At 47.1% G+C, this 142,353-nt stretch overlaps 6 protein-coding genes and 2 non-coding genes across 9 annotated transcripts; 3 read left to right on the forward strand and 5 right to left on the reverse strand.

The window, feature by feature from the left end:
* The first annotated feature begins 10,947 nt into the window (after positions 1-10,947).
* On the forward strand, positions 10,948-11,049 carry LOC119939886. Its single transcript, XR_005454840.1, has one exon. It is a non-coding gene; the product is annotated as a U6 spliceosomal RNA (small nuclear RNA).
* Positions 11,050-15,146: 4,097 nt separating this feature from the next.
* On the reverse strand, positions 15,147-45,004 carry SLC13A5 (solute carrier family 13 member 5). The gene is given in 14 exon segments (XM_038759382.1): positions 15,147-16,694; positions 17,935-18,072; positions 21,687-21,848; positions 22,373-22,491; positions 22,703-22,803; positions 24,061-24,276; positions 26,148-26,270; positions 28,006-28,186; positions 29,213-29,397; positions 30,383-30,477; positions 30,479-30,520; positions 31,897-32,025; positions 39,950-40,069; positions 44,829-45,004. Coding segments are annotated over 13 exon segments (1,728 nt in total). The 5' UTR covers positions 40,052-40,069; positions 44,829-45,004; the 3' UTR covers positions 15,147-16,559.
* Positions 17,762-17,899, reverse strand: LOC119939898. Its single transcript, XR_005454851.1, has one exon. It is a non-coding gene; the product is annotated as a small nucleolar RNA SNORA7 (small nucleolar RNA).
* Positions 45,005-52,358: 7,354 nt separating the features above from the next.
* On the forward strand, positions 52,359-61,733 carry XAF1 (XIAP associated factor 1). 2 transcript variants are annotated; one of them, XM_038759600.1, is made up of 8 exons: positions 52,359-52,424; positions 54,097-54,232; positions 55,640-55,696; positions 57,389-57,569; positions 58,461-58,534; positions 59,757-60,104; positions 61,365-61,431; positions 61,611-61,733. In XM_038759600.1, the coding sequence occupies exons 1-7, from the start codon at positions 52,387-52,389 to the stop codon at positions 61,410-61,412; spliced, it is 882 nt and encodes a 293-aa protein (XP_038615528.1). In that variant the 5' UTR covers positions 52,359-52,386; the 3' UTR covers positions 61,413-61,431; positions 61,611-61,733. The 2 variants fall into 2 exon arrangements, with proteins under 2 accessions (XP_038615528.1, XP_038615529.1); XM_038759601.1 differs by lacking the exon at positions 54,097-54,232 and having other exon boundaries at positions 52,368-52,424.
* A 2,356-nt stretch (positions 61,734-64,089) lies between these two features.
* On the forward strand, positions 64,090-68,029 carry FBXO39 (F-box protein 39). The gene is made up of 3 exons (XM_038759677.1): positions 64,090-65,291; positions 67,443-67,619; positions 67,754-68,029. The coding sequence occupies exons 1-3, from the start codon at positions 64,275-64,277 to the stop codon at positions 67,880-67,882; spliced, it is 1,323 nt and encodes a 440-aa protein (XP_038615605.1). The 5' UTR covers positions 64,090-64,274; the 3' UTR covers positions 67,883-68,029.
* A 1,695-nt stretch (positions 68,030-69,724) lies between these two features.
* Positions 69,725-82,633, reverse strand: TEKT1 (tektin 1). Its single transcript, XM_038759558.1, has 8 exons — positions 82,515-82,633; positions 80,930-81,168; positions 78,716-78,881; positions 77,324-77,452; positions 75,132-75,275; positions 73,805-74,027; positions 72,171-72,367; positions 69,725-69,937 (listed from the first exon to the last, which is right to left on the reverse strand). Exons 2-8 carry the CDS (start codon positions 81,117-81,119, stop codon positions 69,778-69,780), a joined length of 1,209 nt encoding a protein of 402 aa, XP_038615486.1. The 5' UTR covers positions 81,120-81,168; positions 82,515-82,633; the 3' UTR covers positions 69,725-69,777.
* A 12,458-nt stretch (positions 82,634-95,091) lies between these two features.
* SMTNL2 (smoothelin like 2) lies at positions 95,092-134,660 on the reverse strand. The gene is made up of 9 exons (XM_038759888.1): positions 134,253-134,660; positions 115,004-115,091; positions 114,182-114,421; positions 113,746-113,808; positions 112,807-112,882; positions 111,394-111,564; positions 110,011-110,128; positions 104,951-105,102; positions 95,092-95,382 (listed from the first exon to the last, which is right to left on the reverse strand). The coding sequence occupies exons 1-9, from the start codon at positions 134,658-134,660 to the stop codon at positions 95,256-95,258; spliced, it is 1,443 nt and encodes a 480-aa protein (XP_038615816.1). The 3' UTR covers positions 95,092-95,255.
* Positions 134,661-134,927: 267 nt separating this feature from the next.
* On the reverse strand, positions 134,928-140,251 carry LOC119939088 (vegetative cell wall protein gp1-like). Its single transcript, XM_038758850.1, has 3 exons — positions 140,228-140,251; positions 135,232-135,412; positions 134,928-135,142 (listed from the first exon to the last, which is right to left on the reverse strand). Exons 1-3 carry the CDS (start codon positions 140,249-140,251, stop codon positions 134,928-134,930), a joined length of 420 nt encoding a protein of 139 aa, XP_038614778.1.
* Positions 140,252-142,353: the final 2,102 nt, after the last annotated feature.

Here is a 142,353-nt window from a genome sequence, read left to right on the forward strand (position 1 = left end):
CCCATGCCCCACGTGGGGCTCACGGTTGATTGATCGATTGATTGATTGATTGATTAATCCCCATTTTACAGATGAGGTAATTGAGGCACAGAGAATTTAAGTGACTTGTCCAAGGTCACACAGCAGACAAGTGGCAGAGCCGGGATTGGAACCCATGACCTTCTTACTCCCAGGCCCATGCTGTATCCACTACACCGCTTCTGTTCCAAGCACTTGGGAGAGCACAAGAGATCAGAGTTGGCGGACACGTTCCCCTTTCCACAATAAAAGTGCTTATAGGCACTAGTCATCAATAATCCAGTCATCTCTATTTTCCTTAGGAGAGGATTTGCCAGGAACTCCTTTTGGAGAGATTACCTACACGACTCCAATACCCAAAGACACCCTGCCTTGCCCTTAATGATAGTTTCAAAGGCACTGAATCTCCCACCTCAGACCTCCCAAACTGTACCCCAACTAGACATCACCCACGAAGTGTGATTAAAGGGCTGAGTCATCCCTACCAGATTTGAACCTCAGATCCCCCGGCGTCTAGGAATTACCCAGATGATGCAGCCACTGCTAAATCACCCCCTTCAGCTAGCTAGGATTCCCCTCTCCAAATATCAGGCTGCTCCTTAAACCTGAACCCACAGACGGAGCTATTTGTCCCTGCCACAGAGAAAATGATCGCCCCTGGACACGAAAGCTGATGAAAACCGGGTTTCCGACACGCTGCTAGAACAGTTCAGTTTAACGGGACCCCTTGAACGGCCAAATCTTGGACAGACCACCACTGCTTCACAGGTCCCCCCCAATCTGAACCACTGGCAGGGAATCTCAGCGTCTGCCGTCAAAGTGGGTACCCCTGCCTTGATGAAAATGAGAATCTCTGAGGATCTGGTGAACCCTAAGGGCCCCCAGGGAACAACAAACGTTCCCCTCACGTTCAATCAGTCAGAAGTATTTATTGAGCGCTCGCTCTGGGTGGGGCACTGTATTGAGTGCTTGGAAGATATGATAGAGTTACTTAGACACAATCCCTGCCCTCAAGAAGATGACAATCTAGCCGGGAGAAGTCCATTTGTTTTCCCCTGTGGACAAGGGTCAGTCATGGCCTCCAAGAGCAGTGTGTGAGAAGGATATATGCATGTCTGTGTTTGTCTCCCTCTTACTTGTGGAATGAAATCTCCCAGGATGTTTGAGGGCTATTACCGCCCTCCCTACCCTCCCACCTTCAGAGCCTTATTTGAAGGCCCATCTTCTCCAGGAGGCCTTCCCTGACTAAGCCCTCATTTCCTCTTTACACTCCCATCTTTGTCACTCTTGCACTTGGATTTGCGCCCTTTATTCACCCCTCACTCGGCCCCACGGCATTTATGTATTTATTCGTTAATAATTTCCTTATATGAATGTCTGTCTCCCCCTCCAAACCTTAAGTTCATTGTGGCCAGGGAACATGTCTACCAACTTTGTCGTATTATACTCTTCCAAGCACTTAGTACAGTCCTCTGCACACAGTAAGCCCTCAATAAATACCATTGATTGATTAATTGATTGAGGGTTGATCAGGATGGGAAAATTTATCAGGCATGTTTGAAAAAAGAATGTATGGAAATCCTAATGTTCATCAAGATTTGTGGGGAGCCAACACCCACTAGCCTGCAGGATTTCCTGTCTTGTGCATCCATGTATGTGTATGTATGCGGTGCACGTGTGAATGTGAATATGTGTGCATGTTCATGCATGCTTGTCCATGACATGGGAATGCTTGTGTTACTATGTCTGTTTATTGATACAATTTATGGAGCCGTAGCCACCAATACACAGAATAATGCCTGTTTCAAAGCTCAGTGGTAAGTTTTCAGACCAATACGCTGACACATTGCAGGTATCAAAATCTTCAAATCAGGCAGAACCCTTAGATTTGCACCCTTTATTCACCCCACCCTCAGCCCCACCACACTTTCATCTATATCTGCCATCTCTTTTAATGCCTGTCTCCCCGTCTAGACTGTAAACTCCTTTTGGGCAGGGAATATATCTACCCACTCTGTATATTATGTTCTCCCAATCATTTAGTACAGTGCTCTGCATACAATAAACACCTGATAAAAAATAATAATAATAATAATAATTGTGGTATTTGTTAAGCATTTACTATGTGCCAGGCACTGTACTAAGTGCTGTAGATACAAAGCAGTTGGGTTACACAGTCCCTTTTCCACATGGGGCTCACAGTCTTAATCACCATTTTCCAGATGAGGGAACTGAGGTCCAGAGAAATGAAGGGACTTTCCCAAGGTCACACAGCAGACAAGTGGCAGAGCCAGGATTAGAACCCAGGTCCTTCTGACTCCCAGGCCCAGTCTCTATCCACTAAGCCATGCTGCTCCTTGTTGATTGATACCATTGATACCAATACCACTGATTAATTGACCCCCATCCCGCACAACCAGCTTCTCCATTTCTGAGGCGGATCTGCAGGAAATCAAGCGGGTAGACCTACCGAGATCCACATCTGATCACCGAGATTCCTGACACTTACTTTAGGTCTGGAGCCAGCCAGGCCCAGCTCTGTTTTGAATGGACCTTTGAACGTTTTGATCAGCTGAACTAGAGGAGAAATCTGTGCCAACCATAAAATATCCAGCTTCAAATAGGGCAAATAATAGAGAACTGGGTATACATTACGTTATATTTATAACAAGCTGGTACAAAGTCTGCAATTTTTTCCTCCAACTCTGTGATTATAACTCAATAGCTGTAGATCATAGTTATCACGGCATAAAGCAATTGTTAGGTCACAGTTGATTAAAGGCTTAACTGTTCATTGGAATTCTATTTTTAAGGTTGGACTGCTGGCAGGTAACTTGCGTTTCACAATGCCGGGCCTCCTTCAAAGTGCCGAGCTCTGTGCAAAGCTCTGGGATAGATACAGTACAACCGGTGGCTTTTATTGAGTGCTTATTGTGTGCAGAGCACTGTACTAAGCCCTGGGGAGAGTACAACGCAACAGAGTTGGTAGGCACGTTCCCTGCTCATGACAAGCTTACAGTCTAGAAGGGGAGGTGGACATTAGGATAAATAATAGAAACAAATATTACAATCAAATACAGTCCCTGTCCCACATGGGGCTCGCGATGGTAGTGTGAGGAAGACAGAAATTTTGTTCCCATTTTACAAAGAAGGAACCCGAGGCCTGGAGAAGTTAAGTGACTTGCCAGAGATTGCACAGCAGGCAAGCAATCAATCAGGGGTGTTTATTGAGCTCTTACAGTGTGCAGAGCACTGTACTAAGCACTTGGGAGCTGTTCGAGCAGCAGTATGGCCTAGTGGATTGAGAATGGACCTGGGAGCCAGAGGACCTGGCTTCTAATCCCAGTTCTGCTACTTGTCTGCTGTGAGACAAGTCATAACTTCACTTCTCTGTGCCTCAGTTACCTCATCTGTAAAACTGGGATTAAGACTGTGAGTCCCATGTGGGACAGGGACTGTGTCCAACCTGATTAGCTTGTATCTACCCCAGTGCTTAGTAGAGTGCCTGGCCCATAGTAACAGCTTAACAAATATCACACTTATTAATATTGGGAAAGTACAACGGAATTAGCGGATACATTCCACACAGCAGGCAGGTGACCTAGTCAGGATTAGAACCCAGGTGTCCTGGCTCCCAGTCCCAGGCTTTTTCCACCAGCTGAAGCTACTTCTCCCAATAATCTGTGACAGATTCTGAAGCAGTCCATCATTAGTAAAAACGACCTTCCCTGACTAAGCTCTCCTTTCCTCTTCTCCCACTCGCCCTGACTTGCTCCCATTATTCATTCCCCCTCCTAGCCCCACAGCACTTATTTATTCCTATTAATGTCTGTCTCCCCCTCTAGACTGTAAACTCACTGTAGGCAGGAAACATGTCCGTTCGATGGTTCTATTGTACTCTCCCAGAAGCAGTATGGCCTAATGGATAGAGCACAGGCCTGGGACTCAGAGGGACCTGGGTTCCAATCCACAGTCTGCCACTTGTCTGTTGTATGCGCTTGGGCAAGTCACTTCACTTCTCCAGGCCTCAGTTCCGTCATCTGTATAATGGGGATGAAGAGAGTGAGCCTTATGTGGGACAGGGACTGTGTCCAACCTGATTAGCCTGTATCTACCCCTGTGCTTAGAACAGTGCCTGGTACATAGGAAGCACTTAAATACCATTATTATTATTATTATCCAAATGCAGTAAGCGCTCAATAAATACAATTGACTGACTGACTGACTGACTCCCTCAGGACACGCGAAGTGCAGCCGAGTTTGAAGTGAGCCACTTGCCCGGAGCCATCCGCATGGACCCTGACAGGGAGGATCTGTCAGAACTTCTACAGCAATACCTCTCTCCCGAGGGAAGCATTGCAGGTACATCCCAGCTCTGGGTCTCCCACCCGCCGTGTCAGTGAGCCCAAGGGGAGCCAATCCCTCCCACCCCCCGGAGTTTGTTTTGGCATTCGACTCATTCTGAAATAACCCCTGGCTCGTCCTGAGCCCTTCACCTTCTGATCCGCAGCTCGCAGCCCGCTGGTGCCCTGCTGCGGACGCTGGCAGGGAATGTGGGAGCCTAAAATAATAAAAGAAAAACCAACTCCTGAAAAGGAGATCTCATCAGCATGCACTCCAGAAGGCTTCTTTTTATAGTAGACAAAACCCTACTCTGAAAAGGGCCCAACCTGAAGGCCACGAGCTTCCAGGTGACTGACAGGATCCTCTTTAATAATTATAATAATGGCACTTATTAAGCGCTTACTATGTGCAAAGCACTGTTCTAAGTGCTGGGGAGGTTACAAGGTGATCAAGTTTTCCCACGGGGGGCTCACAGTCTTAATCCCCATTTTACAGATGAGGTAACTGAGGCCCAGAGAAGTGAAGTGACATTCCAGGATTTGAACCCATGACCTCTGACTCCAAAGCCCAGGGTCTTTCCACTGAGCCACACCGCTTCTCTTAACCTCAGAAAATGCCCCTCCTCCCCTCTGCCGCCCAGATGGGGCCTGGCTCCCCGGGTAATGGCAGCCAAGGAATGGCGCCATTTACCCATCCCCCTCCGACGGCAGGGTGCGTCCCCCAGGAAGAGATCATCTGCTACTGCACCGTGGGCTACCGATCATCCTTGGTGGCCAGGGCGCTGAACACAGACCGGCCCTCCAGAGCTAGGCATGTCTACAACGTCGACGGCGGGCTGGTGAAATGGGCCAGTGAGAGCCGGCCCATGAAGGACTCACAGGGCCGCGCCACTCAGTTCATCCACCCGGGGAATGCCGTGTGGTCCCGGGCCGTCCGCCCTGAGCTGAGGGCCTGGATGTGAGCCATAGCTGGTCCTGACTGAGCCGTTCTGGGCCCACAGGGAGTCGGGGTAGCCTCGGATGCAGCCATCGACTCCCATTTTGAACAAACGCCCGGGGCCCTTTTCCACTTCTAGGGTCACAATAAATGCAAGACTCCAATCCTCTCAGTCTCCATCTTCCTCTCTCGCCACATGTGCCCTCTACAAGGTCATGAACCTTGACCAAGAAGCAGCATGGCTCAGTGGGAAGAGCCTGGGCTTGGGAGTCAGAGGTCGTGGGTTCTAATCCCTGCTCCTCCATTTGTCGGCTGTGTGACTTTGGGCATGTCATTTAACTTCTCTGTACCTCGGTTACCTTGTCTGTAAAATGGGGATTAAGACTGTGAGCCCCATGTGGGACAACCCGATTACCTTGTATCTCCCCCAGTGCTTAAAACAGTGCTTGGCACATAGTAAGTGCTTAACAAATACCATTATTATTATTATTATTGTTATTTTGAACCTTTGGCACATCTGGATCATTTACCACTGTCAGTCAATCGTATTTATTAAGCACTTACTGTGCGCAGAGCACTGTACTGAGCGCTTGGGATTGTACAATATAACAGTCGTGTTCCCTGCCACCAACGAGCATATGGTCTAGAGGGGGTCTGGCAAAGGGATCCGGTCTGGGAACACTATGGAACAGTGGTGGTACTTGTTAATTACTTTTTTTTGGAAATGATATTTTTTAAGTGCTTACTATGTGTCAAGCACTGTTCTACGTGCTAGGGTAGAAACAAGTTAGTCAATTTGGACACGGTTCCTGTTCCACATGGGGCTCACAGTCTAAATCCCTATTTTACAGATGTGGGAACTGAAGCACAAGAGAAGTGAAGTGACTGGCCCCAGGTCGCACAGCAGATGAGTGGCGGAACTGGGATTAGAACCCAGGACCTCTGACTTCCAGGTCCATGGTCTTCCCTCTAGGCCACGCTGATTCTCGAAAGCAGCCAAGTGCATGCCAGGCAGTGGACTAGACACAATAAATGGGGCTCATAGTCTAAGGAGGACAGAGAACAGATATTTAATCCCCATTTTTCAGATGAGGAAACTGAAGCACAGAGTCATCTAGTGACTTTTCCAGGGTCGCTCAGGAGGCAAGTGGAGGAGCTGAGATTCGAACCCAGGTCTTCTGCGCTTGTTCCACCAGGCTACACGGCTTCTATCGCCCCACTCTCCCTCCTGCTCCCCCTATTTGTAAATCATCTACCCTATTAGACTGTCAACTCCAGGAAGGCAAGGGTTAAACATCTTGAGCTCCTCCAAACGCTCAGTATATAGCATCACACTCGGCAGGCTCTCAATAAATCCTATTCACCAGGATGACGATGTTGGTTCCAGTCATCCTCTCCACAGTCCAGCCAACATTGACCCAAAGAGGCATGATGGGTAATGAGGTGTGAGGGTCCACAGAATGGATCCCTCTTCATTTCAGCGGCCTCCTTGGCAATGGTAATGCCCCGACGACCAAAAACACCCCCCTGCACCGAAGCCAAGCCCTCGCCCGACCCCAATTCAGACGCACCTCAGAGTTTTTTTCATCGTGACCAACACTCCCTTTAAATAAACGCAGCCCTCCCTCGTCCTCAGCCTGGCCAACTCCGTTGGAGGCTCTCTCAGTGACCACACTGTCTGTACCTTTCTGGGATCCCTCCGCAGCACCAGGAATTTCTCACTTGGTTTTGGGATGTTTTCGATGCTTGGAAATAGAGCCCCATTCGGGGCGGGGGGCCCATGAAATGCAGGTCTCTTTCCCAGGCCACTCTTTTAAAATAACGACTGGGGCTCGGGAGGAGGGTGAAAAGTAATAACGTCAGATGGATTTAAAGACAGACATGGCTTTCCTTGTGAACCTTCATTCATTCGATCATTCAGTCCTGTTTATTGAGGATGTACTGTGTGTGGAGCACTGTACTAAGCATTGGGAGATTACAACAGAATACTATAACACATACATTCACTGCCCACAAAGAGCTTGCCATCTAGATGTGGGGAGCCTATACCTTGGTCTCACAGAATTTGTCTCCGATGACTCACATGATCCCACATTATTATTACTATTATTATTATTGCTAATAAGTTTTATCAAAAGGACTTGGATCAGTTCATAGATGATAGATACACAGGGGGTCATTACAGGGAAAAGATAAGGATGTTAGAAGATGCATCCTTAATCAAGGGGATGATTGTCGAGTCAGTCAATTGTATTTAGTGAGTGTTTACTGTGTGCAGAGCACTGTACTAAATGCTTGGAAGAGTACAACAATAAACAGACACGTTCCTTGCCCACAACAAGCTTACAACAAGTGGCTCAGTGGAAAGAGCACGGGCTTGGGAGTCAGAGGTAATGGGTTCGAATCCCAGCTCCACCACTTGTCAGCTGTGCGACCTTGGGCAAGCCACTTAACTTGTCTGGGCCTCAGTTATCTCATCTGTAAAATGGGGATTGGATTAAGACTGTGAGTCCTATGTGGGACAACCTGATCACCTTGTATCCCTCCCAGCGCTTAGAACAGTGCTTTGCACATAGTAAGTGCTTAACAAATGCCATCATTATTAGTAGAGTAACCATCAAACACCAGTTCCTCCAAGAGTCCAGTGGACATAGACTGCACCCGTTCTCCCTCCCATCTGTCTCCCACTGCATGCTGTTGGATCAGGGGGACCCGGGGAGAGAGTGTGGATGGCTCAGTGCAAACCATCCCCACTACTGCAAATACCACAAAGGTGCCATCTTGCTGGCAGTAGGACACAACTTTCCCCTCTTAATCACAGTTGTCTGAGCAACATTCACCCAACTGGCAAAGGGTCAGGAAACTACATATTGAGAAGCAGCGTGGCCTAGTGGAAAGAGCACAGGGCTGGGAGTCAGAAGACCTGGGTTCTAGTGACAGCTCCACCACTTGTCAGCTGTATGACCTTGGGCAAATTCACTCCTTCATTCAGTCATATTTATTGAGCATTTCCTTGTTGCACAGAGAACTGTACTAAGCATTTGGGAGTATACAATACAACAATAAACGGACACATTCCCTGCCCATATAGAAGTTGCAGTCTTGACTTCTCTGGAGCCACTTGCCCAAGGTCCCAGAGCAGACAAGTGGTGGAACCAGGATTAGAACCCAGGTGCTCCTGACTCCTAGGTCCGTGCTCGAACCACTAAGCCCCGCTGCCCAGCGCATAGAAAGAGCTCAATCCATACCACAAATGATGATGATTTTACATTCTAGGGGTCAACCGAACCCTGCTTTCCCTTCTTCCTGATTCCCCTTCCCATAAATCCAGCTGGGCTAATATCACCCAATCAGTCATCTTAGCCATGAAGCCAACAGCCCCTTCCCAGCGGATTTCTCTCCCACGTCCCTGACGCAGTTGCCGAGGAGAGACAGATGGAGTGACCCAACCAACAGTGGCCTCTGATGCATCTAATTGTGCTTTCACTCTGTTCCCGGTCAGCTCACTGATCAAGCCAAGGGCACCTTTCTGGGCTTCGCTCCAACTCCCAGTCGGAGTCCTTGGCCACTCATGCTGAACGCTGACCTGGGCTGGAAACAATAGCACCTCCGGCTCCTCAGGGCCGATTTGGGCCTGGCCGGCCGCCTCAGGCCAGGATCCTGATGGCCAGGTGGGCTGGCTCCCTCCCAGTGGCCGTTCCGCCTGCTCGAGCTGCTGCTTAGCGAGGGCCTTGCCCCATGCTTCTTCCTGGCCCCTACTGGGCTTCCTGTCAGCATTCAAGCACCTCGTCCCATCTTACCTCACCTTGCTGCTCTCCTACTACAACCCGGCCCGGACGCTCCACTCCACTGGATGCCAACCTACTCACCGGAACTCCATCTCGTCTATCTCACCACCCACCTCTCACCCGCATCCTACCTCTGGCCTGAAACTCCTTCCCTCCTCATATCCGTCAGATATTCTCTCTCCCCGCCTTCAAAGCCTTATTGAAGGCCCATCTCCTCCAGACTAAGCCCTCTTTTCCTTTTCCCCCACTCCCTTCTGCATCACCCTGATTTGTTCTCTTTATTCACTCCATTCATTCAGTTGTATTTATTGAATGCTTACTTTGTGCAGAACACTGTACTAAGCACTTATTTACCCCCCAACACTCAGCCCCACCAGCGCTTACGTACATATCCATAATTCATTTATTTATATTAATGTCTGTCTCCCACTCAAGACTGTAAGCTTTTCGTGGGCAGGGAATGAGTCTACCAACTCTGTAATATTTTTATATTGTACTTGCCCAAGTACTTAGACCAGCACCCTGCACATAACAACAGTGATGGCATTTATTAAGCGCTTACTACATGCAAAGCACTGTTCTAAGCACTGAGCACTGTTCTAAGCGCTAGTAAGCACTCAATAAATATAATAGATTGAATCCAGGCCTGAAAAATGCTGGTTTTCCAGGCTCCGCAGCTCTCTTCGCCCATCACCTAATCACCTAGCCTGCCAACCGCTGGGCTTCTCTTCTGGTTTGTCTTTCTCTCAGGACCCCTTTGCTTCCTACACTTGTTGCCTGGACTAGTCAGTTGGTCAATCGTACTTACTGAGTGCTTACTGTAGGCAGAACACTGTACTAAATGCTTGGGAGAGTATGTTATAACAATGGAACAGATGCATTCCCTGCCCACAACGAGCTTACAGTCTAGAGGGGTAGATTTGACTTTTGTAAGAATCATTATACTTTGCTATTTTCCCTAGCTGGATTTTATTTTAATCTCTGTCTTCCACAGTAAGCTCCTCATTGGCAGGGATAGTGACTACCAACATTATTACATTGTACTTTCCCAAGTGTTTGGTACAGTGGCTGCACCTATTAAATAAACCCCATGGATTGATTGATTAATAATATTTTTTAACCACTTACTATTGGCCTACCACTCTGCTAAGTGCTGGGGGAGTTAAAATACAGTTAGGTCAGACCCAATCCCTGTCCCACATGGCATTTGCAGTCTAAGCAGGAGGGAAAATGGGAATTTCATCCCCATTTTACAGATGAGGTAACAGGCATGGGGAATAATAATAATAATTATGGTGTTTTTTTAAGCACTTACTATGTGCCAGGCACTATACTAAGCACTGGAGAAGTTAAGTGACTTGTCACACAGCAGACCAGTGGCAAATCTGGGTCTGAAACCCAGGTCTCCTGCCTTCCAGCCCCTGGTTCTTTCCACTAGACCACGCTGCTTCCCCCATGTCCCTGGGGAAGGTGGAGAGGGGCCATCCCAGCCCAGGAACAGAATTCCCTTCTAGACACTCCCCCCAGGATAACCCTCCCTCCTCCCACCTCCTTGTCAGGAGACCAGCTCATAACGCTACAGTTCTCAATCCTTCCCCGTCCCTCCCCTTTAAATGCTGGGAGGTTTGAATTTCAACAACCGAAATTGAAAAAAAACCTCAGAAATTCGAGCCTGCGGTCCCTGGGACGGGCAGATTAGAACCTTCTGGCTCTGCATCTCGGCCTGGCGCTCAGCAAGGATGACTGTGGTTTCTGCAGGGTGGGGTTGCCCCCCTCCATCTTTCCCTCCTCATTCCCCCATTGCTCTTCCCTCAACATGCCCTCCCCAAGAGCAAAGGAAAACTCTCTCCCCCAACTCCTTGCTCAGCAGAACATATACAAAACTTGAAATGATGTAGAGAAGATTAGCATGGTCCCTGCTCTAAGAAGACATGCAAATTTGTTAATAATATTGATGGTGTTTGTTAAGCGCTTACTATGTGCCAAGCACTGGGGCAGATACAAGGTAATCAGGTTGTCCCACGTGGGGCTCACAGTCTCAATCCCCATTTTACAGATGAGGTAACTGAGGCCCAGAGAAGTGAAGTGACTTGCCCAAAGTCACACAGCCGTCAAGTGGTGGAGCCGGGATTAGAACTCACGACCTCTGACTCCCAAGCCCGGACTCCCTCCACTAAGCTGTGCTGCTTCTCAAGTAGAAGTGATGTGAAGAGATGTGAAGAGTTCCATCACAACACTTATGTACCTATCTCTAATTTTTTTTAATTTATATTAATGTCCATCTCCCCCTCTAGATTGTAAGCTCGTTGTGGGCAGGGAATGTGTCTGTTTATTGTTCTATTGTACTCTTCCAAGCACTTAGTAGAGTGCTTTGCCCACGGTAAGTACTCAATAAATATAATTGAATGGTTGAACCCCCACCTACCATCACCAGACCACCCACAACTTCTGGGGAAGACCACCCCCGACCCTTAAAGGAGCCATTTTTTCAACCAACACCCTGAGACAGGACAAACTCTGACCATTTTGAGGGAGGCTAGTCCAGTGGTCACTTGACCCCACCTTGGAGATAGCCCTCTCAGTGGTGTGTCCACGCCTGGGAGAACATGAAGAGTTTGAGCTCCTGGAAATCAATCAATCCAGGATTCTAAACCCGGCTCCGCCACTACTCTGCTCTGTGAACTTGGACAAGTCATTTAATTCCCCTGTGTCTCAGTTACCTCATCTGAAAAATGTATTAAGATTGAGAGCCCCGTGTGGGATATGGATTGGGTCCAACACGATTAGCTTGTATCAGAGAAGCAGCATGGCCTACTGGAAAGACTACAGCCCTGGGAGTCAGGGGACCTGGGTTCTAATGCCAGCCTGCCTGCCATGCCTGCCATATGGGGATTAATTCCTCTTTTCTCCTACTTGGACAGTGAGCCCCATATGGGACAGGAACTGTGTCCAACCTGACAAACTGTATCGATCCCAAGACTTAGAACAGTGCTTCACACACAGTAAGCACTTAACCAGTACCATAGTTATCATTAATTACTACCCACCCCAGCACTTAGTTCAGTACCTGACACATAGTAAGTGCTTAACAAATACCATGAAAAATCCATCAGTCAGTGGTATTTATTGAGCCTTACTGTGTTCAGTGCACTGTACTAAGCACCTGGGAGAATACAATAGAATTGGTAGACACAATTCCTGCCCAAAGGGAGCTTACAGTCTATAAATAAATGAAGCACATCTCCGCACTACTCTTCCAGCCACAAGATAGAAGTTGAAGGTTTTTCTTTTTCACCCTATTCAAAGACTACCCCCTCTTCTCTTTTCCCATCTCCCCTTTCTTCTGTCTCTCTTTCTCTTCCTATCTCCCTTTTTTCCTCTCTCTCCCTCCTCCTCCTCAGTCTCCCTGGCTTCCCTCTCTCTGTCTCTCTGTCACTCTCTCTCTGTCTCCCCCTCCCCCAAACCCCTCTTCTTCCCCTTCTCCCCTCCAGCTTCTCACTCTTCAACAAAGCCTATCTTGATGTCCTCCACTTGTTTACATCACAAAAAGGAGCGCTCTCCTCAGGACAATTTAATTGTATTAAGCTAAGCACTGGGGTAAAAATAAGTACTGTAAAAACACTTCTGGAAATAAGAGTACTATACAAAGTCAAGGTATTGCTAAAATAAACCCTTCATGCCCTTGAGGACAGAGGCAAAATTATCCCTCAGCCTTCTCTCCTCTAGGCTCAGCAACCCAAATTCCTTTGGAACTTCCCACACAGGACCTTTTATCCAGTCAGTCAGTCAGTATGTTAATTGTATTTATGGAGTGTTTACTGTGTGCAGAACACTGTACTAAGCGCTTGGGAAATTTTAATATAACAGACACATCCATCCTCCCGATTGGAGAAGCAGGGTGGCCTAGTAGATCAAGCATGGGCCTCGGAGTCAGGGAGACCTGGATTCTAATCCTGGTTCTGCCACTTGTCTGCTGTGTGACTTCGGGCAAGCCACTTATGTGGGACAGGGCCTGTGTCCAACCTGATTAGCTTGTATCTACCCCAGTGTTTGGTACAGTGCCCAGCACCTAGTAAGCATTTTACAAATTCCATAAAGAACAAACAAAAAAAAAAATCAGAGAGAATCTTCACTCTCCACAAGGGAAACCCCTTCCAGCACTAATGAGAGAGAAGCCACCTCACTCCAGACCCTCTCCACAAGAGTCGATTGAGAGTTCCACAGCCATAAATTCTCCCGAAAGACCAAAAATAGAGGTTGCGGTGCACTCTCCAGAGCTGACCGATGTCCTAAAAAGAAGGGTCAGGGTTTCTTTCTGCTCTGGCCATATTCCTGAAATGATGATGATGATGATGATGATCGTGGTTTTGATTAGGCACTTAGGTGCCAAGCACTGGGCAAGGTGCTGAGGTGCAGCCCACCTAATCAATCAATCAGTGACATTTATTGAGTGCTTACTAGGTGCAGAGCACTGTTCTAAGCTCTTGGGAGAAGACAGTACAACAGAATTAGCAGACACACTCCCTGCCCATAATAAGCTTTCAGTCCAGAGGGGAGACAGACATTAATATTGATTAAATTAGAGCAGTCACAGTCCCTGTCCCACACGGTTCTCCTGGTCTAAATGAGAAGGAAAAGTACATACCTTATCCCCAGTTTACAGATGTGGGACCCAAGGCACAGAGCTGTCAAGTGACTTGCCCAGGGTCCCACGGCAGGTAAGTGGCCGATCCAGGACCAGAGGTAGTAGCTGCAGTAGCGATATTAGTAATATGATTTATTGTGTGCTCACTTAGTGAGAAGCAGCGTGGCTCAGTGGAAAGAGCCCGGGCTTTGGAGGTCATGCGTTCAAATCCCACCTCCGCCAATTGTCAGCTGTGTGACTTTGGTCAAGTCACTTCACTTCTCTGTGCCCCAGTTACCTCATCTGTAAAATGGGGATGAAGACTGTAAGCCCACTGCGGGACAACCTGGATTACTTTGTTACCTCCCCAGCGCTTAGAACAGTGCTTTGCACATAGTAAGAGCTTAATAAATGCCATCATTATTATTATTATTATTATTATTCAGGGCATCATCGGCTTTAAAACACTCAATCAGCTTGCCCCCTCCTACCTCACCACTCTCCTACTTCAACCCAACCTACACACTTTGCTCTTTTAATGCCAACCTTCTCTCCATACCTCGATCTCATCTATCTCACCCCCAACCTCTCGCCCACATCCTGCCCCTGGCCCGGAATGACCTCCTTCTTCACGTCACACACTTTGCTCTTTTAATGCCAACCTTCTCTCCATACCTCGATCTCATCTATCTCACCCCCAACCTCTCGCCCACATCCTGCCCCTGGCCCGGAATGACCTCCTTCTTCACGTCCAACCAAAAAAATCACTCTCCCCGCTCTTCAAAGCCTTACTGAAGGTACAACTCCTCCAAGAGGCTTTCCCTGATGAAGCCCTCTTTTCCTTTTCTCCCACTCCCATCCGTGCCACCTTGACTTGCTCCCCTTCAATCAATCCCCCTCCCAACCTCACAGCACTTATGCATATAACAGTAATTTATTTATATTAATATCTGTCTCTCCCTCTAGGCTGTAAGCTCACTGAGGGCATGGAAGGTGTCTGTTATAATATTATATTGTACTTTCCCAAGCACTTAATACAGTGCTCTGCAAACAGTAAGCGCTCAATAAATACAATGGACTGACTGGCACTATTAGGAAGTGCAGAATAAAGACGTGATCCATCCCCAGCCCACAAGGAGCTTATATTCCTTGTTAGGAATATAAGGAGAACATAAGGTGAGAAGTAAGATCTCCTGACTCTTTATTCTGTGCTTTTGAATCATCCCCTTACAATCCCGCCTGTAGATTTCAGTTTCTCCATCTGCATAATGGGACCAACTTGGGTGAGAATCAAATCAAATGGCACCAACTGAGCATCTGTGCATTTGATGCCCTAGACAATAACTACACCTCAAAATTTTATTTTTAACTCTAAATCCTATCAGAGCTCCACAAAACAAGAGTCTCATTTTTAAACAGAAAGACAACTGCTCACGTTTAGGGGAAATTTTACTTTTCTATTTATTTTCCTCAACATCGCCTAAGATTAAGGCACTTAGAAGCACACAGGAGAGTTCAAATTAGAGAAGTAAATTCAGAAAAAAAAATCGAGTCTTCTTGCTTTTCGCCCATAGTCTGTTAACATCTTACCAATATAGAAAAAGAAATTGTTTCTTGAATACTGAGTCTAATTCTCGTAACCCACTGTTGAAGTCACAGCCACACACTCGGCAAGTTTGCCAGGTGAAAGAGTTGTGATTTGTAAAGTGAAGGGAGTCTCCCAGAGATCTTGGTTTTCATTCAAGAGCTGAACCCCGAACAGCACTGATTCTCCTGGAAGGAGAGGGGAGTTTCTGGAAACGCTACAGAGAGTAGTTCCTCTGGAAGTAGTTACCTGGACAACAGTTTGGCCAGGAAAATTCCCAGCTCAAGACAGTAGTGCATTTTGGATCCTGGGTTGAGAGGCCTCAGGCAGCCCCCTCCCGGGAATACACAAGACCCTGGGCGATATTCAGAGGATATCAAAGATAAACGGCACCCCTCCGATGGCATTTGCACCTTCCTGGTAAGGGAAAATAAACTGAATATTTAATAGAGCTTCATCTGAGAACTGAAAAGGCACAAGGCGCCATCTTAGGAAGCCCCCAAACAGGTACTCGGGCGGTAGAGATGGCAGGAAGTGGGGTGTCCATTCAAGCAGCCTTTATCAAAATTTAGCCTCATCCTCTCATAAGAAGCAGTGCATCATGGGAAAACCCAGAACAGTGGTGACCATATTCAGAAGCCAGAAACAGTGAGGTGGGAAGCTGGTTTTTAAGCTCCGGAGAGATCATCGCCATGACACCTGAAGGCCGGGGGGAGGATTTTGCTACCATTGACATTGTTGATTCAGTGTGCAGTTTACTTGTGGATCGTTCCATATCTGAGGTAGATGGAAATTAAGAGTCTATAGGCAGTGGAGCCTACATTGACCTTTCAATGCTTCCCACCCCTGGAAGGTTCCTTAGCAAGCCGGAGTGTTCGCGGCCTTCCCTACAAGCAGCAGGGAACGGTAAATAAACCTCCATATCCGCTCAGGGTGTCTGCGTCAATGACGGTGGACCAGGGAAATGGCCAGTACTAGCCTGGCAGTTGTCTGGTGAAAATATCAGCAGTCCAGGGTCGGGAGATGATGAGATCATCAGACGGGGGTGCAGCCAGTTGTTTTTGGATGCTGTGCCCGAGGCTCAATCAGGGCTCAATTGTTTCAGCCTGACAGGGCCATGAGGCCCCAAATCTGGGTTTTGGAAAGGAGTCGGAGATGGGGCATTAGGGGAGTGACGTAGCAAGCTTTTGGGTGGGAGTTCGGCCCCAAGGGAGAAAGGTGACACAGAGGTTCTTTAGCTTTGGCAGATTGCCTCCTTCAAATCTTAGTCCATTGGGATTTGAGTCGCGTTGGCCCAAGAGGGGAAGTTGTTCAAATCAAACATGACTGCCCCCCAGGTATTTATGGCTAGCACCACACAGAGGATCCCGATAATGTTCAGGACGAATCCAGCTTTGGCCTGGAAAACAAAATGGAGATGGGGAGTCTTGATGGGAATGGTGATCAATCCATAATTGGGAAAGGAACCCACTGTCCTTTGTCCATGCCTTGGTATTGACATCTCACTGTCACTTTGGATCTTTCCATCTGCTTTGGGTTTACACTCAGCCACGCTGACATAGAGCCAGTGTAGCAACTGCCACTCAAGCAGTGTCCAGCTCTATTTGTTTGTATCCACCGCAGAGCTTAATACAGTGCTTGGTACATAGTAAGCGCATAAATACCACTAGTACTATTATTCTCGCTAAGTACTTAGTATAGTGCTCTGCAGAAGCTCCAAAGAAAAGCCCCAGGGAGTACCACTAGACCCATAAGAGTCATTTTTTTGGTTTGTTTCTTTTATGGTGCTTACTAAGCACTTACTATGTGCCAGGCACTGAACTAAGCACCAGGGTAGATGCAGGCTAATCGAGTTGGACGCGGTCCATGTCCCACCTGGGGCTCAAGGTCTTAATCCCCATTTTACAGACAAGGTGATAGAGGCACGGAGACATGAAGTGACTTGCCCAGGGTCCCACAGCAGACAGGTGGCAGAGCCAGGATGAGAACGAGGGCCCCTCCAACTCCCAGGCCTGGGTTCTATCCACTAGGCCATGCTGCTTCCCATGGTGGGCAGGGATCAGGGCTGTTGTACTGGACTCTCCCAAATGCTTGGTATAGCGCTCTGTAAATGGTAAGTGCTCAAGAAACACCATTGACTAATGCTTAGTACAGTGCTCTGCACATGATAAAGGCTGAAGAAATTGACTGATGCTGTGCTCTGTACACAGGAACGCTTAATAAACACTATTTCTTCTACTCGTCTTATGCTGTCAAGTCGTCTCCGACCCATAACGACTCCATGGACATATCTCTCCCAGAACACCCCACCTCCATCTGCAATCATTCTAATAACATATCCATAGAGTTTTCTTGGTAAAAATAGGGATGTGGTTTACCATTCATTGCCTTCTTTCGTGCAGTAAAATTGAGTTTCCACCCACGACTCTCTTCCATGCCGCTGCTGCCCAGCACAGATGAGTTTTGACTTGTAGCAGATTGCCTTCCACTCACTAGCCACTGGCCAAGCTAGGAATGGAATGGGTAGGCTTCTGCTTGGCTCTCCCTCCCGTAGCCGAGACTGGTAGAGTACTGGAAACTCTCCAGGTGTGAACCTGAGAGGGGGTTTCTTCTACTACAACAATAATGATCTCACTTACCATATCAGCAACTTGAAGATGGCCAAAGGAAAACACTATAGCATTTGGAGGTGTGGCCACAGGCAACATGAAGGCAAACGAAGCACTAAGAGTACACGGCAGCATGACGTACAGTGGGTTGAGTCCAATAGACTGAGCCTGAAAGAAAACAAAATGGCAGCAGGAGGACCACCAAGAAATGCCTTAGAGAAGCAGCATGGCCTAGTGGACAGAGCCCGAGTCTGGGAGTCAGAAGGACTTGGGTTCTTACTCCTGTCCCGCCACTTGTCTGTAGCCATGTCCTTGGGCAAGTCACTTCACTTCTATGGGCCTCAGTTCCCTCACCAATAAAATGGGGATTAAAACTGTGAACCTTATTTGGAATGGAGACTGTGTCCGACCTGATAAGCATATAATGGTGGTGGTTTTTGTTAAGCACTTACTATGTGCCAGGCACTGTACTAAGCGCTGGGGTGGATATAAGCAAATCCAATTAGATACAGTCCTTATCCCATGTGGGGCTCATAGTCTTAATCCCATTTTACAGCTGAGGGAACTGAGGCCCAGAGAGGAGAAGTGAGTTGCCCAAGGTCACACCCCAGACAAGTGGCAGAGTCGGGTTTAGAACCCTGGTCCTTCTGACTCCCAGACCTGGACTTTATTTATGAGACCAGTGCCTGGCACACAGTAAGCGCTTAACCAATATCCTAAAAAAAAAATGGGCCCAAAATGTTCTAGAAACATGTCCCATTCAAGCCTCTAGACTGTAAGTCCCTGTGGGCAGGGATCATGCCTATTGGAATCCAAGCACATAGTACAGTGCTCTGCATGAAGTAAGCACTCAATAAATACCACTGATGAAGTGATTGAAAATTTCGAGCTATGAGACTTCTACCTTCTGAGTCATTCTACTCCCTTCAGTGGGGAGAGATTCAATTTTTTTCTCCTCAGTAGCCTAAGACTGCAAAAATCCCAGAGATTAAAGATGGAAGGGCCACTTAGATACCAGGTTAGCACTGATGCTGTTTCTCTTCTGGTTTTCAGAGTGCTTTCAGTGACAAGCACTGTACTAAGCACTGGGGTAGATAAAAGATAGCCAAGTCCCACATGGGGCTCACAGTACAAGTACGAGGGAGAGCAGGTATTGAATCCCCATTTTATAGATGAGGTAACTAAGGCTCAGAGAAATTAAGTGACTTGACCAAGGTCACACAGTGAGCAAGTGGCACAAATGGGCTTAGAACCCAGAATTTCTGACTTCCACGAGGCCAAGCCACTTCCCTATATCCAGGCTCAAGGTTTGGGTTCTTAAGAGGCTCAACCACAGTTTGGGAGAGTTTGTGAAAATGACCCAAGAGGAGAGTATAATTACAAGGCCTGTGAGGTGATATTTTTAAAAGATAAACTCGGACTGTGGTAATTTCTCTCAGAGTTTGGGTGTTATTTCAGGTAACCGCTGGCAAAGCGGCCCCAAATTGTAACGAGATCCTGGATGAAACCGACCTGATTCTCTGAAGCGCTTCATTTCTGTGATCTTGGCTGGTGGGAGGTTTTAGGTATCATGTTTACAAACTCAGGGAAAAATAGTTTGACTTTTAGGACCTTTGAGGACTTATAGGACATTCAGTATTCCTTAGTAGACAATCATCTTTGAAATCCAGATGTCCAGCATGTTAGTAACCCAACTTTGAGAAGACTGAGAATTTAGATTCTTAGAAGAACAAGGGTGTTACTTTTGTAGGGGGGGTATTAAAAGCCAGTTTAAACAAAAGAAAAGACATGGAGAGAGACCTGAGTTTTTAAAAAGGGGACTCAGGGGAAAGTTATAATATTAGAGACCACAGGCATTGTCTTCAAGATAAGATAGATTCAGTCCTGAGCTATCTTGCCACAGGCCTCTGCTCTGGTAGTCTGGAAATTGGCACATGCTTTCTCTTATTTGACTAGATGCTTCTAGAGGGTAGAGAAGCAGTGTGGCCTAGTAGATAGGCCACAGGCCTAGAGGTCAAAAGGATCTGGGTTCTAATCCCACTCCGCCACTTGTCTGTTGTGGGACCTGGGACAAGTCACAACTTCTCTGTGGCTCTCAGTTTCTGTAAAATGGGGATTAAGACAGTGAACCCAAGGTGGGGCAGGGACTGTCCAATCTGATTAGCTTGTATCTACTCCAGTGCTTAATATGATGCTTGGTACACATGGTAAGCAACAAAAACCATTTTTTTATATATAAAAAGGCAGGGATTTTTCCATACCCTTCTCTCGTAATTCCCCTCAGCACCACCCTATCCAGATCCAACTTCTGCCTTCTTCTTTGGAGATCACTGAACTGAGGAATGATAAGAATGATAGACGTTCCCTCTTCATTCCTTTGGAGAACTCATTCATTCCTCAGCTTCAACTCATTCATCCCTCACCACAAATGTCCTGCAAACATCTCCTCAGTCCTCAAATAACCTCCACTGATTGCCCATTCATCTCACCATCAGCCTTAAGGCCTCGATCCGCTCTCTCCCTCCTACCTATCCTCATTCCTCTCCCACTATACCCCAGCCTGCCCAGATTTGTCCTTGAATGTGTGTCTCACTCTCGTCTCAATCAACATCAATCCCTTGATCGCAGCCTGCCTCGCAACTGGACCTCCCTCCCCCTTCATATGCAACAAACCGCCACTCTTCCCACCTTCAAACCCCTACTAAAATCCCATCTCCTCCAGGCAGCCTTCCCTGACTAACCTCTCATCTCCTCACCCCCTTCTCCCTCCCTTCTGGGTCAACTATGCACTTTGATATTCACCTCAGCACCTCCAGATTGTAAGCTCACTGTGGGCAAGGGACATGTCTGCCAACTCTGTTCAATTGATGTACTCTCCCAAGAGCTTAGTACAGTGCTCTGAACAAGGTAAGCGCTCGATAAACACCGCTGATTGATTGGTACAGATCCTTATGCTTTGTTGCTTCATTCTAACTGTATTTTATTGTCAGTCTCCCCACTAGATTGTAAGCACCGTAAGGGCATAAATCATGCCTACCAACTCTATTGGATTGTCCTCTCCCAAGCACTTATTACAGTACTCTGCACACTGTAAGTGCTCAATAAATAACATTGACTGATAAAATTTGTAATTTATTTTTATCAATGTCACTCTAGGCTGTAAGCTCCCTATGGGCAGGGAACATATCTACCAGCTTGGTGGTACTGTATTGGTCTAACTGCTTAACAAATACCACTATTAGTATTATTGTTATTATTATTTCTGGTACTCAGTGTACAGAGAAGCAGCGTGGCCTAGTGAATACCGCAAGGGCCTGGAAGTCAGAAGGACAGGGGTTCCAATCCCGGTTCTGCCACTTGTCTGCTGAATAACCTTGGCCAAGTCACATCACTTCTCTGTGCCTCAGTTACCTCATCTGTACAGTGGGAATGAAGGCTGTGAAATCCATGCGGGACAGGGACTGTGTCCAACCCAATTTGCTGTAGCCACCCAGTGCATAGTACAGTGCCTGGCACATAATAAGCACTTAACAAATACTACAGTTATTATTACAATTACTCTTCCAAGTGCTCTGTACAGTACTCTGCCCACAGTAAGGGCCAATAAATACCACCAATTGATCACGTTCAATTATACCAGAGAAAAAGAGAGTGCATTTCCGTTGCCCTTAGAACCTCCGTCAGCCCAGGGAGTAGGTTGAGTTGGGGAGCGGAAGGAGGTCGGGTTTCTAGCTGGGACCCAGAAAAGCCCAGCAAAGGGGACGAAGTGGAAAGGCGCTTACCATAGAAGCAAAGATGGGGAGGAACAGGGTGGCTGTAGCGATGTTGCTAGTGCACTCGGTGAAGACGGCCACGAAGACAGACAGGATCACTGTGATGACGGATGGGGGGGCCGACTTCAAAGGCTTCATCTGATCCCCCATCCAGTTGGACAGCTTGGAGACCTACAATCCCCAGAGGAGTCATGTTCCACGGATAATCCCTTGTGACACCTGCCTACCTGGGCGTTTCGGGGACAAAACTGGGGAGTCCCCCCTCCCCTGGTTTTAGTCCCAGACCTGGACGCCTGGGCTGATCATGTCCTGATGTGTCCACAACCTTCTGAAGCACTTCTGAATTCACCCTATAACTTCAGCATTCACTCACCTGCTCCTCCAAGCTTTTTTTTTTGTCTTTTGTTTTCGCATTCATATAGTATTTAAGTGCCTACTGTATGTCATACACTGTTCTAAGCGCTGGGGTAGATTCAAGTTTATCGGGTTGGACACAGTCCCACTCCTACATGGGGCTCACAGTCTTAATGTGGAGAAGGCGGGGGGGCGGGGGGAGGAATGAGGGAGAAGGGAGGAGGAAGAAGTCTGCTTTGAAGATTTGGGAACACTTCTTCCAGGACTAAATTGCCCCCATAAAATGGTGCCACCCTCCCTGCCATAGGCCTTCCCTGACTCTTGGAGAGGCTGGTATTTACCTCAGCTCCTTTGGCCAGAGCAAACCCTCCACCTAGCAAGAGCACAATGCCCCAGGGTACTCTCTCCTGAGTCACCTTCCAGGTCAGCAGGGCTGGTGGGTAAAACGGTTCCTTCCACTCTGGGAGAAGAAGAGAAAAGGGAGTCTGAGCCAGGATAACAGGAACAACCCACCTTTGCTCTTTCTCTTCCCCTCTTTTCTCTCCTCCCCTCTCAGAGGGGCTGGGGGTGATGTAGGCCTGACTGGAACTTTGGGATTCTAGAGTAGAGCTGAAGTATCCTCAGAGACCCCAGCTTCTCTCCCCCACCTTGCTCCTCACCCATCCCTTTACCTTCGTCCGTCTGGCTTCGGAAGTTGAATCGAGGTTTCTGAGAGGGAACGACAAAAAGCAATATTGCAATGAAGACGGCGACGGTCGCGTCAGTCATATACCTTCAGGGAAAAGAAGGATATAGTAGGAAGTTTCACCTACAAAAGCTCTGTTTCCTTTGGAAGATGTCTCAATCACTTCCTTGAGAACAGGCAAGCAGGTGGAGAAGCAGAGTGGCCTAGCGAAAAGAACATGGACCTGGACATCAGGGGAACTGGGTTCTACTCCTGGCTCTGCCCTTTGCCTGCTCTATGACCCTGGACAAGTCACTTGACTTCTTGGTGTCTTCTGACCTGTAAAATGGGGATTAAAAACTTATTGTCCCCTGACTTTAGATTGGAAGGCCCCTAAAGGGCAGGGACTGTGTCCGACCTATCCCAGTGCTTAATACAATCCTTACCACATAGCAAGCACTTTTTTTTTAATGATATTTGTTAAATGTCTTACTATGTGCCAGGCACTATACTAAGCACTGGGGTAGATACAAGCTAATCAGGTTGCACTTGGAACTCACAGTCTTAAACCCAATTTTACAGACAAGGGAACTGCGGTACAGAAAAGTGAAGTGGCTTGCCCTGGTTCACTCTACAGACAAGTGACAGAGCCGGAATTAGAACCCATGACCTTCTGGCTCCCAGGCCCATGCTCTATCCACTACACCATGCCGCTTCTCTGTACCATACAACAGAATTGGCAGGCCCATTCTCTGCCCACAACAAGTTTATAGTCTTACTATTATGGTATTTATTAAGTGCTTCCTATGATCCCAGCGCTGTACTAAGCATTTGGTAGGATGGTGTCTGCTCCCCCTCTTGTTCTTTTAGTACAGTGCTCTCCCCCCTTCATAGGATTTATTGAAGGCCCATCTCCTCCAAGAAGCCTTCCCTGATTAAGCCCTCCTCTCTTCTTCTCCCACTCCCTTCTGCATTGCCCTGACTTGCGCCCTTCATTCATTCCCCATCCCAGCCCCATGACGCTTATGTATATATCTATAATTTATTTAGTTATGGAAATTAATGTCTGTCTCCCCGTCTAGACCGTGAGCCTGCTGTGGGTAGGGGATGCATCTGTTTGTTGTTGTATTGTACTCTCCCAAGCACTCAGTACAGTGCTTCACACACCATAAGCACTCAATAAATACAATTGAATGAAGTTTAATACAGTGCTCTGCTCCCATTAAGTGCTCAGTAAATACCATTGCTACTCATTGTTTCCAGTATCCGATGCCTGTCAATTTTTAAGTGAGCTCTGTGACCCCCCGCCAACCAGCCCCTCTAAAGTGGAGAGAGATTTAAATCAGGATCACACCGCTGACTTACTTGGTCCTGCCGTCCGTCCAATAGAAGGACATCCAGCCGGGCATGAAGCCGGGATCCCGGGTGAACCACAGGAACACCAGGAGGATGAAGCAAACGAGGACGTTGATTTCGGCGAAGGTGAGCGGACCCATCTTGGCATACTCTGCACTCAGCAACTCGTAGGTCAGTTTCTCTTTTCTCGTTTTCTCCATCCCTAAGCCCCACAGTTTCTTAAAGCTTTGGGGCAAAGAAGGGAGAAGAGGGCAAATTTGGCATGTGAAAGGGGGTTTATGAAGCGGCCTGCCGCGTGCCGAGAGCTGGGGCAGATTGTAGATCAACAAGGCATGGCATCCCTGTTCCTTTCATGATGTAAGAGAGAAGGAGAGCAGGGGTCTTCATGCCCATTTTAGAGATGAGGAAACTGAGGCTCAGAGAGGCTAAATGACTTATCCGAGTCCCCGCTGAAGGACTAGCACCCAGATCTCCTGATGCCCAGGCCCGAGCTCTTTCCACTAGGCCGGACTCACGCCCCATTCTCTTGCTGACAGGTAGCTGTGGCATCACACTCAATCAATCAGCAGCATGGCTAGAACACGGGCCTGGGAGTCAGAAGGTCATGGCTTCTAACCCCAGCTCCGCCACTTGTCTGCTGCGTGACCTTGGGCAAATCACTTCACTTATCTATACCTCAGTTCCCTCATCTGTAAAATGGGGATTGAGACTGTGAGCCCCATGTGGGACAGGGACTGTGTCCCAACCCGATTTGCTTATATTCACCCCAGCGATTAGTACAGTGCCCGGCACATAGGAAGCACTTAACAAATACCATAATTACTAATCAATCAAAGTTCCTATCTCACCTCAGTCTGCTGTCAGATGAGCATTTCACCACCTCGCAATAAGGCTAAAAGAATCAGGATAAAACACTAAAGGAAAGCATCTTTCCAGATCATGGCCTGGTGGAAAGAGCATGGGATTGAAAGTCAGGAGACTCAAGTTCTAATTCCTCTTCTGCCACTGGTCTGCTAGTTGACCTTAGACCAGTTGCTTAACCTCTCTGAGCCTTAGTTTCCTCATCCAAGTAAAATGGAGATCAGATACCTGCTCTCCCCACCTCTTAGATTGAGAAACCCACATGGGGCAGAGACTGTCCTGTTTATCTTGGAGCAACTCCAGCATTTAGTACAGCACTTCAGCCCACAGGAAGCACTCATTAAATACCGTTCTAATCATTATTAGCATCCCGTGCAACCGTTGGCCCACTCCCGGTTAATTTCACATGGTGGCATGGCGCTTACTTGGGCATTTTGTGGGTGCAGACCACGTGAAGACCCCATGGAGTCATCCATGGGGTGACAGAAATCAACCCTAGGCTGGGCAGGGGTGAGGGTGTTTTCTTGACCCCTCACAATCTGCCCAAACTTACTACCAAATGGGAAAATTCAAGGACCATGAACTTTTGTATCCCCCTCCTCGGGACATCAATTCAAAAATCACCTGCCTCAAACATGATTCTAGAACTAGGTCTCTCAGAAGGCTGAAGTTCAGTCACGCCCCGGGGTCCCGATTCCATATGGTATCACAGAGTGCCCGGTGAATTGTCCACCCCATAACGTGATGTCATCACACAAGCATCTGCGCAAACTCCCAAACGTGGAGGGTTTCTAGGGGCCAGAATCCCTGTCTACACCTTACTCATTACGGGCAGGAAACGTGTCTGCTAATTCTGTTGTATCAGACTCTTCAAAGCCCTTCGTATAGTGCTCTGCACCTACAAAGCGCTCAATAAATACCACTGGTGCTGAGCGCTTACTGTGTGTGAAGCCCTGTAGTAAGTGCTTGGGAGAATATGATATAACAATAATAGACACATTCCCTGTCCACAATGGGCTTAAAGTCTAGAGGGTTTGATGATTGATTAATTGTTCCAGTTCCACAGGCTTTCCTCCAAGCTCCCACAAAGCCAGAGTGGACGGAGTCTGGGAATTTTCCAATCCTTTCACTGAAGACCCACCCAGGGACTGTGGGGAGGAAAACTCCTTCCTCACTTGCCTCCCAAAGTTGTCCTGACTGACCTCTACCGGTATCCGGACTCCAGAGAAACTTACTTGAGCCCCATGAAGAAGCACTGCAACCAAAACCAGGCCAGCAGCAGCATCAGCAACATGTTGGGGAAAGCGAATCCAAACCAGCTGGCAAAGTTCACCACATCCTTGTTCTTGGGGAACAGCCTGAAATAAGGAAACGTAGGTATCAGTTCTGAAGCCAGGCCACCAGGAATCTGACCTCCGCAACCTCTCTGCTGTCAGCGGACAAGCTCAAGAGGAGGGGAAGGAGGACAAAGATAGGGTGAGAGGGAAAGAGATCCTGTGAGAAGCCCCCTCTCTCACCCGCAGATTTTTTTTTTCCTATAATACTCATTAAACACTTACAATGTGTCAGGCACTGTTCTAAGCACTGGGGTAGAGATAAGCTCGTCAGGTTGAATAGATTCCATGTCCCATGTGGGATTCACAGTCTTAATCTCTCTGCATTTTACAGATGAGGTAACTGAGGTCCAGCGAAGCGAAGTGACTTGTGTAAGGTCACACAGCAGATAAGTGGCACAGCCATGATTAGAACCCAGGGCCTTCTGACTCCCAGGCCTGTGCTCTACCCACTCAATGTAGATAACCCCTTCATTCTTTCAATCGAATGTATTAAGCACCTACTGTGTGCAGAGCACTGGAGTAAATGCTTGAAAGAGTACAACAGTAAACAGACATATTCCCCACCCACAACGAGCTTACAGTCTTTATGAAGCAGTTGATAATTTCTGAGAAGTAGCGTGGCCTAAACAAGAGAGCACAGGCCATGAACAGGTTTCATGTTGCCTTATTATTAGACTGCAAGCTCCCAGGGGCAGGGAGAGAGTCTTCTCCTGGAATTAACTTCTGTGTTGTGTCCAGCATACGTGGCAGCTGAATAAGTAGCATTTAATAATGAACTCGTTGGTGGTATTCATACATTCATTCAATCATATTTATTGAGCACTTACTGTGTGCAGAGCACTACACTAAGTGCTTGGGAAGTACTGCTGCTGCTAATGAATAATAATAGTGGTGTTTTTTAAAAACACTTCTGTGCTGGGTCCTAGGATAGATACAGTCCAATCCAATCAGATGCAGTCCCTTGGTTATAATGGCAGGAGAGAACAGATACTTAATCCCCATTTTACATATGGGGATTGAGGTAACTCTTGGATCTACTCCAATGCTAAGTACAGATCTTAACACCCTGCAAGGGCTTAACATAAACCCCAATTATTAAGTGGAAACTGAGGCCTAGAGAAGTCACACAGCAGGCCAGCAGTGGAGCCGGAATTCGATTCCGGGACTCCTGCCACCTCGCCTGCACTTTCTGCTCGGCCTGCCACTTCTCTGAGGAAGGTGTTGATAAAATTGATGATGACGAAGGAGAGGAAGGGCCAGTGATCCCGTTATCCCCTTCGCAATCTCCGGGCGATTTTGAGAGAAAGGCCACCGGGAGGCAGGAATGACTGCCAAATGAGCAAACTTGGATCCCTTGGCCTTTGGACTAGTTGGATCACGTGAGGATTGTCGGATGCTCTGCATGGCCCAAGCAGGAAGCATATCTGGCTCAGCGTCTCTGAGGGAGGCCTGGCTCTGCCAGGGCTCGTGTTTCCCCCAACTCACATTGGCAAGAATGTGGGGCTGGGGGGGAGCCCTCCTCCTGACACATATCTGCCGGGGCACTTTGGGTGCAGGCATTAGGGATCAGAGTGGGGTATGCCCACGGAGTCACTCTTGGGGTTCTGCAAGAGCAAGACCTCCTCATGCCCACATCTCCCTCCTCAACCTTCCCGGCCCACCCCCAGCCCCCGCGGGAGGAAGCTGCCATTCACGCCCAGCTGGAGGGGTGGGGGAGACCAGTCGCCACAGCGCTGTGGAGCCGCCCGACACTCACGAGTGCATCTGCCCAGAGAGGACGACGTTGGGCCCCGTCCCGGTCAGCGTGGCTGTCCCGCCGATACTGGCCGCATAGGCTATGCATAGGGTCAGAGCCTTGCAGATGGACTTCTTTTCAGATGCACTGCCGTTGTACTGCTCCCTGGGGGTCTCGGGGGTCTCAGGGACCTCGGGGGTGCCTGGTGGGGGGAAGTAACCATCACTGCCTGCCCTGCAGAGACCCCACTTCTCCTTCCCGACTAAGCACCTCCCTCTATCCCAGTGGGGTGTAGCGAAGCAGCCTCAGCTCACTGCCACCTCTGCAGGACCTCAGCACTGGAGAAGTCACTGTGGCCACAGTGGTGACATGGACTCAATCGCCAGGAGCCTAGGATTCTGCTCTTCTAGATGGTCACTGTACCTGCTTACCTCTGTTTCCACCTTCATGTCCTCATGTCGCTTTTGTTTCATCTCTGCTTATGTGCCTGTCACCAGCCCCCTCTCCCCCTCTACATTTTTAGATTGTGAGGCCCCCACAGGACAGGGGCTGGGTCTAATTCTTTTTTAAATGTTATCTGTTAAACATACTATGTTCCAGGCACTGAACTAAGCGATGAGGGTAGATACCAGATAATCGGGTTGGGCGCAGTCCCTTTCCCACACAGGACTCATGGTTTTAATCCCCATTTGTTGGACGAGGCAACTGAGGCCCAGAGAAGTGAAGTGACTTGTCCAATGTCACACAGCAGACAAGTGATGGAGCCAGGATTAGACGTCAGGTCTGACTCCCAGGCCCAGGCTCTGTTCACTAGGCCACAAATTTTTTCCCCAGTGCTCTGTATACAGAAAGCACTTAATAAAGCAGTGTGGCTTAGGGGATAGAGCTCGGGCCTAAGAGTCAGAAGTAACTGGCCTCTAATCCCGGCTCCACCACTTTTCTGCTGGGTGACCTTGGACAGGTCACTTCTCTGGGCCTCAGTTCCCCTATCTGTAAAATGGGGATTAAAATTGTGAGACCCAGATGGTACAGGGACCACATCCAACCCCATGACCTCATATCTACCCCAGCACTTAGTACAGCGCCTGGCACATATTAAGCACTTGACAAATACCACAGTTATTATTAATAATATTAAATCCTATTACTGTGACACTTCTCTTTCCTTTTTGATTTCCGGAGGGCTGAGGTTTCTGAGGAAGGAGGGTTCCGCCATTCTAGTCCTCACCCTGCTCGCCTCCCTCTTCCTTTGTCTCCAGTTCAATCTCAGAGAGGCCTTCTTCCATCCCCATTTCCACGTCTTGCAGCTGATTCAGCACGGCCTGCACGATGGGAATCATCATGGCGGTGGTGGCCGTGTTGCTGATCCACATGGACAGGAAAGCGGTGACTCCCATGAAGCCCATCATCAACCTGCAGAGGAAGAACAGAACAGAAGGAGGTGAAATCAACCACTGGAGCCAAGGCCTCAATCCTGTCCGTGACAAGACCGGAGAGCTTCCAATCGCGGCCAGAAAGAGGCTGAACGGAGACCTTCCAGCCTGTAGGCTCATTGGAGCCTGCCTCGCCTCCCAGTTCCCCTAACCTCCCTAAAATCCCCATCCTCCTCATGGTGAAAAGTTAGGCCTTGGGCAGCCCCCCAGATCAAACTGAACTGAAGTATTTGTTCCAGGGGCAGGTGGGAAGTAGAGATTTTACAAGGCTTCCAAGTGATGTGAATCAAAAAAATGCCAAATGAGCCCCGCTCTCCAAAGCCAATTCATGGTATTTGAGGGAGATGGGTTCAGGAATCCCCTGAAGATAAGGAGAAGTCATGAAGAGTCATACAGCTGCAAGCTGTGAAGTCATAAATATGATTGAATGAGTGAAGAGCACCAGGCATTCAGTCAGTGGGATCTATTGAGCACTTATTGCATCCTGAGCACTGTACTAAGTGTTTGTACTCTCCCAACAGCTTATTGTTGGGTAGGGATTGTCTCGGTTGCTGAGTTGTACTTTCCAAGCGCTTAGTACAGTGCTCTGCACACACTAAGCACTCCATAAATACGATTGAATGAATGAATGAATGCACACAAAATGCGCTCAATAAAAACTACTTAATGAACAATCCAATAGAGTCGGTCCTCATGTTTTCTGCGCTCAAGGAACCAGAGAGCTTATCCAATGACTCCAGCTATCGGGGCCCTCCGGGTTGGGGTTGAGGAGTTTGGGGGTGACCAGCCTATCAAGGACCAAAAGGGAGATGGGGGTCGACCTGGCTGATCCAGCCTGCCACCATTAGGTGAAGCTGCAAATAGAACCCCCACAAAAATCGCCAGGGGAGGGGGGCAGCTGGGGTTTTCTGGTTGGCTCTGGTTGTAAGAGATACCCTCAGGAAAAGGAAAGGGGGTGAGATTACAGGGCGGGTTTGGTGCCAACAAGCAGGAGCGATCGCAGGGCGATCCGACGGTGCAAGTTCCAGCGTTCCACGGCCACAGCCACGATCAGCCCCCCCGAGGAACAGCATCGTGGTGTCCTTCAAGTACTGGGTGCACACCTGCAAGAGAGACGCTTCTCATTAGGGAAATGCAGCCGGACCCGGTTCCACTGGGGCCGGGGGAGAGAACGGAATGCTTTTTGACAGAATGGGAGTCTGCTGCGATTCTCGGAAATCCAAGGAGCAACCTGTGTGCCCAGGGCCATGGGAAAAGGGACAGAATCTCAGTCTGGGAACCACTGGGAAAAATTACCAGGAAAACAGAACTTTGGCCATTGACATGGAACTGTGTGTGGTGGGGTAGGATCTTTGCTTACCCCAGGTATGAGCCAGCTTAGGCAAAGGTGTCCCTTTGGAAGGAAAAGTTGAGGAAACAAGGCTGCTTACTAGCAAGAATGTTATTGCTAGAGTAAGTAGTTTAGCTTACTCTAATTAGGTTGTTTATCAATCTTTATGGCTGCTTACAGTATTTTATGGTATTTATGGTAACCATAGTAGTAGTGTACAGTGCTCTGCACACAGTAAGCGCTCAATAAATACGATTGATTGTGTAGTAATTGTATTTATTAAATGCTTACAGTGTGTGCACAGCACTGTACTCCTCTAGACTGTGAGCTCGTTGTGGGCGGGGAATGTGTTTGATATATTTTACTCTCCCAAGCGCTTAAAACAGTGCTTTGCATACAGTAAGCACTCAATACATATGATTATTATTAAATAATAATAAGCACTGGGGGAGACCACAGGTAATAATAATAATGGTATTTGTTAAGCACTTAGGTAGGAATTTGACATGGCCCATGGATGGTAATTATTAAGATCATTCATTCATTCCTTCAACTGTATTTATTGAGCAATTACTGTGTGCAGAGCATTGTACTAAACACTTGGGCAAGTACAATAGAACAATAAACAGACACATTCTCTGCCCACCATGAGCTTCTTACATAGTCTGCTGAGCACTATGGTAGATACAAGATAAACAGATCAGATACAGTATTGGACCCATCTGGGGCTCATCATCTAAAAGATAGGGCAGGGATAAACTGTGAGCTCATTGTGGGCAGGGATTATCTCTCTTTTTTGATGTTTTGTGCTTTCCCAAGTGCTTAGTACAGTGCTCTGCATACAGTAAGTGATCAATAAATATGATTGAATGAATGAATACAGATGAGGAAACTGAGGCACAGAGAGGTCAAGTGGCATGCTTGAGGTCATGTAGCAAGCCAGGGGCTGATTCAAGATTAAAACCTGGGTCTCTTAAAATAAAACTTCTAGAGAGAGATATCAAATCTCCTATTCAGTGATGCCTAAGTGTTTGACCCACAGAGAATAATAATAATAATTGTGGTATTTGTTGGGGCTTACTATATGCCAAGCTCAGAACTAAGTGCTGAGTTAGATCCAAGATAATCAGGTTGAAAACATCCATTTACCTTTTTGGAATCCAAGACTTTGAGCAAAGGGAATAACAGGGCAGGTAAGAGAGATGTGACAGCCAGAGGGATGACTTCTGTGCACCAGTACACTGCCATGAGGAGGATGACGAAGGCGCATTTTGCTTCCTGAAACCCAATCAGAACCGTTCATTATTCAGCTTTTGGGGCCACATTCGACCCTCACCAGCAGAGGTACTGTCCCACTCTAACTCTCCAGGAACCCTCTACCCACATCAGAAACCGAGCAAGACAGCAGACGGAGAAAATTCATATGGCTTGATAATAATATAATAAGGATCATAATAATGATGATGATTCTGATTATAATAACAATATTTGTTAAACTCCTACTACGTGCCAAGCACTGCAATGATGATAATAATAATAATAACAACTGCAGTATTTGTTAAGCGCTTACTATGTGCCAGGCACTGTACTAAGCACTGGGGTAGATACAGGCAAATCGGGTTGGACACAGTCCCTGTCCCACATGGAGTTCAGCCTTAATCCCCTTTGTACAGATGAGGTAACTGAGGTACAGGGAAGTTAAGTGACATGCCCAAGGTCACACAGCAGACAAGTGGCAGAGCCTGGATTAGAACTCAGGGCCTTCTGATTCCCAGTCCCATGCTCTATCCACTAGACCGCACTGCTTCCTACTAAGTCCTGGGGGTAGAAGCAAGCTATAATTCTATTTATCTATTTTGATGCTACTGATGCCTGTCTACTTGTTTTGTCTGCTGTTGTCTGTCTCCCCCTTCTAGACTATGAGCCCATTGTTGGGTAGGGATTGTCTCTGTTGCCAAATTTACTTTCCAAGTGCTTAGTACAGTGCTCTGCACACAGTAAGCGCTCAATAAATACGATTGAATTAATGAACAGGTTTTAAATCCCCATTTTGCAGATGAGGGGATGGAGGCCCAAAACAGTAATAATGACTGTGGTATTTGTTAAGCGCTTACTATGTGTCAAGCAGTGAACTAAGTGCGTGGGTAAATGCAAGGTAATCAGGTCGGATGCAGTACCTGTCCCACATGGGGCTCAAAGTCCAAGTAGGAGGGAAATTAGGCATTGAATTCCCATTTTGAAAGATGAGGGAACTACGACACAGAGAAGTTAAGTGTCTAGCCCAAGGTCACACAGCAGACAAGTGGCAGAGCCGGAATCAGAACCCAGGTTCTCTGACTCTCAGGCCCGTGCTCTTTCCACTAGCCCATGCTGCTTCCCCTTGATCCTCTCACTTAAAATTTACCGAAAGGAACCCAGAGAGACACAGAAACACAGACTCAATGTGGACAGCTGGGAAAATGCCAACAAAGTGTCGAATCAATTTGTACTTATACTTTGTATAACTGCCAGTGTTGCCTTGGGAAATCTCTGTCCTTTTGAGTTTGTTTCCTGCACATTCCAGCACTGCCAGAGCCAGGATACATGGAATTATTGGACTGTACGCTTGCTAGACTGCAAGCTCTTTGAGAGCGGGGATTGTGCCTAGAGATTCTATTGTACTTTCCTAAGTGCTCTGTACAATGCTCTGCACACAATAGGTGTTCGGTAAATAGCATGGATAGTGGATAGAGCACAAGCCTGGGAGCCAGAAGGAGGACCCAGGTTCTAATCTTGACTCCACCACTTGTCTGCTGTGTGCCCTTGGACAAGTCATTTCACTTCTCTGTGCCTCAGTTACTTCCTCTTTAAAATAGGGATTAATATTGTGAGCCTGATGTGAGACAGGGACTGTGTCCAACTCAATTATCCCCAGCGCTTAGAACAGTGCTCGGTACATAGTAAGCGCTTAAATACCATCATCATTATTAGTGACACTGATTGGACTCAACAAATTTTGTAGAAGTAGTAATCAATAGTAGTTTTACTAGGTTCCTTCCTCTATCTGTAATTTATTTTAATGTTCGCCTCTCCCACTAAATTGTAAACTTCTTGAGGGCAGGGATGTGTCTACTTACCTGGTTAGAGGTCTTTCCCTGACTAAGCCCTAATTTCACTTTCTCCCTCTCTCTTCTGCATCACACTTGTCCATGGATCTGTATCCAGGGAAGCAGCATGGCTTCGTGGATAGAGCATGGGCCTGGGAATCAGAAGGATCTACATTCTCATCCCATCTGCTACTTGTCTGCTGAGTGACCTTGGGCAAATCACTTCACTTCTCTTTGTCTCAGATACTTCATGAGTAAAAACGGGGATTAAGACTGAGAGCCCCATAAATAAATGACAGATATGTACATAAGTGCTGTGGGGCTGGGAGGGGGGAGAGCAAGGGGAGCAAATCAGGGCGACGCAGAAGGGAATGGGAGATGAGGAAATGTGGGGCTTAGTCTGGGAAGGCCTCTTGGATGAGATGGGCCTTCAACAAGGCTCATTTAAGCACTTGACATTCACCCCAGTTCCAAAGCACTTATGTCCTTATCTGTAATTTATTTTAATATCTGTCCACCCTTCTAGACTAAGTTCCATGTGAGCAGGAACCAACCAAGTCTACCAACTTTGTTATACCACACTCTCGAGAGTGCTTAGTTAAATGCTCTGCACTCAGTAAAGGCTCAATAAATGCCATTGATTGATGAATTGATTGAAAGCAGAAGTCACAAATTAAAGGGTGAGAATAGGGCTGAGAACACTGAAACCTCCATTTATTTATATGATTTCAAAGATGGGAGTTTCAGCTGACATTTGATCAAAATATTACAGCCTTTGAACTCCTCGTAAGGATAATAGTTTAAGCTTAAACATCATCTGTGCTTCACATGTATCTTTCCTGGATTAGAACTGTCCAAACCACTGTCCTTTGGATTCAATTAGTTAATGAGATATTTTCAGAACCCAGCACTCTGATTATTGGTAAATGGAATCCTGCAATGAAATAGATTACAATCAATGTTTGGGTTCCAAATATAAATAATTCCATAGGGCACGCTTTTTGCATAAAATATAGGGTGATGACTGATTGAAGGTTCATTTGTAATGCTAAAAGGGGCCCCGAAGGGAGAGGTTCTAAGCAGACTTTCATTATTCAATTGTCTACTGCATACTGAAACACTCCCTACCCAAATGAATGCTATCACCAAAACAACCAAATTGTCTGGACTTGGTCCAAGTTCCTTACACTAATTTCGATTCATGCTTATTCTCCTCGGTTACCCCCCATATTATGTCTAGCCTTAGTTCCTTATATATCCATTTGAAGTAGAAAAAGATATTTAGTCAAGAAGCCTTTTGGACCAATTTCAAAAAACAATATTCATGAGCTCTGCAAGTGTTTAGTTTTGGGTTTGTGGTTTTTTGTTTTTTTTTAAAAAAAAAAACTTTTTTATAGTACTTGCTAACTGCTTACTATGTGTCAAGCACCACTCTAAGCGCTGGGGTAGATTCATTCATTCATTCAATCATATTTATTGAGCACTTACTGTGTTCAGAGTACTGTACTAAGCGCTTGTGAAGTACAAGTTGGCAACATATAGAGACGGTCCTTACCCAACAGTGGGTAGCTACAAGTTAATCAGTCTGGTTACAGTCCCTGTCCCATATGGGGCTCACAGCCTAAGGAGGAGGTTTTGAATCCTCATTTTGCAGCTGAGGAAACTGAGGCACAGTGAAGTTAAGTGGCTTGACCAAGGTCACACATCAGGCAAATGGAAGAGCCGGAATTAGAACACAGATCCTCTGACTTCCAGGCCCATGCTTTCTCCACTAGGCCACGCTGCATGTTCTGATGGACCTTTCCATAATCCCTTAAACTATTTATGAGCAGAAAACATGTCTGTCACTTCGGTTATATTGTACTCTCCCAAGCACTTCGTACAGTGCTGGAGGACCTGGGTTCTAATCCCAACTCTGCCACTTCCCTGCAGTGTCATTTCCACTTCGGATCTCAGTTTCCTCATGTGAAATGGGACTGTTCTCCCTCCTACTTAGATTATGTGGGACAGGTACTGGGTCCAGTGTGGTTACGGTATCTAGCCCAACACTTAATATATAGTGCTCGGTGCAGAGTAAGTGCTTAGCAAATACCACATTTATGATTATTATGCTGCCTCAACCTAACACTGCAGTTGCTGCTACCCCCTTACCTCTCTCCCTCAGTTCAATCTCACTGCAAAACAGGAAGCATGTCTCTTGTGATTCTATTCTACTTTCCCAACCTCTCAGCACCGTGCAATATACCCATTGGGTGCTCAGTAAATAGCCTCAGGACGGCTACTACAGCATTGAACTGGGTCCTCCAACCTCTTTCAGTGATCTGCTCCGAAGAGGTCATTCAGAGTAGATTAACGAATGCCACCCGAAAGTGATAGAAAGATCTGTCCCCTCTTTCTCTGCAAAACCAACTGGCTATCAAACTATCCCTGCCTGGGGCAATAACAAGCGAGGCCTTGAGGAAAGAACACGGACTTGGGAGTCAGAAGACTTGGGTTGTAATTCCAGCTTCACCCCTTGCCTGCTGGATGACCCTGGACAAGTCACTTCTCTGGGCCTCAGTTACCTCAGCTTTCAAATGGGGATGTAAAATACCCATTCTCTCTCCCTCCTAAACTGGGAAACCCAAGAGGGACAGGAATGGTGACTGATCTGATTATCTACTTCAGCACTTGGCACAGTGCTTAGCACAGAGTGAGCGCTTAATAAATACCACAATTATTATTAATATCGGCACTCCTTCCCACTTCAAATCCACCGGCCCACAGTCAAGACTTTCTGAAATTTTATCTCCTCCAGGAGGCCTTCCCTGTTTCATTTCTAATCTTCCCCCATTATAATTCTCACTCCCCTGCCGACTGCCACCTCATTCGACTAACCACTTATCCACTTACATCTACCCACCTCACTCCTGTCCATTTTGACAAACAGACCCTGTTATTTAAGCACTTATCAACACGTCCATTTTTTCCTTTCTCTTCTTCAGCTTGTAATTTACTTTGTGTCCATCTCCCCCAGACTCCCTTGACGGCAGGGATTGGGGCTTCTAACCCTACTGTATCCTCCCAAGTGCAAGTCCCATGCTCCAAGCACAGTAAGTGCCCAATTAATATTATTGACTGATCGATTAATTCCAGATTCAGAATTCATTTTTGCAAGCTTGTTTATTTTTGAGGGGGGGGAGGGTTATGGCAGTTGTTAAGAACTCACAAAGTGCAAGACACTGTACTAAGCTCTGGGGTAGATACAAGCTAATCAGGTTGGGCCCAGTCCCTTTCCCACATGGGGCTCAGTCTTAATCCCCATTTTGCAGATGAGGGAACTGAGGTAACTTGTTACACAGTGGCAAGTGGCTGAGCCAGGAGTATAACCCAGGTCCTTCTGAATTAAATTCTCTGTGCCTCAGTTCCCTCATATGTAAAATGGGGATTAAGACTGTGAGCCTCACGTGGGACAACCTGATTACCTTGTATCTACCCCAGAGTTTAGTACAGTACCTGGCTCGTAGTAAGTGCTCAACAAATACCAGAATTACCAGGTCTGACTCCCAGACCTGTGCTCTATCCATTAGGTCATGCAGCTTCTCTCATTTTTATAAAGTAGACACCGCTTTGAGTTCCAGGAACGAGAGTACTGAATCCTCCTGATTACTTCCGCATTTAAAATGATCCAGGCTGTGGAAGGTCAGCCTGCTAGTAAGCTTTTAGCAGGCAAATAAAAGAACTTGGCAATAAACAAACAAGCCCACACACTAGGAGAGTATTTACCTGCAAGAACCCAGAGGATATCTGAAGTTGAACTTCAAAGTGGATTTAAAAAATAAACCCAGCTCCTCAACACAAACTGTAGCTGGTCCCCAAAACAGCAGTCCTTAGCATGTTACCGAGCTGGCCATAAAAGCCACTCTGGACCCACATGGCTTTTCTTTTATGTTTGTTCCATCTCCCTTTCCAACCTAATTAAATCTCCCCAAACCACTGGAACAGAACTGTGAGGAACCCAGTTCATTTGCCAGAGGAAAGAATTATTTGCAGATCTAAAAGCTGAACTCACTTCACCTAAAAAACTCACGTGGGTTTTCTTTCATGTTTGCTCCTTCTCCCTCTCTTTCCTAATTAAATCTCCCCACACCTCTGAGACAGAACTTTGAGGAATCCAGTTCATTCATCAGAGGAGAGGCATTTGCAGTCCTAAAAGTTGGACCCACTTCACCTAAAAAAAAAAACACCTCAATCCATAGCTTCAGAGGAGGGGTTGGATATTTCAGGACCAAAGTGGCATTAGAAATTGATCACACAGATGCTTTGCATTTCTGTAGGATCCCCTGAAAAACAAGCCAATTGTAATAGACCCACCAAACTACCTGGTTAAAACGAGTGTTCCTTGCAGCGGATCAAAAGGTGCAGTAATAGCGATGAGGATAGGTCTGGTAGTTTAACGGCACCGTTCTTCAGTAAATAGAAATTAAAATAAACCCACTAAGGGCATCATCTTGCCTTTAGTCTGGATGATTCCAGAGGCCTACGTTCCCCGTGATTGGGTAACTACTGGAAACTAAAAATTAGTCCAACTGAACAGTTACTTCTGTTCAAAACTCAAGCACTCGCAGCTGAGGTTTCTGGTTACCAGACGGTTACTCCGGGTGCTGAAGTGAAGAAGGCATTGAAAGGATCCCAGTGATTAGAGTATGGGCCTGGGAATCAGAAGGACCTAGGTTCTAATCGCAGCTCTTCCGCCTGTCTACTGTGGGACCTTGGGCAAGTCATTTCACTTCTCTGTGTCTCAGTTGCCTCATTTGTGGGGATTAAGACTGTGAGCCCCATGTGAGATATGGACCATGTCCAACCTGATAAGCTTGTATCTAGCAGCGCTTTGTACAGTGCCAGGCATGTAAGAAGCGCTTAAACAAATACCATTTCAAAAAAGGCACTGTAGCACACACAAGGAGCTCACTTTACTTCTCTATGTCTCAATTTCCTCATTTGAATACCTTTCCTCCCCCCCTTTAAGATTGTAGGCTTTGTGTGGGATTGGGGCTTTTGCCTAATCTGATTGAACTGCATCTACCCCGGCACTTAGCACAGTGCTGGATTAATCAATCGTATTTATTGTGCACTTTCCATGCCCTGAGGGCTGTACTAAATGCTTAGGAAAGTACAATATAACGGAGTTGGTATAACTCATCCCCTCCCCCCACAATGAATGTACAGTCTAGAGTTTACAGTCTTGATACATAGTAAAGTGCCTGACAAATATTACAAATATAACAAATATATTATTAGGATTGGGAGGGAGTAGGGAGAATAAGCCTACCAACTCTAGCTACTCATTAAATGTGGTTGATTGATGGATTTATTACCATAGTTGTAATTTACTTATTTAAATAATGCCCATCTCCCCTTCTAGACTATAAGCTCACTGTGGACAGGGAACGTTTCTACAGACTGTTATAGTGTGATAGGGCACTCTCCCAAGTGCTTATTACAGTGCTTGCACAGAGTAAGTGCTCAATAAATAAGAATAATAATAATAGTGGTGTTTGTTGAGCACCTACTATGTATCAGGCACTGTAGTACAGGCTCTGGGTAGATACAAGATAATCAGTTTGGACACAGTCCCTGTTCCCTATCCCATTCTCAATCCCCATTTTCTAGATGAGGTAATTGAGGCCCAAATAATAATAATAAAAATAATAACTGTGGTATTTGTTAAGCATTCACTGTGTGCCAGGCACTGTATCAAGCGCTGAGGTGGAGACAAGCAAATCAGTTTGGACCCAGTCCCTGTCCCCCCTGGGGTTCCTAATCTCAATCCCCATTTTCCAGATGAAGTCACTGAGACCCAGAGAATAATAATAATAACTGCGGTATTTGTTAAGCACTTACTGTGTGCCAGGCACTGTACTAGTAGCTCTGGGGTGGAGATAAGCAAATCGTGTTGGACCCAATCCCTGTCCCCCCTGGGTTCCCAATCTCAATCCCCCCTTTCCAGACGAGGTCCCCGAAGCCCAGAGAAGCGAAGTGACCTGTCCAAGGTCCCCCAGCAGACAGAGGCGGCAGCGGCGGGATTAGAACCCAGATCCTTCTCATAGCCAAGGGGGTGGGGGGAGCAGGTTTACCTGGGTCCCAATGGAGATGAGCAGAGGCAGGAGGATGACGGGCGTGAAGAACAAGATGAAGAAGTTCTTGAACTTGGAGATGTAACTGAGGAGCGGGGCCATGGTTCCTCCGGGGCTGAGCTGAGCCAGAGACCACAAGCCAGTGGCCGCTTTAAGGCGGGAGGGCGGAAGGAGCCCCCGCCCCCTCCCCGGACCTCTCCCCATTTACCGGCCATCCCAACGGCCCCCAACTGCCCCGGCCCGGGCCCGCCGGACACAGGCGTCCCGGATCCTCGCGACCCCCGCCCCCATCCCCTCCCTCCCCTTTTTCCCCTTTTCCTTGTCAACCCGACCCTCACTCCAGCCCCCCTCCCCAAGACCCCCAGTCCCTTTTCCCAGCCCCCTGGACATCCTCCCCTCCCCCCAGCCCCTTCCCCCCTCGGATCCCCGCCCCCTTCTCCCCCTTTCCTTCTCACCCCCCTCTCCCTCCAGGCCCCCAATTCCCCCCAATTCCTTTTCCCAGCCCCCTGGACATCCTCCCCTCCCCCCAGCCCCTTCCCCCTCTGACCCTTTCTCCCCCCCACCCCGGACTCCCTTCTTCCCCCCTTTCCCTTTCCTTCTCACCCCCGACCCCCTCCAGCCCCTCCCCCCAAGACCCCCACGGATGATCCCCCTAATTCCTTTTCCCAGCCCCCTGGACACCCTCCCCTTCCCTCAGCCCGTTCCCCCTTGGACCCCCTCCCCCCCTTTCCCCCCTTCCCCTTTCCTTCTCACTCCCGACCCCCCCCCCAGCCCCCAAGACCCCTAATTGCCCCCAATTCCTTTTCCCAGCCCCCTGGACATCCTCCTCTCAGCCCGTTCCCCCTCGGACCCCCGCCCCCCTTTTCCTCCCCACTCTTCCCCTTTCCTTCTCACATCCCTCTCCCTCCAGCCCCCCTCCCCAAGACCCCCAATTACTTTACCCAGCCCCCGGACATTCTCCCCTCCCCCCAATCCATTCCCACTCATTCATTCAATCGTATTTATTGAACGCTTACTGTGTGCAGAGCACTGTACTAAGCGCTTGTGAAGTACAAATGGGCAACATATGGAGACGGTCCCTACCCAACAACGGGCTCACAGTCTAGAGGGGGGAGACAGACAACAAAACAAGTAGACAAGTGTCAATACCATCAATACCATCAACATAAAGAGAATTATAGATAAAGACATCATTAATAAAATAAATAGAATAATAAATATATACAGATAGACACAAGTGCGGCGGGGAGGAGTAGAGCAGAGGGAGGGAGTCGGAGCGCTGGGGAGGGGAGGAGGAGCAGAGGAAAAGGGCGCTCAGTCTGGGAAGGCCTCCTGGAGGAGGTGAGCTTTCACCCTTTCCCTCCCCTTCCCTTCTGACCCCCGACCCCCCATCCAGCCCCCTCCCCAAGACTCCCACGCATGATACCCTAACTCCTCTTCCCGTAATAATAATGATGGTATCTGTTAAGCGCTTACTATATTCCAAGCACTGTTCTAAGCGTCGGGGGGGGATACAAGGTAATCAGCCTGTCCCGCGTGAGGCTCACAGCCTCCATCCACATTTTACAGATGAGTTAACTGAGGCACAGAGAAGTAAAGTGACTTACCCAAGGTCACACAGCAGACAAGTGGCGAAGTTGGTATTTGAACCCACGACCTCTGACTGCCAAGCCCGGGCTCTTTCCACTAAACCACGCTGCTTCTCAACTTTTCCAACGCCTCTCCATCCCCGAGGACCTCGGAGAGGAAGGGACTCTCTCCCTATAGACTGTAAACTCGTCTCCCAAGCGCTTAGTACAGTATTTTGCACACCGTAGGCGCTCAATAAATACAATTATTAATAATAATAATAATAATAAGCAGGGAACGTGTCTGTTAAATGGTTACATTGTATTAAATGCATTAATTCATTCAATCGCATTTATTGAGCGCTTACTGCTTGCTGAGCACTGTACTAAGCCCTTGGGAGAGTACAACTTACTTGCGTCCACCCCAGCGCTTAGTACAGGGCCTGACACATAGTAAGCTCTTAAAAACCACAATTATAATTATTATTATTATTACAACAACAGACACATTCCTTGCCCACAACGACTTCGCAATCTCTAGCGGGAGCCAGACAATACACATTATCATTGCTATTATTAATATTTATTGAGCGTTTACTGTGTGCAAAGCACTATACTAAGCGCGTGGGAGAGTACAATAGAACATCAGACATATTCCCTGCCCACAAGAAGTTACAGATTATACAGAAGTACAGATTGTCCTCTCCCAAGAGCTTAGTACAGTGCTCTGCACACAGTAAGCTCTCAGTAAATACGACTGACTAAGCGCTTTGGAGAGTACAGTAGAACATCAGACATTCCCTGCCCACAATAAATTACAGGTTGTACAGAGCGACAGATTGTCCTCTCCCAAGCGCTTAGTACGGTGCTCTGCACATAGTAAGCACTCAATAAATACGATTGACTGACTGACTAAGCGCTTGGGAGAGTACAATAGAATCAGACACATTCCCTGCCCACAAGAAGTTACAGATTGTACAGAAGTACAGATTGTCCTTTCCCAAGTGCTTAGTACAGTGCTCTACACACAGTAAGAGCTCAATGAATACGATTGACTGACTGACTGACTAAGCGCTTGGGAGAGTACAGTAGAACATCAGACATTCCCTGCCCACAATAAATTACAGGTTGTACAGAGGGACAAATTGTTTTCTCCCAAGCGCTTAGTACAGTGCTCTGCACAGAGTAGGCGCTCAATAAATAGAATTGTCTGACTGACTTCTCTCTCTCCTCCTTCTCTTCCTCCCCTCCCGCGCCCCCAAGTGGCGACCAGAAGCCGGAGCTCTGGAAGCCCAGTGAGCTGATTAGTTTTTCTCCCTGAAGAGGGAGAGGTCCATGCGGCCCACTGGAAACAGCAAGAGCCTGGAAATCCGAGGACCTGGCTCCTAAAATCCTGGCTCCACCGCCCGCCTCCTGTGTGACGCCGAGTCCATCGCTTAACTTCTCTGTGTCATTCATTCAATCATATTTATTGAGCACTTACTGTGTGCAGAGCACCGTACTAAGCGCTTGAAGGAGATGTCCCTATTTCCTCATCTGTAAAATGGGTATTCATTATCACTTCACCTGCCCCATGTGATGCAGAGACCGTATCTGATCCGATTGTGTTGTATCTACCCCTTAGTACAAGGCTTGGCCCTATAGCTTTGATAGAAATAATAATAATAATGGCATTTGTTAAGCGCTTACTATGTGCCAGGCACTGTACTAAGTGCTGGGGTGAATACAAGCAAATCGGGTTGGTCACAGCCCGTCCTACCTGGGGCTCACAGTCTCAATCCCCATTTTACAGATGAGGGAATTGAGGCCCAGAGAAGTGAAGTGACTTGCCCAAGGTCACACAACAGACAAGACAGAGCTGAGATTAGAACTCATGCCCTTCTGACTCCCAGGCTGTTGCTCTATCCACTATGCCAGGCTGCTTGAAAATACAATAAAGGCTGCTTTACGAATACAACAGTTAATTATTTGGGGAGGTGGGATTAAGCAGCCCCTATACATACATATTTTTGCCTGAAAATTGGCTTTCTCCAGGCATTCTATTTTTGCAAACTAAAAAGTCATTGAAAACAGAGTTTTACATCCCTAAGACAATGAGAAAACCTGTACAGATTCTGAGCTCGGACTCCACCAGTACACAAGTGTGTCAGCCTGGTGACAGCTAAGCATTCCAACAGCATGGGATGCTGAGTGTACTCCATTTTTCTGTGTTCAGAGCACTGTACTAAGCACTTGGGAGAGTACGATATAGTTAGTAGACACAACCCTACTCTCGAGGAGCTACTAATCTAGTTTATAATCTCTAGCCCCAGGGGAGAGAGGGAGAGCATGGATTCTATGCCCATTTTACAGATGACGAAACTGAGCCATGAGGAAGATCCTTATCTAAGGTCTCACAGCAAGCCAGTGGCAGAACTAGAATCCACAACTCCCGACTGAGTCCAATACTCTTTCCACTAGGCCACACTCCCTAAGATGGAGCACTGTCAAGCATTTGGGAGCATTCAACTGAATCAGAAGACACAATTATTTCCCTCAAGGAGACTGCGGTAGAAAGGGGCAGACTGAAGAATTTGTTTTCAGACTGCCACCTGCCTATTATTTAAACTTTTATATTTTTAAACTTTTTTGGCTGTGGTTAATCATCATTGCCATCCCTAGTACAGAAAGCAGTATGGCCTAGTGGATAGAGCCCGGGCCTGAGAGTCTGAGGACCTGGGTTCTAAACCCACCTCAGCCACTTGTCTGCTCAGTGACTTTGGGCAAGTCCCTTTACGTATCTGGGCCTTTGTTCTCACATCTGTAAAATGGGGATTGAGTTTGTGAGCTCCACATGGGACAGGGACTGTACTAAATCCAGCTATCTTGTGCCTACCTTCAGGGCTTAGTACAGTGCCTGACACATAGTAAGCGCTTAATAAGTAATGATAATAATGATTAGGTATTTGTTAAGCACTTACTATGTGCCAAGCACTGTTCTAAGCACTGGGGTACATACAAGGTAATCAAGTTTCCCATGAGGGGCTCTCAGTTTTAATCCCCATTTTACAGATGAGTTAACTGAGGCACAGAGAAATTAAGTGACTTGACCAAGGTCACACAGCAGAGAAGTGGAGGAGCTGGGATTATAATTTAACTTCTCTGTGCACATCACAACTTCTCTGTGCTTAGGACAGTGCTTGGCACATAGTAAGCACTTAACAAATACCATTATTATTATTTCCCCACATCCTAACTCCCAACACCACCCTGGCTTCTTTTTAACTCAGTTCCTAATTGTAATCCCATTAATTCTGGGTTCAAATACATACCTAGATGTGAAGGGTGGAGTTGGAAGAAATCACTCCAAGCAGAGTTCTCAATATAACCTGCAGAAAGCAGATCTCGGAGGTAAAATTTACTCTGTAGAGGATGTAAATGGTGGAAAGTCTTCTAAAGTGTAGTAAATTCCCACCAGAACCTGCATTCGTCATCCAAATTCAGAGTGAGCTCACCATTGCCCCAAACAGCAAACAGGTAAAATCAGTTGGCTCTGACCAGTCTTCATTTCACCTCTCAGGCAACCCAGAAGAGAAAACAGGTGTGAATCAGTCATTGAAATCAATGGCTTTTATCTGTTTCAAACGATCTTCCCCTTCCCATTGGCTGAAATGACTTGCCCCACAGACAAAGTGGCAAAGAGAGACAGATAAGGAAATTCCCCGAGAATACTCAAAGTCCTTCAACAGATTCTTTAGTTTCTTCTTTTGGAAAGCAGGGACAGAAAGAGGGGACAGAGAATTTGGAACAAAAGGGAGGTCCTGACATCTTTCTGAAGGAACACGTTTTAAGCCGGCGAACGTGTTGACAACTCTGGGAAGGATTAACTGACTGGGGCAAAAGGAAAGGGGAATTTATGCCAGTCTCCTGGATCTCAGCTTCCTCCCTCTAAACATTTCCCCGAAGAATATTGGTCTCAGCAATACCATTGAGAAGACTGGGTCGTTGTTAGTTCATTCACATAACTTGACTGAAAAGATCCCTCTCAGTTCTGCATACCAAGCTGGTGGGAAAAAAAAAGGAGCTACACAGCAAATAAATCTTCAAGCCTGCCCCATCTCCATAAGGGAGGCAGCCTGAAATGACACACAGAGCTCGTGAATTTGGCACACTTCAAAATGAGCCGACGACAGAAAAAAAACCCCAAAACTCATTAATACTGGATTCCTGAAACCAAAATGCAGGTCACTTCTCCTCAATTCAGTATCCTTAGAAATTCAGTGTCAGCCTCAATAAAGCAAAGAGAGAGGGAAATGTGTTTGCATATGCATTTCATGAGCTCCTGTGAGTTTCCAGTATGAGGACGCAACTGTGTTTCTGTTTCATTCATTCGGTCATATTTATTGAGTGCTTACTGTGTGCAGAGGACCATCTTGCGGCTGGTATCGTTTGAGCAGTTGAGCCTCCAACAGTGATGCTGCTATCAGATGAGAGGAAACTGAGGTTTTGTTTCAAAAAGCAAGGCCGACTAGTAAAAAGAACACGGTGCTGGGAGTCAGAGGATCTGGTTTTGAATCCTGGTTCCAACCACTTGTCCGCTCTGTGACCTTTAGTACAGTGTTCTGCATTCAGTAAGCACTCATTAGATATGATTGATTGACTGACCTTGGGCAAGTCACTTAATTTCTCTGTGCCTTGGATTCCTCACCTGTGACATGGGGATTAAATGCTACTCCTTCCTACTTAGACTGTAAACCCCATTTGAGGTAAGGACTGTATCCACCATGATTATCTTGTTTCTACCCCAGAGTTTAATACCTGAAAAGCCCCTGTTCCATATGGGGCCCACAGGGTTTAACGGGGAGAGAGGACAGGTATTTTATCTCCATTTTACAGATGAGGAAACTGAGGCACAGAGAAGTTTAAATAACTTGCCCATGGCTATAAAACAGGCAAGTGGCAGAGCTGGGTTTAGAACCCTGGTCCCCTGACTCCCAGGCCCATGCTCTTTCCAGTAATAATAATAATAATATTTATGGTATTTGTTAAGCACTTACTATGTGCCAAGCACTGGTCAAGCACTGGGATAGATACAAGGTAATCAGGTTGTCCCACATGGGGCTCACAGTCTTAATCTCCATTTTACAGATGAGGTAACTGAGGCTCAGAGAAGTGAAGTGGCTTGCCCAAGGTCACACAGCAGATTAGTGGCAGAGTCGGAATTAGAACCACAACCTCTGACTCCCAAGCCCAGGCTCATTCCACTAAGCCATGCTGCTTCTCCAAAGACCTTGCTTTTCCACTAGGCCATACTACCTCCTTAATCGTTCATTATTTAACTTACTAAATGTGGTATTTGTTAAGTGCTAACTATGTGCCAAACAGTATACTTACCCTTGGGGTAGACAAAAAATAATGAGATCAGATACAGACCCTTTCCCACATGGGGCTCAAGTCTAAGCAAGAAGGAGAACAGGTATTCAATCTCCATTTTACAAATGAAGAAACTGAGACACAGAGAAATTATGTGACTTGCCCAAGTCCCCACAGCAGGAGATAAAATAACAAATTCCCCTTTTACCTCTATGTGCTACTCGAATCTAAGAGGCTTTAAAAACTTTTCTACAACTTGAGGGGTGATTTATCTTTTTCATGCAAAGTCTTGCCCACCTCTAAAGAGTGGTTATTGTCTGTTTCATCAAAGGACAACTATTTCTTAAAGATACATTACCTTTCCCCCACCCACCCACCCCATCCTTCTCAGAGAAAACTTCTCCAACTGGTCTTTCCCAGTCTCTAAGGGGTGCAGGAACAAGGGATAATAATAATGATGGCATTTGTTAAGCGCTTACTACATTCATTCATTCATTCATTCAATTGTATTTATTGAGCACTTACTGTGTGCAGAGCAGTGTACTAAGTGCTTGGGAAGTACAAGTTGGCAACATATAGAGACGGTCCCTACCCAACAACAGGCTCACAGTCTAGAAGGAGGAAGCACTGTTCTAAGCGCTGGGGTAGGTACAAGGGAATCAGGTTGTCCCATGTGGGGCGCACAGTCTTAATCCCCATTTTACAGATGAGGGAACGGAGGCACAGAGAAGTGAAGTGACTTGTCCAAGGTCACAGAGAGAAGCGGAGAAGTGGCAGAGCCAGGATTAGGGATAGCTCTAGGCCAAGTCAGATGCTGTCACAGAGCCAGTTGGAGAAATCCTCACTGCTGCCAACTTCGGGGAAGGATACTGGCTCCCAGGAACCATTTTTACCGGGAACTTAAACGAAGCAGGATTTTCTCATTCACGAGGTGGGTTGATCGGCAAACTCAAGGGATGTGGGGAAAGTCCAAATTGAGTCAGGAGACGACAGACCGGATTCCCGGCAGCTTTGCTGGCTTGGCAATTGGTAGCCGAGTTTGGGGATGCAAAATGCTTTGTCACATCGTCGTGGTGACCGTGTCCCACCCTAACCCTCATCAACCTTGCCAATTCGTACAGAACAAGCACAGATGCTGCTCCTATCTTATTTACATGGATTCCGAGCAATTCTCTCCATTTAATTGCATCATTTATGGTACAAAACTCCAAACAAACACCCCCACCTTCTTTCTTCATCCGCCATTTCTTTCTGGTGGCTGGATAGGGCAATCAAAAAGTAATAGGGTCATGGCCTAGTGGAAAGAGCACGGGCCTGAGAGTCAGAAGGACCTGGGTTCTCATCCTGGCTCCTCCACTTGTCTGCTGTGTGACCTTGGACAAGTCACTTCCCTCCTCTGTGCCTTAGTTATCTCATCTATAAAATGGGATTAAGACTGTGAACCCCATGTGGGACAGGGACTATGTCCCACTTGAGAAAATTGTAAAATTGTATCTACCCCAGGGCTTAGTACAGCGTCTGACATCTAGTCAGCTCTTAACAAATACTATTTAAAAAAAATAAACAGTGACTGCTGAACCTTACTACCAAAGAAAGAGTTGAAACCCCTCATTTCTATTGGAAGAGAAGCCAAGGTTGAGCTCCAAGTATTCTGCTGGCCAGGGTGAAGGAGGATGAGGACAGGAAAGCTGGAGAAAAGAGGGACCCCTCCCCCTTACTCCCTACCAGTGAAGGCTGGCAGGCAGATCTTGAGTTACCTACCTCCCGTCCTGCTGCCTCTTCCTCCAGTGGGTAGGGGAAGGGAGAATCCACATGGCTAGTGGAAAGAGCACGTGTCCGGGAGTCTGAGGACCTGGTTCTAATTCCAGCTCCACCAGATGTCTGCCCCGTGTGACCTTGGGCAAGTCTGGGCCTCAGTGAGCCTCTGTGGGACAGGGACTGTGTCCAACTTGATCATCTTGTATCTATCCCAGAGGTTAGTACAGTGCCTGGCACATAATCATAATTCAAATAATAATTATAATATTCGTTAAGTGCTTATTGTGTGCCAGGCACTCTACTAAGCGCTGGGGTGGGTACAAGCTAATCAGTTGGACACATCCCTGTCCCATGTGGGGATCACAGTCTCGATCCCCATTTTACAGATGAAGTGACTGAGGCACAGAGAAGTGGAGTGACTAGCCCAAGATCACATAGCAGACAAGTGGCAGAGGTGGGATTAGAACCCATGACCTGACTCCTAGCCCTGTGCTCTATCCATTATACAATGCGGCTTCTCATAGTAAGAACTTAACAAATATCACAATTACTATCATCATCATCATTATTATTATTATCTTGTATCTACCCCAGTACTTACTACAGTTCCTGGCACATAGTAAGAACTTTTAAGAAATACCATAAAAATATTTTTAAAAGGTAGGAAAGAAATAGGTGAAGAGTAATAATTATTATTAACAATAATAAATAATTATAGTACTTAATAACAATAATAGTATTTGTTAAGTGCTTACTATGTGACAAGCACTGGGGTAGATACAAGGTAATTAAATTGTTCCAGAGGGGCTCACAGTTTTAATCCCCATTTCACAGATGAGGTAACTGAGGTACAGAGAAGTTAAGTGGCTTGCCCAGTGTAACACAGCAGATGAGTGGCAGAGGCAGGATTAGAACCCACAACCTCCAACTCCCAAGCCCGTGCTCTTCCCACTAAGCCACACTGCTTCTCTAAACAGCATAGTAAGCGCTTCTCTTGTTAAGGGCTTACTATGTGCCAGGCACTGTACTAAATGCTGGGATAGGTACAAGATAATCAGGTTGGACTCAGTCCCTGCCCCACATTGAGCTTATGCCCTTAAGCCCCATTGTTTACAGATGAGGTAACTGAGGCACAGAGAAGTCAAGTGACTTTCCCAAGGTCACACAGCAGGCAGGTGGTGGAGTCAGAATTATCTACTAGATAAACCACCCTGCCCCAAGGGAAAAGGCAGCTTCCCAGACCTGGGGCCACTGGGACAAAGTTCTTCTTTAAAAAAAAAATCACTGTTTGGACAAGATTGTGCTAACATCCCTGGCCAGACTGCTGATCTTTCCATCTTGCCACTGAACCCTCTCCCACATCCTGCCTCTGGCCTGGAATGTCCTCTCTCCTCAAATCTGACAGACAATGACTCTCCTTCACTTCAAATCCTTACTGAAGGCACATCATCTCCTCCAAGAGGCCTTCCCAGACTAAGCGTTCCTTTCTTCTTCTCCCTCTCCCTTCTGCCTCATTCTCACTTGCTCCCTTTATTCATCCCCCTCCCCAGCCCCACAGCACTTGGGTCTGTACCTTTAATGTATTTATTTCTAGTAATGTGTGTCTCCCCTTCTGGATTTTAAGCTCATTGTGGGCAGGGAATACTGTTATATTGTATAGTTGTATTGTATAATATACAATATACAATGCACAATATGATATACAATTATATTGTATAATATAACAATGATATCTATAATTCTGTTTATCTATTTTGATGCTATTGATGCCTATCTACTTGTTTTGTTGTCTGTCTCCCCCCATCTAGACTGTGAGCCCATTGTTGGGTAGGGATTGTCTTCATTTGTTGCCGAATTGTACTTTCCAAGCGTTTAATACAGAGTGCTCTGCACACAGTAAGCACTCAACAAATACGATTGAATGACTGAATAAGGCTTCTTGGCCTCAGGGACTGATCCATCTCCATACTGAACACGTGCACACATAAGACCCTTCCTGAGCACCTTAAATTCATTCGTTCAGTCGTATTTATTAAGCACTTACTGTGTGCAGAGCACTGTACTGCTTGGGAAGTACAAGTTGGCAACATATAGAGACGGTTCCTACCCAACAGTGGGCTCACAGTCTAGAAGGGGGAGATAGAGAACAAAACAAAACATATTAACAAAATAAAATAAATAGAATAAATATGTACAAATAAAATAAATAAATAAATAGAGTAATAAATATGTACAATCAATCAATCAATCAATCATCAATCGTATTTATTGAGCGCTTACTATGTGCAGAGCACTGTACTAAGCGCTTGGGAAGTACAAATTGGCAACACATAGAGACAGTCCCTACCCAACAGTGGGCTCACAGTCTAAAAGGGGGAGACAGAGAACAGAACCAAACATACCAACAAAATAAAATAAATAGGATAGAAATGTACAAGTAAAATAAATAAATAAATAAATAAATAGAGTAATAAATATGTACAACCATATATACATATATACAGGTGCTGTGGGGAAGGGAAGGAGGTAAGATGGGGGGATGGAGAGGGGGGCGAGGGGGAGATGAAGGAAGGGGCTCAGTCTGGGAAGGCCTCCTGGAGGAGGTGAGCTCTCAGCAGGGCCTTGAAGGGAGGAAGAGAGCTAGCTTGGCGGAGGGGCAGAGGGAGGGCATTCCAGGCCCGGGGGATGACGTGGGCCGGGGGTCGATGGCGGGACAGGTGAGAACGAGGTACGGTAAGGAGATTAGCGGTGGAGGAGCGGAGGGTGCGGGCTGGGCAGTAGAAGGAGAGAAGGGAGGTGAGGTAGGAGGGGGCGAGGTGATGGACAGCCTTGAAGCCCAGGGTGAGGAGTTTCTGCCTGATGCGCAGATTGATTGGTAGCCACTGGAGATTTTTGAGGAGGGGAGTAATATGCCCAGAGCGTTTCTGGACAAAGATAATCCGGGCAGCAGCATGAATTATGGATTGAAGTGGAGAGACACACGAGGATGGGAGATCAGAGAGAAGGCTGGTGCAGTAGTCCAGACGGGATAGGATGAGAGCTTGAATGAGCAGGGTAGCAGTTTGGATGGAGAGGAAAGGGCGGATCTTGGCAATGTTGCGGAGCTGAGACCGGCAGGTTTTGGTGACGGCTTGGATGTGAGGGGTGAATGAGAGAGCGGAGTCGAGGATGACACCAAGGTTGCGAACATATATACATATATACAGGTGCTGTGGGGAGGGGAAGGAGGTAAGGCAGGGGGATGGGGAGGGGAAGAGGGGGAGAGGAAGGAGGGGGCTCAGTCTGGGAAGGCCTCCTGGAGGAGGTGAGCTCTCAGTAGGGCTTTGAAGGGAGGAAGAGAGCTAGCTTGGCGGATGTGCAGAGGGAGGGCATTCCAGGCCAGGGGGATGACGTGGGCCGGGGGTCGATGGCGGGACAGGTGAGAACGAGGCATGGTGAGGAGATTAGCGGCAGAGGAGCGGAGGGTGCGGGCTGGGCTGTAGAAGGAGAGAAGGGAGGTGAGGTAGGAGGGGTGAGGTGATGGACAGCCTTGAACCGAGAGTGAGGAGATTTTGCTTGATGTGTAGGTTGATTGGTAGCCACTGGAGATTTTTGAGGAAAATCAAAAAAATTTAAGCCTTCGGAAGCCTTAAATCGCGGTGGAGGGTTGTGCCCATCCTCTCCCTTGACTGCAGTGGGCAGGGCTAGTAAAGTAACTTTTAGTTTCGTTTCTTGGTTCTGCAAGAGACGGGCAAAATAAGAAGAGAAAGCAGAGGGAACATGGAGACCGAGAAGGAGTTCCAGTACTGCAGGAATTGGTGAGGGTGGCCCAGTTCCCCGCCCTTACCCCCATCCCTATCTCCAACTTCTGGACTCCAGATCTCTTAGAATAGGGAATTTGGGACAGCTGGGGGATAGCACTGGAGTATTGAGCTTTATCTTTTTTGTTCTATTCTTATTCTTTATTTTGTTCTATATTTGTTAAGCCCTTACTATTTGCCCGGCACTGGACTGAACGCTGGGGTAGATAAAAGCTAATCAGGTTGTATACAGTCCACATTCCAAGTGGGGCTCACGGTCTTAATCCCCATTTTCCAGATGAGGTCACTGAGGCACAGACAAGTGAAGCGCCTTGTCCGTGGAAATGCAGCAGACAAGTGGCAGAACTAGGATTAAAACCCTGGTCTCCAGATTTGTGGTCTCTCCCCTAGGCTATGCTGCTTCGGTTGGAATTCTCTGGGGAATTTTCAAATTTAAAGCTCACTCAGTTGCCATACTTGAAACCGGCAGCAATACCACCAGTGGTACTTAGTAAGTGCTTGCTATGTGCTAAGCAAAGTATGAAGCATTGGGGTAGACACAACGTGATCAGATCAGACACACTCTGTCCCATGAGGGGCTCACAGTCTGAAGGGGAAGGAGAACAGGTATTGAAACTCCATTGTTTTATTGTTTTGGTTTGGTTGTTTAATGATATTTGCTCAGCGTTTACTATGCGTCCAGCACTGCCCTAAGCACTGGGTAGATTAAGACGGACACAGTCCCTGTCTGACATGGAGCTCACAGCCTAAGTAGATGCAGATTTTGCAGATGAGGGGATTGAGGCATAGCGAATTGACTTGTCCAAGGTCACACAACAGGCAAGTGGTGGAGGTGGGTTTAGAACCTCTCCTAGGTGCTTAGTACAGTGCTCTGCATACAGTAGGTGCTCAATAAATATGATGGAATGAATGAATGAGTGAACGTTGGACAGTCTTGAGTGGGTGAGAGAGAGGTTTCGGGTGAGGGTTCTATGATCGTTCCCTGGACCTCATGCTCCTTCATCAGCCTCCACCATGGGCCAAGTTCTGGTTGATATTGGACTGTCATCAATGATATTTATTAATTAACTCATTTATTCAATTGCATTTACTGAGCATTTACTGTGTGCAGAGCACTGTACTAAGTGCTTGGGAAAGTACAATACAGCAATAAAGAGAGACAATCCCTGCCCACAGTGAGCTCACAGTCTAGAGGGGGGGAAGACAGACATTAATACAAGTAAACGGACATCAGTATAAATACATAAAATGACAGATATATACGAAAATGCTGTGGGGCGAGGAAAGGGGGAAGAGCAAAGGGAGCAAGTCAGAGTGATGCAGAAGGGAGCAGGAGATGAGGAAAAGTGGGGGCTTAGTCTGGGAAGGCCTCTTGGAGGAGATGTGCCTTCAGTAAGGCTTTGAAGGGAGATCTTACCTTGAGCAGAGCACTGTACTAAGCGCCTGGGAGAGTACAATGCAACAGATTTGGAATCAAATGCTCCTGAGCTCAGTTGGGGAAGGAGACATTTAAGGAATGGGCCCACAAGGGCAGCCCAGTAGCCCCATTCATGCTCGTCGCCTAGCTTCCACAAGAAGCAGAAGTGCGTGAGGCAGGGATGCGTTGTGATGGAAGCGGGAAGATGGTGGGAAAAGCCACTGGGAATCTCCACCTCTCCTTTCCTCACAGTCAAAAAGATGTGGCTTCCACCAACTTCTCCCTCCACGAGGCCCACTGCCTCCGCTTTCTGATTGTCTGTCCGATCTGTGACGAACCCATCCAGAAGAAAGAAGAGAAGGCACATCAGGCAATAGCTCACCAGAAGGTAGGTTGGTCTTGGCCTTAGGCTGGGCAAGGTAGGAGTGTGGGGCTGGGAGTCAGAATCTCTGGATTCTAGTCCCACCTCTACCTCTTTCATTCATTCATTCATTCATTCATTCATTCATGCAATTGTATTTATTGAGCACTTAATGTGTGCAGAGTGTTGTACTAAGCGCTTGGGAGAGTACAATACAAAAGTAAACAAACACATTCCCTGCCCACAACAAGCTTGCAGTCTCAAGGCGAGAAGACACACATCAATACAAATAAATAAAATGACAGATATGTACGTACATGCTGTGGGACTGGGAGGGGGGAAGAGCAAAGGGAACAAGTCAGGGAGATACTGAAGGGAGTAAGAAATGAGAAAAGGGGCAGCTTAATCTTAGAAGGCCTCTTGGAGGAAATGTGCCAATTTGCTGGGTGTCCTCAAGAGAATGACTTACCCTCTTTGTTCTTGCAAAATAGTTTTGCTAATTCCTTCCCCTGAGCTCACTGTGGGCAGGGGGTGTCTGTTTGTTCTTCTATTGTACTCTCCCAAGCCCTTAGTACAGTGTCTGCACACAGTAAGTGCTCAATAAATACTATTGAATGAATGAATGAATGAATGAATGAAAACCCTTTCCTCTACAATCCAAGTGCTCCTCCAGACCTCCGTGGCTTATGGGTTTTCCCCTTGTGAAGTCCCTTTCTTTTGCTTCCCAATTCACCTTTTTAGTCTGTTTTTCTGCCTCCATTTTATTAAAGGACCAAATGTTTGCACTTGCTTGAGATTCAGATTTGGGGGTTTAGGGATTTGGGGCCCAATTCCCCAGCTGGGAAGATTTACTCTCCTTCCCATAAGGTATCGCTTCCTCTGTGGCTACCAGTTCTTTAAATTGGGTCTGGGGTGAGCGGAATGGCAGAGATTGATGGGGTGGAAACAGATAAGGGGGAATCGAAGGTTTTCAGGACAATCTCAAGGGCCAGGGTGATTGAGAAAGATAGCTTGGTTTGGATTTCTATCTGGGATGGGTAACAATAATAATAATAATTGTGGTATATGTTAAGTACTTACTAAGCTCTGGGGTAATCAGGTTGGACATGGTCCCTGTCTCACATGGGGCTCACAGTCTCAATCCCCATTTTACAGATGAGGTACCTGAGGCACAAAGAAGTGAAGTGACTTGCCCAAGGTCACACAGCCGACACATGGCAGAGCCGGGATTAGAACCCACATCCAGAATAGGGAGGAATTGAGCCCAAATCAAAAGCCAGAGCCTCCCCAGGCCCAGCTAGCCCTCCAGGATCGATCAATGGTATTTACTGAATGCTTCCCGTTTGCAGAGCACTCTGCTAAGCGCTAGGAGAGTACAACAGAACAGAGTGGGTAAGGCAAGTTTCCCATGATTCTCCCTCCTTCCCCACCCAGGTGCGATGCCAGTTGTGCCAACAAAGTATGCAGCAGTATCTGCTGGAGGAGCATAAGGTAAGGGCTGTTTAGGCCACCTCACCCTCATGCCCTCACTTGCCTCTCGGGCTGTGGACCTCCAGACAGGACTCTCAGTGGGGGGAGGGAGGGATCAGAGTTCTCCCCACTCAGAGAGGAAGACCGGAACTCCATCCTGTCTCCTCTCTCCTCCCATCCCAAACCATTCACCCGGGTAAGTATGTTGGGCATCAGTGGAGGGTAGCCTGAATTCTGCCTTCCATTGGTCCGCTGATTCAGGGTATGTGGGAGTCTCCCAAGTGCATCGAACCCAGCAGGCGCTCAATGCATGCCATTGCTGGTGATGCTTTCTCCCTCCTACTTATCCACTCTCTTCTCCCACTCCACCCCAGCTCACGCTCTTTGTACCTCTCAAGCTAACCTACTCACTGCGCCTCCTTCTCACCTCTCTTGCCACCAGCCTTTTGCTCATGTCCTTTCCCATGCCTGGAAGTCCCTCTCACTTTATATCTACCAGACTACCATTCTCCCCATCTTAAAAGCCTTCTGAAATCACATCTCCTCCCAGAGACCTCCCCCAAAGGATTTCTGATCTCCCCCGGTTATACTCCCCCAACTGCCCCACAGCACTTTTGTGCTTCCTTCACACTTTGTGTGTTTGCAAGAAACCCAAGCACTTCGGTACCTATCATACCTGCTTCATATCATACATGCCCCATTTCTCAAGCAGTTGCTTAAATATATCTTCCTCTTTTCCTTTTCTTTTTTAAGGTTACCTGATAGGCACTTACTATAGGCCAGGCACTGAACTAAGAGCTGGGGAAGGAACAAGATAATCAGGTTGGACACAATCCCTGTCCTAAGTGGAACTCATAATCTAAGTCTGGGGGAAGAGGATTTAATTTTACAGATGAGGAAACCGAGACCCAGAGAAATTAAGCGACCCACCCAAGACCACACAGGAGATAAGTGAAAAAGTCAGGATTAGAACTCAGGTCCTCCACTTCCCAGGCCGGTGCACTTTCCACTAGGCCCCGCTACTTCCCATCTTCCTCCCCATCTGTATATTTATTTTAGTAGAGCCTCCCCTTTAGATTGGAAGCTCTTTGAGGGCGGGGATCATGTCTGCTAACTCTATTTTACCCTCCCAAGCATTGATTACAGTGCTCTGAATCAATCGTATTTATTGAGCGCTTACTATGTGCAGAGCACTGTACTAAGCGCTTGGGAAGTACAAATTGGCAACATATAGAGACAGTCCCTACCCAACAGTGGGCTCACAGTCTAAAAGGGGGAGACAGAGAACAAAACCAAACATACTAACAAAATAAAATAAATAGGATAGATATGTACAAGTAAAATAAATAAAAAAATAAATAGAGTAATAAATATGCACAAACATATATACATATATACTATCTGAATATAGTAGAGCTCTTTGTGGGCAGGGAATATGTCTGTTTATTGTTCTATTGTACTGTCCCAAGCGCTTAGTACAGCACTCTGCACACATCAGCGCTCAATAAATACAATTGAATGAATGACTGAATAAGCTCCTCACGTCTACCCACTCTGTTGCAATCACCCAAGCACTTAGTCGAGTCCTCTGCTCCCAGCAAGTGCTCAAACAGCATTTGATTGACTTTGGTGCTCTGCGCACAGTGTCCTGATCGATCACTGATGCTGCTCCCTGCCCCAAATTCTCCCCCCGCTCTCCACCTCACCATGCAGGACCAGTGCACCAAGCGTCTAGTCCAGTGTGAATTCTGCGAGGTGGACGTGCCCTTCAGCGGCCTGCAGGAGCACAAGGACCAGTGCGGAGCCCGGACGGAGCTCTGCTCCGACTGCCACAAGTACGTCCTCATCAGAGACCAGAGCCGGCACAAGGATGTCTGTCTGAACGTCAAGCACCGTGTGTCATTTCGCTTCTCCAGGCCTCAGTACCCTCATCTGGAAAATGGGGATTAAGATGGTGACCCTTATGTGCTATATTGCATTTCTCCCAAGGGCTTAGAGAAGCAGCGTGGCTCAGTGGAAAGAGCCCGGGCTTAGGAGTCAGAGGTCATGTGTTCTAATGCCACCTCCGCCACTTGTCAGCTTTGTGACTTTGGGCAAGTCACTTAACTTCTCTGTGCCTCAGTTCCCTCATCTGTAAAATAAGGATTAAGACTGTGAGCCCACTGTGGGACAACCTGATCTCCTTGTAACCTCCCCAGTGCTTAGAACAGTGCTTTGTGCATAGTAAGTGCTTAATAAATGCCGTCATTATTATTATTATTATTACAGCGCTCTGCACACAGGAAGTGCTCAATAAATACGATTGAATAAATGGATGACTGTGACCAACCTGATTATCTTGTATCTACCCCAGTGCTTAGAACAGTGCCTGGCACAGAGTAAGGGCTTAGCAAATACCACGGTAATTATTAGTAGTAATAGTAGTAGAAGTAGTAGTAATAAATACAATTGATTGATTGATGAATCCAGCTTACAGGGCATCATCTCCTCTAAAATCAGCTTGAATATCTTCAACCCACCCCAGTACTTAGCAAAGTGTCTGGCATATAATTATCAATACCTCAAGTTCAGTTAGCCTCCATGCAAACTTGGCTGAACTATAGACTGGGCTCCCCAGAGATTCCTTGGAGAAAGCCCACCTGCCTCTTGCTATCACTGGATATGGAGGAGGAGGATGAGGAGCAGGAGGATGGTGAGCATCCAGGGAAAACTGGGCTAGGTGCACAACAGGCCCACAGGTGCTGCATATTCAGATTTCATTCTGGTTTTGCTTCTATTTTCCCAGAAGCCCCAAAGAAGCAGGTTCTTTGTCCAAACTGCAAACAAGAGATTCTGAAATCCCAGTTTTTCCAGCATCAGGTGAGCAGCTGCTGTCCTTATTTCCCCTGCAGGAAGGACGATTCCTGTGGAAATTCAGATCTTGCTGAAAAAGCACCTTGCCAAGCTTGAAAGTTTTAAAGCTTGCTTACAAGAGATCAAATCCACAAGAGCTAAGGGTACCTCATCAGCCCATTTTGCTGGGCAGAATTCCAATTTTAACAAACTGAAGTGGATTAATTCAGTATTGATCAAACCATATCCGGAAGGTTGTTACCTGATTGCTTGTTCAGGTTATTAAACGGGTTTCCCAATGTCAGAGGTTCAATTGGGTATCAACCCAGAAAATTTCTGCCCGGGAGTTCAAAGTCTTTTCCAAGTCTGTTTACCTCTCATGTCCCATCTCTGGGAAGTAAGAAGAGAGGTGAAATGAATTCCCATTATTTTGGTCAAAAGGAGTCAATTTGGAAATAGAATGTTTGGGAGACACTAACTTTGTAAACCTTTCAGTCTATTTTCTCAGTTTGAAAAATATTCTAAATTCAAGCAATAATGACCAAACTAGAATGTCCAGTCCTGTTCCTGGACATTGGATTAGTCACATAAAAATGAACACGGAGAAGTAGCGTAGCCTAGTTGAAAGAGCACAGGCCTGGGAGTTAAAAGGTCATGTGTTCTAATCCCAGTTCTGCCACTTGTCTGCTGGGTGACCTTGGGCAAGTCATTTCACTTCTCGGGTCCTCAGTTCCCTCATCTGTACAATGAGAATTGAGACTGTGAGACCCACATGAGACAGGGACTCTGTCCAACTCGGTTTGCTTGTATCCACCCCAGTGCTTAGAACAGGGCCTGGCACATAGTAAGCACTTAACTATTATTATTATTATTGCTATCATTATTATTAACAGACTCTCCTTGACCTCAGTGGGGTTTCTTCATGCAGCCCAGACATGGATCTAGGACTTTTCATTTCTGTCTTCTGTCTGTCTCTCTCTCTCACTCTGTCTCTCTCTCTTTCTCTGTCTCTCTCTCTCTCTCTCCATCTCTTCATGTGTGTGTATGTGTGTGTGTATGATATGAATGCATTATTATAATTATTGGGGTATACAGTAGCCGCAGCACTACTGACCCCTCAAAAGGAGCAGGGTCAGTGTCCAATTCCCACATATGTATGCTTTCCCAGCTCTTAGTACAGTAAGCTCTCTTAATGCCTACGAGAACTATGACTGCTACTAGCCACATTACTGTTCTCTACTTATTGCAGAACCAATGCAACCCACTCTCTGCATTCACCAAGTTGCTGTCCACCCATCACTTTAGAAAGTCAAAAAATCCTCTCTCCGGGCCCAACTCGTCTTTTCCTGACCAAGCCGCTGGAGGAAGAGCGAAGGAGCCTCTCAAGGAGGAAAAGGGGAAGGAGTTCCCATCGGCCTCCAAGCCTGTGGCCAGAAAGTGGTATTCGGGCAGAGAGGCAAGGGGCGGCCTGGCTCTCGCTTCAGCCGAACGTCCCTGGGGACCACAGGCTCCCGGAGACGAGAGCGAATTTGATGTGCTGGATAGCTGCCCCCAGTGCCACATCCTACTCCCCAAGCCGACACTGCACCTACACCAGGTAGGCCCCCTCCCCTGCCCCCTGCCCCCACTCCCGGCTCACCACAGGACCTATTGAGAACAGAGACTGCTCAATATATAACCAGCAGTGCAGTCAGTGTTTTATTCTGTTGCCTCCACTCGTCAACATTTTTATGTCCGGTAGAGACTAAAGTGCTTGGCACATAGTAAGCACTTAACAAATACCATAATTATTATTATTATTATTATTATTACTCACACTTCTCCTGTTCTTCCACAAGTGCTTAGCACAGTCTATGGCATCCAGAGGAGGCTCACTAAATAATAATAATTGCGGCATTTGTTAAACACTTACTATGTACCAGCCACTGTAGTGGATACAATCAAATCAGGTTGGACAGAGTCCCACTCCCATATAGGGCTCACAGTCTTAATCCACATTTTCCGAATGAGACTAGTGAAGCCCCAAGAAGTGAAGTGACTTGCCCAAAGTCATGAAGCAGATAAGTGGCAGAGCCAAGATTAGAACCCAGGTCCTTCTGACTCCCGGGCCTGTGCTCTATCCACTAGGTCATGCTGCTTCTCTGCTTAAATAGGGCTTCTGTTAAGGGAAGACGGGGCTGAGACCCGGGCTACCTCACCAACCCTCTCATAATTCCCCTTGGGCTTTCCAAGATTACTCTCAGCCTGTCACCAGTCTCCATTTATCATTTTAACAGCCCCTAGGAGAAGATAGCCATTAAAAATGGAAGAAAAGTTCAACCCCTTTCCTTCCTGGCTTCTGTTCTTATACCCTACAGCCATCAGAGGCTTCAAAGATCCCCTGGAGCTAGAGAGGTTCCCTCCCCGCCTCCACCCCCCTCCACCACCACCACCAGTTAGTCAGTCAGTCAATTATATTTATTGAGCATTTACTGTGTGCAGAGCACTGTACTAAATGCTTGGAAAAGTACAACAATAGACACATTCTTGGCCTACAATGAGTTTACAATCTAGAGATTGTAAACTCAGTGAACCCCAAGTCGTGTTCCTAAAATTCAGCTCTAGCGGGAGTCCCCTTCACCATCAACCCCTCCTCATGAACCGCCTTTCTGGGATCTGCCTGTCCGTGTTCAGCGGCGATCTTTCCAGAAGGTGGATGAACCTCCGTGACCGGGTTTGGGTTACCAACTCACTTCCCGGGAGGCGATCTCTACTATTTACCAGTTCGCACTTCTCTTTGAACAGACACATCTCAATCCTAATCCAGACCAGGCCTCTCACTTTCTACTTTGTTCTTTTTTCCCTACCTCTTATTTAGAAGAAGTGCCTCTTTTTAGCTTCTCTGAAAAGCTTGAAACTGAACTAAGGGCTTCCTTCACCAAAAGGTATGGCAATGAATGTTTTGAAGAAGTCTCTGTCTTTTCATGGTACTGAGGTGATTCTGTGGCTCATCTCCAGCATCTCCTCTAGGCTGAGAAAACAACTCTGATTTTCAAACTCTGGGGGAAATCAGGTGGGAAAAAAATCGAACCTCAGTTTTAACTTTTTGTTCTTCTTTCAACAGGGGTTTTGGGAAGTGAAAATTGGACGAATCTACTCTTTCTATCAAAGAGCACTAATATTTTTTTCTCCTCTGCTGGCCTCTTTGAACTTGGCATTTGCGTAATAATAAAGAATCGTTCTGCTATAAATTTGGTTGTGAAAAGGGGTGGAGGTCAGAGTCAGGAGGTTTGGGGTATGGGCAGGGAGAGAAGGGGTTGACTTCTAATCAATCAGTGGTATTTGTTGTGCACCTCATTAGAGCAGAGCACTGTACTAAGCACTTGGGAGAGTCCAATACAACAGAGTGGGCAGACACGCTCCCTGTCCAAAAGGGAGCTTATAGTCTAGAGGGGAAGACAGGCACTGATATAAATAACTAAATTACAGATAGGGACAAAGGTGAGATGGGGCTGAGGATGGGGTGAATATCAAGGTTACCATCCTTCTCCAGATCCAGCACTGCCTCCTCTTCCCACCCCTGCAAGCCCCCAAAGCCTTGCCACCTTGGGTCTGCACTCCAGCTCAATGAACCCCAAGCCTTGTTCCTAAAGTTCAGCTCTAATGGGGGTCCCCTTTGCCATCAACCCCTCCTCATGAGCTGCCTTTCTGGGATCTGCCAGCCCGTGTTCAACGGCAATCTTTCCAGAAGGTGGATTAACCTCTGGGACCGGGTTTGGGTTACCAACTCACTTCCCGGGAGGCGAATGACGTTGCATTCTTTCATTCATTCATTCATTCATTCATTCAATCGTATTTTTGAGTGCTTACTGCGTGCAGAGCACCGTGCTAAGCACTTGGAAAGTACAATTAGGCAACAAATAGAGACAATCCCAGCCCAAAACGGGCTCACATTCCAGAAGGGGGGAGACAGGCATCGAAACAAGTAAACAGGCATCAGTAGCATCAATACAAATAAACAGAATTATAGCTATATCCACGTCATTAATATAAATAAATAGAAGTATAAATACGCCAGGGCCCACTCTGCCCACGCGGACGCCTGGCAGGAGAGCCCGGCCAGGGTTCCCGAGTCATCTGTTTGCCACCTTTACCAAATTTTGACCAATCTCCACCTCTCCCCGCCTCATGAGTATAACCTGTCTGCGTCTACTTCTCACCTGGCAGGTGAAAAATCTACCTATTGAATATCAGGACATAAAAACTGGAAAGGAAAATGTGAACAACTGGTGGAAAAAAGACTAATAGTTTGTATCTACCCCAGAGGCTTAGTATGGTGCTTGACACAGAATAAGCACTTTACAAATGGCATATTATTAAGGTAATTGGTAGTAGCTGAAGTAATAGTATTATCATCGTTATTATGATTATGATGATTAGCTCATATTATACTACAGCCGTAAGCTCGCTATGGGTGGGGAATGCGTCTGCTAATTCTGCCATATTGTACTCTCCCAAGGACTCAATACAGTGCTCTTGCACAAAGTAAATACTCAATAAACACCACTGATCGTTTGTTTTTGTTTTATGGTATTTTTTAGCATTTACTATGTGCCAGGCACTGTACTAAGCACTGGAGCAGATACAAGCTAGTCAGGTTGGATAAAGTCCATGTCCCACATAGGTCTCTCAGTTTTAATCCCCATCTTTCAGGTGAGGGAACTGAGGCACAAAGAAGGGAAGTGACTTGTCAAGGTTACACAGCAAACAAATGGGAGACCTAGTATTAGAACCCAGATCCTTCTAACTCCCAGGCCAGGTTCTACCCACTAGACCACACTAACTGATTCCAATTTACCCTCCATCTTCATTTTTTAAGATGTTCAAAAAGAATGATTGGAATATATTTGAATTTATTTTCTTCACTCGTTATTTTCACTAAAGCATTTGCCCAGGAATATCCTCCACTTGACACTGTCCCTAAACATCCATTCAGATTCAGTTTCATTACAGTAGTTACCACATTACCTTCTCACCCCATTCAATTTTCAACTCCACGAAGACAGGGCCCGGGTTTTCTTCCTTCATTGTTCATTCGATCACATTAATTGAGCTCTTACTGAGTGCAGAGCACTGTACTAAGCGCTTGGGAGAGTACAATAGAACAATAAACAGACACATTCCCTGCCCCCAGTAAGCTTACAATCTAGAGAGGGAGAGAGACATTAATGAAAATAAATAAAGAATAGATACGTACGAAAGTGCTCCCGAGAGCCTACTAGCGTCTTGCACATATAGACGCTTCATATGTTCCTGCGATCTCTGTTTCTGCAGAGATAGACACTCTTTAGCCTCTCGCACTACATGCTCTCGTGTGTGTCGCTGTTATGATTGTGAGTCTCCCCGAACAGATTATGAGCTCAAAGGCCTGGGCTTTGTCATTTGCGTCTTTCGCCCTCCCCGCCCTACTCCCTCCAACCCGGCACCCAGGGCAGTGACCTGCAAGTGCCTAATAAATCCTATTGATGATGACGATTGATGACGACTGAGTGACGCACAATTCAATCCCCTGTCCGGGATCAGAAAGGGGCACGAGGAGTGAGTGGCAAAGGAAGATCAGCCATAGAGCTAGCCACACCTCTCCTCGAACCCTGGCGATGCCGTTTTCGTTTCTGCTGTCCGCGAGAATTGAGTGACCAGCGACTCCGTCTTCCCCCCCGGCGAGTCCCAGACTTCTGGCCCACTACTGCGCCCCAGGCGACCCCATTTCTCCCAATCCGGCTGGGCCATGGGGGAAGAGAGGCGCCCCTACCCACCCATCTGTTGGATCCGCCTGCCAGACGTCTGCCTGCAGAGGGTCTTCTGGTGGCTGGGGGACAGGGACCGATCTCGGGCCTCTCTGGTCTGCAGGAAATGGAACCAGATCATGTACTCGGCCCACCTCTGGCGCCACCGGACCATCACCTTCAGTGGGAGGCCGTCCCGCTCCCACGCCACCGAATTCGAGTCGGCCCTCTGGTACATCAAGAAATTCGGCAAGTACCTGGAGCACTTGGAGATCAAATTCATGAACCCTTACAACTCCCTCCTGACCAAGAAATTTCAGCTGACCATGAGAGGCCTCCTCTCCTACCTGGGCAGGTGCAACAACCGCCTGAAGTCCCTCTCCATCCAGCATCTGGAGCTCGACCGGATGGTCTGGAGGAGTCACATAAGAACCTCATTCGTCAAGAGCCTGAGTTTCTTCCTGAGGAAAATGAGCAAGCACCTGGACTGCTTGAACCTGCGTGGGGCCAAGGTGTCCCTGGACCAGGGCTGCTCCATCCTGGCCTCCCTGAGCCATCTGCAGAGTGCCAGCTTCGCCTCGGTGCTCAACATCGAGGACTACTTTAGCCACCACCTCTCGGTCTACGGCTACCCCCAGTTCAACGACATCATGGACACCTTCCGCCGCTTGGCCGTCCTGACGCTCAACTACAACTGTGTCTCCGACGAGCTGCTGGAGATCCTCTGCAAGAACAACGCCAGCTCCCTGTGGACGCTGAACATCAAGTGTCACGTGCACGACCCCCACAGCCAGGTGGTCTGGGGCTTGTCCTGGGCCAAACTGGCCCGACAAGCCACCAACCTGAAGGTCAACTTCTTCTTTGAGCGGGTCATGAAGTACGAGCGTTTAACCCGGATCCTGCTGCAGGAGATTCCCATTCGGAGCATCAGTCTGCGCAGCTGCTACTTCAGCGACCCTGACTGGTCCATGAGACCCACTCTCACTGATCTCTTGCCAAACTACCGGAAGACCCTGCAGGTGAGCAGCGTGGCCTAGCTGGTAGACAGGCCTGGGAGTCAGAGGACCTGGGTCATGCTCGTCTGGTGTGACATTTTTCAGATGAGGGAACTGAGGCACAGAGAAGGGAAGAAACTTGCCCGAGGTCACGTAGCAGACAAGTACAGAGTCGGGCCCACGCTCTACCCACTAGGCACACTGTTTTCCAGGAAGTGCCATCGTACTGATTAAGTCTTACAGTGCGCAGACCACTGAACTATTTCCAATTCACCCTCCATCTTAACACTGGTATCTGTTAAGCACTTACTAGTACTAAGTGCTGGAGTAGACGCAAGCTAATCAGGTCAGACACGGTCCCTGTCCCGAATGGGGCTCACGGGCTTACTCCCCATTTTACAGACGAGGGAACCGAGGCACAGAGAAGGTTGCTCAAGATCACACAGCAAATAAATCAGTCCTATGTGCCTTAGTTCCCTCATATACACAATGGGGATTTTCTACCTGTTCTCCCTCCTACTTAGACTGTGAGCCCCATGTGGGACCTGATGAGCTTCTATCTACCCCAGCGTTTAGTACAGGGCTTGGAACCTAAAAAGCAGCATGATGTAGTGGATATAGCCTGGGCGTCGGAAGGTCATGGGTTCTAACCCTGGCTCTGCCACTTTTTATTGTGTGACCTAAGGTAAGTCACTTCATTTTTCTGGGCCTCACTTACCTCATCTGTAAAATGGGGATTGAAACTGTGAGCCCCACATGGGACAGGGACTGTGTCCAAACCAATTTGTTTGTATCTACCACAGTGCTTAGTACAATGCTCAGCACGTAGTAAGCGCTTAACAAATACCATCATCATCATCATCGCTACATAGTAAGTGCTGAACAAATACCACTATAATTATTATTATTATTAGGTGAGCCCATGTGGGCCCTGGGGAAGGGATAGAAGCCTTGGTATAAGACCCTCCAGAACGGACTATCCCAGTCTGCTCTGCTCCCTCCACTTCCTCCCAGTTATCTGGAAGTCTGGCTTTTAGTCAATCAATCAAATTGATCGAGCACTTACTGTGTGCAGAGCACTGTACTAAGCACTTTGTTGGTCAATCAGTCCACCAATGACATTTATTGAGCACCTTCTGAGTGGGAAGTGCTGAACTGAGCACTTGGGAAAGCATCTCAGACACAAGGCAGTTGGTCAATCAGTGATATTTATTGAGGAACAGCGTGGCCCAGTGGATAGAGCCTGGGAGCCAGAAGGACCTGAGTTCTAATCCTGGCTCCGCCACTTCCCTGCTGTCTGTGACCTTGGGCGCGTCACTTCACTTCTCTGTCCTTTGCTTACCTCATGTGCAAAATATGGATTAAGACCGTGAGCCCCATGTGGGAAAAGGACTGTGTCCAACCTGATTAGCTTATACCTACCCCAGAGCTTAGTAAGAGGCACAAAGTAGGCGCTTAACAAATACCATAAAAAAAATGAGTGCTTACTAGATGCAGAGCATTGTCCTAAGTACTTGGAAAGTACAATATATCAGAGTATGTAGATACGTTCTCTTCCCACAAGGAGCTTAGAATCTCATGGGGGAGATGGACCAAAAGGATTTATAAATTGGGAGAGGTGGAGGAAGACTAAGGATACGAGGGGAAGACAATCGATCCATCGGTAGTATGTACTGAGCACCCACTGTGTGAAGATCACTGTTCTAAGCACTTGTGAAGAGTACAATACCTTGTCTTCAAGAAATTTCCAGTCTGTGAGAGGGTTCTGGAGACAGACACAGACTAAATTCCTTTGGGAGGAACTTGAGAATGGAAATGTGGATAATAATAATTATAATGATAGTATTTGTTAAGCACTTAATATGTACCAAGCCCTGTTCTAAGCACTGGGGTAGATACAAGGTAATCAGGTTGTCCTACATGGGGCTCACAATCTTAATCCCCATTTTACAGAAGTTCCAGAGAGAAGGAAGAGTGCAAACAAAGAGCTCCCCTTTAGCTCTGTTATATTGTATTCTCCCAAGTGCTTAGCACAGTGCTCTGCATGCAGTAAGCACTTGGTAAATACCACTGATTGATTGATTGATTTGGAGAAAGGAGATGCAGAAGTATTCAAGTCCTCAGCCCCTCCTCCACCCGAACAGTTACTCTTTTCCTCTTTCGATTATTTTCCAGAAATTAACTTTCGAGTTCAACAATAACCACGAAACCCTAGATGAGGAGCTTCTTCAACTCATTCTGATCTGTGAAAAGCTGTTTTACTTCAAAATCTGGGCTTTCCTGGACGTGAAGTTCGTAGAGAGGATTCTCGAATATCAAGAAAAGGGAAAATGCCAGTTGCAAACCCTAAAGGTAAAATAAAAATAAAATAGCAATAAAAATGCTATTCCAGCACAAGGGATAATTGATTTCAGCGGTTAGCGACTTGTGGTCCTTTGGATAGTGACACTAACGACAGCTCATGGATCCTTCTGCCGCTTTCACAGGTGCGAATTTACACAAACAAGTATGAGACAAATGACGAGGACAGAATTCTCCGAGAGACATACAGGAAGTACAGAAGGCTTATAGATGCAGAGCTGAATTATTTTGTCATCGCTTACCCGATGATGTGATGAGCGTCATTCGAGGAGGCAGAAACTAACTTCGCTTCGAGCCCACAGTACGATGTCTTTCACAAATATTCATCATCTTCGCCCGTGTGACCCCTTGCATCATTAAAGTCCATGGTGAAAGTCAGCAGCAAAGATCCGACAGGTTCCTGCGGGTCTTAAAATGATGTCTTTGCATCTTTCTACTGGTCAGTTTGCTTTCTGTCTACTTCAACGCCCTCACCCCACTGTCGCAGGGAAAAGAGAAAGCCTCATTCCACAGCCTTGTTTGACCCCATTGTTCAGCCTGAATTGCTCCTCGCTATGCCTCATCATCCTCGGGGGTGAGGGAAGCCAAGGTAGTGAGAAGCAGCATGGCTTAGTGGAGGGAGCACAGGCCTGGGAATCATAAGGTTATGGGTTCTATTCCCGGCTCCGCCACTTGTCCGGTGTGTGACCTTGAATGAGTCACTTCCCTTCTCTGGGCTTACTATGTGCCAGGCACTGTACTAAGCACTGGTGTAGATACAACTGAATCGAGTTGGACAAAACCCCTGTTCCACATGGACTCACATTCTCAATCCCCATTCTGCAGATGAGGAAACTGAGGCCCATAGACTTGCCCAAGGTCACACGGCAGGTAAGTGGCGGAGCCAGGATTAGAACCCACGACTGTCTGACTCCCAGCCCCCTGCTCTATCCATTGTGCATGCTGCTTCCCACATTAATGGATGATTAATACCTTTACTACTACAAACAAACTTCCTTTCCCAGAGTTCCCAGTCAACCACTAGATGACAGTGTGGCTTAAATAACTCACTGTCCAGAGGCGATGCTTCAAAAAACCGTTTTTCAAGCTGAAGCTGAAGTCGCCTTGACAGTGTGTAGTTCTGAAGTGTTCTAAGGAGTTAAGAGTTAGCCAAAGATCAATTGCATCCTCTGGCCGCATTCAGTAAAGTTGCTTACAGTGAAAAGTTTTGATGACATAGGAAGCATTTGGATGGGTGGTGGTCTGGACTGTCACAGACTTAAAGGTTTTAGAGTGGAAACCTCTAAGAAGGATATTAGTGTGGTCAGAAGTGGAGAAAGTGGTGGATTTAGGGGTTGGAAAACATTTAACCTAAGCTTTTTCGACTCCTGAAATGAGTTTCCACTGATTTGGGATGACCAGTGTCAGTAGAGTTAATTGGCTGGGATAGGGAGGAATCAAAAATTGTCTTTAAATGACTGTTTCCATGGTGTTTAGTGATCTGTATTGACCGTGGCCTCAGAGAATTCATTGGGCACTTAATGTGTGCGGAGCACTATACTAGAGAAGCAGTGTGGCTCAGTGGAAAGAGCCTGGGCTTGGGAGTCAGAGGTCATGCGTTCTAATCCCGTCTCCGACAATTGTCAGCTGTGCGACTCTGGGCAAGTCACTTAACTTCTCTGGGCCTCAGTTACCTCATCTGTAAAATGGGGATTAAGACTGCGAGCCCCCCCGTGGGACAACCTGATCACCTTGTAACCTCCCCAGCACTTAGAACAGTGCTTTGCACATAGTAAGCACTTAACAAATGCTATTATTATTATTATTCTCTGTGCCTCAGTTACCTCATCTGTAAAATGGGGATTAAGACAGTGAGCCCCATGTGGGACAACCTGATTACCTTGTATCCCCCCAGAGCTTAGAACAGTCCTTTGCACATAGTAAGCACTTAACAAATACCATCATCATTATTATTATTATTATTACTAAGCACTTGGGGAATTGGCGAACTCGTTTCTTATCTACAAGGAGCTTCCAGTCTTGAAGGACTAAGCATTCATTCATTCACTCAATCCTATTTATGGAGCGCCTACTGAACAGACACCAGGGCTGGTGAATAATAATTTCTCCATTTTTATTGTCCTGATTTCGGTTGCAACCGGAGCGTTTTTCAGAAATCGCCATAAGACATGGACTCCCTCATCTGCATGCACAACACCTCATCGATGTAGAGTGTGTTCTCCTTGACCTGGATCTCTTCTTCCAGTAAAAGTTGCCTGCGGTTTAGGCCCTTCAGCTCAACCTCGGCCTGAGCCAGTGTCTCCTTTAATCTGCGGGCGAAGGGAAAACCTCATCAGTGATCCTGCACTAGGGTGCTTTGGCCTCTCACTCTCCCCTCCAGTTAGAATCATATCTCCTCCAAGAGGCTGTGTGACCCTGGACAAGTCACTTCAGTTCTCTATGCCTCAGACACCTCATCTATAAAACGGGGATTAAAACTGGGAGCCCCATGTGGGACAGGGACTGTGTCCAACACCATTTCCTTGTATTTCCCCACCATCTCAGTGCTTAGTACAGTGTCTGGCACATAGTAAGGTTTAACAAATACCACAATTATCATTTTATTATTATTATTATTATTGTTATTATTCCCCAGCTAAACCCTCTTTTCCCCTATTCCCTCTCCCTTCTGCGCTACCTACCCGCTTGGATCTATTACACTTTAACCACTTGATTTTCACCCCACCCTCAGTCCCCCAGAGCTCTAGACCATGAGCTTGCTATAGGCAGGAATGTGTCTGTTTATTGTTATATTGTACTCTCCCAAGTGGTTGGTACAGTGCTTTGCACACAGTAAGTGCTCCATAAATACAATTGAATGAATGAAAAATGCATATATCTGTAATTTATTTTTATATCTGTGTCTCCCGCTAGACTTTAAGCTCATTGTGGGCAGGGAGCGTATCTACCAACTCTGTTGAATCATGCTCTCCTAAGTGCTCAGTACAGTACTCTGCACAAAGTAAACACTCAATAAACACCTTTGACTCTTTGTCAGTGGTGGGGGATTAGACACCAAACTCCTTTTCAGATTGGGTTGGTTTCGCCCCTTTTAGATGCCTAAGCAATGTGGCCTAGTTAAAACAGTATAGGTTTATGAGTTGGGGACCCAAGTTCTAATCCCGCCTGCTGTGTGACCTCGAGTAAGTTATTTCACCTCTCTGAGCTTCAGTATCCTCATCTGTAAAATGGAGAAAAAGATACCTGTTCTCCCTTCCCTTTAGACAGTTTGGGTAGGGACTGGATCTGATCTGAAGACTTATGTCTACCCCAGTGCTTAGCAAGGTGCTTGGCATGTAGCAAGCACTTCACAAATACCGTGACCGTTATTAGGATGAAGTTTGAAGAAGCTTCAGTTTCTATTACTAACTCCAAGGAGCAGAAGAGATTGGAATAAGTATCGCACCCCCTTGGAAGTGGGTGCAGCTTATTTATCTGTTGACATACCTGTGTCCATCTATTTGATTCTGTATTTTTTTTTCATAATTTGTATTTGTGGTCTTACTCATTTTCCTACTATTTGGTGAATTTAAGCTCCCTCTAGACCGTAGCTCCTTGAGGGCCGGGAAAATATCTACCAACTCTGTTGTATTGTACCCTCCCAAGCACTTAGTACAGCTCTCTGCGCCCAATAAGTGCTCAATGAGTATGACTGATTAATTGCTTTGGGTCTGCTTAGATTGAAGCTCTTTAAGGGCAGGGAGTATCACTTGTGATTTTTTCAGTATACTCCCAAGCACCTAGTGCAGTGCTCTGCAAAAAGCAGGTAAAAAGCAAGATGCTGTGCAGAGAGTAAGGGCTCAGAACAGTGCTCTTCACACAATAGGAGACCAGTACAATGTTCTGCACACAACAGGCAAGTTAACGCAGTGCTCTGCAGGCAATATGTGCATAAGAAACTGCGTCGATGATGAGACTGAATGTCTGCTTCGGGTGACACAGAGTTTGACCTCTTAGTGCTTGCTATCCTAGGGGGAACTCTGACTGAAACTCTATAAGAGGAAGTATATGCGTGAGTGTGTGTGTGTTTGCACATACCCTTCCACACACACACACACACACACACACCACCACCACCACCACCCCACCTTGGAGAATAAACCAAAGCAGCCCAGGTAAAATGGATGTTTTTTTCCTCCTCTGACCTTTGGATTTTCATGATAAGTCCAGCCAGGAGTTATTATTATTAATTGTTAATGATTACTAATCCATTATCATCGATTCATTTTCAATTCAAGAATAGTGGTATTTGTTGAGAGTTTGCCACGTGCCAAACACCAGGCTATCAAGCAGAGGGAGATATGAGGTAATCAGGTCAGACACAGTCCCTGCCCCACAGTCTAAAGGCAAGGGAGAAGAGAGATCGAATGGCCATTTCACAGATGAGGAAACCAAGGCCCAGAGCAGCAACTTGACCAAGGATGGAGGGTGGGGACTCACGGCCCTGGACTTTCTGTGGGCAGGGTCAGGTTGGCGGAGGGTCGGAAAGGGCAGCCTCCTCACCTGTTTATGTTGTGGGTGAGTTCCTGGGCCTCGCGGATGAGCCTGAACTGGACAGCATCGCGGCACAGCTCCACGTTGGGCCGGCCAGTCCGGGCCTCCAGCCGGGTTTGGGCTACTTGCAAGGGGCCCTCTTTGTCCGCCATCGCCTTCCGCAGGGCCTCGATGTTTCTCTCCTGAGACCCTATTTCATCCATCACCTGAATGGGAGCAATGAGGAGCAGGTGAGATGAGTCAGGCCTGGTTGGGAGGAGGGAGGAACTCTATGTCCTCGGAGTCCTTCCCTCCCCACCCCCACGTGTGTCACAGCGCGGGAGCATCACACTGCCCTCCTATGTATCAACGTGGGCCTTAGAGCTTAACAAATACCATTGTTATTGCCATCATTAATTCTTAAACACCCAGAGAAAATGTATTATCAATGACAACCCTCCATTTGCCAACTCAGAAACCTTAGAGTGGAGTAAAAAATATTGGATATTTCATCCCTAAGCCAGTGGTATTCATTGCTCACATCTATTCTCATGCTCTTTTAACTCTGTCATCAACCTTATGTCACCTTGTCTCCCCCATCAGACTGCAAGCTCCTCAAGGGAAGCAGCTCCTCAAGGGAAGCAGAGAAGCAGAGAAGCAGCGTGGCTAAGTGGAAAGAGCCCAGGCTTTGGAGTCAGAGGTCGTGGGTTCAAATCCCAGCTCCACCAATTGTTCGCTGTGTGACTTTGGGCAAGTCACTTAACTTCTCTCTGCCTCAGTTCCCTCATCTGTAAAATGGGGGTTAAGACTGTGAGCCCCCAGTGGGACAACCTGATCACCTTGTAACCTCCCCAGCGCTTAGAACAGTGCTTTGCACATAGTAAGCGCTTAATAAATACCATTATTATTATTATTATAAGGGCAGGAATTTCATTTAGGTTTCTTTTCTGTCTCCAAGTACCTGGTCACATAGTAGGTGTAGGGTTTGTACTGTTGATAAGGGAAGTGATGATGGCTAAGACTTTAAACTACTAAATAGTAATAATAACAATAATGGTATTTTTAAGTGCTTACTATGTTCCAGGCACTGTTCTAAGTATTGGGGTGAATACAAAGTAATTGGGTTGGACACAGTCGCTGTCCCCCATGGGGCTCCTGGTTTTAATCCCCATTTTACTGATGAGGAAACTGAGGTCCAGACAAGTGAAGTGACTTGCCCAAGGTCATACAGCAGACAAGTGGAGGAGCTTGCATTAGAACCCAGGTCCTTCTGACTCCCAAGTTCACGCCCTATCCTCTAGGCCAAGACGCTTCTCCCAGTAATCATGTCTTTGAGGGCAGGGACCATGTCCTTTTCCTATATTATTCACTCCCAAGCATCCAGGAGAGTAGTCTGTGCAAGTGAGCACTTAGTACAGTACTCTGCACTCAAAAGACCCCCAGTCCACTGCTCTGCATCCAGTTTATTCACTCAGTAGTGTTCTACACCCAGTGGGTACCCAGTACAGCCCTACATAGTAGGTGCCCAGTACAGTGTTCTGCATACAGTGGGCACCCTGAACAGCACTCTGCACCTAATAGGAGCTGCATAGAATGCCCTGCACAGAATGGACAATAAATACCTTTGATGGATAGATTCTTAACTACACTCGGGTGGTTTTTACCTTGGCAAGGTGGATCACCAGTTTATTCTTTGCATCTTTTGTCTCATTCACTCTGTTCTTAAAAGCAACATTTACTGTGTCCAGTTGTTTACGCAAATCATGTGTCGTCTGGGAGAGGATTCTGTCGATCAAAGCCTCGAGGGTCAAAGAGTTGTTTCGTTGCTTGTCAGCTTTCTGGACGTTTATATCGGAGAATTCTACCCAATCCTCAAAACTCACAGAACTGAAACAGAACCAAAGAGAAGCCATTCCCAGAAATGTCTGAGCCAAGGAGAATTGGTGAATTCCTGGAAATCTGCCTTGAAATTTGGGGGGGGGGCGTGGCGGGGGGGAGCCATTCCCAGAAATGTCTGAGCCAAGGTGAATTCCTAGAAATCTGCCTTGAAACTGTGGGGACTGAATGATCTGCTACCCTAGAAGACATCAAATGCCTCAGCTTTAAAGTCAAAAGCACCCTTTTCTCCATCCCTTATGAATGTGCAGCATCTGGGGATTTTGATGGGGTTTGGGCAGGGAGAGGGGCCAGAAAGAGGTCAGGTTGAGAACCAGATCCTAAAATCAACTTGAAGAAACCAATTTAAAGGCTTTCCAAATGATGTGGAACAAAACATTCAGAAATAATTCCACCTCTTCCTACGTATCCTATTTGGCCTGCTTCTTTTTTTCATCCTTACTACTATGTCATCATTTGCACAGGAACGGGATCTTCACTGTTCAGCTGCTCCTGCTCTTACTCATTTAAAAGTGCAATTTTCTGGAGCAGCACGGTGATGTTATCTTGAAGGGATTTTTTTTTTAATGGATCATGGACCAAATGCAGGGAAACCTCCACAACTTGTAACTAACCTGGAGTGAACTTGGGGGGATCTCCCCAAATTTGTCTTCCCTTTCCAGGCCAGCCTAGCATAGCTCTCACAGACACCAGACGTTTGTGACATCACACATTACCCCGGGAACACAGAGTTACATAGTGATGTCATGCATGCCATTTTGCCAAAAGTCTGCTCAGACCTACAGAGTTCCTCAGGGGAGACCCTGGACATCCCCCACAATTTGTTCCAGATCTGTTGAATTCCTCTCCCAAGTCCTAGCAGACACAGGCACCACTTCCAAGCCACGGAACTCAACAGACTGTGTTACTCCATCATGTTCTCCCACTTCTGCTACTCTAGTGTGCTCTCCCAGCTCTTAATATATTTCTCTAAGCAGAACAAGCACTCACTAGATAGCATTACTTGATGGAGCGATTGATTGATCGATTGACGGATGGCTCAGAAGTCTTTCCCAAGGAGGGCTAGAGCAGAGACGAAGGGCCAAGTTTACTCACTTTGGCTCAATCTTCACTGTGTTCGATGCGTAATGGATGTCGGGGGTGTTGTTTGTGAGGGAGGAGCAAAAGTCATCGATGGAGAGAGCCGTAAACTTGTCCTTCAGATCCATTTCGAGATTGTATTTAGCTGCTCGGTTCAACCTGCAAGGTGAAACGTAAAGATGGAGCCATACCGATTTTATTTGCAAGAAAATGGGACTTGCTTTGGGGTGTTAAAGAGCCCATGCAAGGCCTAGCCCTGACCACTAGTTCAGGGGGTGGTGGAAGGCTTTTGCGTAAAAAGCCCATCGTGGCAAGGTGGCACTGTGGGTCTGGACATTGGGAGAGGTGGGTTACAATTCGAAAACTGGGTTCTAATCCCAGTTCGACCACTGGTCTGCTGAATGACTTTACCCAGGTCACTTAACATCACTGGGCCTCAGTTTTCTCATTTGCAAAGTGGGGATAAAAATCTCAATTCTCTCTCCTTCTTCGAATGTGAGTCATAAGTTGTGTAGGGACAGTGTATGATCTCATTATCTTGTCTCTAGCCTACCACTTATCACAGCACATAGTGAGAGGTTTTTTTGTTTTTTATGGTATATGTTTTCTTCTTTAAAGTCTCCTTCCAAAGGTATTCCAGGGTGACGTATCCTTGCAGGCCCCAATCATATTGCTTCTCCCCACTTATCTTTATTACGTGCCAGACATTGTACTAAACAGTTGGGTAGATACAAGCTAGTCAGGTTGGACACAGTCCATGTCCCACATGGGGTTCACTAGGTCTTTCTGACTCCCACGCTGTATCCACTAGGCATGCTGCTTCCCAGAAAATGTTTAAGAAATACTAAATAATACTAAAAAGTTAAATATGAAATAATACTTAACAGTAACTCAGTAAATACTTAAGTTCTTAGTATGTACTTGATAAATATTACAACTAAGAATAATAAAATGAAATATTAAGGAGCTTCTTCCAACTCCTCCAATCCAAACTGGATCTTGAGTTTTCTCCTAATTCTTTTAATTAGGAACTTGGAAAGCCAAAATGATCAGGGTTCCAACCAGATGTTACTGGAAAATTCAGAGGAGTGGACAGGATGACCTCTCCTCTGTAGCTATGGTCCTTATGACGTTTTGGAAGTATGAGTCATGAGAATCTGAAATCCGCTCCTCTAGCCACAGTGCCCTATTGCTTTTAACTTAGTACACATTGTCTTTGTCTTTTATGTCATTTTTGTGTTCTAATTGTTTTATCTCCTTTTAGGGAATCCATCACTAAATACTCTCCTTAGTGTTAGTATAGAAGCCCTTAGAGAAGCAGCATGGCCTAGTGGATACAGCACGAACCTGGGAATCCGAAGGACCTGGGTTCTGATCCTGACTACTTGTCTGCTGTGTGACCTTGGACAAGTCACTTTATTTCTGTGGGCCTCAGTGACCTCATCTGTAAAATGGGGATTCAGATTGTAAACCCCATGTGGGGCAGGGATTGTGTTCAACTTGATTACTTTTTATCTACCCTATCTCTTAGAACAATGCCTTGCACATAGTAAGTGCTTAACAAATACAATAAATAAATAAATAACCAGGGATTTGTTCTAATTCTCAACCATTATTTTATCCCAGCGTGTAGTACAGTACTCTGCACATAGTAGGTGCTTCACAAATCTCATCACTAATTACATTAATGATGGTATTTGTTAAGCACTTGCTAGGTGCCAAGCAATGTACAAAGCAATCAATCAATTAATGATATTTACTGAGCACTTGTGTGCTTGAGAGAGTACAATACAACAATATAACAGAGTCAGTAGACACATTCCTGCCTACAGTGTGCTTACAGTCTAGAGGGGAAGAGAGAAGCCCTGTGATAGATACAAAATAATCAGGTTGGACACAGTCCCTGTCCCATATGGGGCCCCCAGGAAAAGTGAGAAAAGGTATTGTATCCCCATTGGATAGATGAAGAGACTGAAGCCCAAAGAAGTGAAGTGACTTGTCCAAGATCACACAGCAGACAAGTGGAGGAGCTGGGATTAGAACCCAGGTCCTCTGGTTCCCAGGTCCGGGTTCTTTCCACTAGGCCATGACCGCTTCCCACTCTACAACTCGCACTGGATCCTTTCGGCTGACTCCAAAAGAATATTATTTCAGGAAGTCCTGCAACCCCAAGTCTTCCCCACTGGTGGTTGGGAGCTCCCCAGTACCTGATCTGCTCCGATGTTTGTTCCAGGGTGCGATCCAACAGGCTCATCACCGCCTGCAGGACTTCAACTTCTTTTATCAGCTCTCGCTCCACCTCGTCATGGACAAGGTCAATTCCCACTCGCTTCTCCCTGGCCGCCAGAGAGAGGGAAGGAGAAGTGAGTCATCTGCCCACCATCCCTCGGAAACAGATTCATTCATTCATTCAATCATATTTATGGAGCTGAGCACTGTACTTGGTGCTTGGGAGAATACAATAGAACAAATAACGACACATCCCCCGCCCACCATGAGCTTACATTCTCGAGGAGGAGGCAGATATTCATAGAAATAAATAAATAAATTGCAGATATCGATATAAATGCTTTGGGCTGGGAGGGGGGATGATTGAGTGGCATTTGTTGAGCACTTACTCTAATAGGCATTGTATTTTTTTCTGTGGTATTTGTTAAGCCCTATTACTATGTGCCAGGCACTGTAATAAATGCTGGGGGAGAGATAAGCTAATCAGGTTGGACAAAGTCCAGGTCCCACATGGGGCTCACAGTCTTAATCCCCATTTTACAGGTGAGGTAACTGAGGCTCAGAGAAGTTAAGTGACTTGTCCAAGGTCAAACAGCAGATATGTAGCACTGAGGCACAGAGAAGCAAGATGACTGGCCCAAGGTCACATGGCAGACAAGTGGCAGAGCCAGGATCAGAACCCAAGTCCTTCTGACTCACAGGCCTGTGCTCTAGCCACTAGGCCTGCTTTCCTCTGGCTACAGCAATCCTGCCTCTGGTTGCCCAAAGAAACATCAAAATACCAACTTTGGCTTCTCCTAGAAGGCAACAGACTGTAAGCTCCTTGTGGGCAGGGAACATGTTTACTAACTCCATTGTATCGTACTTCCCTAAGTGCTTAGTTTGGTGCTCTGCATACAGTAAGTGTTCAATAAATTCCATTGATTGATAGAGAAAGCCTAGAAAGTAACCTCAACCTTACAAGACAAAAAACATAAATTTAGGGGTGGGGAAGGAGATGAGGGGGCTGATAGCATCTATCAGTAGTATTTATTAAGCCTGTTAGTCAGTTGTATTTATTGAGTGCTTACTGTATGCAGAGCACTGTGCTAAGCGCTTGGGAGAGTACAATATAACAATATAAGAGACATATTCCCTGCCCACAACGAACTTTACCATGTGTAGGGCACTGTACTAACCGCTTGGAAGAGTAAAATGCAAACAAGCTGGTAGAAACATTAGCTGACCACAAGGAGTTTACTGTCCAGACAGTTTTTTAGTCTTTGTGCAGAATACAGCTTCAATACATCTTTTCTAAATTAGTGTCATCCTTTACAGTCTCCCACACAACGTATTTAGTGATTCCTGGTCTGAGGAATGTTTTCCCTCACCTGTATGTCAGGCACTGCTGAGCAATGAACAAGGATTCTTTACAATTCTCAAAGGCTTTCTCCAATCTCGTCTTAAAATTCAGCAGCACCTCTGTCTCGTTCACGAGCTGCTCAAGTTTGTCGTCTAACTCTTTCTTCCAGAACTTTATTTCCTCGAGTCTCTGCTCTGCCAGACAAGTGGAAATCTCTAATTATTAAACAGTTTCAGCCAATTTTGAACAAGGTTTCTCCAGTCCCAGACTTTTTTTCAGCCCGCAGTTGAGCCAAGTTTTCAATTAGATGCTGGAGGACTGGATTGTATAACTGCCAAGGGCTTGCACAAAATTCCTTCTCTACTGGTAATGGGGTCAAACTGTGCTGTTTTCCCTTCCAACCCAAGTCTCCTTGACCTGAAAACTTCTTGATTCCTGTCCATTTTTCTCAGTGATTTGACAGGGTGCAATTGCAAATGTCTTAGGAATAATAAATGGCCTTTTCTACATCCTATTAACGGTGCAAATCCTCTTAAGCACAATTGATGGCACCAGAAATAAAAGTGAACGCTTGGATTAGTAGATGAAACCAGGGGAGTTGCACTCTTCTCCTCCTCCACTTCCTCCTCCTGCTCCTCCTCTTCCTTTTCTCCTCCTCTTTCTCCTTTTCCCCTTTCTCCTCCTCCTCCTTTTCCTCTTCCTCCTCCTCCTTCTCCTCTTCTTCCTCCTCCTCCTTCTTCTCCTTCTTCATATCATTATTAATTTATGGTATTTGTTAACTACTTATTTTGTGTAAAGCACTGTTCTAAGCCCTGGGATAGACAGAAGTTAATCAGGTTGGACCCAATCCCTAATTGAGGCACAGAAAAGTCAAGTGGCTTGCCCAAGGTCACACAACAAGCAACGGCAGAGCCAAGTTTAGAACCCAGGTCCTCTGACTCCCAGGCCTGTGCTCTTTCTGCTAGGCCACGCTGCACAGTTAGAACATAAACATAAACTAGAACATATACTAGAATGTAAACTAGAATGCAATGTTGTCATCTCAAAGGATGATGGAATGAGATACTGGCAGAAAAGATGAATAAATCATGGTATCTATACCATCATCTTTGCCTTATTTTATCGAAACACATCATCATCACCTTATGCTATTCAAGAATTGTGCCCATATTGCTTTCTACCAACCTCTACGTTTTTATTCCATCTGTGTGGTTGAGTGACTTGCCCAAGGTCACACAGAAGGCTAGTGGCAGAGCTGGGACTAGCACCCAGGTCGTTTGACTCCCAAACCCAAACTCTTTTCCCCAGCCTCCCAGACATATTTAGTACAGTGTTCTGCACACAGTAAGCACTTATTGTTCTTAGAAAAGTTCTTGGCACATAGTAAGTGCTTAACAAATACCATCATCATCATCATCACTTAATAAACACGATTGAATGAACATACTGATCCCCCCAATCCAATCATTTGAAATGAACTGAATGTTTTTAAGGGTGTCTTTACAGGTTGAGTGTATGCATTTAGTTCTGCCATAACATGTGCTCCATTACACATTTTTGACAAGAGCACTGTTAAGGAAATAGGGAACTTTAATCTGACACCATGAACCTGTTTGGATACAGCGTAATGCGAACGTAACTGCGCGGAGCATTGAAGACAGTGAATACTATCAATCAATCCATCAGAGAAGCACGGGTCCGGGAGTCAGAAGACCTGGGTTCTAATCCTGGCTCTGCCACTTGCCTGCTGTGTGACCTTGGGTAAGTCACTTGTCTGTGCCTCAGTTACCTCATCTGTAAAATGGGGATTAAGACTGTGAGCCCCATGTGGGATAGGGACTGTGTCCCATCCAATTAACTTGTATCCACCCCAGTGTTTAGTACTGCCTGACACATAGCACGTGCTTAAAAAATACAATTTTAAAAAATCAACACAAGTTTCCCTTTACAGCACAAAGCACTGTACTATGTGCTAGGGGGAGTACAATATAACAGAGCTGGTAGACACACTCCATACCCCTCTAGACTGTAAACTCACTGTGGGCAGAGAATGTATCTGTTTATTGCTATATTGAACTCTCTCCCCAGTGCTTCATACAGTGCTGAACACACAGTAAGTACTCAATAAATACGATGGACTGACTGATTAACTGGCTGCCCAGTATTATACATTTTTCTTCTTTCCCAGAAAGGGCATTCCCACCCAATCACAGCCAGAGAGTAATAGGATGTCTCTGATTACCTATTTTCTTGTTGACATCACTTTGACTTCTCCGAGTTGTCTTTTCGATCTCATCCACCAGCCTCTGACTCTCCGCTACGAGGCGTTCAGATCTACACCTCTGAGACTCCGCACCATTATACTGGTGCTTGTTAGCGATGTGCCACTCTGGGGTCAGGAACTTGGGTGGGACCTGCAGTAATCTGGCCATTGGACTCTTCCAATGTCCTGAACGAAAGCCGGAAGAAAGACAGATGGGCCTGGAAAGGGTGAAACCATTGATTATTGCATTTATTTTCTAGAAATCCATGGCATTTATGGAGCACTTGCTTTTCTATGGTATTGAATCACTGTGGTCTTTCTTAAGTACTGTCCATGTGCCAGGCACTAAATACAAGATAAATCGGGTCCGACATGGGCTTATGGTCTGTATCATTCTATTCATTCGATTGTATTTATTGAACACTTACTGTGTGCACAGCACTGTATTTGAGCGCTTGGGAGAGTATGACATAACAATAATCAGACTCATTCCCTGCCCACAATGAGCTTAGAATCTAGAGATGAGCTCATGGTCTAGAGATGAGTTTAAAGTTTAAGTAGGAGGGAAGACAGGGTTTGAATCCCGACTGAGCCCCCCCTTTTCCTCTCCTCCTCCTCCCCTCCCCATCATCCCCCTCCCTCCCTCTGCCCTGCCCCCTTCCCCTCCCCACAGCACTTGTGTATATCTGTACATATTTATTACTCTATTTTATTAATGATATATAATTCTATTTATTCTGATGGCATAAATCAGAATGTCTCCCTCTTCTAGACTGTGAGCCCATTGTTGGGTGGGGACCTTCTCTATATGTTGCCGATTTGTACTTCCCAAGCACTTAGTACAGTGCTCCGCACATCGTAAGCACTCAATAAATACGATTGAATGAATGAATTAATGAATGAATGAATGAATCCCCATTTTGCAAATGAGGGAACAGAAGCACAGAGAAATGATGATGAGAGTATTTGTTAAGCACTTAGTATGTGTCAAACACTGTTCTAAAGTGACTCGCCCAAGGTCACACAGCAGGTAAGCGGTGAAGCCACGATTAGAAACCAAGTAGTCTGATTCCCAATTACTCTGCCCACTTTAAAGCCTTATTGAAAGCACATTGCCTCTAAGAGGCCTTCCCTAAGTCCCCTTTTCCTCTTCACCCCCTCCCTTCTGTGTCGCCCTGACTCACTCCTTTCATTCATCCCCCCCCACCCCCACCCCTTCCAGCCCCACAGCACTTAGGCCCATATCTGTCATTTATTTATTTCTATCAATGTCTGTCTCCCCCTCTAGACTGTAAACCCATGGCGGACAGGGAATGGGTCCGTTTATTGTCTTATTTGGACTCTCCCAAAGGCTTAGTACAGTGCTCAGCACACAGTAAGTGCTCAATAAATATGAGATTGAATGAATTCTCAGGATCACGCTCTTTCCACTAGGCCAAGCACTTGGATACGGGGTTAAAAGTTACTACGTGAAAGGCACTGCCCCGCGCCCCCGGCCCCCCGTCTCTGTCCGGTCTCCCCCTCCCCTGTCTCTCTGCCCGTCCAGCTGGGGCTCTGCGATTACCTCGGCGCGCTGCTCCCCAATTTGGCCAGACCCCGGGGAATCGAGGGGGGCTGCCTTGGCTCCGAGGGGCGTTTGTCGGGGGAGGGGTGTCCCTGAACGCGCCCCCGGCAGCTCCCCGGACTCCCCCTGAACCTCGAGCGGCGCCGGCCGGGGGATGCAAACACCGCGGTCGCTATGGGAACCCGCGGTGCGTCGTCATGGCAACAGTGGCTAGGTAGCTGTCGCCGCTGGGTCCCAGAACGAGCAATATCCGCGGTGCCGGCGAAACGATCGCTTCGGGCTACCGAAAACCCCGCGGGGTTAAATGTGCTATCTTCTCCCTTTCCTCTCACCGTCCTTTTTTTAAGAAATGGTATTTGTTAAGCGCCTATTACGTGACGGACACTCTTCTAAGCGCTGGGGTAGATCCAAGTTAACCAGTTTGGACACAGAACCTGTCCCACATGAGGCTCACAGTCTTGACCCCCGTTTTTCAGATGAAGAAACTGAGTCACAGAGAAGGGAAGTGACTTGCCTCGGGTCACACAGCAGACAAGCGACAGAGCCGGAACTAGAACCCAGATCCTTCTGACTCCCGGCCCAGGGCTCTAGCCACGACACCGCAATGCTTTTCATCCCTTCTCATGGGATTTAATTTGGATGTGAACGTTTTCTCCCCCTTTTTTTATTAGGGAGCAGGGGAGAAAGGATCTGCAAAAGTACCCTCGGCAAGTATTGTGACTAACTCGGGAATTTTCAAAAAAAAAAAAGGAGAGAGACAATCTATATCAGATGAAAAGATGAGGTCAGGGATTTGGAATTCGTAAGGTAGATTAGCAGACAAGTCCCAGCAAGCTGAAGTAGATTGTGAGCTCTTGGTGGGCAGGGATTGTCTCTCTTTATTGCTGTATTGTATTTTCCCAAGCGTTTAGTAGAGTGTTCTGCACACAGTAATTGCTCGATAGATATGACTGATTGAATGAATTAATGAATGAATAGGGAGAGGACAGAGAGGCAGGAGATAGGGAACTAAACAATCAAGAGGCTTCTTTCCAGCTAGATTTCAAGCTCCTAGAGAGGAGGGATAATGTCTTCTTTCACCTCTGTACTCTCCCAAGACCTTACTACAGTGCTTACTTAGAATGAGAGTACCATGTGGGAGAGAGATTGAAACTGACCTGATTAAGTTCTAGCTACTCCAGTGCTTAGTGCAGTGTTTAGCACATAATCAGCACTTAACAAATATGACTATCATTATTATTATTATCATTATTATTCTGTGCATAGTAAGTGAAAGATAAGTGAGAAGTAAGGGAGAAGCAGCATGGCTCAATGGAAAGAGCATGGGCTTTGGCGTCAGAGGTCATGGGTTCAAATCTCGAATCCGCCAATTGTCAGCTGTATGACTTTGGGCAAATCACTTCTCTGTGCCTCAGCTACCTCAACTGTAAAATGGGGATTAAGACTGTGAGCCCCTCGTGGGACAACCTGATCACCTTGTAACCTCCCCAGTGCTTAGAACAGTGCTTTGCACATAGTAAGCGCTTAATAAATGCCATCATCATCATTATTATTATTATTATTGTTATTATTATTATTATTATCTATCTCAGTACTTAGTACAGTGCCTGGGTACATAGCAAGCATTTAACAAATGTCATTTAAAAAGTTAGTGAGCAAAAAATTCCACTGATTAACTTTTATTGATCCTGGAAGGAGAGAAAATGGGAAAGAGATAGACATTCCTACAGGGCCCTCTAATCAGAATTTTGTTCTTTCTTTCACTGGAAGATTGAGCAACAGATTGTGTGGGCCATTTTTAATCACATAATCATATCAAGCACTTACAGGGTACAGAACACTGTATTAAGCACTCAGCAGAGTACAACAGAACAGAGTTGGCAGACACATCCCCTGCACACAAGGCGTTTAGTCTAGAGGGGGAGACAGACATTAAACTATGGATGTGTATGAAAGTGCTGTGGGGCTGAGAGTGAGGTGAATAAAGGGTACAAATCCAAGTGCAAGGGTGAAGCAGAAGGGAGAGGGAGTAGGAGAAATGAGGGCTCAGTTGAAGAAAGGTCTCTTGGGGGAGATATGATTTTAATAAGGTTTTGAAAGTGGGGAGAGCGATGGCCTGCTGGCTCTGAAGCAGGAGGGAACTCCAGGATAGAGGGAGGGGGTGGGCGAGAGTTCGGCAGTGAGATAGATGAGATCGAGGTACAGTGAGAAAGTTGGTATTAGAGAAATGAATTGAGAATGCCGGATTGTAGTAGGAAATCAGTATGGTAAGATAGGAGGGGGCAAGGTGATTGAGGGCTTTAAAGTCCATAGTAAGGAGTTTCAGGTAGAGGTGGAGGTGGATGGGCAAAATGGATGGAACAGTTTTGTAGAAAAATGATCCGAACAGCAGAGTGAAGTATGGATTGGACTTGGCAGAGACAAGAGACAGGCAGGTCAGCAAGGAGGCTGATGCAGTAATAAAGGTGGGATAGGATGAGCGATTATATTAACGTGGTAGCAGTTTGGGTGGAGAGGAAAGGGCAGATTTTAGCAATGTCGTGAAGACAGAACTGACAGACTTTGGTGAAAGACTGAATATGTGGAGCAAGTGAGATATGAGTCGAGGATAACACCATGGTTTCGGACTATATGAAATAGGAAGGAGAGTCGTAGCGTCTGTAGTGATTGGGAAAGTCAGCGAGAAGAAAGGGTTTGGTGGGAAGATAAGGAGTTTTGTTTTGGACATTTCAAGTCTGAGGTCCAGATAGAGATGCCCTGAAGCCAGGAAAAAATACCAGATTGCAGAGGAGAAGAATCAGAGATGGAAATGTAGATTTGGAAATCATCTGCATAGAGACAGTAGTTGAAGTCATGGGAGCCAATGAGTTATCCAAGGCCATGCATAGCATATAGTAATTGCTTAGCAAATATGATGATTATTATTATTGCTATTATTATTGTAAAATAATGTTCCGTCCTTGATTTTTTTAGTATCAGCTTGTTTCCAATCTGTGGAGTCCTATTAGAAAGATCAAGGGTTTCCACTAGGGGACAGTGTTGTCAGCAAAGTTCCCTCTTCTAGGAATAATAATAATAATTACGGTATTTGTTAAGAGCTTACTATGCGCCAAGCACTGTTCTAAGTGCTGGGGTAGATACAAGGAAATCAAGTTGTCCCACGTGGGGCTCACAGTCTTCACCCCCATTTTACAGATGATGGAACTGAGGCACAGAGAAGTGAAGTGGCTTGCCCAAGGTCACTCAGCCAACAAGTGGCAGAGCGAAATTAGAACCCACACCAGCTGACTCCAAAGTCCGTGCTCTTGCCGATAAGCCACGTTGTCAAGGCCCTAACTTCAGCTCCTTATAATAATAATAATAATAATGGTATTTGTTAAACACTGTACCAAGTACCAAGCACTGTTTGTCCTTGGTCAAAATGGGCAATTAGTTAATATGCACACGGACGACAAAAAAAGGAAAAAAAATCCCTCTCTCTCCACCAGTAAATCTCACTTCAAAACCAAAGGTTTAGAACTACTATGAGATTTTTTTTTTGAAGAGAGGAGCAGCTAGTGGTGAGAGAATGAGCCTCGGAGTCAGAGGACCTGGGTTCTAATTCTGATTCTGCCACTCATTTGCTGTGTGGCTTCAATACCTGATCTCCCTCCTTCTTAGGCTGTGAGCCCTATGTGGAACAGGGACTGTGTCCATCCTGATAAACTTGGGTCTACCCCCGCATTTAGCACAGTGCTTGACACCTAGTTAGTGCTTAAAAAAAACCATAAAAAAAAAAAACTTAGGGGAAATCAGAAGCAAAGGACCCTTGTACCATGTGGGCATTGACAAAAAAGAAAAAACTTGTTCTGTTCCTGACTTCAATTTTTCAACCCAATGAACCCATTTAAAAGCAGCTCATGCTTTTGGTAATGGGATTAAGGTGTAGCTTGTCATAAAAATAAATAATAATAATAATTGTGGTACTTATTAAGTGCTTACTAGGTGCCAGGCTCTGTTCTAAGCACTGGGGTAGATACAAGATAATTGGGTTGGTCAAAGTCCCTGTACCACAAAGGGCTCACAGTCTTAATCCCCATTTTACAGATGAAGGAACTGTGGCATAGAAAAGTGAAGTGACTTGTCCAAGATCACACAGTAGGCAAGTGGTGAACCTGGGTTCAGAATCTAGGTCCTTCTACTTTTTCCTGATTACAGTTGGCAGTCTAATCAGTCAATCAGTGGTATTTTTTGAGCACTTACTATTCATTCATTCATTCAGTCATATTTATTGAGCACTTACTGTATGCAGAGCTTGGAACTAAAAGCTTGGGTGAGTCCAATACAATTATCCAGGAGAGAAGTTTTGAACTATCTTCTCCAGTAGAGTGTAAGCTCCTTGCAGGCAGGGAAGGAGTTTGTGTATCTGTTAATAATGATTAATAATAATTATGTTATTTGCCAAGTTCTTACTATGGGTCAAGCACTATTCTAAGCACTGAGGCAGATATAAATGAATCAGATTGGACACAGTCCTGCCCCACATGGGACTCACAGTCTAAGTAGGAAGGGGACTAGGTATTGAATTCCCATTTTACAGATGAAGAAACCAAGGCACGAAGAGGTTAAGTGACTTGCCTAAAGTCACACAGCAGGCAGTTGACAGAGCAGGGATTAGAACCCAGGTCCTCTGACTCCCAGGCCTGAGTTACTTCCACTAGACTAGGCTGATTTTTTTCTTGTATTTAAGCACTTCGTATGTGCCAGACAAAATACTAAGCACTGGGCCTCACTTACCTCATCCGTAAAATGGAGATTAAGACTGTGAGTCCCAGGTGGGTCAGGGACTGGGTTCAGCCTGATTATCTTGTATCTACTAAGTGCTAAGTACAGTGCTTAGCACACATTAAAGCACTCAAAAAATACGACTGAATGAATGAATCCTTCAGTGGTTCATACAGCGCGCAAGTGTTTAACTCGTACCATTAACAAAAAAACAAACAAAATAAACAAACAAACAAAAAATGCAGCCTGGCCTAATGGAAAGAGCCCAGGCCTAGGAGTCAGGGAACCTGGGACTGGGACTAAACCTGGCTTCTCTGGATCTCATCTGTAAAATGGGGATGAAATGCCTGTTTCCTCTCTCCCCTTTAGACTGTGAGCCCCATGCGGGACAGGGACAATGCATGGTCTGCCTTCCCAGCGCTCAGTATGGTGCATGTCACACAGTAAGCACTGAATAAATACGACTGATGGTAAGCCCTAACAGATACCACTACTATTATTCTTAGATAGCAGAGTTCAATAATAGCTGCAGATGACAATCTTAAACTCCGGGCTGGGTTTCTCTGGTGCAGGTCAGTTCAAGGCCTGCAAAGTTCGTAAGCAAACGTCTCATTTTCACAGATAGAGTAACAGGAGGAAATGTGACTTTCATTTCTGCCCCGCAAAGCCTTTAACATGTATTTTTGGACTAATAGATGAGCAATTTGGCTTGTCATCTGCTTGAGTAACTCCCAAGTCAATTTACACATAGTGCACAGAATCCTTCCCTGGTTCCCTGATTCCCAAACACTGTACAACTCCCTACGTTTCAGGGATCACTTTTAGCATGTGACTAATTTTAGATTTCAGTGGATCATATTTATTGAGTGTTTACTGTGTGCCGTGCACTGTACTAAATGCTTGGGGGAGTGCAATTCACCAGAGTTGTATATGATTGATTGAACTGGTAGACCCATTCCCAGAAGGAGTTTACAGTCTAGAGCAGGATACAGATATTAAAATAAATTATGGATATGGACATAAGTGCTGTTAGGGCAGAGAGTGGGATGAATAATGGGTTCAAATCCAAGTGCCAGGGTGATGCAGAAGGGTGATGCATTATGCGTCAGAGCAATGGTCCTCACCCAGTCTAGGGTTCCGCTTTGATCTGAGTCCCAGAATTGACTTGGAAGGGCAGTGTGATGGTTGCATCCCACCCCTCAACATCAGTCAATGAATTAATCAATATGAGGTATTTATTGAGCACTTGTTTGTGCAGAGCACTGTACCAAGTCCTTAGGAGATGCAGTAGACTTGGTAGAGGAGTCCCCTTTCCACAAGGAGCTTATATTCTGGTGACATCCAAAATGGCATTCAGGTCTCTTTCTGTTTTTATACCATCTTCTAACCCACATATGTAACTGCTAGATGGCAAGCCTCTCGAGAGCAGGGATCATCATCACCATCATCATCAATGGTATTTATGGAGCACTTACTATGTGCAGAACACTGTACTAAGCATTCATAAGGTGAAGGTGACTCTCTGCACCTGTTGGCTCCCAGAGTCTGAGAAGAATAATTTTATTGGAGGGTGTCAGGCTACACTCACATAACAACCTGTCATTGCTGTCAACACTATTAGCATCCTTATAGAAATCACAAGTCTGTTCTTCTAGAGAAGCAGCGTGGTTTAGTGGAAAGAGCCTGGGCTTGGGAGCCAGAGGGCATGTGTTCTAATCCCGGCTCCGCCACTTGTCAGCTGTGTGGCTTTGGGCAAGTCACTTCACTTCTCTGGGCCTCAGTTACCTCATCTGTAAAATGGGGATTAAGACTGTGAGCCCCACGTGGAACAACCTGATTACCTTGTACCCCCCCCCCCCCACCAGTACTTAGAACAGTGCTTGGCACATAGTAAGCGCTTAACAAATTTTATCATTACCTGTGAGAAGTAGTGAGGCCTAGTGGATTAAGCATGGGCCTGGGAGTCAAAAGGACTTGGGTTCTAATTCCTACTCCACCACACATCTGCTGTGTGACCTTGGGCAAATCACTTTGCTTCTCTGGGCCTCAGTTACTTCATCTGTAAAATGTACTCTCCCAAGTGCTTAGTACATTGTTCTGCACACAATAAGAGCTCAATAAATATGATTGAATGAATAAATGGGGATTAAGAGTGTGAGCCCCATATTGGACAGGGACTGTGTCCAAGCTGACTGACTCGTTGACTTGTATCTACCCCAATGCTTAGATCAGTGCTTGGCACATAATTATTATTATTATTTTTGCCCGAGCTCAGCATTCCCTTGCTTACCTTACTCTTTTCTTTCTCTCCATTCCCCTGTATTACAGTCTGGGTTGCTTTTGATTTAAGATACCTCACTCAAACCGCAACAGTAGTTTCTGACTCATCTGACCCTTTAACCCATCCACTAGATTACATGCTCCTTGAAAGCAGGGATCATGCCTATCTTCTATGATGAACTCTACCAAGTGGTTAGTACAGTGTGCTGCTCACCATAATTGCTCAATAAATGTTCACTGACTGCCTGATTGACTCACTAAGTGTTTGGCATCTATCAGCATTAGACGTGAAAGGTCATTGTTCCAGGCTGGATTAGATAAAATCAAGAAAGCTCTTTCCTAGGTTTCTCTATATTGGAAACATTTTTTTTTCCTGAGTAAAAAAGGTAACAGTGATTAAATCCTGGGGCCCACTGGGAATGTTCCAGAATGAAACTCCAGTGATGCCTGATTCCAGACCCCCCATTTTCTTTTAATCACATGCTTTCAGACCGGTTAAGCCTGCTTTAAAAAGTAATAGAAGAAAAGAAACAAACTGAGGTCTATCTTTAAGGGAATCTTAAAGAGAGCAGCTTTTGAAAAAAAACACAGGATCTTGGTTGAGGTAAAATTCAGTGCACCCTGAGGGAAAATGCCTAGCTGAAGAGTAATACAGAAAATAAACAACCCTGAAGAGCTGCGAGGCAGGGCTTTTTTTTATTTTGAGAGGGGTTGGGGGGGATTGGAAATTAAATCTGTTAATCCTTAAAACTGTTCTTTCTCCACATTGTGAAATGGAAAATGTTGTCACTTTGTCAACCCCAGATGTAGTTCATTAAATTGTATTTTGTTGTTGTGAACCAATAAAATACTGGGGATGGCTGCAAATATCAGATTGCCATTATCAATCAATCAATGGCATTGAATGCTTACTACGCGCAGAGCATTGTAATACACGCTTGGGAGAGTAGGATACAGCAGAATTAGCAGCAACACTCCCTGCCCATAACAAGCTTGCAGTCTAGAGGGGCAGTAAATGGCTAAAAACCCTGCCCCAGTTTCAGCCTACGCGATGGTGAAAATCTAAAAATTTAGGCAGACGAGCATTGTTTTGTCATTTTATTGAGTCATCTCTGACCCTTAGTGACTCCAAGGACACATCTCTCCCAGAATGCCCCACCTCCATCTGCAATCGTTTTGGGCAAAAGAAGCATACAGTGTGCATTTCCACCGCTATTAGATTGTAAGCTCCTTGAAGACTGTGAACATGGGTCTTTCCCTGTTATATCCTATCAAGTGTTTAGGACAGTGCTGAGCACTAAGTAGGGACTTAATACCATCTATGGATTGATCAATTGATCTAATTGACCTCTTGAGATGGTGTAAGGCTAGTGTTCAACTGGTGGCTGGGGGTTGTATTTTTAAATTTTGAGCTGCCTCTTAGCCTGGTGTGCTGTAGAATAATAATGTTGGTATTTGTTAAGCACTTACTAGGTGCCAAGCACTGTTATAAGCGCTGGGGTGGATTCAAGCCAATCAGGTTGTCCCACGTGGGGCTCACAGTCTTCATCCCCATTTTACAGATGAGGTAACTGAAGCACAGAGAAGTTAAGTGACTTGCCCAAGGTCACACAGCTGACAAGCTGCAGAGCCGGGATTAGAACCCATGCCCTCTGACTCCCAAGCCCGGGCTCTTTCCACTAAACCACACTGCCTCTCTAGAAGAACAGACTTGTGATTTCTATAAGGATGCTAATAGTTAGTGCTGACAGCAATGACAGCGTTGTTATGGGAGTGTAGCCTGACACCCTCCAATAAAATGGTTCTTTTCAGACTCTGGGATCCAACAGGTGCAGTGAGTCACCTTCACCTTTGTTCTAATTCCCATCTGCCCCTTGGGCTATGGTTCAGTATGGTCACTGATTGACTGAACTGACATGATCTTGAATAAGAATGTCGCTATTTCCACTGGGTTCAGCACCCTTATTTGCCTTTAGAGGCCAAAGAGAAAAAAAACAAAGCACGCTTAGAGAAGCAGGCGACCTAATGGATCGAGCCCAGGCCTGGGAGTTAGAAGACCTGGGTTTTTAATCAGACATTTCCCTGCTGGGTATGCTTTGACAAGTCACTGAACTTCTCTGTGCTTCAGTTTCCTTGTCGGTAAAATGTTGTTCTCTCTCCCCCTTAGACAGTGAGTCCCAGGAAGGGCAGGCACGTAGACCAACCTGATTATCTGGTATCTACCATAGCACTTAGTACAGTGTTTGGCACATAGTAAGTGCTTTACAAATACCTTTAGTAGTAGTAGTAGGGTTATTATTACCTGTATTAGGGTTAGGTTAGCCCAAACCAACTCTTTCTGGAAAGCTACAAAATCAGGCTTGCTCTTCATCATCTGACACATTGCCAAAATGCAACGGCTTCTAACACCTGGTTTGCACTCTGTTCTTCAACAAATTTATGCCAGATCGTATTCATGAACGGCTTAAGAGTGTTTCACGCTCAGCGGTCAGAAAAACTAAAATCCAGCTTTCCCCAGCCAAACACACCCTTTAGGGACACCAACCAGCCAAAATGGTAAACTTAATAAACTTTAACAAAACCCAGGTGTAGGAAAAACCTTCAGCCTGAGAAGCTAGAAACTTGGTCATATGAAGAAATCTGCAAGAGAGAAACGACACGTTCAGGAACAAGTGGAAAAAAGCCGGGAACTAGAACTCTCAGGGGAAAGGATTCAGGATGTGGGGGCTTCAGGATGAGGTTGGGGTTCGATTCTGTTTCAGTGGCACTTTCCCTGAGTCTTCATGGGTCTTCATGTGAGCCACTGGATGAACCCCTTCATCCTTCTCTTGACCTTAAACTATTCCTCTAGATTGTAAGCTCCTTGTGGGGAGGGAACAGGTCTACCAACTCTGCTATATTGTATTATCCCAAGTGCATATTAGTAGTAGTAGTAGTAGGTAGTAGTAGTAGTAGTAGTAGTAGTAGTAGTACTAGTACTAGTAGTAGTAGTAGTAGTAGTAGTACTATGGCATTTGTTAGGTGCTTACCATGTGTCAACCACTCTTCTGAGCACTAGGGTAGATAACAAGCTAACCAGGTCCCTGTCCCACGTAAGGATCCCAGTTAGTAAATTAGTGTTCTGCACACAGTGAGCACTTTAAAAGTATCATTGATTTATTGATTTTACTCCCTCCCTTTAGATTATGAGCTCGTTGTGGGCAGGGAAAGTGTCTCTGTTATACTGTACTCCCCCAAGCGCTTAGTCCAGTGCTCTGCATACACTAAACTTAGCTCAATAAATACAATTGGTCAGTTGATTGCTATCTTCCAGCAGCCCTCCCAACAATCACATCCTCTGCTCAGAATTGCCTGCCAGGTGACCTTGGACAAATCACTTCACTTCTCCTAGCCTCAGTTTCCTCAACTATAAAATGGGGGCTCAATACCTCTTCTTCCTCCATCTTGACTGAGAGCCCTTTGTGGGGCAAGCCTGTATCTGGCCTGATGAACTAGTATGTACCCCAGTCCTCAGCACAATGTTTGATACACAGTAAGAGCTTAACAAATACCATAAAAACAAACTCCTCTCTGCCTCCTGCTCTCACATAAAGGGGTCTGGATCAAAGAAGCATGGCTTAGTGGATAGAGAATGGGCTTAGGAGTCAGGAGGACCTGGTTTGTAATCCCAGCTCTGCCATATGTCTGCTGTGTGACCTTGGGCAAGTCATTTCACTTCTCTGGGCCTCAGTTACCTCATCTGTAAAATGGGGGTTAAGAGTGTGAGCCCCATATGGGATGGGGACAGCGTCCAACCTGATTTACTTGTATCTACCCCAGGGCTTAGAACAGTGCTTGGCATATAGTAAACACTTAACAAGTACTATTATTATTATTATTATTATTATGAAGAGATGGAGCCACTGGAAATGGTCAGTTATTCTCCCTCCTATTTTCAGTGTCCTCCCCCACCATTAAATTGTAAGCTCCTCAAGGCCAGGAATTAATCTGTTCTCCCTAAGCAATCAGTACAGAGTTCTGCACTAATAATAATAAAAATAGTAATCGTAGCATTCACTAAGTGCTTACTATGAGCCAAGCACTGAACTAAGTGCTGGGTTAGACACAAGATAATCAAGTTCCATGTGGGGCTCACAGTCTAAATAGGAGGAAGAGCAGGTATTGAATCTCCATTTTGCAATTGAGGGAACTGAAGCCCAGAGAAGTGAAGTGATTTGCCCCACGTCACAGAGCAGGCAAATGGCAGAGTCAGGATTAGAACCCAGGTCCTCTGATTCCCAGGCCTGGGCTTTTTCCAAAAGGCCATGCTGCTTCCCAAGAAATCTCAGCTGCAAAATAATAATAATAATGATGGTATTTGTTAAGCGCTTATTATGTGCCAAGCACTGTTCTAAGCACTGGGGTAGATATAAGGTAATCAGGTTGTCCCACATGGGGCTCACAGTCTTAATCCCCATTTTACATAGGAGGTAACTGAAGCACAGAGAAGTTAAGTGGCTTGCCCAAGTTCACACAGTGACGAGTGGCAGAGCCGGGATTAGAACCCACGTCCTCTGACTCCCAAGCCTGTGCCCTTTCCACTAAGCCACACTGCTTCTCTAAAATAAATCTCAGCTCCCTACTCTCCCAGCGCCCCCATCTCCCTTAAACAAAAACCTGGAATCGGAAAGAAGTTTGACACATCTTTTATATAAATGGTCACCAGTACAGATCGTCATTTTTTTTTCCTTATAAATACCTGGTAGCAAACCCTGTAGAGAAACACAAGTAAAAATTTCTGCTCAGTACAAGGGGCCCACACTTCTTCCAAAGAGGATATTTTCCATGAGCTTATTCTTAGCAAAACATTTCTGGAGATTCCTTGTGGAAAGAAAAGCCGAGGTGACACCGAGGTCATCTTCCAGCAAGACCTAAAGAGTGATTAAATTGTTTCATCCCAAGGCTTCTGTCTTTTTTATCAAACTGTTGATTAAAACCACCTCCCTTGGGAAAGATCAGAGGGCGGGGAGGGAACTACAGTATTTTGTCAACTTCAACATCACGTGAGTTAGGAAAAAGGAATTTAGCAATAAAGACAACTCCGATAAGCAAATGAATTTCAACTCACCGGATGGAGATTTTGAATTCCGCTTTCTGGAATATCTCATTGCCCTGTTTTAAAGTAGAATCTTATTTACCACAAATGTCTGCCTCTTTATGTAACTTTTTTTTAATGGTATATTTATTAAGCGCTTATTATGTGCCATGTACTATTCTAAACTCTGGGATAAATACAAGATTATCATGTTGGACACAATCCCTATCCACACAAGGCTTACATTCTAAGGAGGAGGGAGTAGAATTTTAATCCCCATTTTACAGATGAGGAAACCGAGGCCCAGAGAAACGAAGTGACTTGCCCAAGGTCACACAATTGATGGGTGGCAGAGTCAAGATTAGAACCCAGATCCTCCAACTCCCTGGCCTGTGCTCCTTCCTTAAGGACTGCGCTGCTTTCCTTAAAGGGGCCCAAGCTGTGATCAACACCTCCAGGTTCGTCTCAGAAACAGTTTTAATCGGTAACGCGGTCGAATGCAAACAGAAATACAGGATGGAAGCGGTGCTTTCTCCTCAGCGTGCGAACTCTGTTTTTGCCTTCAAATACAACTTCCGGGAAAGTCCTGTCAGGGTGCCCCTTTCGTCCAGCTGGGACGGCGGTCACTCGAAACGCCTCAGGTGGTTGTACAGGGACTGGACATAGGTGAAGACGCACATAGGATCTGGTTTGTGTCCCATCACCATCATATCTTCCACTTCGATGAGGCGGTCACAGTGAGCAAACTCCCTAAAACACACAAATCGACTTGTCAGGAACGGCCTTCTGGCTCATCTATGAAGTGGGGGACGTGGGTCAGATTCGCCAGCCTGACCCTCTATACCAATCAATGATATTTAATGAGCACTTGCTATGTGCAGAGCACTGTACTAAGCGCTTGGGAGAGTGCGGTACAGTGGAATTAGCAGACACGTTCCCTGCCCATTACGAGATTGAAGATGATGGTTGGCCTCTAACCAACTGCCTCTCCCAAACCCTCTTCTAAGTCGTCTTGGGGAATCTTCTTTACGCCCATGAGGAGATTGTAAGCTCTGTGAGGGGAGAGACTGTGTCTTTTAGTTCCTTAGCACTGGGACTTTGATGTGAGATGAGAGAAGGGGGCGTGTGTTGGGACAGAGAGGAAAACTAGCCATATCGAAGGCCCATCTCCTCCAAGAGGCTTTTCCTGACAAAGCCCTCCTTTCCTCTTCTCCCACTCTCTTCTTTGTCGCCCTGACTTGCTCCCTTTATTCATCCCCCCTCCCACCCCCACAGTGCTTACGTCCATGTCTGTCACTTATTTATTTATATTAATATCTGTCTTCCCCTCTAGATTGTAAGCTCACTGTAGGCAGGGAATGTGTCTGTTGTAGTGTTATACTGTACTCTCCCAAGAGCTTGATACAGTGCTCTGTACACAGTAAGTGCTCAATAAACACCACTGACTGAGGAGACCTAGGTTCTACTCCCAGATTTTCCACTGGCCTGCTGTGTGACCTTGGGTAAATCCCGTCACCTCTCTGGGCCTCACTTTCTAAATCTGTAAAGCCATCTTCAGTCAATCAATCCATCGGTCCCTCAGTGGTATTTATTGAGCATTTACTGTATGCAGAGCACTGTACTAAGTGCTTGGGAGAGTAGTTAATCAATCAAAAGTTTTTATTGAGTGCTTACTGTATGCAGAGCAGGGATTGGGCCCAGTCAGATTAACTTGTAGCTATCCCAGAGTTTAGAACAGTGTTTGACTAAGAATAAATGCTACACAAATACCACATTAAAAACAAAAAGAAAGACCAAAGAAGAAACATACGAGACTCTTCATTTTGTAGCTCAGCATCACGGCTTTTGAAGTGACATCAAAAGTCATCTGAAACAAGACTTACTCTCCTTAACATCCTGTGATTATTTTGACAAAGTGTGTCTAACTTCACTGGGTCCTCCATTTGACTGCCTTGTTGTCTCCAGGAAAAAGGTCAGAGGTCAAAAAAGCATGTGAAATGTATACATTGGGTCAGATCATTTCAATTTCCTTCCTCCCACTGTTTCATGTATTTTTTTTGATGGTTGAAAATTCCCAGTCTCTGGAAATCCACAAATCATTAACGCTTAATTCGTTTGTTTAGATGTTTCTCTCCATCGATCGGCCGATGGTATTTACTGAGCACTTACTGTGTGCAGAGCATTGTACTGAGCGCTCAGGAGAGTACAATACAATAGAGTTGGTAGACACAATCCCTGGCCACAAGGAACCTTCCCATACACGCTTGGGTAAGTGCTCCCTAATTCAAGTGCTTAGTACAGTTCTTCGCACACAGTAAGTGCTCAATAAATACAACTGAATGAAGTGCCAGCTTTTAGATGCTCAGGATAACTGGTGGACCTCAACCATTCTATCCAGCTATTTTGCAGTTCATTCTCCAAATGCTTTTCGTGACCCTTTTCTCTCCCGGAGACAATCTAGGGTGTGTTCCAGAGGGTTGGCGATAAATGTAATTTGGACTTCTAGCACCAGGGAGTAAATGGATGGAATGTAACGTGACCTGCTGTGGTGAATCAGAGGCTGGAGCACCTATCAGAAATCTAATGGTGAGGTGGAATTGAGACGCCTGCCTCGTTATCTGGTTATCGTTTTATTGTCCTCTTCCAAGCGCTTAGTACAGTACTCTGCATATAATAAGAGCTCAATAAATACAATTGAATGAATTAAGGAATCTGGGGCCAGACTTCTTGCTGGCTTAAAAATCAAAATGGTTCCAGTGGCTGGGTAGAAACCAAAACGAATAATCTGTAAATTCTTTTGGACAGACAGCATGGCCACCAACTCTATTACTATATTTTCTCAAGCTCTTAGGTAAAGTGCTCTACAATCAGTCAATTGTATTTATTGGGTGCACGCTTTGTGCAGAACACTGTAGTATGTGCTTGGGAGAGTACAATAGAATAGATTTGGTAAACATGTTCCCTGCCCACAGTTAGCTTAAAGTCTAGAAAGGGAGACAGACATGAATATAAATAAATAAATTATGGACATGTACATAAGTGCTTTGGGGCTGAGGGAGGGGTGAATAAAGAGTGCAAATCCAAGTGCAAGGGTGATCAGAATAATGATAATAATAATGATGGTACTTCTTAAGCACTTACTATGTGCCAAGCACTGTTCTAAATGCTGGGGTAGATGCAAGGTAATCGGGTTGTCCCACATGGGGCTCACAGTCTTAAACTCCATTTTACAGATGAGGTAACTGAAGTACAGAGAAGTGAAGGGACTTGCCCAAAGTCACACAACTGACAGGTGGCGGAGCTGGGATTAGAACCCATGACCTCCGACTTCCCAGCCTGTGCTCTTTCCACTATGCCACACTGAGAAGGGAGTGGAAGAAGAACAGTAAGCTCTCAATAAATACCAGGGATTGATTGATTAATGATTGATTATCTGTAAACTCCCTGAGGACAGGGACCTTGTCCACCTAGTCTACTGTATTATACTCTCCCAAGCACTTAGTAAGTACAGTGCTCTGCACACATTGTCTTAATAAATATGATTAATTAATCTACTTATTCTATTGTATTATCCTCTCCCCAGCACTTAGCCCAGTGCTCTGCACGTAGTTAGTGCTCAATAAATACGATTGATGCTACTACCTACTCCATTGTATTGTATTCTCCCAAGTACTTAGTACAGTGCTCTGCATTCAGTAAGAACACAATAAATGCCAAAGATGAATTAATCAAGTTCATCTTAGCACTTACGTACCTCCACCCATCCTCGGTGTATTTGTATACACATATGTGTGTGTAAATACATACGTAGGTGTGTGACTGTATCTTTATGTGCGACACACAGATACACATAAGCTCCCTCTAGGTTTTAAGCTTGTTGTGGTGGCATTATGACATAGCGTAGGGTTGTTTTTCTTCCTTAAAGATGAATCGGATAGTGAGATTCACCTCTGGAGGCATGGGGATGGTTGGAATGGCCAATTTAGGGTCCACAGTCAATCAGTTTATCAATTAATGGGGAGTGCTTACTATGTGCAGAGCACTAGGCTAGGCAATCCACAGTCTCGCCCAGATCAGGTACACACACACACACCAGTAGTGGATGCCAAGAGGAAATATCAGAAGATTGAACATCAAATGCATGTCCGCCAGTCAATAAATAGTATTTATTGAGTGTTACCTGTGCTTCCTATGTGCAGAGCACTGTACTAAGTGCTTGGGAGAATAAAGTACAATAGAATAGGTAGTAGCATCAATCGTATTTATTGAGCACTTATTGTGTGCAGAGCACTGTATTAAAGGCTGGGGAGAGTATAACACAATAGCATAAGTAGTATCAACAGTCATATTTATTGAGCAGTTACTGTGTGTAGAGAACAGTCCTAAGTGCTTCAGGGAATACAGTATAATAGGTAGTTATTGTGTGCAGAGCACTGTACTAAGCGTGCAGGAGAGTCCACTAGAAAAATATAATAATAATAATAATGTCATTTGTTAAGTACTTACCATGTGCCAAACACTATTCTAAGCACTGGAACAATATGATAGACACGTCCCTGCTCACAACAACCTTCCAGTCTAGCGAGAACTGGAGGATCTCTTTGTTCAACGGCAGAGGGGGAGGTGGAAAGTGGCTCTTGGCACCCCTCCAGCAGGCACATAATTTTATCCCAGAGAAGGTCATCAGAAAGAGCTTGGAGGGTGGCAATCTGTGAGCAGAATCCAGTCATCTGTACCCTCCTGCTCCAGTCTGAGGGCTAGAAAGGCCAGGGCTGGAAATGACTCCCTGGAATGCCCTCCCTCCTTTTATTGGACAGATAACTGCTCTCTCCCCCTTCCAAGCCTCATTGAAGGCACATTTCCTCCAAGAAGCCTTCCCTGACTAAGCCCTCCTCTCCTCTTCTCCTATTCCCTTCTGCGTCGTGCCCTGACTTGCTCCCAGCCCCACACTACTTGTGTGCATATCTGTCATTTATTTATTTATTTTTATTAATGCATATTAGAGTCCATCTCCCCCTCTAGGCTGTGAGTTCGTTGTGGGCAGGGAATAGGTCTATTTTGTTGTTGTATTTTACTCTCCCAAGTGCGTAGTACAGTGCTTTGCACGTGGTATGGGCTCAATAAATATGATTGAATGAAAAGACTCATTTTGGAAAGCCACAAATGCCAAGGGTAAAAGTCAGTTGGGTCATGGTGTCATGAGGAAAATGTCAAATTTGCTTGAACATAATCCTCTCTCTGAAAATCTTTCCTCCATGGGGCGGAAGGCACAGGGAAGACTCAGAGATGTGTGGAGAAAGGAGAGTCCGTGCGAAGGCACAAAACTGTGAGCCCCATGTGGGACACAGACTGTTTCTAACCCGATTTGCTCATATCCACCCCGGCACTTACTACAGCGGCTGGCACATAGTAAGCGCTTAACAAATACCACAATTTGCTCAAGAAGCAGCATGGCTTTGTAGATAGAGCACGGGCCTGAGAGTCAGGAGGACCTGGGTTCTAATCCCAGCTCCACCACTTGCCAGCTGTGTGACCTTGTGCAAGTCACTTTACTTCTCTGTGCCTCAGTTACCTCATCTGTAAAATGGGGATTAAGAGTGTGAGCCCCTTGTGAGGCAGGGGCTGTGTCCAACCTGATTAACTCGTATCTAGCCCAGTGCTTAGAACAGGGCTTGGCACTTGGTAATCACTTAACGAGTACCAGTATTAATACAATCCTATATCTGCCCCTAGCATTTAATGCAGTACTTAAGATTCTCAGTGGTCCTGGGCCTCCAACTCCCCCCTCTTACATAGGGGTCAGACTGACCGCCAAATAAAGAGATTAGGTTTTACAACCTCACTTGGAATTTCTGCCACTAGCCTGCTGCAATAATAATAGTAATAACTGGGGTATTTGCTAAGCATTTTCTATGTGCCAGGCACTGTCCTAAGCACTGAGGTAGATACACACAAATCATGTTGGGCACAAACCCTTTCACAGGCACAGTCCCTTTCTCATGCGGGGCTCACAACCTCAATCCCCATCTTACAGATGAGGTAACTGAGGCCCAGCAAAGTGAAGTGATTTGCCCAAGGCCATACAGCAGACTAGTGGCGGAGTCAGGATTAGAACTCATGACCTTCCGAATCCCAGGCCCATGATCTATCCACTAGGCTATGCTGCTGCCACTTGTCTGCTGCGTGACCTTGGGCAAGTCGATTAACTTCTCTGGGCCTCAGTTCCCTCATCTGTAAAGTGGGGATTCATCATCATCAATCGTATTTATTGAGCGCTTACTATGTGCAGAGCACTGTACTAAGCGCTTGGGAAGTACAAATTGGCAACATATAGAGACAGTCCCTACCCAACAGTGGGTTCACAGTCTAAAAGATTGAACTGTGATTCAATCTTTGAATTGGGATTGAGACTGTGAGCCCCACGTGGGACAGGAACTGTGTCCAACCCAATTAGTATGTATATCTACCCCAGTGCTTAGTACAGTGCCTGGCACATAGTAACTGTTTAATGAATGCCATAATAATAATAATAATTATTATTATTATTCCCCAAACTAAAGCCCCAAGGAACTCCAGCAGAAGAAGAACTGGAGTGAACCATGGCCAAGCCCATCTCCCCATATTCAGCCATCTGTTCTTCGTGAGCCAGGATTAAGCTCTGTCAACCCTGACTTAGGGCCAAGTTTTGTTCCTGGTGTTTACTCTTGGGAAGGAAGAGAGAGGGAAAGAGCCCCTATGATGTTCCCGTTGGTCTGAGAGAGATAGAAGAAACATCTGGTTGAAGTCCTGGGAGCTCAGTCAGCTGAGTTCTGCAGCTGGGAAAACTTGACATCTAATCAGTCTGACGGAGTAGGAAATAAACTCCGAGTTCTCTGAGAACGGAGGAAAGAGGCGAAGCCGCGAGGGTCATCGACGCAGATCCTTAAAGCCCGACTTCACATTGTACAGGCGTGAGATTTTACTGAGCCGCCTCCTCCGTTAGAGGCAGCGTGGTCTAGTGGGTAGAGCCCGGGCTTGGGAGTCAGAGGATGTGGGTTCTGATCCCGGCTCCACCACTTGCCTGTTTTGTTACCTTGAGCAAGCCACTCAACTTCTCTGTGCCTCAGTTGCCTCATCTGTAAAGTGGGGATTAAGACTGTGAGCCCCACATGGGACCAACTGATTACCTTGTATCTACACCATTGCTTAAAACAGTGCTTGGCACATAGTAAGCACTTAACAAATACCATAATTATTATTATTATTATTAGAGCCCGGGCCTGGGCGTCAGAAGGACCTGGGTTCTCGTCCCAGCTCTGCCTCTTGTCTACTGTGTGACCTTGGCCAAGTCACTTCACTTCTCTGGGCCTTCCCTCATCTGTAAAATGGGGATTAAGACGGTGATCCCCACGTGGGACAGGGACCTCAGTGCTTAGAAAAGTGCTTGGCACATAGTAAGCGCTTAGCAAATACCATAGTTAATATTATTAGTATTATTATTATTATAAGAAACAACTGGATAGTCCAAAGAGGCCTTTTACCACCATGCCTTGGAAAGGCAAAATGTGCTCTCATTGGATTTCAGCTTGGGCTTCTAAAATGTCTGTTGGGTTGTTTGGACTTCTTGTGTATTTTAAAAGCTCTCTCCTTCGGGCTGTTTTAGATGAGCTGTCATCTTAATTATGTGCAAAGGCCCTTTGATAAAGTGTGTGTGCAACAGCCGGGAAATGAAAATACAGTAGGATAGAACGGAAAATGACGACACTTGAAAGCAAGAGCGAAAAGGGGGCTCTCAAAACAGCCTGTTAGGACACTGCCTTCTCATCGCTCTTAGAAACCCGATTTTCGAGAAGGGTGACTGGCAAAAATCCAGGCCGTTAGCCCTAGCCAAAATCCCAGGAACCACCGCCCCCATTCCCTGCCCTCCCTGAATGGTTCATCCATTTCCACGACCACGCATCTGGAGGCAGGGGGCTGGCGCAGATGACCCCTGTGGATTCCTTCCTGCCCTACCGTCCTTTGTTTCTATGACAACCCACTCGGGTGAGCCTTGTGGGGTGGCTCTTTCTACATTTCTCTGGTCGTAGATGTCACCGGGTGCTGTGAACCTCTCTTTCAAGGGGCTCTCTACTAAACCCATGATGGAGGGAGGGGGATGGGGGGGGGAGGGAGAGAGAGAGAGAGAGAGAGAGAGAGAGAGAGAGAGAGAGAGAGAGAGAGAGAGAGAGAGAGAGAGAGAGTGTGTGTGTGTGTGTGTGTGTGTGTGTGTGTGTGTGTGAAGTGTGAAAGTAACAGTTTATCTGTGAGCCTTCTGTGTTTATTCCACAAAATAAACACTATTTTCAGGGAATGGAGCCCCAAATAATGGCAGTGGCTGAAACTGACGGTGTGTCTAATAAAAGCGAGTCCCCCCTGCTAAGACTAGATGGGATGGCTGAGCAAACATTCACTAAATGCTCCATTTCATCTAGGAGAGCCTAAGAGGGCCATTAACCAAAATTGCTAAATCATCACCAGAGGGGACTTATACTCCAAAGGGGACTAGTGGAAAAGGCCCAAAGCCTCAGAGTCGGAGGTTCTGATCCCGGCTCCGCCCTTTGCCTGCTGTGTGACCTCAAGCAAGTCGCTTAACTTCTCTGTGCCCTGGCTTCCTCCTCTGTAAAATGGCGATTTAGTAACAGTTCTCCCTCCTATTTAGACCATGTGAGACAGGGACTGTATCTGAACTGATGGTCTTGCATCTACCCCAGTACTTAGGACAGAGCTTGACACATCCAAAGCGCTTAAGAAATGCCATAATTATTCTCTATCATGGGTACTTAGCATGTAACAAAGCACTTAACAAATACCACAATTATTAGTGGGGACTGAGATATCATCACCGCTGGATCTTGTTTTCATCCTAATTCTGCACGAAGAACTTACTCAACCCATTGGCGATCAGCTCTGAATTTGCAAGCGTGGGTTAAACCTGGGTTTAAACAAAGTCATTTTCTGAGAGTGACATCACTCCTTATTATCAGTTCACTTGAAGCTCTCTGCTGTTATGAAGCAACCGGGAGGGCTGGAAGCCTGGGTCCTCAGAGGTGAAAGAGCACAAGACATCCCCTCCAGCTAGAATATTTTAAGATCTAATAGGCTGTGAAAAATCACGGGGAGTCTGCTCCGTTGATTGATTTAAAGATTATCCACCATCTTTTCTGGGCATATGACTGGGTTTTCCCAAATCTCAGGAAATAGAATTTCTTTGGGGGGAGAGTAGGGGGGAACGTCTAAGGAATTTTCCGCACGTGACACCAAACACTGGTCATCTGCCACATCGGTAAAATTTACCCTCAGGGGTGATTTCACTGCAGAGTGATTCTGTTCTGCAAACCTGCTGAGGCATATTCTTAACCCCCACCCCCAGGGGTCTGTCTGATAGGCCCATGCGAAAGATTTGCTTCTCACAGGAATCCTAAAATGTACACTATATTAGGATCCCCATTCCAGAAGAACAAGCCACTTTGGAATGAAAACCATGGCCTAGTAGTTAGAGCATGGGCCTCGGAATCTGCGTTCTAATCCTGGCTCCGCCACTGGTCCACTGGATGACGTGGGTGGGTCACTTTGCTTCTCTGGGCCTCAATTACTTCATCTGTAAAATGGGGATTAAGACTGTGGGACAGGGACTGGGTCCAACCTGATTAGCTTGGATCTACCCCGGCCCTTAAAACAGTGCTTGACACACAGTAAGTGCTTAACAAATACCATTATTATTATTATTATTATTATTATTATTATATTAAAGCTACAACAAGTAGGAAATGTCAGCTCCTCTGACGGGACCCATGTCCCAATAATAATAATAATAATAACAATCCTTATTAAGTACTTATGGGCTAAACACCAGGATGGATAAAAGATAACCTGGGTTCTAATCTCGGCTCTGCCACAACTTTCTGTGAGACTTTGAGCAAGTCATTTAACTTCTCTGTGCCTCAGTTCTCCTGCCCTCCCTCTTTCTTAGACTGTGAGCCCCATTCATTCATTCATTCAATCATATTTTTTGAGTACTTACTGCATGTAAAGTAGTGTACTAAGTGCTTGGGAAAGTATCATAAACAATGAACACTGATTTTTCCTTCCCACATTGAGTTTACAATCTGGAGTGTGGAACAGGGACTGTGTCCAATCTAATTAACCCCAGCCTTCAGAACAGGGTTTGACACATAGTAAGCCACTTAAACAACACCATAAAAAAGTTATCAATCAGTCAATCAATCAACGAATCAGTCAGCCGATGGATCAGTTAAGCGATCAATGGCCACTGCGCTCTTGCGACGAGCCTGGTACTCACTCTGCCGCGGTGAAAGCCAGCTCGAAGTTCTTCTGTCGGTTGCCAGGGTTGAGGGAGTTGTAGTCAAACGCTTCCGGGAAAAATGAGTGCACAAGGGCACAGAACGCCATCCCGTCACTCCAGCTGGAGGAGAAGTTCTGGAGATCGACGTGCTGAGGGGAAGACCGAGTGGAGCGTCAGAGCTGGGAGTGGAGAGCGTCCCGCAACTCTGCTTTCTCCTCTCCTCCCATTAGATTGCAAACCCCTCCAGGGCCGGAATGACCTTTTTTATTGTACTCTCCCAAGCATACCCACTCTGCCAACAGTTGACACCAAGTGCAGTGTTCTGCTCACTTGTCTTATGCCGTCGAGTTGCCTCCGACCCATAGCGACTCTGTGGACACATCTCTCCCAGAATGCCCCCCTTTCCAACTGCAATCGTTGTGGTAGTATATCCACAGAGTTTTCTTGGTAAAAATACAGAAGTGGTTTACCATTGTCTCCTTCCGCGCAGTCAACTTGAGTCTCCGCCCTCAACTCTCTCCCAGGCCGCTACTGCCCAGCACAGGTCGGTTTTGACTTGTAGCAGATTGCCTTCCACTCGCTAACCACTGCCCAGGTTAGGAATGGAATGGACAGGCCTCTGCTTGACTCCCTCTCCCATAGTCAAGACTGGTAGAGGACGGAAACTCTCCAGGTGCAACCCTGAGAGGGTGTTCAGCACAGTCCCCAGTTCGCAGCAGACACTCAGTACAGTGCTCTGCCCTCAGGAGATGCTCAGCACACACTGATGATAGACTGATGATTCTCTGAAGACTCTGCAACCTGCTAATCTTTTGATTCCCTTATCAATACATCCAAACCATGAGAGGAATTAACCACCTCCAGTCAGAAGGCTTTTATCCAAGAGTATCCGGTTATCTGCTTCACACTCCCTAAGCCAAGGATTTTATTCAGAACTGGAGCGAACCAGAAGACCTTAACCTTTTCAGTCAATCAGTCGATGGTATTTATTGAGCACTTACTGTGTGCAGAACACTGTACTAAGCATTTGAGAGTACAATATAACAATAAACAGACGCATTCCCTGTCCACGGAGAGCTTATGGTTTAGAGAGGGAGATGGACATTAGTGTAAATAAAGTACAAATACATACCTAAGTGTAATGGGGCTGGGAAGGGGGATGAATAAAGGGAGCAAGTCAGGATGACTCAATAATAATAATGGTATTTGTTAAGCACTTACTATGTGCCAAGCACTGTTCTAAGCACTAGGGAAGAGACAAGGCAATCTGGTTGTCCCATGTGGGGCTCACAGTCTGAATCCCCATTTTACAGATGAGGGAACTGAGGCACAGAGAAGTTAAGTGACTTGCTCAAAGTCACACAGGTGATAAGTGGTGGAGCTGGGATTAGAACCTATGACCTCTGACACCCAAGACCATGCTCTTTCCACTAAGCCATGCTGCTTCTCTCATGAGAAAAGGGAGTGGGAGAAGAGGAAAGGAGGGCTTAGTCAGGGGAGGCCTCTAGAAGTAATAGGTAAACGCGATCCCAGCCCACAAGGACCCTGCAATCTAGAAAAGTGTCCCAAATCAAATGAGCATTCAATAAATATGGCTACTACTACATCAATCAATCAATGGTATTTACTGAGTGCTTACAATGTGCACAGCATGAAACTAAGCACTTGGGAGAGTACAATACAACAGAATTAGGAGACACGTTCCCTGCCCATAATGAGCCTCCTACATGTAACACCATTCATTCAATCATATTTATTGAACACTTACTGTGTGCAGAACACTGTACTAAACGCTTGGGAAGTCCAATTCAGCAACAAATAGAGATAAACTCTCCCCACAACGGTATAACAACCGTCTTATAGGCTTGGGGTGAATCCACAAATCAGGACTGCTGGGAAAATCCCACCCTCAAGCTCAAATAGCCTGTTACCTACAAGCCTGGAGCCGATAAGAATTGAAGGAGGGTGAGGAATTTTCCTGTATTTATTTGGTTCGCTGGGCAGCATAGGCTGTGCGAGCGACTGCATTTTTGTAGGGTAATAAATTTTTAGTTCTGATCCCTGAGACAGATAGAGTCCCCTGGTAGGCTAGGGACTGAGTCTAATTCTCACCTGGGTATTTAGTTCTCTGTGCTTCGTATCAAGCAATCCATCAGTGGTGTTTATTGAGCATTTACTGGATGCAGAGCACTGCGCTAAACCCTTGGAGAGTCCAATACAGTGGGAAGAATCGATCCCTACCCACAAGGAACTTACAAGTCTAGTTAGTACAATGCTTTGCACACAGAATATAATAATGATGGTATTTGTTAGGTGCTTATTATGTGCCAGACACTGTACTAAGCGCAGAGGTGGATATGAGCAAATCAAGTTGGACATGGTCCCTGTCCCATGTGGGGCTCACAGTTCCACTTTACAGATGAAGTAACTGAGGGACAGAGAAGTGAAGTGACTTGCCCAAGATCACACAATAGACACGTGGTGGAGCCCGAATTGGAACCCATATCCTTCTGATTCCCAAGGCCCATGCTCTATCCACTATACCATGCTCCTCTCATACTTAATAAATGCTATCACTACCAAGAAGGTACTTTTCTCTTGGGGCCCTCCATTTCACACCTTTTTTCAGAATTTAACCTCAAAGAGAACATCATAACTCCACTTCCAAAAAAAATCACTGCCCCTTGGAAAGAGAGGGCCTCTTCAGTCTTTTTCACTTAATAATAATAATTGTGGCATTTGTTAAGCACTTACTGTATCCCAGACACTCTTCTAAGCTCTGGGGTGGAAACAAGCAAACCGGGTTGGATGCTGTCCCCGTCCCACACAGGGCTCACAATCTTAATCCCCATTCTACAGCAGAGGTCACTGAGGCCCAGAGAAAGTCACTTGCCCAAGGTCACACAGCAGACAAGTGGCAGAGGCAGGATTAGAACCCAGGTCTTACTGACTCCCAGGCCCGGGCTGTAGCCACTAGGCTTCGCCGCTTCCATGGTGCTTCGCTTTCTGGATTTCAAGCTGTCAAAGTAAAAGCTTCCATTCCAGGACAATCCAACTGACTAGTGGAATTCACGCCTAGATTTTACATTGCAAAAACGGTCCCTAGCCATCAACTCCGCAACAATTTACTTAGTGAGTCGATATATCTTGAACCTCCACTTCGGCCACAAATCAAGAGCTGCCTACCCGCTTTGGCCTTCTCCTCCTCTAAAAATACAGCTCTTGGGGCTGGTGGTTGTCTACCTGGTATGCAATATATCCTTTAGGAGGAATGAGGGAATTTACTGAACATCTTCTGTGTGCAATGGACTAAACGCTCCTAGCCTTCAAACAGAATATGGTCATTAAACCCCAAGTATTTGCTACTATTAACTGGGCTCTTTTAGGTCATGACATGGTCAGATTTTTGTCTTTTCTCCAGAGAAGCAGCGTAGCCTAGTGGCTAGAGCCTGGGCATCAGAATGACCTGAGTCCTAATCCTGATTCTGCCACTTGTCTGCTGTGTGACCTTGGGCAAATCACTTCACTGCTCTGTGCCTCAGCTACCTCATAAAATAAAATTGTGGTATTTGTTGAGTGCTTACTATGTGCCAGGCATGGTACTAATTGCTGGGGTGAATACCGGCGAATCGTGGGGCTCATGGTTTTAATAACTGAGGCACAGAAAAGTGAATTCATCTGTAAAATGGGGCTGAAGGCTGTGAGCCCTACGTGGGACATGGACTGTGTCCAATCTGATTAGCTTTTGTCTACCCCAGGGCTTAATACCGTGCCTGGCATAGTAAGTGCTTAAAAAATCCTAGAAAAAAAGAAAATGAGATTCAGCGTGCATACACAGGGGCTGAGAGAGGACAGAAATAAATGTAAGCAAGAGGTAGAGGTGGCAGATGAGAATTGAGGGTTTGGATGGTAGTTGGGCTGCTTGGTACTCAGAAAGACATTAATATAAATAAATAAATAAATTATAGATGTGGATATAAGTGCTGTGAGTCTGGGAGCGCTTACTGTGTGCAGAGCACTATACTAAGCACTTGGGAGAGTATAATGCCACAGCAAACAGATGCATTCCCTGCCCACAACAAGCTTACAGTCTAGGGCGGAGGGAGACAGACATTAATATAAATAAATTACATATCTGTACATAAGTGCTATGGGGCTGGGAGCATTTACTGTGTGCAGAGCATTGTACTAAGTGCTTGGGAGAGTATAATACAACAACAAACAGACACATTCCCTGCCCACAGTGAGATTACAATCCAGGTGGGGCGGGGGAGACAGATGTTCTCGTGATCCCCAAATCAGAGCCTGACCTCATAATTTCCATACATTGCCCCCACCTCATTTCATGGCTATTACTATGAGACAGTATGCCCTAATGGATAGAGCATGGGCTAGGGAGTCAGTTCTGATTTTATTTTATTTTATTTTATTTTATTTTGTTAGTATGTTTCGTTTTGTTCTCTGTCTCCCCCTTCTAGACTGTGAACCCACTGTTGGGTAGGGACTGTCTCTATATGTTGCCAGCTTGTACTTCCCAAGCGCTTAGTACAGTGCTCTGCACACAGTAAGCGCTCAATAAATACAATTGATTGATTGATTGATTGATTGATTGATTCCGGCTCCGCCACTTGTCTGCTGTGTGACCTTGGGCAAGTTGCTTCACTTCTCTGACCCTCAGTTACCTCAACTGTAAAATGGGGATTAAAACTGTGAGCTCCAAGTGGGACAGGGACTGTGTCCAACCTGGTTACCCTGCATCTACCCCAGTGCTTAGAAAACTGCTTGGCATATAGTAAACGCTTAACAAATAAAGAAAGGATTGTCTCTATTGGTGAATTGTACTTTCCAAGCACTTAGTACAGTGCTCTGCACACAGTAAGCGCTCAATACAATTGAATGAATGAATAAATAAATAAATAAATAACAGCTATGTACTGAAGCACTGTGGGGCTGGGAGTGCTTACCACATGCAGAGCACTGTACTAAGCGCTTGGAGAGTGTAATGCAACAACAAACAGACACATTTTCTGCCCACAACAAGAGTAGGCTGGACCCACCTGGTAGCCGACAGTCTTGGAACGGCACCAATCTAGCAGGATTTGCTTGATGCTGCTGGCGCTGGCCACCCCAAAGCTCTGGGATCGCTTTAGCTTCGCCCTCGACTCTCCTTTCCCCCTGGAACGAGAAAATGGGAGCTGCTTTGGGTGGGGGTGGGACGGAACAAGGGGCCAGGGGCTCACGAGACCACACGAAGCAGCACTAACAACTGGAAAAGAGCCTGGGCCGGGAGCTGGAAGACCTGGGTTCTAATCCTGGCTCCACCACGTATCTGCCGGGTGACACTTCACCCTTCAGTTCCTCAGTTCCCCCATCTGTAAAATGGGGATTCAATACCCAGTCTCCCTCCTGCTTAGAATGTGAGCCCCATGTGGGACAGGGATTGGGTCCAACCTGATTAACCTGTCTCCACCCGAGCGCTTAGAATAGTGTTTGACACACAGTAAGCGCTTAACAAGTACCACAAAATAAAATAAAAATGGTCGGGGGTGGGGGGCGGGAGATCCATTCGAGTGGGAGCTCCTTGAGGGCAGGCGCTGTGTCTCCGACTCCTGGTGTCCTCTCCCCAGCATTTGGTCCAGGCCTTTACTCTTGGTGCTGAACAAATTAATTCATTCGATCTTATTTATTGAGCACTTACTAAGTGCAGAGTGCCATGCTAAGCGCTTGGAAGAGTAGAATACAAGCAGCGTGGCTCAATGGAAAGAGTCCGGGCTTGGGAGTCAGAGGCCATGGGTTCAAATCCCTGCTCTGCAGATTGTCAGCTGTGTGACTTTGGACAAGTCACTTAACTTCTCTGGGCCTCAGTTACCTCATCTGCAAAATGGGGAAGAAGACTGTGAGCCCCATGTGGGACAATCTGATCACCTTGTATCCTCCCCAGCGCTTAGAACAGTGCTTTGCACATAGTAAGCGCTTATCAAATACCATTATTATTATTATTATACAATAATAAACAGAGACATTCCCTGCCCACAAAGAGCTTGAGTAGCTGATGGATCATTTGGGATTCTGGGGCTATTTTTGTTTTGGGCGAAGAAGGGGGGTGAGCTGATGGTCCAGGGAGCGGGGGGACCGGGTCTGGGAGGGGATATTACTCTATTTATTTTACTTGTATATATTTACTATTCTATTTATTTTGTTAATGATGTGCATCTAGCTTTATTTCTATTTATTCTGATGACTTGACAATTGTCCACGTTTTATTTTGTTGTCTGTCTCCCCCTTCTAGACTGTGAGCCCGTTGTTGGGTAGGGACCGTCTCTATGTTGCCAACTTGTACTTCCCAAGTGCTTAGTACAGTGCTCTGCACACAGTAAGCGCTCAATAAATACGATTGAATGAATGAATGGGGGGACGGTGGGGTGGCGTGCAGATCGTACTTGCCGGTGTCTTGCTCCAGCTTCTCGAAGAGGGCTCTGCGGGCCTGGGTCCCCGAGGTGCGGGGCAGGGTCTGGGACCGCACAAGCTCCCGCCTCCGTTCGCCTGGCCGGGGGGCTGCCATCACGGGGGAAGGAGACCCGGGAGTCGGGCCCATCTGGTTGTCCGCCGAGCTGAACGGGACACAAGCCATGCCAATGAAGTCAGTCGGTCAGTCAGTCACTCCGTTGGATTTAGTGAGCGCTTACTGGGTGCGGAGCACCATACTGAGCGCTTGGGAGAGTACTCTTCATTCAGTGGTATTTACCGAGCGCTTACTGTGTGCAGAGCACTGTACTCAGAGTGTTTCAGAGAAGCAGCCTGGCCTAGTGGATAGAGCACGGGAGTCAGAAGGAGCTGGGTTCTAATCCTGGCTCCGCCACATGTCTGCTGTGTGACCTCGGGCACATCACTTCACTTCTCTGGGCCTCAGTTCCCTCATCTGGAAAATGGGGATTCAGACGGCAAGCCCCACGAGGGACAGTGATTTTGCCCAACCTGAATTGCTTGTATCCATCCCAGTGCTTAGTACAGTACCTGGAACATAGTAAGCGATTAACAAATACCATCATCATTATTATTAGGGGGGCTCCAGCCCCACCATTGCCCTGCCCCCAAAATACCCCCGCCAGCCCTCATCCCACCCAGAGGGACACCCCCACCAGCCCTCAGCAGAGACAGCCTGGTCCTGGAAGTCAGAAGGACCTGGGTTCTAATCCCAGCTCCGCCACTTATCTGCTATGTGACCTTAGGCAAGTCCCTTCGCTTCTCTGGGACTCAGTTACCTCATCGGTAAAGTGGGAATTAAGACTGTGAGCGCCATGCGGGACATGGACTGTGTCCGGCCTGATGAGCTTGTATCTACCCCAGCATTTAGTACAGTGCCTGGCATATAACAAATGCTTAACAAATACCACAATTATTCTTATTATTATTATCACCCTGGTCTGGGGGCTGTGGACCCTGGGGAGGTATGTGCCCCCAACAGAGTCCTGAAATAAATTAACATGCCTGCTGGGAGTCCCCTAATAATAATAATAATAATAATGGTATTTGTTAAGTGCTTACTATGTGCCAGGCACTGTACTAAGCGCTGAGGTGGATACAAGCAGATCTGGTTGGACACAGTCCCTTGTCCCATGTGGGGCTCCCAAGTCTCAATCCCCATTTTGCAGCTGAGGTAACTGAGGCCCAGAGAACCCAAGGTCACACAGCAGACAAGCAACAGAGCTGGGATGAGAAACCATGATCTTCTGACTCCCTCTACGTCATGCTGCTTCTCAGGGTGGGAGAAGGGGAAAGGGGGGCAGTCCGGGACTGGCCAAAGGCACCAGAGAGGGATACAGAAGCAGGAGGGAACCGAGACATGCGCTCACCTTTCACTGCTCTTGAGGCCCCTGGCCATTCCAAACTCCACAGCTGCCACGGATCTGGTGACTGAAGAACTTTTCTCTGTTGGGATGGAGAAGAGGGGGAGGTGCAGAACAGTGAACCTCTGAGCCTGAGCCGCCCGGATTCTCTCTCCCTCCTCCACATGCTCTCTAACCAACTGGCTTCCCGGTCCCCCTCTCCACGTGGCGGCCCCTCATTCATTCATTCAATTGTATTTACTGAGTGCTCACTGTATGCAGAACACTGTACTAAGAGCTTGGGAGAGTATCATAGAACAGTAAACAGACACATTGCCTGGGGAGGCAGATGTGAACGTAAACAAATAAATGACAGATATGGACATAAGTGCTGCGCGGCTGGGCAGGAGCCTCAGTTTCCTTACCTCTAAAATGGGGATGAAATACCAGTTCTCCCTTCTAGTTGCTTTATTAGCCCCACATGGGTCACTTGGGACCTTGCCTGAATTGATTATCTTGAATATTCCCTAGCAGTTAGTACAGTTTTTTAATGGTATTTGTTAAGGGCTTACTATGTGCCAGTCACTGTTCTAAGTTGGACGTAGTCCCTGTCCCATATGTAGCTCACTGTCTTAATCTTCATTTTACAGATGAAGCAGCTGAGGCCCAGAGAAGTGAAGTCACTTGCCCAAGGTCACACAGCAGACAAGTGGCTGAACTAGGATTAGAACCCAGGTCCTTCTCACTCCCAGACCCGTGCTTTAACCACTAGGCCATGCTGCTTCTCCCCCCTTGGCGCAAAATAAGCACTGAACTGAAACAACCACAACAATAACAATGATGATGATGATCATAATAATAATAATAATCCCTTCGGACCAGGTGTTGGAAGAAGAAGGGAAGGGTTGGAGGTAGGGAAAGGTGGATTCGGAGTCCTGCTGGGGATGGGGAGAAATGACCTCTGACCTGACGTTAACGAGGTGCCCACTGTCTTCATGGAACTGGCATTCCAGGACTTGACGGAACTCCCTGGAAAGGGAAAGCAAAGAAGTGAGAGCCATTCAAGGGCGAGAGGGTCAGCACCTTCCCTTCCTGGGGGATCGCGGCCCATTTTGAGGGGCCCGACTCTCCCTCCGCAGCCAGCCCTAGGGTGCCCAATGTCGAGTGGGCCGCTCAGGCCTCGGTTTTCCCATCTGTAAAACGGGCCTCCTGATCCCCACGTCTACTCCTGCGGCTCTACTGCTGCTTCCCCGGGTAGTACGCAGCTCAAGACTTGAGGGACTTTGAGCCAGCAACCCCAGGCCATGACCCCCATCCCCTGGGTCGGTTCCCCCCGAGACACACACACACACCAGAGCCCCTGAACTCCCTGCGGGCTGGGCACTTGAGTCCTGTGGATTACCTGGCTGGCTGGAAGTTCTGGCCACAGCCTCACCAGGAATCCTGCTTGGGCTTCCAAGGGCCCCAGCTGCGGTCGAGGTGGGATGCGGAGCGGAGGTCTCCCCGGAAAACCTTTCCGGGACACGGGTGGTGGCAGTGACGGGGAGGTGCGGCCTCCGCAGGTTGATGCTCTGGGGGTAGGCCTCGGTGAGGGGAGAGACCTGGAACCCCTCGGGCCCGTCGGGAAAGAACTTGGCTGGACCTGGACCCGGATGGGAGACCCCGGGGGTGGGACACAGGGGAGATGGGCAGTCATTCATGGTGCTTCTGGCCCCTGGGAATCTCTGCTCCTCAGGGAACACAGGATCCAAAGCCCTTCCCGGCTATCACATTCCCTCAACATCATCCACAAAAGCTCCACATTACCCACGATGAGCTTCCTGAGGGGCCCGGTGCTTAATCTGGGAAACTTTCCCAAGCACTTAGCATAGTGCTCCACACATCGCGGGCTCTCAGCAAACACTCCTGATCCATTTTGTCAGATGAGTTTGTCCCACGTCCTGGGGGGGCCCAACCCCAACTCTCTGTACCTACTGAATCTAACGCGTGTCGTCTTGTTGGCCTCCACCCTTGTAGCCTGTTATAGGCTGGATGCCTCAGGGACCAGGGGTCACAGTCATCTAACCGACCACCTCACTCAGCACATAGCCACCACCACCCCACCCCGGGCTCTTGGATAACAATGATGGGAGATGTCTGGGGCAGCCTCAGTTTCCCCACCTGTACAGCGGGCCGCCTAATCGACCAGTGTCCTTCCCCAACCCCCTTCTGTCCCGCTGCTCACCGGAGTTGGGCTGGTGGCCATTCTCCACCAGTGGAGAGGCAGAGGGTCTCCTCAGCTCTGTCTCGCCAGGCTCAAACTGGTCCAGACTCTACCAAGACAAGAGGCAAAAGGTCAGGAGGTCAGGGTGAGTCGAAAAGCTGGAGTTGGTCCCTCGCACCCAAGACCTCACCCCCATCCCATCCCAAACCCAGAGGCTCAGTGTCCGCTTAGCAAGGACCCCACCACTCTCCTGGCTTCACGGCGGCCCCCAAGAGAAGGACAGGGGACTCTGGACTTGGCAACTCTGCAATCTCTAGACTATGAGCTCGTTGTGGGCAGGGAATGTGTTGTTGTATTGTACTCTCCCATGCATTTACTACAGTGCTCTGCACATGGTAAGCACTCAGTGAATACCATCAAATGAATGAATAGTCACCCTTCAAGGGTGTTTCTCCTTGGCTGGGCGGCTTGCCTTACCCTGGGAGTCAGACTCTCGGGGAGGGGCATTCCCAGCCATGACCTCTTCCAAAGACGGCAACCCATCATTAAGTGCGCCAAGACCCATGGAAGGCCCAGTCTGGTGACAGAGAATGGCGTCTCTGGCCTGGGCAGTGACTGACTGCTGCCTGAAAGTGGTCAGCTGAGGCCGGTTGGAGGGTGGCGGGTCCTGTTTGGAAGCTCTTAATTCTTCCTTCCTTCTCCAGGTGAGGCCGTCACCTCCCCAGTTTGCCCTCCAGTCAAGGGGTGAGTCTCTGAAATCCTCTATTCCAGGACCACAGGTTGCACCTGTTCTGCCCGCCCGCCATCCCACCCAGCAGGCTGCTTGGGGAAGGGACCCAGGCGAGATAGTGTGGATGACTCCCACTACTTGCAAAAACAACTCTAGCCCACATCCTGCTGGAGTAGGATGAAGCGGGACCAATCAATCAATCAATTGTATTTATTGAGCGCTTACTGTGTGCAGAGCACTGTACTAAGCGCTTGGGAAGTACAAGTTGGCAACATATAGAGACAGTCCCTACCCAACAGTGGGCTCACAGTCTAAAAGGGGGAGACAGAGAACAAAACCAAACATACTAACAAAATAAAATAAATAGAATAGATATGTACAGGTAAAATAAATAGAGTAATAAATATGTACAAACATATATACATATATACAGGTGCTGTGGGGAAGGGAAGGAGGTAAGATGGGGGGATGGAGAGGGGGACGAGGGGGAGAGGAAGGAAGGGGCTCAGTCTGGGAAGGCCTCAGACTGAGAAAGAAAATATACATTTCCAATTTACAGAATGAATCTTTACCATTTAATAAACACCACTTTCTGACCAGGTAGAAAAAGCCCAGGCCTGGGAGTCAGAGGATGTGGGTTCTAATCCTGGCTCTGCCCCTTGCCTGCTGTGTGACCCTGGGCAAGTCACTTCACTCCTCAGTTTCCTCATCTTTAAAATCGGGTTGAAATGGCTCTTCTCCCTCCCCCTTAGACTGGGAGCTCTATCTGGGGAAAGGACTCATTGCAACCTGAATATCTTATATCTACCCCAGCATTTAGCTCAATGCTTGGCCCATTGTAAACGCTTAACAAATTCCTTATTAGGACATACCTATCCCTTTTAAACACTGTTTTCTGGGCAGCTCTCACCAGAATAGCTGGCAGCCAGAAAAGGTGCCCAACTGAAATTTCATGGACAGAGCGGGCAACTTTGCAAGCGTGAGAAGCAGCATCAGGTAGTGGATAGAGCACAGGTCTGAGTGACAGAGGACCTGGGTTCTAATCCCGGCTCTGCCACTCATCTGCTATGTGACCTTGGGCGAGTCACTTCACTTTTCTGTGCCTCAGTTCCCTCACATGTAAAATGGGGATTAAAACTGTGAGCCCAATGAGGGACACAGCCTATGTCCAACTTGATGAGCTTGTATCTACCCCAGTGCTCAGTAGAGTGCCTGGCACATAGTAAGGACTTAACAAATCCCACTAAAAGAAAAAAAAAAGAGAATCTCTTTCCACAAAGCGCACTTGTGGATCCATTCCCACCAGAGTCAGTGTCTCCTCTACCCTGAGGGCTGCTGTCTCAAACTTCCCATCCAACACCACCCCCGCTCCCCACCCCCAGGTTCTTCAGTTCCCCTTTGCCTCTCCTACCTCCAGCTGCCTCCCTCTACCATGTCCAAGGGCCAGACGAGAGCACTGAGGTGGGAGAAGGCCGGGGAGAGGCCGGCGGGGGGCCGCACCTCCCCGTTTCCCAGGAGAACTTCATCTGCCCGCAGCCTGATTTCTCCCCAGGCTCGGGTGGACTTGCCACCCACTTTCCCCCACCCTTGTCCACGAGGAGTGGATGAGCGAGCTAACCGCAGGCTCCGGGTGGACAGTATGGAGCAGGCTGGAGCCCGCTGACCAAGGTCCAGCCGGCCCGGGGCCAGGGAGACTGTTCATTTGGGGAGAGTGATTTTGGCAACACGCTTTCTGACTGAATTCTGAGGGAAGCGGCCAAGGACTCCTTGTTTTGGGCCAGAGGAGAGAGAGCTCAAGTCCCCTGGGGACAGGACAAACTGTCCCAGGCCTGAGGCCAATCTGGGGCCATTCGTGGGGCCAGAGCTTGGGTGGGGGGGGGGGGGGGTAGGGTGCCCCGTGTCCCGGGGTTGGGGAGGGGCAGGGGTCAGCATCCTGCAGGACCCCAGGGCAGCAAAATGAGATCAAACCACCTTAGTGATGGGGAATGAATCTTAAATTCTCAGGGTCTGAATGCAGCCACACATAATGACTATGCTTACCAAGTGCTTACTCTTTGCTAAACCCTGGGGAGAGGGGCTGGATAATCATATCGGGCACAGTCTCTTAGACAGGGAAGCTCCTTGATCTAAGATAGAGGGAGAGGGGGGATTTGATCCCATTTTGCAGATCAGAGGTTAAGTCACTTGCCCAAGGTCACATGGCAGGCCAGAAGCAGTGCTGGGATTAGCCCAATCCATGCAACAGCCCCAACTCTCTCCCCTCTCTATCCTTGACTCTCCCCCAGTTGCCCAATATGGACCAACCCCCCACCCCTGACTCTCCCCTCATTGATTTCTGGGCCTCAGTTTCCCCCTCCATTGCAAGCCCTACCACAAGACATCCTTCACCCTCACCCAGCTCTGCTGCCTCTGTCAGAGGCAGCCAAGAGCTCTCCAGATCCAAGGGAGGTTGGGAAGCCCTGCCCAACCAGCGTCTCCATCTCTGGAGGAGAGACAGACCACTCCGAGATCCGCTGGAGAAGGGTTCCTCTGCTAATCTAAGAATCTCAGGATCTCAAGAAGTCATCTGGTTTTTTTGTCTTTCCGAGCCCGACCCCTACCTAACCACTCTAAGGATACAGGAATGGGAACCAAAGGGCTCGCCAACTCTCCTTGATGTTCTCTCCTCAAGCTTGATGGTCTCTTTGGCTTGGACCTGTGAGAATGAAGCAGCATGGCCTAGTGGATAGAGTACAGGCCTGGGAGCCAGAAGGATCTGGGTTCTAATCCTAGCTTCGCCACCTATCTGCTGAGTGACCTTGGGCAAATCACTTCTCTGTGCCTCAGTTACCTCATCTGCAAAATGGGGGATCAAGACTGTGAGCACCATGTGGGACAGGGATTGCGTTCAATCTGATTAGTTTGTATCTACTCTAGCACTTAGTACTGTGCCTGGCACATAGTAAGCGCTTAACAAATAGCATTTAAAAAACAAATGGGGGGCATCATAGGTCTGCTAAATGGGGGGTGGGGGGTGGAGGGGACATGCGCGTCACTGGCCATGGGTATCTCCTGGCAGCTGTCCCTGGGTAAAGAGCAGGAAGGTGAGGAAGGAGCCAGGGAGGGGCAGGGGATGGGAGGAGGGTTTGCCACAGGTGCCCAGGGGGGCTCGGGGCAGAGTCGGGGGGCGTCTCACCTGCTCCCTAAATTCAGGCCTTGAGACCAGAGCTGGCTGGCCCCAGGTTGCTGTTTGGGCCTCTGGTCTCCCTTTAAAGGGTGGAATTTGGATGCACAAAGTTCTCCTTGTTTCTCCCCACCCCCAGGCCAAGCAGGGAAACACCCCACTGGAGGAGAATGCCAGCATTGTCCCATTGTTCCCCCCTCAAGGCCCCCACTTTCTAATTCCATTTTTCCCTGCCAAAGAGCCCCTCTTATCTCGCCAGACAAAGGGACGCTTCAAGTAGCCCAACTTTTCCATGGGCCAATCCTGTGCACCCAAGAAGTATTTCATCTTGGTGTGGGAGGGCCCGGATTCCTCAGGGCCCTCCTTCTCTGCAGTCTTGCCCCCAGAGGATCTGCGAGATGGGAACCCATCTACCCTGGGGTTACACTGCCCCCCTCTCGCCTCAACTTGGTGCCTTGAAGCCCCTAGTTCAGAATCAGCCTGGGGACCAGAGACTGGATTCAGAGACCAGAGACCAGCACCACCCTGTCTCCAACTCCATCCAGTCATACAGTGACTTCCTATTATTATTATTATTATTATTATTATTATTATTATTATTATTATTATTATTATTCCTCTCCTCCTTCTACCCCTCCCCTCAAATCTCCCACCTCCAGAAGTCTTTCTGTGATTAATCTCAGCATGACTGAGTGGATTGAGCCAAGGCCTGGGAATCAAAAGGACCTGGATTCTCATCCCAGCTCCACTATGTGTCTGCTGAATGACCTTGGGCTAGTCACTTCACTTCTCTGGTACTCAGTTACCTTATCTGTAAAATGGGGATTAAGAGTGTGAGCTCCATGTGAGACAGGGACTGTGTACAACCTAATAATTAGGGTACTTGTTACACGCTTACTATATGCCATCCTGATTAACTCTATCCCAGTGCTTGGCACATAGTGCCTAACAAGTACCATTATTATTATTCCCAATCACGCTGCCCCCATCAGCCACCTCACCCTTGTTTGCAGTTATGTTGATTTATTATCCATTGACTACTGCAATTGTGTCTACTGTATGATTACCTGCACTCTCCCAAGCACACAGGTAAGCATTCTGCACACCATAGGTACTCAATAAATGCTACTGACTGATTGATATCTATTGTTATTCTCTTATTCTTAGCTGTTGTATATTAGTCAATTTGTCTGCTGTCTCCTCCATCAGATTGTGTTATTTTTTTGTTACCAAAGTCCCTAGTACCCAATAAGTCCCTAGTATTCAGTAAATACAATTGAATGAATACTACTACTATTCACAGTAGGGACTCAGTACTGGGCTCTGCACACAAGAAACGCTCAAAGTGTTTAGCACACAGTAGGCACTCGGTTCAGTGCTCTCCTTTTTTTTTTAGACTGTGAGCCTCTTGAGGTACAGGGTCCATTCCTAATTCCCACCCATGTACTCCTTCCTAGTGCTTAGTACAGTGCTCCGCACACAGTAAATACTAAATAAATCCAGTTACTACTTCGATTCCCAGTGAGCACTCAGCAAGGTGCTCTGCACACAGTGAGTGCTCAATAACTTGAGAAGCAGCATGGCCTAATGGAAAGAGCACAGCCCTGGGAGTCAGAGGATGTGAGTTCTAATCCTGCCCCTGCCAGTGCCTGCTGTGTGAGCTTGGGCAACTCACTTAATTTTTCTGTGCCTCAGTTCCCTCTTCTGTAAAAATAGGAATTCAATACCCATTCTCCCTCTTACTTAGACTGTGAGCCTGAATTTGGGACCTGTTTATCTTGTATCTACCCCAGCACTTATTACAGTGCTTGACACACACTAAGCGCTTAACAAATACCATCATTATTGTTATTACTGTGCTCTGCACACAGCAGTTTTCAGTCAATAATGTTGATACTGCTGCTGACATAGTTTATTTTTTCTCTAAAACCCCCAAATCATACTATAAACTTTGTTTTAATCTGGCTGCCAGCCAAATACCCAGATTTTGCAAAGTGCTCAATCTGCTGGACAGGGTATTTGTGTACACACAAATGTAAGTTCTTTGTGGGCAGGGGTTAGGACTTTCTTGTCCTTTTGTTATATTTCCTAAGTGGTTAGTATAGTGCATTGGGTCCAGTAGGCGCTCAGTAAATAACATTACTCTATTGGCAACTATTTTTATGAAGGCCTTCCCCACCAGAATGGGAGCTCTTTATGGACAGGCAATATGCCATTTCTCGGTTTTATACTTCCCAAGCACTTAGTGCAGGGCATTACACGCAACAGACATTCAATAAATATCATTTCTACTATTTACTCCCTGGAGCCTTTTACCAGTCAATGTGAAGTCTGTTTTTTTAGTTGGCTTGTTTTGTTTTTTATGGTATTTTTTAAGGGCCCACTATGTATCAAGCACTGTACTTAGCGCTGGGGTAGATACAAGCTAATCAAATTGGATACAGTCCATGTCCCACATGGGGCTCACAGTCTTAAACCCCATGTTGCAGATGAGGTAACCAAGGCACAGAGAAGTTAACTGATTTGCCCAAAGTTACACAGCAGGAAAGTAGCAGAGTGGGATTAGAACCCAGGTCCTTCTGACTCCCGGGCCCATCTCTATCCACTAGACCATGCTGTTCTCCCTCCTACTTAAGATGGTGAACCCCATATGGGATCGGATTATTGGGATCGGATTACCTTATATCTACCCTAGGGTTTAGAAGAATGTTTGAAACATAGTGTTTAATAAATACCATCATTTTGTTGTTTTTTAAGCGACTGACTACTGTTCCTTTGTGCAGGCAACCCACTAAATCTGAATTATCTGCTAAACAGTGCACAGGCATGGTGAAAGGAAGAGAGGTCCAGGCTACCTAGACTGTAAACTCATTATGGGCAGGGAACATGTCTGCTAATTCTGATGTGCTCTCCCAAGCACTTAGTACAGTGCTCCGCACATAGTAAGTGCTTGAGAAATATGAGCTTGGCGGGGGTGGGGAGCAAAACAGTCAGTGTCGCCCCTGTAAAACGTGTGGAAAATTCTTCTCCCCATTTTCAACACCCCAGGGAATGGGGTCTGCAGGTTCACACAAGTGCTTGCCCACCCTACCCTCAATCGATCATGACCTTGGGCAAGTCACTTCACTTCTCTGGGCCTTAGTTCCTTCAACTGTAAAATGGGGGTGAAGACTGTGAGCCCCAAGTGGGACATGGACTGTGTCCAACCTAATTAGCTTGTATCTACCCCATGGCTTAGTACAGTGTCTGGCATGTAGTAAGCTTTTAAATACCACAATTATTACCACAATTACTGGAAGAGACAATAGAGTCAGTAGGCAGGATCTCTGTCTTCAAGGAAATTACAGTCTAGTAGGTGATGGGATTTAATGTGTGTGAAGCACTGTACTAACCAATCCATCCGTGGTATTTATTGGGCATTTACTGTGTGCAGAGAGCTGTACTAAGCATTTGGGGGAATACAACAGACTTGGTAGATAATTTTTTGGGGGGACACACTAATCTAAAGCCTTTGAGGGATGCCCAGCAAGGCAACAGACTTAGTAGATAGTTTTTTTGAGGGGATACAATAATCTAAGCCCTTTGGAGGAAGCCCAGCAAGGACAGAATGGGCTGCCTTGGATCGGGGGTTGGGGGCAGGGCGTCACCCATCCCCACAGCCTCTCTGTCCCCGAGGCTGTGGGACAGAGCTGGACCCCTGCAGCCTCCCCCTTTCCCCCCGAAGCTGTCGCCCCCGGGAGAGTCCTGGGGAAGTGGAAAAGCCAGGAAGTCCTTCTCTGGCTCTCTGACTCTCTCCAGAGCACCCTGCCCCCTTATAGTCTAAAGTAAACAAGGCATTCGGACAAAGCCTCTTCAGATCATTCATTCATTCAATCATATTTATTGAGTGTTTACTGTGTACAGAGCACTGTACTAAGCACTCGAGAGAGTACAATACAACAATAAACACATTCCCCACCCACACAAGCTTATAGTCTAGATGGAGGGAAGATTAGACTCTTGGATGGAAGGGTCCTCCAGAGGTCATCTTGACCCTCCTCATATCCTACAGACAATGACTCTTCCCCCCTTCAAAGTCTTATTGAAGGGCCATCTCCTCCAAGAGGCCTTCCCTAAGTCCTCCTTTCCTCTTCTCCCACTCTATTCTGCGTCACTCTGACTTCCCCTCTTTATTCATCCCCTCTCTCATGCCCAGAGCACTTTACGTACATATCTATGATTATTTGTTTAATTCTGTTTCCCCCCTTTCTAGACTATAAGCTCATTGTGGGCAGGCAATGCATCTGTTTATTGTTATAATGTACTCTCCCAAGCACTTAATACAGTGCTCTGCACACGGTAAGTGCTCAGTAAATATGACTGTACTAAGCACCTGGAAGAGTACAACAGAATTATTATTAACTGCATTTATTGAGTGCTTACTGTGTGCAAAGCACTGTACTAAGCGCTTGGGAGAGTACAATATAAGCATCAAACACATTCCCTGCCCACAACGAACTCAGAGTCTAGAGGGGCAGATAGATGCTAATTTGAATCTCTCCCCAGCTGGATAACTGAAGCAGCCTCCTTACGGGTCTCCTGACCTTCAAGCAATCAAATAATGTTATTTCTTAAGCACTTGATGTACAGAGCACTGTACTATGCACTTGTTGAGTCTAACCTACAAATGGGGGGATGAGGGAGAGGCTTTCCACAATTCCCGCTTGGTTTTAACCTGGATTGTCGGGAAAAAAAAATCGGAGAGGGTTTCCTTATCCCTGTCCTAAGGAGAGTCTGCCTACTCCAGATTTTTTGGCAGGCGCAGAACCTTAGGAGGAGGAGGAGGGAGGAGAGGAAGGAAGAGGAGGAGGTGGAAGAGGAGGAATCAATGCTAAAACAACCCAGGCTGACCCTGCTCCCCGCCCCCAGGGGAACAGGCAGATGCCTTGGGGTGATCGGGGCTGGGGGTCTCCTGGGGTCTCCCGGAGGCCCGGCCGAAGGAAGAATGGGAGAGGGAAGGGAGCAGGGAAAAAGCCCCGGAAAAAACGGGAAGGAACTTCCAACGGGGCGCAGGAAAGAAACCGTTGCAGGAGCGTCTGCAGGGAGACACGGGAATGCCCTCCAGCCAAGCCCCCAGCCACGTCCAGACACAACAGAGCTATGCCCCCAAAACGCTCAGAGACGTTCAGAGCCACACCCCCAAAGTGATGGCATTTGTTAAATGTTCACTATGTGCCAACCACTGTTCTAAGTGCTGGGGTAGATACACATCAGGTTGCCCCACATACGGCTCAGTTTTAATCCCCATTTTATAGATGAGGGAACAGAGGCACAGATAAGTGAAGTGACTAACCCAAGGCCACACAGCAGGCAGGAAAGGGAACTGAGGCCCAGAGAAGGCTCTGAACCCACAGGCCTGCACTAATAATTATGGTATCTGTTAAGCACTTACTATGTGCCGGGCACTGTACTGAAGCCCTGGAGTGGGTACAAACAAGTTGGGTTGGACACAGTCCCTGTCCCACAAGGGGCTCACAATCTCAATCCCCTTTTTACAAATGAGGAAACTCAGGCTCAGAGAAGTAATGTGACTTGCCCAAGGTCACACAGCCAACAAGTGGTGGAGCTGGGATTAGAACCCGCAACTTCTGACTCCCAGGACCAAGCTCTATCCACTATGCCATGCTGCTTCTCTATTTGCATGGATGCATGCAAGTCACTCTAGGGGATTCAGAAGGAGATTGTACCTGGGCGAATGCCCATCATATTCTGCTCGAGACAGGAAACCCAGAGCTGGCAAACCAACTTCACATTTCACTGTTTCCCTCTCCCCACTCAGCAGTAGATGGGGGGTGCCGGAAGGGAAATGAAAATGAGGAAAAAAAAAACCAACCAGGAGAGAGGTGACCTCCAAGCTTCCCGTTATCGGCCCCGGAACATCCTAGGGCCCTGCCAGGATGGCCTGCCCAGCGTTAAAATAAATAGGGCGGGCTCATAGCTCCCCTGCCTGTTGATTTTAGCAGCCGAATTCCAGGGTTTGCTCCCTACAGAGATAAAAACACAGCTGCTGTTTTTATTGACTCCACCACACTGGAGAGTCTGCCTTGGGTGAAATCGGCAAAGTTCCAGTGTTAGGAGGGAGAGGGCCGTCGGGCCTGGGGCTTGTTTTTATATTTCTAAGACATGTTCGCTGCCTCCGTGAATAGAGGAGGGACTGGGAAGGGGGAATGGTAGGGAGGAGGGAAACTTGAACTTGAAACCTCTTTTCCCAAAGAAGTTCCTTGCCGCTCCTTGGAAGGGAGTTAGGGGAACAGGCCTGAGAAGCAGCACAGCCTAGTAGAAACAGCACAAGTCTAATTCCCAGCTCTGCCACTTGCCTGCTGTGTAACCTTGGGTAAGTCTCTATGCCTCAGTTTCCTCCCCTGTACAATGGAGATTCAAAGTCTGTTCTCCCTCCTACTTAGAATACAAGCCCCGTGATGGAGCATGCACTTGATCCCACCTAATTATCCTGTATCTACTACTACTAATAATAATAATAATTGTGGTATTTATTAAATGCTTACTATGTGCTAACCACTGTACTAAGCGCTGGGGGGATACAAGCGAATCGGGTTGAACACAGTCCCTGTCCCACATGGGGTTCACAGTCTCAATCCCCATTTTACAGATGAGGGAACTGAGGCCCAGAGAAGTGAAATGACTTGCCCAGGGTCACACAGCAGACAAGTGGCAGAGTTGGGATTAGAACCCATGGTCTTCTGACTCCCAGGCTCGGGCTCTAACCAACATGCCTTGCAGTGCTTGGTATGTAGTAAATACTTTACAAATACCACTAATAATAATTATTGTTAATAGATATGTGAGCGGTGTTGCCTGCCTACTAGAAGCTTACTCCCTTAAGGCAGGAGCAGATACAAAAATATTTAAAAATCAAGTCATCAGAATAAATAAGACTGAACAATTGATTATAAAAAGAGCCCAGGATTCAGAGTCTGGAATCCCAGGTTCTATACCTGGCTCCCGTTGCCACTCGTTTGCTATGAGACCTTGGCCAAGTCATTCTCCATGCCTCAATTTCCTCCTCTGTAAAATGGGGATAAGACACTTGGTCTCATTCCCTCTTAGACTGCAAACCCCATGTGGGATAGGGACTGTTTCCGAACTGATGATCTTGTATCCACCCCAGTGCTTAGCAAGTGCTTGGCACGTAGTAAGCGCTTAACTAATACTGCAATTATTATGATGCTCGTAATTGTTGATTTAAAAAAAAAAATGCTGGGGAAGAAGTAGCCCAGACCCTCCCTGGGGCATCTTCCCACTGCTGAAACTCTCTGTTCTCAGTCAGTTCATCAGCATTCCTCCTGTTTTTCTTCCTCTCTTTCTCCTTGGCAGCCCCTCCTCCGCAACTGCCTCCTTGCCAATCCAGAGGTTTTTGAGAATTTCAGACAAAATTTTGGCCACCAAGGGGGCAAATTGGGGGAAGAACAGTGACCAGACCTGAATTGTGTTGCTTTTCACTGCCTGTCCGGGTGCTGCTTTACAGACTTAGCCATTCGACCAGGAATGTCGTGGTTTTCCAGGATACAAACAGAAGACAGACAACCCTTATCTCAGGTCCTCAGGTACTTATGGTCTTGCCTTGCCTTATTTTCCTGTTAAAATCACACACATGCCTATGTGCACACAGAAGCACAACCATACCTTCACACCAGTTTGATAAACCTCAGTTGAACTACAGAAAACCATTCTCCCCATAATCTGTTGGACTATAAACTCCTTGAGGGCAGGGTTTCATGTCTACTAACTGTATTGTCTTCTCCAAAGCAGTTAATACAGTGCTCTGCACCAAGAAAGCATCAAATAAATACCATCAGTTGATCTAATGATGCAGACCCTTTACATGCTAGTTTTAAACTGCTCCAAGCCAATTTTGGGGGCAGGTGCTTTTTGTCCCCCAACAATCTAACTCTCTTATCCAAATGATGTGGAGGAAGCGGAAGGGAACAATCCAGTCCTGGTTTGGGCATTCTGTCAGCCTCTGTGACCGGGTTATGTCTGGAAAACCGAAGCCTCTGGAGAGCCATTTCACTTTCAGCCTTCGCGCTAATGATGTTTCCAAAGAGGTGGGAAAGGATAAGCTTAGCACACTAAAATCATTTCCTGACTAACTCCAGCCCCAAACTCCCACCTTCCTTTTCACTCCAACCCAATGTCCAGCTCAGCCCGCTTACATTTATCTCTGTGTTTGTTAAATGATTTATCCATTTGGAATGGGTATTGTACCTTATAATCCAACTGTTGTACATTTGTCCAATTATATCTATCATCATCATCGTTATAATGGTATTTGATTAGCGCTTACTATGTGCCAAGCACTGTTCTAAGCACTGGGGTAGATACTAGCTAATCAGGTTGTCCCACGTGGGGCTTAGTCTTAATCCCATTTTACAGATGAGGTAACTGAGGCACAGAGAAGTTAAGTGGCTTGTCCAAGGTCACGCAGTAGAAAAGCGGCAGAGCTGGGATTAGAACCCATGTCCTCTGACTCCCAACCCCACGCTCTTTCCACTATGCCAGGCTGCAGTCACTTAATTGCTCTGGGCCTCGGTTTCCTCATCTTTAAAATGGGGATTAAATCCCTGATTTCCCTCCTACTTAGACTGTGAGTCTCCTGCGGGATAGAGACTGTGTCCAACCTGATTATGTTGCTTCTATTGCAGCTCTTAATATACTGCTTGCTACATAGTAAATGCTTAATGACTACTATTATTGTTATTGTTATCTGAGCCTCAGTTTCCTCATCTGTAAAATTCATTCATTCATTCAATCATATTTATTGAGCGCTTACTGTGTGCAGAGCACTGTACTAAGTGCTTGGGAAGTACAAGTTGGCAACATATAGAGACGGTCCCTACCCAACAATGGGCTCATGAGGCTTCAGTATCTGTTCTCCCTCCCCTTTAGACTGTAAGCTCCATGTGGGACAGGGACTAGGTCTGTTCTGCTAACATAGTATCTACCCCAGCACTTCGTGCAATACTTTACATAATAACTGCTTGGCAAATGCCACAATCAGCAGGCACCCAGGACGACACGCTACTCTTAGCAAGCACTCCGTAAATACTGTTGGTGCTGATCCGCTGTAAGCGGTGGGTTGAAAGATTCTTTTTTTTTCACCTTTCAAACTTTACCAAACAAAAACAGCAAACAGAGCCATTACGGGGCTTCTCTAAGATTGGCCTAGATGGAACGTGGTCTGAACTGTTCGGAAACGGCTGCTGTCACTTGTCCGTGGCTGTTGCATAGAGAAAACAGAAAGCCAAGCAAGGGACTCCAACTCCCTTTTCTATCAGTCTTTCAGGATCCTTTCAGACTAGAATAAAGCAGATTATCAGCAACTCTCCCTGGCCCCTACATTCCTCCTCAGATCCATCCCTCCCACCCACCCCCTAAAGCTTCTCGGGTTACCAAGCAGAGGGAGGGAGGCATTAGAGTGATAGCAGTTCTCTGTCACTCCTAAAATTGGGTAGCTTGGTAGCTGCCTTATTATGCAGTTACCAAAAGTAAACCAGCACTGATACTAGCCTCTCTGTTTACACTAACGTCTGCCTCCCCCTCTAGACTGTAAGCTAGACTGTGAGCCCGCTCTTGGGTAGGGACCGTCTCTATATGTTGCCAACTTGTACTTCCCAAGTGCTTAGTACAGTGCTTTGCACACAGTAAGCGCTCAATAAATACGATTGAATGAATGAATGAATGAATAAGCTCATTGTGGGGAAGGGACATGTCTCAGCCCCCATGTTGCTTCGGGAGAACTCAACTAGCTCCCAATCAATCAATCATATTTATTGAGAGCTTACCATGTGCAGAGCCCTGAACTAAGCCCTTGGGAGAGTACACTATAGCAAGCTTAGAGCAGTGCTTTGCACATAGTAAGCGCTTAATAAATGTCATTCAATATATATATATATATATATATATATAAAACAGAGTTGGTAGACAAGTTCCCTGCCCACAGTGAGCTTACAGTCTAGAGGGGGAGATAGGCATTAATATAAATAAATAAATTACAGATCAGGACATAAGTGCTGTGGGGTGAGGAAGGGGTGAAGGGGAGCAAACCCAAGTGTGAGGGTGATACAGAAGGGAATGGGAGAAGAGGAAATGAGGGCTTATTCAGGGAAGACCTCCTGGAGAAGATATGCCTTCAACAAGCTTTGAAGGCAGGGAGAGTCATCGCCTGGATACGAAGAGGGAAAGTGTTCTGGCCAGAGACAGGCTGTGGACGAGAGGTCGGTGGCAAGATAGATGAGATCAACGGACAGTGAGTAAATTGGTATTAGAGGAGCACTCTCAGGGACCGCTCACTACCTATTCTGAGTTGCTTCCATATGCAAGCCCTTTTGAATCGAACAGGTGTCCTGGGTCCAGCAGGCCAATCTAACTAGCCATCACTGCCACCTGTGACCGGTCCATCAATCGGTGCTATTCACTGAGTGCCTACTGAGTTTACAGCCTGGGATTACAACCGTAAATTTGTTTAGCGTTCCATATTTTTCTATGTATTTATACTGATGCCTGTTTACTTGATGTCTATCAAGTTTTGTATTGATGTCTGTCTCCCCCCCTCTAGAATGTAAGCCCGGTGTGGGCAGGGATTGTCTCTCTTTATTGCTATATTGTACTTTCCAAGCTCTAAACAGTGCTCTGCACACAGTAAGCACTTAATAAATACAATTGAATGAATTTATTTATATTATTGTTTTTCTCCCCCTCTAGACTGTCAGCTCACTGTGGGCAGGGAAACTGCTAACTCTCCTGTATTATACTCTCCCAACCACTTAGTATAGTACTCTGCACGTAGGAAGGGCTCAATAAATAACAATGAATGAATGAATGGATGGATGGATGAATGAATGAATGAATGAAATTGGACCCCAAGGAGGACCCTCTCCTCAAGTACCCAACACCAGCTCAGAAAATTCCAAATGTTGTGGGGAGGATGGAGGGAGCGTGTCACTGAGACCAAACCCAGAGCTCCAACTGTTTTCACGCATAAAACTGAGGGCTGGATTTTTTTGCATTTCTGCAGGAAGGCAAATGCTTGGTTTTGGGTGGGTGACTAATGAAAATATTTATGGAATTAGTTAATAATAATAATAATAATAATGATGGTATTTGTTAAGCACTCACTATGTGCCAAGCACTGTTCTAGGCGCTGGGGTAGATACAAGGTCATGAGGTTGTCCCATGTGGGGCGCACAGTCTTAATCCCCATTTTACAGATGAGGTAACTGAAGCCCAGAGAAGTGAAGTGACTTACCCAAAGTCACACAGCTGACAAGTGGCGGAGCCAAGATCAGAACCCACGACCTCTGACTCCCAAGCCCGTGCTCTTTCCACTAAGCCACGTTGCTTCTTTGTTAAGTACTTACTATGTGCCAAGCACTGTACTAAGTGCTGGAGTGGGTATAGGCTAATCAGGTTGGACACAGTCCTTGTCCCACATGCGGCCCACAGTCTTAATCCCCATTTTCCAGATGAGGTCACTGTGGCATGGAGGAGTGAAGTGACTTGCCCAAGGTCTCACAGCAGACAAGTGCCAGAGTCAGGATTAGAACCCACATCTTCTGACACCCAAGCCCAGGCTCTTGCTGCTAGGCCATGCTGCTTCCCATGACAGGGTGAAACGGTGGGGGTACACTTTCACCAGGGGACAGAGAAAGTTGGCCGACAGAGAGGAGGAGCGGCAGTGGGGTGATGTGTGAATGTGTGTGTGTAAGTAAATTGATCCATCAGGCATGTTTACTGAGTGCTTAGTGTGTGCAGAGCACTGTACTAATCCCAGCTCTGTCACTTGCCAGCTGTGTGACTTTGGGCAAGTCACTTAACTTCTCTGTGCCTCAGTTACCTCATCTGGAAAATGGGGATTAAACCTGTGAACCCAACGTGGGACAACCTGATTACCTTGTTTCTCCCCCAGGGCTTAGAACAGTGCTTGGCACACAGTAAGCGCTTAACAAATACCATTATTATTATTACTAAACCATTATCATCATCACTGGTGCTTTACTGACTGCTTACTGTGTGCAGAACACTGTACTAAACACTTTGGAGAGTGCAATACAACAGAGTTGGTAGACACATTCCCTCCCCACATTCATTCATTCATTCATTCAATCGTATTTATTGAGCGCTTACTGTGTGCAGAGCACTGTACTAAGCGCTTGGGAAGTACAAGTTGGCAACATATAGAGACGGTCCCTACCCAACAACAGCTGTCTAGAAGGGGAAACAAATATAATTTTTTTTAAAAAAAAGCAAGTGGTCTGCGCACAGTAAGCACTCAATGAATCCCACTGATTGATTGATTAATAGTAGCACTGGTCGCATTCCACGTCTTCCTTTGCAACAGCTCTCAGGGCTTAGATGAACCCAAAGTAGTCTAGACCACCCAGGATGTCGAACCCGCTCCCCTCCAGCTCCAGCAGCTCTGAGGGTCTGTCCATGAGAGAGACCGGTGCCAGACGGAGCCAGGAGAGAGGCAGAAGGAGGGATGGAGAGAGGGAGGGAGACGGTTGGCCTCCCCCTCATGTCGGCAGTACCTACCAGCCCGTCCCCCGCTACAGGGAATGTGTCTGTTTATTGTTGCATTGTCCTCTCCCTAAGCGCTTAGTACAGTGCTCTGCACACTGTAAATATGACTGACTTGAGTGGCTCAGCTCACCAATCCGATCCAAACCAAGGTGTCTGATGTAACCAGTTGGAGTGAGGGGTCAGTGCCGAAAGAGGCCTGGGCTGTGGCCCCCCGGCTTTGAGTCTAGTTTCTAGCTGGTGAGTCAGTGACCTCCCCCCGTCCATTCCCAGCCCCCCACCCCAAATCCCCCACCTCAGCAAGCCACTGCTCTTTAAAGGAACATGTGCCCCGATCACACTGGGCCAACCAAAGGCAAGTCACCCTCCGCCTGACCACCTTGGTAAGGACAGGAAACCTAGAGAAGCAGTGTGGCTTAGTGGAAAGAGCATGGGCTTTGGAGTCAGAGGTCATGGGTTCTAATCCTAGCTCCACCACCTGTCAGCTGTGTGACTGGGCAAGTCACTTCACTTCTCTGGGCCTCAGTTCCCTCATCTGTAAAATGTGGATGAAGACTGTGAGCCCTCCGTGGGACAACCTGATCACCTTGTAACCTCTCCAGCACTTAGAAAAGTGCTTTGCACATAGCGCTTCATAAATGCCATCATTATTATTATTATTATTATTATTATTAAGGACCCCAAAGATCTGCCATCTGAGGATTCGATCCCCTACTCCCTGACCTGGGACCCATTATGAGCCTGGAGGAAGTGTCCAGGGAGTCCGTGGCAGAGGTAACTCCAGGCGAGAGGAGTTTGTGCCTTGAAGGAAAGGGGCAGCTGGCACCTAGTACCATGTTTGCTTTTCTCTGGCCGCCTGCCCCTCTTCCTCTCTCCAGATTGCCCCCATCACCTACACCCACAGGTGCCCACACTTTGGCCTATGTATTCATTCCGTTTGCAGAAGCAATATGGCTTAGTGGAGAGAGCACAGGCCTGGGAGTCAGAAGGTCATGGGTTCTAATTCTGGCTCTACCACATGTCTGCTGTGTGACCTTGGACAGGTCACTTCACTTTTCTGGGCCTCAGTTCCCTCATCTGTGAATGGGGATTTAGAGTGAGAGCCCTAGTTGGGACAGGGACTGTGTCCAACCTGACTACCCTGTATCGCCCCGGGTGCTGAGAACGGCATTTGATACACAGTAAGCACTTGACAGGTACCCAAATTATTATTATTCCCTGCTCCGACAGCCTAACCTTTCAGCACAACACAATCCTCTTTCTCCACTTCCTCCCCTCCCCCAGAGGTAACACCTGCCGAGGTCCATCGTGGCTCTAGTGTCGCCCATCCCCCTTTGGTGGCAACCTCCCAGTTCTTCTGGCAATTTGGTGGCAACAAGTGACAGTCTGCCCAGAGGGTTCCCTTTCCTGCTCCCCCCAACCCCCCAAAAGCCGGGTCCTAATCTGAGTGTGGACAGGACCAAGATTCATTCATTCATATTTATTGAGCGCTTACTGTGCGCAGAGCACTGTACTAAGCGCTTGGAAAGTCCAATTCAGCAATAAAGACAATCCCTACCCAACAACAGGCTCACAGTCTAGAAGGAAGGGGGGCCTTCTAGATATAGGGTAGTCCCCTTCTATTCACGGGCACTGGGGAAGGGGGATAGGTGGGGGGAGTGGGGCTTGGACGAGTGAGATGGAGAAGCAGCGTGGCTTAGTGGAAAGAGCCCAGGCTTGGGAGCCAGAGGTCATGGGTTCTTATCCCACCTCTGCCACTTGTCAGCTGTGTGACTTGGGGCAAGTTACTTCACTTCTCTGTGCCTCAGTTCCCTCTTCTGTAAAATGGGGATGAAGACCGTGCGCCCCACGTGGGACAACCTGCTGACCTTGTATCTCCCCCAGCGCTTAGAACAGTCCTTGGCACAAGAGTAAGCATTTAACAAATACCATCATCATTATAATTATTAAGCAGAAACTTGGGGAGAGATCAGAGTTGATGATGATGATGATGGCAATTGTTAAGCGCTTACCAGGTGCTGAGGACTGTTGTCTCAAAGTTCATTCATTCAATCGTATTTATTGAGCACTGACTGTATGCAGAGCACTGGACTAAGTGCTTGGAAAGTAAAAGTAGAGAAGCAGCGTGGCCTAGTGGAAAGAGCCTGGGCTTGGGAGTCAGAGGTCATGGGTTCTAATCCCAGCTCTGTCGCTTGTCAGCTGTGTGATTTTGGGCAAGCCACTTCACTTCTCTGAGCCTCAGTGACCTCATCTGTAAAATGGGGATGAAGATGGTGAGCCCCATGTGGGACAACCTAATTACCTTGTATCTACCCCAGCGCTTAGAACAGTGCTCGGCACATAGTAAGCTCTTAACAAATGTCATCATCATTATTATTATTATAGTAAGCGCTTAACTAATACCTTCATCGTTACTATTATTATTACAATTCGGCAACAGAGACTATCCCTATCCAACAATGGGCTCAGAGTCTTACCTGGGCAGAGCCGCCCAACCTGTGGCAGGGGGTGATGCCCCCAGACGGTGACCCCCTACCAGACACAGTCCCCCTCCCCACCCAGGCCCCCGTGCTCCCTGTGCCCTCTGTGCCTTCTCTGCCCCCTGTGCCCCCTCTGTCCCCTGTGCCCTCTCTGCCCCCTGTGTCAATCAATCAATCAATTGTATTTATTGAGCGCTTACTGTGTGCAGAGCACTGTACTAAGCGCTTGGGAAGTACAAGCTGGCAACATATAGAGACAGTCCCTACCCAACAGTGGGCTCACAGTCTAAAAGGGTCCCCCTGTGTCCCCTCTGCCCCTACCTGGCTGCGTCCAGACAGCGAGAAGATGGCCCGGGTGGCGAAGCGGGCAGTGCCCCCGGGGGGGCCTGGGGCGGGGGTAGTGCCAGGAGGGGTGTCTTCGGGGGTGTCCGGGGGCTCGGGGAGCCCGGCGGCCCGGCCCAGGGCGTCCACGTGTCTGGCCAGCCGGTCCAGCTGGGCCCGCAGGCGCCGGTGGTCTTGCTGCAGGTCTGCCACGGTGCGGGCCAAGGGGGCTGCCAGCCGCAGCGCTTCGCCCACCTGGCGCTCCACGCCCTCCTTCACCCGCTGCACGTCTCCGTGGATCTGGCGCACGGAGCCCCGCAGGGTGTCCTCGTAGCGGCACAGCGCCTCGCGCAGCGTCTGCGCCTCCCGGCTGCTCAGGTCGGACAGCTCGCCCGGCGCCGGCTCCATGGCCGGGGGAGGAGGGGGGCGGGAGGGAAAGGGGCGGGGACCCCCGGGACGGGGGGGGGGGGGAGAGCGAGGGGATGGGGGGGCCGGGGTCCCGTGAGGCTGGGGGCGGCCGGAGATTGGGGGCGCAGGAGGCTGGGGGTCGCTGGGTCTAGAAGAGGGGGCAGGGGGTCCCTTGAGTCTGGGGGCGGCCGGAGATTGGGGGCGCAGGGGCCGGAGATCTCAGGGTCCGGGGGAACGGGGGTCCGGGGGTCTCAGGATCCGGGGGTCTCAGGGTCGGGGGAATGGGGGTCCGGGGGTCTCAGCGTCCGGAGTCCCGTGAAGCTGGGGGTCGCAGGGTCCGGGGAAGCGCGAGGCTGGGGGTCGCAGGGTCCTGGGGTGGCAGGATCCAGGGGAGCGGGGGGCCGGGGGTCTCAAGGTCCGGGGTCCCGTGAGGCTGGGGGTCTCAGGGTCCGGGGGAGCGGGGGGACGGGGGTCGCAGGGTCCTGGGGTGGCAGGGTCCAGGGGAGCGGGGGGTCGGGGGTCTCAAGGTCCGGGGTCCCTGAGGCTGGGGGGTCTCAGGGTCCGGGGGAGCGCGAGGCTGGGGGTCGCAGGGTCCTGGGGTGGCAGGGTCCAGGGGAGCGGGGGGCCGGGGGTCTCAAGGTCCGGGGTCCCTTGAGGCTGGGGGTCTCAAGGTCCGGGGTCCCGTGAGGCTGGGGTCTCAGGGTCCGGGGGAGCGGGGGTCCGGGGGTCTCAAGGTCCGGGGTCCCGTGAGGCTGGGGGTCTCAGGGTCCGGAGGAGTGGGGGGCCGGGGGTCTCAGGGTCCGGGGGAGCGCGAGGCTGGGGGTGGCAGGGTCCGGGGGTGGCAGGGTCCGGTGGGGAGAGGGGTCCGGTCGGGTCTGGTCTGAGCCGGGCCGGGGGCGAGGAGAGAGGGGTGGGCGGGGTCCGGGCGCAGCCCCCCACACAGGACATTTCAGGAGGGGACAGCGCGGGGGGCGGGCACAGGGGGAGGGGGAGGAGCCCCTGCAGCCTAGGAGGGGGAGGGGGCGGGGAGGATGGGGAGGGAGCTGAGGCCCGGAGGAGCCTCATTATTAAGAATAATAATGATAATTGGGGGATTTGTTAAACGCTTTCTCTGTGCCAAGCGCTCAGCTGCGTGACTTTGGCCAAGTCCCTTCACTTCTCTGGGCCTCAGTTCCCTCATCTGTAAAATGGGGGTTAAGATTGTGAGTCCCACGTGGGACAACCTGATTACCCCGTATCTACCCCAGCGCTTAGAACAGTGCTTGGCACATAGTAAGCGCTTAACAAATGTCATCATCATCATTATTATTATTATATGCCAAGCACTTTGCTAGTCTCCGGGGTCCTCGCCCTCCCCGCCGGCCCTCGTCCTACGGGGCCAAGACCCTGTATAGGGGCAGGCTAGTTAGCTCGGTCGATTGATTGATCGACTGATTGATCAATCGAGCGGCAGGGCCCTGCGCGATCTATAACGGGGGTTATCTGTTGCCGAATTGTACTTCCCAAGCGCTTAGTACAGTGCTCTGCACACAGTTAGCGCTCGATCACCTGTCTACTTGTTTTGTTTTGTTGTTTGTCTCTCCCTTCTAGACTGTGAGCCCGTTGTTGGGTAGGGACCGTCTCTATATGTTGCCAACTTGTACTTCCCAAGTGCTTAGTACAATGCTCTGCACACAGTAAGCGCTCAATCACCTGTCTACTTGTTTTGTTTTGTTGTTTGTCTCTCCCTTCTAGACTGTGAGCCCGTTGTTGGGTAGGGACCGCCTCTATATGTTGCCAACTTGTACTTCCCAAGCGCTTAGTACAGTGCTCTGCACACAGTAAGCGCTCAATCACCTGTCTACTTGTTTTGTTCTGTTGTTTGTCTCTCCCTTCTAGACTGTGAGCCCGTTGTTGGGTAGGGACCGTCTCTATATGTTGCCAACTTGTACTTCCCAAGCGCTTAGTACAATGCTCTGCACACAGTAAGCGCTCAATCACCTGTCTACTTGTTTTGTTTTGTTGTTTGTCTCTCCCTTCTAGACTGTGAGCCCGTTGTTGGGTAGGGACCGTCTCTATATGTTGCCAACTTGAACTTCCCAAGCGCTTAGTACAGTGCTCTGCACACAGTAAGCGCTCAATAAATACGATTGAATGAATGAATGAATCAGTCAATACGGTTGAATGAATGAATGAACGGCAGAAGGGAGAAATTGGGGGGAGGGTCGCGCCTCTCTCCGCTTTCCGGGTAAATGGACCCTCCGTCACTGCCAAAATAAACAGTTTTTTATCGCTCCGGGGAAGGGAAGGGGTGAGGGAGGGGGAGAGGAGGAGGAAGGGCTGGGGGGTCTCCCCCCACCCCCCATCTCTGACCCCCAACTCTCTCCCCTCCCGGAACCGCGATAACCACTTCCCCCAGGACCAGGGGAAGGATGAGGCTGGGGGCTGGGGGAGGAGGGATGTCTCTCTCTGCCGTCTCATCCACTGGGAGGATTTGGGGGGGTCTCAGAATACGACCTCCACCCCCGGGTCTGTTCCTCCAGAGGACCCAGTTGTCCGGGGCCAGGGCAGGACAGGACAGGACAGGAGGGAGGGAATAATAATGCTGGTATTTGTTAAGCGCTTACTATGTGCCAAACACTGTTCTAAACGCTGGGGTAGATACAAGTTAATTAGGTTGTCCCACATGGGGCTCACAGTCTTAATCCCCATTTTACAGCTGAGGTCACTGAGGCACAGCGAAGTGAAATGCCTTGTCCAAAGTCACCACGCTGACACGTGGTGGAGGCGGGATTAGAACCCACGACCTCTGACTCCCAAGCCCGAGCTCTTTCCACTAAACCACGCAAGCCCCCCCACCCGCACCTTCCCCACAGAAATGTAGGTCAACGAGCTCAGGATAACAATAATAATAAAAGCAAAAGTAATCAATCAATCAATCAATCGTATTTATTGAGCGCTTACTGTGTGCAGAGCACTGTATTAAGCCCTTGGGAAGTACAAGCTGGCAACATATAGAGACAGTCCCTACCCAACAGTGGGCTCGCGATAAGAGGAATAATAATAATATGATTTAGGCCTTTACTATTTTGTGGCTCAGTGGAAAGAGGACAGGCTTGTGTGTCAGAAGTTGTGGGTTCTAATCCCAGCTCCGCCACTTATCAGTTGTGTGACTTTGAGCAAGTCACTTAACTTCTCTGAGCCTCAGTTAACTCATCTGGAAAATGGGGATTAAGACTGTGAGCCCCACGTGGAACAACCTGATTACCTTGTATCTACACCAGAGCTAAGAACAGTGCTTGGCACATAGTAAGTGCTTAACAAATACCATCATTATTATTATTACTATTATTATTATTAGCTAAGCACTGGGGCTCTATCACTTGGGGGGCTCACAGACTGCTAACGTCCAGAAAGCACATGCATCCCTGAATCATGCTCGAGACTGTTGTGGACAGGGATTGTCTCTCTTTATAGCTATATCATATTCTTCTAAGTACTTAGTCCAGTGCTCTGCATAAAGTAAGAGCTCAATAAATACCGCTGAATAATTAATTAATGGAGAATGACTTTTTTCAACCAACTCTGTAAACAGGGAACTGGCCACTTGACTCTACTTAGAGGGGTGTCTCTAAATCCACCTATCACTGTGGTCATCAGCCAAGGTGCCGCATGTGGATGTTGGATCGACTACCAGATCCAAGCACCCAAGTGACTCCATCCCTGACCTCGAGGCTGAGTCAATAAAACTTTTGAAAAGTCTAATGCCCGATTCCAATTTGGGGTGATCCAGGCCCCTTTTTTCTTCTTCTTTTTAAAGACGTTCATCATCTTATTAACACCAACCCTGGAGTGGGAGGAGCGGAAACGTCAATTAGTTTATTTTTGCATCTTGTTAACAGGATGGACAGGAAGTGCCAATCAATCAAACAATCGATGGTACTTATTGAGCACCTACTGTGTGCAGAGCACTGTACCAAACTCTTGGGAGGTCCCCTCCCTTTTCCTCAGCTCCCCTTCCCCTCCACGTCACCCGACTCATTTCCTTTACTCTACCCCCGTCCCCACCCCACAGCACTTACGTTGATATGTACATATCTATAATTCTATTCATTTATATTGATGCCTGTTTACAAGAAGCTTAGAATCTGGAGGTGGGGACAGACATTAATATAAATAAACTAATTATGGATAAATAAATCAGGGCTATGAGGCTGAGGGTGGGGTGAATGCCAAGTGCCCAGAGGAAACAGACCCAAGTGCAATAATAATTATGACTTTTATTAAACCCTGACTGTATACCAAAGCCACGTACTCAGCACAGGGTTGGATGCAAGATTGTTACTGACTGGAAAGAGCAAGGGTCTGGAAGTTAGGAGACCTGGGTTCTAATCCCGGTTCTGCCACTAGCCCTGAGCAAGTCACTTCACTTCTCTGGGCCTCAGTTTCCTCATCTGTAAAATGAGGACTCAGTACCTCTTCCCTCTCCAATTTAGACTGTGAGCTCCATGTGGAACAGGGGCTGTGTCCGAGCTGATTAGCTTGTGTCTCCCCACCCCCCCGCCCCCGCACTTAATAAGGTCCTTTGCTTATTAAGACTGATTGGATGAACCGTGGGTCAGGAAATGGTTATGTTCCTATGGGAGGCAGGGTGGTCCACAAAACTATAGACTAAAATGAGATTTGGGCATTAACAGAAGATGTGAATTATCCACATGCAATCTTTAGATTTCCCAGCTCTCCTTGTCCCCGTTTCCATGAGAGGCAGCTATAAAGTACAATTAAGCCTTCTTAAGGTTTTGGGAGGAAATTTTGTTTTTTTGAGGGACCAACCTATTAAAAGGAAAGCAGGAAATTATGGCTGGGACCCAAGGATTTGAAAACTCTCACACTTGGAAGTTAAATAAGTGAGAAGTCTTCTATATTATTCATTGTAGATAAATAAAATGAAAATATTTATCTTGGCAGTTCATTACCAAAACGGCTGCCAGCCCATTGAATCTTTCTACCAACCACTGCATAGTCAAAACCAAAGCCACCATCCTTTGCCACTGGCCAATTTTCATTACTAATAGCCCCGGGCAAGTAGCTATCTGCAAGACTGTTTCATTCCATCTGCCATGAAGAACTTGGGAGGGTATGAAAGAGTTGAAAGATACAATCCCTGCTCTCATGGAGCTTGCAATATAGCATGGGAGACAAACTAAAATAATAGACCGATAGGACAGAAAAAGGAATGGAAAGGGGAAGATGGGAATGAGAGAGTGCATACATAGTGGAATCTTGAACAAAACTTAAAAAGGAAAAACAGAGTTCATTCAATCATATTTATTGAGTGCTTCCTGTGTGCAGAGCACTGTACTACATAATTCCTCTCCTTTATACCTCTCATTTTCACCCCTCACTCTCTCCCTTCCCCTCCCCAGCTCCCACCCCATTCCCATTGCCACCCCTGCAAGAGGGAGCAATCCTCTCTGAAATTTTCCACCTGCAAAGATTCTTCCCAACCAGGGTTATGGCTTCAGACAGACACATCCTTCCAGGCACATGTTCTCTAGCTAACCTCCCCCCTCCCAACTACCCCTCACCTTTCCGCCACGGGGGCCTGTCATTTCGAACCTTAAACATCCATGAATCATTTTGCTATTGTCCGGAGTTCCGTTTTTATCTGTCTCCATTCACAGGGGACAGGAAAGAACTTTCTATTACCTAATCTGTGAAGGGTTCCAACAGTTATTTCATATTGAAGACGGGTGCCAAATTCCTTCTGTGCGTGTGTGTGTGTGCTTGCGTGAGTGTGTATACAACTCTATGTAGCTCTACTGGCAAGTCTCTTAGGGCAACTTGCCCTGTTTCTCCAGCGTGGAATCATTGATAGCAATCAGGTGAGGCAGTGGCACTAGACCAAAACAACTTCATTTGCCATGATAAATCTGAAAAACACGTTCGCCTCCGCCCTCGTGACAACCACCAAGTTCAGGAGTGCGAATCTGGAACACCTCCTTGGCCCTGGACTCACTCATATTCGGCTTAATCTGATCAGTTCACTCCTGCCCCCGTAGACGGCGGTGGGGGTGACTTGGGACGCCATATGCATTCTTGGATTAATTGTGAGCACGTACAGAGTAGGGTGAAGCAGTCTGCAACACGGCCCTCGGTGAAACACGGAGCTTGAACAAATATTAAGTCAGTGCTCTCTGGCACGCTGAGGTTGTCCAATGATTCACTCCTTCCTTTTTGCATTTAAAACAGCTTTGAGGGATTTGGAAGACAAAGAGGAAAGAAAAAAAAGGGAGGTTGATAGGTTCTGGGATCTGTGCGCCAAAACTGTATTTGATGTGGCGTGTCTACTCTGAATAACGTTTTTATTATGTCCAGATCTGCTGTCCATAGCAACTAATCTCACCTTCTCATCAGCCTGGGTTCTTCTGTGGCCACCTTTCCTGGAGTTGATGGAGAACGTGTTGGACTCTGAATGTCTTGGGGCAAATGGTCACAATCCCAGTCTTCCCTGCCTTGTGAAGGTGCAAGAGAGTGTGAGGGTGCACGGTGGTGTGGGAGTGTGCAGGAGTGTGCAAGGGAGTTGTGAAGATCATGAGTGCCCAAGAGGGTGAATGCATACATGTTGGGGTGAATGCATGTGTGTTAGGATGCATTCATGAGTGAGGATGCAGGTGTACGTGAGGGTGTGTGCATGTGTGAGGGTGTGTGGAAGGCTGCGAATGTGTGGGGGAATGTGTGAGGGTATGAGAATGTCCCAGTGTTTGTGAGGATGTGTGAGTGTTGTTGTGTGTGACAGTGGGCAAGTTGTGGGAGACAGCTAAGGACATGGTGAACCCCATTCTAAAGGGGGAATGATCTTCGCTGACCCCCAGGCTTCCCCTGGAGGAGGAAGGCAGTGGAGTGTGGTGGGGGGGTGTCCCAACCGGCCCGGGGTCTCCAGTAGACACACAAGCCAGGGTCTCAGCAGCCCCAAGAAACGTGAAGCAAGGCCTTCCAGGAAGGCGTGGGGCTGTGACCACCTGTCTCTCTCTCCTAGGGCCAGAGGAGGAACGGGGGCGGGGGAGACTGTCTGTTTTCTCTCAGGGAGTTTGATGTCAGGGGAGTCGGTGACATCACAGGCTTTATCTCTTTGGATCCCCCTGAGGCCTGCCTCCCCTCTTCCCCCCTCAGCCCCCGCCCCTCCGGGCAGATGTGGTTCTCAGAGGCTGGGAGGCCCTGGAGAGCCCCTCAGTGCCGGCTAGCCTGGGCCCAATTGGGCGTAAGGGGCAATGGAGATCGCTGGAAGGTGCAGCAGATGGGCAGGGGGTGGCAAGGGGCAGGAAAACCAGACATCCTCCCACCCATCTGGTGAGAGACCCCCTACACACATTCCTAGAGGGTCGCTTGGAGTCCCGGCCCCTGCCTCCCATGGGCCAAACTGAGCCTGTATCCACCAGCATCCAGAGAGAAAAGTCACTCGACCCTGGATCGCAGAAAACTAAAGGGAGGAACAGCAGGGCAGGACAGGAACCAGGACTCCTGGGTTCTAGTCCCAGCACCACCATAGACTTCCGGAATCCCTTATGTCCATATCTGCAATTGAGTTATTTATTTATATTAACGTCTGTTTCCCCCTCTAGACTGTCAGCTGGGTTGTGGGCAGGGGATGTACTTGTTCATCCCCATTTTCTTCAATCCCCACTTTACAGATGAGGAAACTGAGGCCCAGGAA

The sequence above is a fragment of the Tachyglossus aculeatus genome, chromosome 17 (assembly GCF_015852505.1).
Source record: "Tachyglossus aculeatus isolate mTacAcu1 chromosome 17, mTacAcu1.pri, whole genome shotgun sequence".
NCBI classification, from domain to species: Eukaryota; Metazoa; Chordata; class Mammalia; order Monotremata; family Tachyglossidae; genus Tachyglossus; species Tachyglossus aculeatus.

Excerpts from the sequence above, each read along its gene's own strand:
- TEKT1 (XM_038759558.1), bottom strand. The coding sequence starts at position 81,119 with ATGGCCAGATTACTGCAGGTCCCACCCAAGTTCCTGACCCCAGAGTGG. Across the intron at positions 75,276-77,323 it reads CAAACATCGGAGCAGATCAG|GTTGAACCGAGCAGCTAAAT; the intron begins GTACTGGGGAGC and ends TTCACCTTGCAG. Across the intron at positions 74,028-75,131 it reads ACAGTGAAGATTGAGCCAAA|TTCTGTGAGTTTTGAGGATT; the intron begins GTGAGTAAACTT and ends GTTCTGTTTCAG.
- XAF1 (XM_038759600.1), top strand. The coding sequence starts at position 52,387 with ATGGAGACCGAGAAGGAGTTCCAGTACTGCAGGAATTG. Across the intron at positions 57,570-58,460 it reads CTGTCTGAACGTCAAGCACC|AAGCCCCAAAGAAGCAGGTT; the intron begins GTGTGTCATTTC and ends CTATTTTCCCAG. Across the intron at positions 60,105-61,364 it reads CGACACTGCACCTACACCAG|AAGAAGTGCCTCTTTTTAGC; the intron begins GTAGGCCCCCTC and ends CCTCTTATTTAG.
- LOC119939088 (XM_038758850.1), bottom strand. The coding sequence starts at position 140,251 with ATGACAGGCCCCCGTGGCGGAAAG. Across the intron at positions 135,413-140,227 it reads CAGGCCCCCGTGGCGGAAAG|CCTCACGGGACCCCGGACCT; the intron begins GTGAGGGGTAGT and ends TGAGACCCCCAG. Across the intron at positions 135,143-135,231 it reads CCTGCGACCCCCAGCCTCGC|GACCCTGCGACCCCCGTCCC; the intron begins GCTCCCCCGGAC and ends CTGCCACCCCAG.
- SMTNL2 (XM_038759888.1), bottom strand. The coding sequence starts at position 134,660 with ATGGAGCCGGCGCCGGGCGAGCTGTCCGACCTGAGCAGCCGGGAGGCG. Across the intron at positions 111,565-112,806 it reads GGCCTCAAGAGCAGTGAAAG|CTCGGCGGACAACCAGATGG; the intron begins GTGAGCGCATGT and ends TGTCCCGTTCAG. Across the intron at positions 95,383-104,950 it reads CTGGCTTTCACCGCGGCAGA|GGAGTTTGCTCACTGTGACC; the intron begins GTGAGTACCAGG and ends TGTGTGTTTTAG.
- FBXO39 (XM_038759677.1), top strand. The coding sequence starts at position 64,275 with ATGGGGGAAGAGAGGCGCCCCTACCCACCCATCTGTTGGATCCGCCTG. Across the intron at positions 65,292-67,442 it reads ACTACCGGAAGACCCTGCAG|AAATTAACTTTCGAGTTCAA; the intron begins GTGAGCAGCGTG and ends ATTATTTTCCAG. Across the intron at positions 67,620-67,753 it reads GCCAGTTGCAAACCCTAAAG|GTGCGAATTTACACAAACAA; the intron begins GTAAAATAAAAA and ends CCGCTTTCACAG.